General features: G+C 41.7%; 1 protein-coding gene and 1 pseudogene across 1 annotated transcript; both read right to left on the bottom strand.

Moving 5' to 3' along the window:
* Positions 1–71,393: 71,393 nt before the first annotated feature.
* LOC148009635 (uncharacterized) lies at positions 71,394–133,827 on the bottom strand. The gene is made up of 14 exons (XM_087673064.1): positions 133,794–133,827; positions 133,573–133,670; positions 118,383–118,415; positions 117,998–118,066; positions 106,230–106,308; positions 74,036–74,106; positions 73,854–73,955; positions 73,628–73,717; positions 73,464–73,538; positions 73,262–73,294; positions 73,098–73,178; positions 72,544–72,609; positions 72,281–72,447; positions 71,394–71,749 (listed from the first exon to the last, which is right to left on the bottom strand). The coding sequence occupies exons 5-13, from the start codon at positions 106,303–106,305 to the stop codon at positions 72,304–72,306; spliced, it is 738 nt and encodes a 245-aa protein (XP_087529190.1). The 5' UTR covers positions 106,306–106,308; positions 117,998–118,066; positions 118,383–118,415; positions 133,573–133,670; positions 133,794–133,827; the 3' UTR covers positions 71,394–71,749; positions 72,281–72,303.
* LOC148009636 (uncharacterized) lies at positions 97,300–101,005 on the bottom strand (annotated as a pseudogene).
* Positions 133,828–144,179: the final 10,352 nt, after the last annotated feature.

The following is a 144,179-nucleotide window of genomic DNA, read 5'->3' as shown; positions in this document are numbered from 1 at the left end:
TACTCAAGATTGTGTTTATGAGTCCAAGATTCCATCTTGGAACCTAATTCACTTGAGTAACAATTGGTTTCTCTAACCTATGACATCATGAACATTGACTTTGTGTTCCATCCACCATAGCCATGCTCTAGATCCATGCATTTCAAAAAAACTAAACTTGAATGGCTTCGTGTGGAAGACAATCAAGACCTCACCAAAGGCACTAGCTATAGGTGGAAGATCCACAGGTGGAGAGTCCTCAGCCTCCAAGGCAAGAAAGAAGACATCATCTAAGACCTCGACCATTGGATTTGGTGGGGTCTTGACTGCTATCATCAAGGAAGCATTGGGAGGATCACAAGGTGATGAAGGAGTTGATGAGACACCAAACATGTCACCTCCCCACCAAGAGCAAGAATAGTTTAATGAGAGAACCGTGAGTGACAAAGAAGGAGAACAAGAAACACAATCTAGCCCCGGAGGAGCCAAACAGTCCAAGAAGAAAACCACCCAAAGGAAGGCCAAAGAAGAGAGAAGGAAGAAAGAAAAAACTAATTACCTCAAGGCATAAACGAAATTCAAGAAGGCTGAAGAAGAGAGAAAGAGAAAGGCAGATGAAGAGTTTGAGGTGTTGTGAATCAGCAATCACACTCACTAAACACCCTCTTTGTATGGAGCTTCAGGGTCAAGGACATGCAGGCTAACCTATCCCATATGCACAATGGTGCCTACTGCAGTTTCCTACTTTCCTATAAAGCATTGTACTTGCTTCCTTTTCTTAATGCAATGATAGTACTCTTTTCTTTTCAGTGAAGTGTCAATGTCATTGTCCACATACACAAGATTGTGTTTATGAGTCCAAGTCTCAATCTTGGAACCTAATTCACTTGTGTAACAAACAATGTCTTTGTCTTCTCCATCATGAGTCCACACTTCTCCTTCCATCCACCATAACTCACTGCCATGCTCTAGATCCCCAATGTTTCTCAACATGGTATCAGAGCCCAGTCGGGCATGGCTCAGCTCGGCTTAGCTCTCCTCTGCCCTCTCTAAGCTCATATTAATCTCTGGTCAGCTTAGTTCCATCCCATGACTTCATCTCCCAACTCTACCCTCACTTAAGCTTCCATGGCAGCCATAGACAGCAGCACCCTGTCAGATTGAGCTGCTTATATCTCATTCCACAGGTCAAATCTCTTGGAGCTTCCTTCTGGAAAAGTATTCTCCAACTCACAAAGCTTCCCTGTATCACATCAATCCATGACATTTGGCTATCTGAAGCTCAGCATTGTGAAAATTCCCAGTCACTGCCATAGTCTTCAACTGTGACCTGTAGGACATACCCTCCATGGAGCCTTCATATCTCTCTCTATAGAGCATATCTTCATGAGCTTTCTTCTAGACATATCTTTCTCTACTTAGGGCACTCCCTCCTGGCACAAAAATTGACCACATTGGTGATCTACAGCCTTGGCATTGCAGACATTCGACATCGCTACCCAAAACTGCGCCGTGCCTGTTCGTCCACTCTGCGCGCGCCATACAGGCTGCGATCTTGACGAGGAGGATAGGGATTTTGAAGGGCTTGAAGCAAGCTTCATTTCCATAAAAAAAGTTTTGGAAATGATCAACCATAGCTCCTGCAATCTGCAAAAAACCAGGCCCCTATCTGAAACCCTAAACTGTCAGCCATAGCCAAAACCTCTCAAGCTTCTTTTTTCCTCAGTTTTCTCACTCCTGACACTAAACCAAGCTAAATCCCACTCTAATCCATTGACCCAGCATCAAATCAAGGAGGGGAAGGACCTGAGAAGATTGAAGAACGACCGAACGATCCCGAACAAGAAGAATCAAGCTCAACATCAACACTGACATAGTGTGTTTTCACACTGTCATTAACTGTGTCTCTTGACACATTGCAATCTACTCTTCTACTGATAAAATCTCAGAATTCTGGTGTTGATTTGCTGTGATCTTGCAACCTCAACATGGGAAAAGACTCTCCAAATGCTCGATTCAAAGGAGTCGGGTTCCACACTTGGCAAACCCGCATCAAGCTCATCCTGATGAAGAAGGGTCTTTGGGCCATCACAAATGGCAAAGAGAAGAAACCTCGAGATGCGGACCTTGCAGTTACTTGGCAGAAGAATGATGACAAGGCACAAGCCATCATCAAACTGGAATTGGACGATAGCTACATCCATCATGTGGATGCTTGTGACACATCCCATGACACTTGGGATAAATTGGATACCCTATTTGGTGCACAGTCAAAGTCGTCTAAGTATGGTCTATTAATTGAATTTTTCTGACTTGATATGAAGCCTCATACATCCTTGGCATCCCATCTGAACTACATGGAAAGTCTGCTTACTCAACTTGCAGGAATAAAGCTAAAAATGGATGAAGATGTCTGTATTGGTGTCTTGTTAAAAAGTTTGCCTCCTGCCTATAATAATGTATCAACCACTCTAACCAACATGCCTGATCCTCAACTTGTTGATATTAAAGCCTCTCTGTTAGAAGAAGAAAAGAAACTTAAAAGCAAAGAAGAGCCCAGAACTTCAAAGGATGAACAAATGTTATATGTAAACAACAGATACAAAGGTAAAAAGGAACCGCTCTTCTGTGACTTCTGCAAAAGGACCAGACATACTGAGAAGTTTTGTCATGCTAGGAAGAGGTCCCAAAAGGCCTATCTTGCAGCTGTGAAAGAAGAAGAAGACCATGGACCGAAAGATGAAGAAGAAGATGAAGATGAAGACCACCAGGATCGGAAGGACAAGACTCATCAGTCCTTCTACTCTCATTACTTTGATAGACTGTTTTAAAAGCCTTGTATTTCCTTGCCCTAATGCTTCCTGCCATAAGCTTTGTAAACTCCTCATGTAACTTGGCATTATAGTCCCTGTACACTTTGTGAGGCCCCTGTTACAACCTCTGGATGTCCATCATGTTTTGGTGCCCACACTTAGCCTTTTCTGTGACAGCCTCTGGTGTCTACCATGTTTGTGGTGTGCCCACACTTTGCAGGTGGTTCTCATTACATCCTCTACACACTTTGTGTCTTTCTAAGTTGTGATTGAGGAGGGGTGTTGTGAATCAGCAATCACACTCACTAAACAGCCTCTTTGTATGGAGCTTCAGGGTCAAGGACATGTAGGCTAACCTATCCCATATGCACAGTGGTGCCTACTGCAGTTTCCTACTTTCCTATAAAGCTATGTACTTGCTTCCTTTTCTTAATGCAATGATAGTACTCTTTTCTTTTCAGTGAAGTGTCAATGTCATTGTCCACATACACAAGATTGTGTTTATGAGTCCAAGTCTCAATCTTGGAACCTAATTCACTTGTGTAACAAACAATGTCTTTGTCTTCTCCATCATGAGTCCACACTTCTCCTTCCATCCACCATAACTCACTGCCATGCTCTAGATCCCGCATGTTTCTCAACATGAGGAGCTTAGAAGGAGAGAAAAAGAGGACACATCCATGGCCATCTGCATGTCAGTGGAGCAGTCCTCCAAAAAGGAGGAGTTAGCTGCCATGAGCCTGCATATAGAAGAAGGCCCGGGGACAAGCTCCCAAGTGCTAGAAATCATGCCACCCCCAGTAATGAAAGGCAAGGGCAAGGGTTTAATAGACCCTATTCCACTTGTCATTAGTGGAGTTTTGAGGTCTCAAAAATGCCTTGTAAATGATCCTAGAGAGAGAAAATATTTTAGAAAATAAAATCATTTTTAATTTTAAAGAACTTTTATATTTTGGTAAGTAAATATATAAAAATTTGTTAATAAGTCATTGTTGTGATATTCTCATGGTCACGTCAAACCTAGAAATCTAGGCTGCCATAAAGGTGACAAAGATTGTCATAATGAAGATATTACTCAACCTCATTAAAATGAAAACTAATATTCAATTTGAATTTTTTTTGACGTTTGATTACTTCTCTCCATTCTCACTCTCCTTTCTTTCCTATCCTTACTAGTTTCTTCTTCATTTTTCTTCTTTCGCATACTTTTCAATCCAATCTTCTAATCACATCCTTAGCTATGGATCAATCATCCAATGATCTCTGTAGCTCTAGTAAAAGGCATCTCTATCATCTTCATATTGAGTTGGATGGTGAGTATGAACCAATAAGAAAGGGAACAAAACCCATTACTATTATAGAGTCTCTGAAACATATACTCAAGTTTGAAGGAAAAAAGAATCTTGATCTTTGGTTAGATGGCATACTATATCCCAAAGATCCTAGCAATAATAACACTTTGCCTTTCTATAATAGCTCTTCATTGTTAGGTTCATTGGTGATGGCTATAAAGGGTTTCTAGGCTATACACTTGGTTGCAGAAAAGGATGTCCTCAAATTGGAGAACCATCTTTTATCAAAACATATCAACGAGTTACTACAGAAGCTAGAAGGCTATCAACAGAGGATTCATTTGTTGGAGAAACGCATCAAATCTTATCAACGAAAGCAAATTATTTTAGTACTTTGAAATCGACAAAAGGCTCTTAGAAATATTGAGAGTCTCAGATAAGGAGGAGGTGGTTGTAGTAAAAGAATCCAAGCAGCAATGCACATTTTTTTTCACTTTAAAAATATGAAATATGCCTTTGTTTATAATTAATTGTATTGATTTGTGATGTTGATTTTGTTTAGGTCTCTTCTTCAACCGAATGCAAGTAAAATATATTCTTTAAAAGCATCTCAGTTTTATTATCATCTTCTTCCTTCATTAGTTTCAAAAGATATTTTGGAGAAGAAGAAATTTAAGAAGGCAAAGAAACAATGCTTGGAGTCATTTATAAAGGATCTCTCTTTGGATACTGAGTGAGTTAGTACAGAACACACTAGATAATATTTGTATAAGTCGAGATGCTTATATACAACTTTTCCAAATTTTACAGTCAAATATGAAGCAAGGACAAGTACATAATTGCATACTTCCAAGGCCATCTGTGATTAGAACTATTAGAGAAAGAGTGAATAACAAGGTAATGGAGATTCTGGGTGAGCTTTCCATATCAACGCTAGCTTCAAGGGCAAGGAAAAGGAAGTGTATTCAATGAATTTAACAATATTTTCCTTGACTTGCCCACACTAAAATGCTTAATGATTAGATTCTATGACTTGTCACTAGAAGAGGCACAAGGAGTGGCTAGATTTGTGGTTAAACTTGATTAAAGTGAGATTTTAAAATGTACAAAACTAGAGAGGGTCTCTATTACTTGATGAATAGAGCAAATTCATCAGATCATTACAATCACTCAATGTCATTTAGTGTTCAATCAGAACACAACATCTGGCGGCTAGGAGCATTCGAAGTAGATATAGAGGATTTTGATATACTGTATTGGGTTTTTCATCAAACACCAATACTTGATGTTATTAAGAGACAACAAGCAGGAGAAGAGCTATTTGTTGAAGGATTTGGAAACTATAAGATTATGTAGCACATAGCTGGTGACTTAAAGACACTTAAATGTACGTACAATGTATCAAAGGGAGCCAACTCTAGATCTCCTTGCCTATATTGCATGTCCCCAGCCATAGAGTTGAACTCAAGCAATTGGAATAGGGCTCCCTCTAGGCACAACAAGGATCCACAGTTTAAGCCAATCCTAGATACTCCTTTATTGAATGCCTATATCTGTACACTTCATGTGCTTTGTAGGATGATTGAAAAGCTTGTTCTTCTTTATATAGGACTTGTATGGAAGCTGAAGCCATTATTAGCTAGAACAGATGCTATAACAAAGATTGACAAATTCTTATCTACAATCAGTTTGCATGGTGGTAATGTTGTTATTGAACCAGATCTTCAAAAGTCTAAGGATAACAATTGTGTCCCCAAAAAGCCATCTATTGGTGGAGTGAAGGCTAGAAGGTTCCTAGACTTTCATGGGAAACTTGGTAAGATAAACTCTAGGATTGGTGGCTCAACTATTAGATATAATCAATGGAAGTGCCTATATAATGCAGTTAATTATCATGCTGATAATGTACAAACTTAGAATAGAAAAGCCAATGTTTGGGAAACACTAGACAAAGTATTCTTTTATTGTGATAAAACAGAGTGGAATGATGATGATCTCAAAGACTTCAAAAACCAATTGAACCTTTTTAAAAAGGCAATGATGACAAAAGCTTGGGGTAATCAACACTTTACTCACTATATGGTAAGAAGTTTGCATATGTATGTCTCTTTATTGTCTGACTCATATAGGATTTTTGAATTGAAATTTTTTATTTGTTAACTATACAGTATATTTTATACAACCATACTCCATATTTTATTAATAAATATGGATCTCTATCTATTTAGTCAACCCAAGGTATGGAAAAATCACATTATCAAGCAAGAACAAATTTAGACACACAAGACATGGAGGTGGAAGATACAAAGCAACCAATTTATTAGAGGTCTTTCAATGGTTCCTACACACAAATTTGGCACAAATTCAAGCTCAAAGACACAATCGGATCATGTAATACATAATCTTTGGCAAGGAATATATCCACTATTACCCAAAGAAGAAAAGAGGGATATTTAAACTCTTGTGCAAAGCAAAGATATTTTGAATGGTTACAAACTAGACAAAGAGATGGAAAAATATGGGTTTTAAGAAACCCTTAACATCTTTTAGTTTGCTGATTCTATTGCAGAAGAGTCTTTAGTTTCAGGGAATTCACTAGGTCCTCTAAGGGAATCTTTTGTTTCATCCCACTTGATGAGATCTCTACATTTCAGGAACTCTTGTTTCCTATGTTCTGGAAGGAACTTCGAATTCTTGGCATCTCCTACATGGGAGAGCAAATAAGAGGCAAGAACTCCAAAGTATCCTACCCTAGATCCACTATATCCAGGCATGAAGCAAAAAATTCTTACAACTTCTTCCTTCTCCACCAAAATTATCTTGTCTGAACCTCTATTGAGAGCTTTGGATCCAATCACCTTGGATATAGCTTTCAAAGCCATTATTGGTAAGTTTGGAGAGCTTGACAACTTGCTATGATAAATTGCAACTGTTTGATTATTTAAGCTTTCAAATAATGACCAAGGCCTTGACTTTTGCCAAGCTTCAATGGCCTTGAGCCCTTGGCTCTTCCAAGAAATTTGTCCGCATCTTCAATTTCTATCTGCACAATAAACCACAATAGTATAAGATGTTAGTAGATAAATATCCAAAAATATTTGTCTATAATGCATAACATACTCTAATATAAATCACAATGGATATCTTAGAATTATCTTTCATACCTTAGGTTTTTCATCTTCTTCAAGAAGACTATCATCATATAGATTTATTGAACTTTTTGGTTTATCCTCTAATGGAGACTTCAATTTCTGTTCATACCCCATGTTATCAATATTAAGTCTCTGTTGAATTTGTAAGTACTCTTCCTTTGTATGTATCCCCCCCTTTTCATATTCCACAATCTGATTAATACAAGAATTCTCTCCCTCAACATCAAGAGTTGCTAGCAATTCCTCTTCATAACCTATAAAATTCTTATCATTTTGACCCCATGCAGCAAGGATTGCCAAGCAATAATCTTCTCTAAGATCAAAAAGGTATTGAATATCATTTAGCAATACATATCTCTTTTTGTTGATGAGATAACTAGGAAATGTTGGTACACATTCAAGAGGACCTGTTTTAATGTCTGTACTCAACTCTATCTCCTTTTCTTCCACTTTTGTAATGTTCTCACTTTTAAACAAAGCAACATCAAATCCGTGCACTAACTGGTTCTCAATATCCTCGTGAAACATTTCACCATTCTCTTCAACTTCTTTGTCTTTGCATGCAATATCCTCCATGTTCTTCTCTTGTATTGTATTTGAAGAACAACTATCTATATATTGAAGATATACAAGAAATCCAACATCCTTCTGTACAATAAGACATTGTTGTTGATTCTGATGAAAAGGGCAATCTGCTTTCCACTTCTTGAATTCTTCATCAATAAGGCTAAACCTTGTTTGCAAAGTTGTTCTAGTAGCATTGGAAGCTTCCATTACATTGCTATAACTGACAAATCCCTCAATCTCTAGGCCTTCCACATGTCTATCATAAAACTCCATGAAATCCTTCAGCTTATCTTCAAGATCCTTCAAAAGCTCTTGCAAATCAAAGGGAACATTGAGCATATCTCTTATGTAAATAAATCTAGATGAATTTCTAGTTGCATGAAGAAAATCAAACACCTTTTCATCATAGGAATCCTCTAGATCCTCCTCCTCCATTCCCTCTAAAGACAACTTCCTTTTAGTCATCCTGATTACTCACAAAAGAAAAACCAAAAAATAAAAATAAAAATAAGGGGCACAATATAAATTCACATTTGCTCATATCCAATAGACTAAAGAAAGATTGCTTAAAAAATTTAAGAAATACAAGATGAATGAAATAAATTAAAACTTTATGCGGCAGAGAAATCATGAAATTCCAAGTCTCATCGATTAAACTTTGTTTAACATTTATGACTCGTGAAATGCAAAAACAATGATTTAGACCGCCTCACAGTTCACAAAATCGCATTTCTTACGTCACTTATAAAAAAAACTTGATGAATTTATGTTTTATACATTCGAAAAATTTGAACAAAACAATCAGTCAAGAACATCAAAACCCCATCGTTTAACATGTGCATACCAATATTGATAGAAAAACGAAGTAAAACCATTACATAATTTCTAAGTCCATGATGTATCTTTCTCCTCTTAAACCAACTAACAAGATGGATCTTTCTCCTCTTAAACCAACTAACATCTTCAATGCCTCAAAATTCAGGATTGCAGAGAAAAATATTAAGAAAAGTATAATACCTGATATTTGCAGGCCTTGCTCTCATGAGAATAAATGGTTTCTTGTAAGAATATGCTTGGTTTGGCTTGTGATGCTTACAAGATAAATAGCTGGTCAAAGAAAAGACAAGATACGTGAAAAAAATAGTAACCAAAACTCGAACCAGAGTGTTCATATATATATGCCAATGGTCACCGCACATTTGATCAAAAAGTACATTGCACTAATTCAGAGGAGGTGCGCTTAAAATGAAAAAGAAGAAGAAAAAAACTCAAAAATTGGAGCCATAAAAGCGCTATCATGCCGAAAAAGTAAGTGACATGTGGCACAACTTCCCAGGAAAAAACGATGTGCAGTTGCACGTATGAAATTAACTACGCATTACATTAGCCACACGTGTAAACCAACATCCTTATAAACCCAATTTTTGAACTGCAAAAGAGTTTTTTCTTATGACAAAGCTCTCTCTATGCTCAACCAGACTAACACAATGCTAATTTGATCGCAGTGCAAAATTATTCTTCAGCACAAGGCTACTAAAGAAGGCTTCATTGCCCATCATACACATAAAACCCTCAAGAATGTAAGTTTTTTGCTAAAATATGAATAAGCTCTGAATCGCTTGACAATTCCAACCAAATCATCCCCAAAAATGCCGAACGTATGAAACACAATGGGTGCTAGGTTTCTCTTGTCCATGTGAGGCCTCCTTGCATTTCATACGACTAAGGCCTACACTGTTTCTATTATGACGTGTGTTACCGTGTTTTTCGCAGCACAGAGGAGCGAAAAATGAAAAAAAAAAGAGAAATAGCAAAAAAGGTGCATGATAAAAGCAGAAAAAGGCGCCTTGATTGGTAATCAGACCCTGAAAAATTTAAATGTTCGGGCATGACCCTCAGAAAGCCTCGGTGTCGCCCCGAGACAACAAAAGAGTAAAAGGGCGCACCATTAAAATGTGGGAGCGCCCCCGAATCCTTGTAAAACAGTGCCAGACTCGCTCCTGTGCAAAGTGTACGCATTAGTTGGGAATAGGATAAATTAGAATGGTGGGAAATGGGAAAAAGGGCCTAGGCTACGGCCGGCCATGTAAAAAAGGGAAAAGGGGATGACCGCCCAAAAAGAATTTAGGGCTTTGTATATAAAGTTGAAAAGTGAATGAGAAGCTCATTCTTTGGTGTGTGGCAAAAAGAGTCTTCTTCTTCCTCTCTTCTTCTCTCCTTCTTGCTTGTGTGTGCTCATGAGAGAGGGAGTGTGAGAGTGTGAGGGAGTGAGTGTGTGTGGGAGTGAGGGATCAAGAGGGTGAAGCTCTTCACCATCTCCTCTTCTCTTCTTCTCTTCTCTTCTCTTCTCTTCTCTTGCGCGCGCGGCTATGGAGGATGGAGCTTGGAGATGGAGGAGGCTTGAGGATGCTTGAGCTAGCATCAAGAATCATGGAGCTACCAGAGTGCAAGAGAGAGAAGGGTACTCGATCAAGCATCAAGGTAAGCTCACTACACTCGTAGGATCGACGACGCGTCGGCTAGGTGAGAGATAGCCATTAGAGCTCGCTTGGAACGCTTGAACAATAAGCGGTCCATGGGTCTTGGCAGTTGAGCGAAAGCTTCCACATTTTGGTTCCGTTGCTGGGATGAACGGATTCAAGCTTGAGCACTTGTGTGCCTCATATCGAGCATCGAAGTAGGGTGTTCATCCCCGAAACGGAGCTTGAGATAGGTAGGAAGTTGGGTGTTTTTGATCTTGAAAACATGTAAGAATTTTAGGATATTCTGGTTGTTTGATGATTGGAAAACATGGAGAAATTAGTTCAATTTTTTGCTTTCGATTTGTGTTGTGTTTAGAGTAGGTTAACAGTAGGAAATCACACTTGAGAGGATAGAGTTTGCTGCTGTAAAACAAGGAGAAAATCGGGGAAAATAGGGGAAAAATGGAGGAAATGCGCATTTGAATGTGTAGGAATCGCAAGGAGAGTGATCGGTAACATACGGGGAATGTCCAGCAGGGTTATAAGTTCTTGAAGGGCAAGGGAATCCTCATTTGCAACCAGCTGAGAGAGAGAGAGAGAGTGAGAGAGAGAGAGAGAGAGAGAGAGAGAGAGAGAGAGAGAGAGAGAGAGAGAGCTTGGGCGACCCGTTCGATCGATCAGGGCAAGGAGTGACGTTGCTATCGGCGATCCCCAGGTATATAAATCTCTCCCCCATCACTCCAACATCATTCCTGGTGAATCTTGTAGTCTATAATCATCGATGTCTTGAGATTTTGAACGAATTTGTGCTCGAAAGTACGTTCGGGCCGGCAGAATCGGACACCCAATTCACTGTCCGATTTTGAGAATCGGACGCTCGAACAACTATCTGATCGGACCACAACCCGTCCGATTTGGGCACTCGGACCACTCGGACTGGGACACTCGGACACTTGGTCCAACCCCGTCCGATCGGACTTTAAGCCCGATTATCCGATCGAGAAAATGGGACTCACGAATTAGGACATGTCAGCAATCGAACCACATGCTTGGTCCGATCAGACCACTTGTCCGATTTTCGAAAATCGGACACCTAACCCCCGTCCGATTCTGAGACTCGGACGGCTCAAACTCGGACCCACCTGGTCCCATTCCTAGAATCGGACCATTGGTAAATCGGACCACTGGTAAATCGGACGTCCGATTCCTAGAGTCGGACATACCTTAGGCAAAAAAAAGAGAGAAAAAAAAGGAAAAACATGAAAAATTGACCCCCACGATCTACTGGAAGCGCAACCCGCTCCAGGACAACATGGCGAACGCCTTGTAGACAGTTCCTGACGTAGAAGTCAAGACCAAGGGACAGGGGGACAGTGCTGAAGCACTCCCCAGCGACCTAACACGTTGAGAACGGAAATCCAATCGGAGGACCTGTGATCGACCCCCCTAGTGGACGGCAAGAAGCAGCACAGACCCTAGAATCTGCTAGAATGGCCAGGACCTAAGCAACGAAGCTTATCAGGCCTGGAACAAGCGAGAGTGTGTAAGACGCTGAGGAATTGCTTGCGGCACTCACATTGAATTTTCGCACTTGAAGTACACTTAAGAAAGCTGAAAGCCTGATTGGGCACAAGTGCACGAGAAACGACACACTCACCGAGTGACCATACATTGAGGTTTGTATTCAATAACCAAAGGAACTCACTCATATAAACCACTCAAGGAACCCACCAATAGGAGAGGACCCAAGACATAGACAAACAATTGAAGCGCAGGGTAGGACCAAGCAAGGAGCGCCAACGACGAGGATCTGTAAAGTCTATTCACCCTAGTCGACAGCGTAGTGGAGTGCAAGAACTCAACCATGACTAAAGAGAGCTCCGACCATCGGTCTAGTGAGGAGCTTCATTTGAACATATTCCCAGATGCTATTCAACAGCAGCTGGTGAGCAATTATGACGCGCACGCCCGGTACGAGCACTGCGGCAGGACAACAGACGTAATCATTGCAAACCTAGAGGAGGAGAGAAGGCTAACCCACAAGGCATTGCAGGGAATAGCTGATTATAATAGGGATCGGCAGGCTAGGAGCCAAAGGCAAAGCATGGAGCTGCATGAGATGCAGCGAGTGCTGAACTTGGTTGGCCGAAACTGAACGGACCATGAGAGAGCACTAGAGGGAGACTTGACATTGAGCGAGCTCCTCATGAAACGGTTCCTCGATAACACCGCAGTAGAGCATAGTGCCACCGCATTAGCGACGTCTTTGCTTGCAGGATTAGGGGCAAACCAAGGCTCAAAGAGCTAGGCCAAAATACCCATTAGTGCCAAGCAACTTGATAAGTACCAACCTCATGATGATCCATACAGCTTTGTTGAGCAGTTTGAGCAAGTATGCGAAGCCAACGGCCTCAACGACCAGACTCAACGTTCGCAAGCATTCGGGCTTTGCCTAGGCGACAAGGGTAGGACGTGGTATACAAGCCTGGATACCGTAGAACGAGCCAACTTCAATAATACCGTAGAACGAGCCAACTTCAAACTGTCCACCACATAGAGCATGCATCATGATGGTGATGTGTTTCCGCCATTGTGGGATGAACTTCTTGTGGAAAGTAGCTTTGATTATGAGGAATTCCAACTCTTCAGTGGAAGAAGGAACTTTACAAACATCCATTGAATTCTTCTCTTCTTGGCAATGCCATTTCCTTCATTTTCAGCCTCTTCTGGTGCTTGTTGATGGCAAGTTTCCCCGGCTGTGCACCAAAAACATGGAGCCCCGAGAGGAACACCAAGGAAAAGGGAATTCTCTTGCAAGAAAATCTATCTTGTAACATCAACAAGCTTGTTTATCATGTTTCATATTATCACAATGAAGAAAAGAACACCAAGCACAACAAATCTTCATACAGCATCATGTAGATCTCCCACGGATTTTAATAGAATCAACCATATTCTTCAATATCTTCATAAAATCCATCTATAGAACAAAGAAAGCAAAGAAGTACACCATATTTGAATGGAAATACATCACATAGTATTCATCTTCAATATCTTCATATTCTTCTCTCTCAATCTCTCATATACAATCACTCTGTTTGAGTAGAATTGGCTATCTCTGACTCTCTCTCTCTCTCTCTCTATCAATAATACATCATGTCCTCACTACAATCTCTCAAAAATCACTCTCAATAATCCTTCTTAGGTCGTGGATACCCCTCCCAAGAGGTATGTCTGATATGAAGGGTCACCAGAGCCACTACAGTGTCCTTTCATAGCTCACTACTGTCACTTCACTCTAGTCTTCACTTGAGTCTTCAGCAGCTACTTCTTCCACTTCTTTCAGCTCTTTTGCACTTGTATTCACCTCTTTCCAAGGCTAGAAAACTTTCCCAAAGTCACACATACATTCCACAGAATACATACAGAAGCATACAGAACAGTCTATAGAACAGTACCAGAACAGCTACAGTACAGAACAGAACAGAAGCAGAACAGAAACAGAGGCTCTACAGAAGACCTACAGAAGGTTATAGAAGATCATCAAAACTACATAACTTACTCTCAAACCATTCCAAACTCTCACAAACCATTCAATAAACTTTCACAATATCTCATTCTTCATCAATCAATACTCCATCCCTCCTTACAGAAGACAATCAGAACAAAACAGACCAAAACAGAACAAAACAGAAGGTATACAGAACCTATCAGAACCTATCAGAACATCACAGAACCACCAACAAACATCATGATCTTCCAAAACACAATCATTATCATCCAAAACACTCTCAAACCACTTCTAAATCAATCAATCATCTCATAAAATCAACCATTCAGCTCTCAAAAACAACAAAAATCAGCCAAAAAACAAGTCATTTCAACACTCAACATATCCCCACACTTAATAAGGAAGCGTCCTCGCGACCCAGGAAAAAGGGAATACAAGTTCAGGGAAAAGCTCAACTTTGATCTTCAATATCTTCTCATAATGAATCCATCCACCACGACTCCAACTTATAACCTGTTTCTGATAGAAAAATATAAAGAAAGGAAAACTCTTTATACATTAACACCTCTTATCAAACTAAAAAAAATCACAACAAATTTGTAAAGGATATAAGAGTTTGCTTCTTCTTCATCTGCATCTGCTTCAACTCGCCAACCATGACCCCATCACCACAATTCTCCAAAACGTAGCTCGTACACGAAATCCAATAGGAAATCACCACATTCGTTTGACATAAATGAACTCTCAACACAAACACTAATACACAACACCACCATCTGAATGACTCTGTCAAAAAGAGAGTTTTTCATTAGAAAGCTTCCACCATACATTGGAAAGGTATCAATGAAGATGATCCCTCTTAAAAGATTGATGTTGTCGGAATCGATCCATAGATAAGGATTCATCTACAAAGTTTTTAGGAGGATTTTGAAAAAATTGGAGACAGCACATCCTTTCCAAGAGGACCAGGTATCTGCTAGGCAAACAGAGGGCATGAAAATACAGTATCTCCAGCTGTTGGGAATCAATGCTAACATTGACATTCATGCACAACTTTGGAATAGGCTTGGAATCATTATGAGAGTGCCTATGCATATATGCCAGGTACCAAGCAAAGTGAGCAGTTAATCTCACTGAGGGATCTGCAGACTGTGAATACTGCTGGGCAAAATGAACATAGTTCTGATAAGCTTGACTGGAAGCTGTCCATTCTCCTGGAATTACTGGCCAATTAATCTGCGGTCCTGTAAGGCAATCATCCGAACTCCATGCCCTTCTTCTGGAAATTTGATTATCAAACCCGTCACAGTCACTAACCAACTGAGGTGGTTGAGATATGGAAGTGCTAGGAGAGGGTAATGGAATAAGGGAAAGTGGATGTAGGGAAGGATAGGAAAAATCATAAAAGGAAGAAAATGTTAAAGAAGAAGTGGCAGAAATTTGTAAGGAATCACTAAGGAACGGTGTTAACTGATAAATAGGAAATGTAGAGGGTACATTAATGGATGGAGAAGGACAGGGTGGAGAAGGGGAAAATACCCTATCCTCAATAAAGGAACAGTAAGTGAAAATAGGAATTTGAGGGAAAGATGAAGGTTGGAAAAGAAGGGGTAAAATAATTGTGGAATTAGACTGACAAAGGGAAAAATATATAGCATAGCGGTGAGCCATTTGTTGGTAATAGAGGAGGGTAGGAACAGAAGGTCCCAGAAGAGATCGTCGATGATAGGCATCAAAGAAGGTAGCATCAAACGGATTATGTTTTGAAAGATAGGTTAAGAGATCCATCCTCAGTTGGTTAGTACTCTGGGCAAAGGGAGGAGCGGTGTTTTGTCTTTGATTTAGGACCACCGAATCAATCATGGGATGCCACGAATTATCCTGACAATCAGCTACTTTGGAGGAATAGCTTTGGAACATGTCAGCTATGCGCAACTCCAAATGATTGACATACAAAACAGCCTGTAAGACCACATCCCCCACATACCATGCCATATCTACCTCATCTGGAATTAACAAATCTCCTCGGAGATACATGTATGACATCAACATGGTGTCTAGTGTGACAGAATCTTCAAAGACCATTCTGACTACCTCTGTCAACAACTCAGCAGACCAAGCCCCACTCCAGCCATCCTCTGGAAGAGGTAAATCCATCGTGGAAAGCTTCATGTAGAAGACCAACTTCTGTAAGTGGTAGTGGACAAAGAAAGAATGGTCTGGTAAGACATATTCCTGAAACTGCTCAAAGGTAGACCATAATAAGTCCATTATGGACTGCAATCTTTCCACTTTATCTTGGAATAGAGGGCACAAAGTAGCCTGTCTCTGAAGAGCAGCCAAGTCTCTCTGTGAAAGAGAAGGAATCAATGGAACAAGAGGGCTTCGAGGAACAGAGCGGGACTTTGCAAGCTGATCTTGCAACTGCTGGATTTGGGAGGCTTGGTTGGCCACTGTGTCATTAGCAATCTGTAAAGCTGAAAGCTTGTCATCTAAGATAGCTTGGAATTCCTTCGTTTCTCTGGACATCCTCTCCTTCTCTTTTGAAAGGCTAGTAACCTGGGATTGAGCCTCGAGTAACTGGGTCTTCAATGAAGAAATCTCATCGCTTTGGGTGGCAACCAGTTGGGTTTGTTGTTCCATTTGCTTAAATAAATCTGCTAGGGTATCCTTAGCAGAAGCTAACTCAGATGTCGCCTTATGCAACTGGTCTTTGGACTACATGAGCTCTTCATAGAAAGATGCGTATAGCTGTTGAACACAAGCTATCACTGACAACTCAATGGAACTTTGAATATCCTTGCAGAGGAAAGGAATGGCATCTCCTGAGACGAGACTGTGCAGGGAAGGAACTGAGATCTCCAAGGATCCTTTGCGATGTGCTCTGAATAGGTTATTACGAGTGAGATACCCAGGGAGTTCACTGCCAGAAGTAGCAGGGATAGGCACTGAGGGAAGTACAGCAGGGGCTTTATCCGCTACCCGCTTCAAGCGTTTGCGCTGTAGGACCAGGGGAGGCGGAGAATCTTCATCCTCTATGTCAATGGGTTCTGACTCTTCTGAAGGTGGAGGAGGAGGTACTGGATCTGATGGAGGAGGTGGAGGCACAGTCTTCTGTAAACCTGAATAGGTCAAGAAGGCATACAAATATGATCCGTAGGTAACATTGGTAACATTACCCCTGGTGACTTTAACAAAATGCTGATCCATTTTAGTAAGGAGGTAAGTGCTCCAATCAATAGCAACTCCTTTCAGCACCATCCTGGAAGCTGTGAAAAGCTCTTTGGACAAATAGTGGGATGGCGTTTTGGCAGGCATAAACCTGTCCTAAAGGAACTGACAGATCGTCTTCCATACGGGATCAGTAATCATAGAAAAGGAAACTCCTGAAGAGTTTATCACCTTCTTAACATCAAGGATTTCCCTTGTCTGCTTTTGCAACAGCTTGAGAATCTCTTCATTAGAGAAAAGCTGACGAGTGGTCACAAAAGGTTCTCCTTTGAAGGGTAAAGACAGAGCCTTCCCTAGGCCTCGAGATGTCAAAGTCATGGAAATTCCTTGGACTAGTCCTGTCTTCTTGCTGTAAGAGGCCAGGAACACATCACATAACGACGGATCCTCTGGAAGCAATGGAAAAGGAGTAGCCACAAAAGCAGCAAGTCCCGCCTTAGTGAGAGGCTCAAAAGTAAGTAGGGAAGAGTAATCCCTACTAACTAATGGGACGTACTGGATAGGGGGAGGAGCATGAGAAGGCGCCATTCAGATGGTTACACACACACCACAAACACAGACAATCAAGGAGAATGCCTGCAAAGCAACAGACAAAAACCAAGGATAAGAGAATAACCAATAAAACGTGACTCGACCTACTAACCCCAAGCAAACCACATCCTAGAAAAAATTTGACATGACCTTGAGACAAATGCGATCGAAAGCTTCATGCGATGCATCAGACAAACACCCAGAACCCCGTAACAGGCAAGAAAAGAAAAACTGCATATCGTATCCATAACCGTAACTAAGACAGTAAACCAAAATAAGATCACATCCGGCACATATCAAGACTATATCTGTGATAAACCAAGACTGGACCATGGAAAACAACTCTAATGACTGCGCATACCCATCCCTCGAAACGGTTCATTAAAAAGGGGAATTAAGTGCAGTGAGGGGGGAATTAATCTAATGAAGGGTTGATTTTAATAAATTATTAAAAATGGGTGAATTTTTATTAGGTGATAAACCTTAGCAAGAAAACGGCGGTTCCTTATTATAAATTAAATTACCAATTATTAGGTTAAAACGGTGCAGTTATTTGATTCCCGGACTTCGATTCCCGACTGGGTCTCTAAATGCAATTCATTGATTACAAATTAAGGTGATGTGGAGCGCTTTTTTGCCAGCGCGTGCTCATGTGACGGTTGGTTTATTTTAATTAAAATTTTAAAGTGCCTTTATAGCGCATGTAGTGCGTGCTAAGTGAACGGTGGGTTTATTTTAATTAAAAAGTATGTGTGTATAGCGCGAATGCGCGTGGAAACTATGGGTGAATTAAAGGGTTCATGTTAACAATTAATTTGTGATTAAGGGGGAAATGAAAATAAATAAATCACATAAAATAAATACATGGAAGGGGTGTGTATGTAATGCAGAAATGCGCACGGAAGAGTCCCCCAAAAGAAGGGAATCCAGTAAAGGAAAAGTAAAGAGCACTGATGAAACAACAACGACAACACCTTAGCGGATGTGTTGATTTGGTTTTTGTTGGTTTTTTATTTTGATTTTGATTTTTATGTTTAGTTTTTTTTTGGGGTGTTAAGTTGGGATTATTTATGATTGAATAAATGGAAAATGATCAAGGGAGGTGAGGGGAATTTTTGAGAATGTTTTTAGAATTTTTGAGAATTTTGTACTATTTTTAAATGAATTTTCTACATTTATTGGCAATTTGGGGGATTAATTAGGAAATATTTAATGTTCAGAAATTGTAGGGTAGGTAATTTCCAGCGAAAAAACTCCCAAAAATTGGCAAAAAGCAAAGGGAATTTTTAGAAAATTTTTTGAATTTTTTTATGAAAAAAGTAATTTAGAAATTAATTAAATCACATAAATCATGTTAATCAGATAAGTCAGTTAGAAATAAGTCAGTTAAGTCTGGTTAGTGTGGGTAAGTCATGTTAGTCTACCTAAATCAAGTCAGGTTAAGTTAGTCAGCTAGGTTAGTCAGGGTAAGTTAGTCAACTAGGTTAGTCAACTAGGTTAGTCAACTAGGTGAGGGTAGCTAACTAGGGTTAGGTGGTTAGTGGGTGGGGTTAGGTTAGTTAACCTAACTAAGGTTAATTTAGGGTTAGGGGGTGGGGTAGGTTAGTTAACTAGGGTTAGTGTTAGTAAACCTAGTTAGGGTTAATTTAGGGTTAGTTGAACCTAGTTAGGTTAGTTAACTAGGGTGAATTAACACTAATTAGGTTAGTTAATTGGAATTAGGTTAGTGACTAACCTGAGGGAGGAGGTGGAAGAGGAAGAGGAGGAGGAAGGGGAGGTGGATGGCGGCGGCGGGACGGAGGCGAGCGGCGACGGCGGCTCTTGGGGCGGCGCCTGCGGGTGGAGGGCGGCGACTGGAGGCCGACGGCGGCGAGCGGGGAGGAGGCTACGCGAGGAGGTCTGCAGGCGGCGGCTCGAGGACGTCGTGGCGGCGACGGCAGCTCCACGCAGCAGCGACAGCGGCTACATGGGGCGGCGGGGACGGCGCTGCGAGAGGAGGGCGGTCCGGGGCACGACGGCGACAGGCGGCTGGAGGCGGCTCCTGAGGCGGCGACCTGCGGCTGGAGGCGGGCGCTGCAGGAGGGCACGGCGGCTGGGGACAGGAGGCGGGGGAGGGAGGGGAAGAGGAGGGAGGAGGAGCAGATGGTGGGGAGGGAGGAGGTGACGAGGGAGGGGAGGGAGAAGGTGACGATGGAGGAGAGGGAGAAGGAGGAAGTAAGCAGGGAGGGAATGGAGGAGGAGGGGAGGGGAAGAGGGGGGAAGGGGTCGGGCGGTTGGGGGGAAGGGGTGGGCAGTTGGGGGGAAGGGGTGGGGGTAATAGGGGAGGGGGCCCATGGGGTGGCCATGGGTTGGGAAGGGGTCAAGAGGGTAAGGGGTGGGTAGGGACAAGGGAAATAGGGGGGTAAGGGACAAAGGCGCGTACCCCCGTCCCGCGCACGTGCGCGGGGCGGGGTAAAAAAATTTGCCGTGACGGGATTGAAATGGCGTTGGGATGACGGGACGGGTCATGCGGACACGACCGGGGCGTGTGGAGATACGTAAAATCGAAAAAAGGGCGCGTTCACGCGCAAAACGGGCGCACGAATACACGTAAAAGTAAAGAAAAATTAATAACTCCCAATCCGGATATCAAAACGAAATAGCGTAAAAACAAAAAGTGGGCAGGATGGCAGGCGGAAGAGAAGAAAAATATATGACGGAGATTCCGGGATGGATAAAGGGCGGTCACGTGCAAAAAACACAAAAAACGAACCAAAAAACGTATTTAAAAATTAATATCGAAAAATCCGTGCATCGGAATGAGGTGCAGAAAAAAGGAAAACTGTGCAAAAAAATGTGCCCAACAATCCTATCACATCAAAACATAATTCTGACGGAGATAAGACGCGTTCACATGGGAAAAACCCAAAAAACAAACCCAAAAATGGAATCGGAAATTAAAATCGGACGAACCATTCACCGGAATGACATGCAGTAAGAAGGAAAAATGTCCGCAGGAAGGAGTGGCACAAGGTTATCACGTTAAAACGCAATTTCGGTGGAAGTAGGAGGGGTTCACATGCAAAAAAACTCCAAAAATACGCCCGAAAACACATGTAAAAATTAATAATAAAAAATCCAAAAATCGAAAGAGGGTGGAGGAAAAAGAAAAAAGGTGGGGGAAGGCACAGGGGACACAGCTGTTGGATTAAATTGGAATTCCGATGCAAACAGGGCAGGTTCACATGGAAAAATGTCAAAAATACGCACGAAAAAGTCATGAAAACCCGGAAAATTAATATTGGACAAACCGTGTATCGGAATGATGCGGAATAAAAAGGAAAAATGTCAGGAGAAAAGTGGTTGGCAGGGCTATGACATCAGATCACGGTTCTGAAGCAAGAAAAGTGCGTTCACATGGAAAACCGGCTAATTTGCGCAAAATGCTTCAAAAATTAATAACGTGAAAACCGTGCACCGGAACAAAGGTAGGTAAAAAGGAAAAATGGTCAGTTCAATGGGGGGAACAGGGCTATAAGGTTAGATTGGGACTTTGGTGAACGTAGGGTGCATTCACATGGAAGGACCTCAAAATCAGGGAATGAAGGAAAACTGCAAGGGAAGCAGCCCCAAGGGTGGGTGGAACATAACCGGGTGGGTGGGAAGGGATCCCATTACGGTAAAAGCAAGTCATGGCATACATGCATGAGCATGTTGAGGCATATGCAAAAGATATACAATGTAGACGCGCAGGGACGCGTCCCCACACTTAAGACCCCAATGGATAGGGTTAACCGAGCAACAGGGACCTAGGACCACGCCACAGACCATCCACTAATGTCCCCATACTTAAAACATGAACGCCACGAAGAACCCAAAGTGTAGGGTTAGAAAAACTTGGCCCATTTTGTTGAGGATCAAAGTAAGGGTGAGTGTCGATTGCACGTCCAGTGTTGTTGTCGGCGTCTGGAGGTACCAAGGCATCTTCTCGGCACACGTCCGTCATGGAAGGGACCATGCGACAGCACCCAGGGAGGTAGCTGATGGAAGGAATCGCAGGAAATTCGTTGTCGATGATGAGGGATACTATACTCAACTCACAATCACTCAAACGAAATGAAAGAACAGTCACTCGCCCCATGACTGATATCACTCGAGGAAAAAGGATTGAAACCCATATCTCATACCCGATTGAGGAATCGACAAGGGGGGAATGGCGCAGAAGGAGTATGCCAGGGTGCACAGTTGATGGTGCAGTAGTGCGTCCAACCCGTCTGGCATAGGTGCAAGGAGGAAGGCAAGGGAGCCTTACAGTGCAGTGTACAGAACAGGGTGAAGTGTCTTGTGATGACGGCAAAGACCCATCCCGTGGGTGCACAGGGAAACGGGAACATACCTGACTCCAAGTGTCGTAACGTCCCTTAATCGCACCTCTCGGTATTTGATTGAAGAAACTCTAGTCACACTCAGCCCACCCTCTGTCTCACTCTCTGTTGATAAATACAGCCTTTTCCTGAAACCCATTGATGTAATCCTCACAGTCACTTGTGCAAAGGTTGTATGCCTTATGCGCATTTGATGGTGCAACAATGCATCCCGCCCTGTGCCGGCATACGGTGCGAGAAGGAAGGCAAGGGAGCCTTATGGTGCAGTGCACAGAAACAAATTGTGCTTTGTGCTTTGAGAGGCCCATCCCGTGTGTGCAACACTTCATTCACACTTCTCACCTCTCATTTGATTTGAAGGGAAAAGACTGGTCTCTCGCTCCACCCTCTGTCTCACTCTTTGTTGATAAATACAGAGGGCAGCCTTACGCACTTCCCCATCCGGTTAGGATGAAAGCTCACGTCACGCGATTGGTTGTCGATGAAGATCGCGTCATCAATTGTTAAAGAGGCGTACCCAGGGAGGTAGCCATCAAATCGAATATTGTATTGGACAGGACATGTCGTCTGTAGGAGGACAGGTAGTCACTTTGCAAAGAGACCCAGGACACAGCGTACCAAGGGAGGCAGCTTCGGAATTGGATCCTAGGGATATCAATTAATGAATCCACTTCTGGACTGCTGGGTGTTACCACTTTTCCACAGCCAGCTTCTCGCCCAAGGGTGTTTATCACCTTTTCTTGGAACGAGGCCTACTATGACAGGGAATTGCTTCCTTTTCTCTCATAACAAATTTGTTTTGTTTTTTTTTCTTCTTTGTTTTTTCTTGTTTTCCCCTATTCCCGAGGGTGTTTCCTATCCATTGATCAGAAAGGGATCATCAGAGGCATCAATGGTCTGTACTTGGACAAAGCCATTAGGGTTGACTGCAAGTACCTTATAGGGGCCCATCCACCGCTGTTGGAGCTTGCCAGGAAACTTGCCAAAGTGTGAATCATAGGCTAGGACCAAATCACCTTCTTTGAACTCCTTGTGCTTGATGAAACTGTCATGGTAAGCCTTACGTCGAGCTTGCGTGGCTTCCATGCACTGTAGAGCCATCCTACGAATTTCATCCAAACATTCCAGGTGCAGGAGACGGCGTTGCAGTGAATCATCATCCCCCAAACGCTCTTTGATAGCCACTCTCAAAGAGGGTAGTTCCAGTTCAACAGGAAAAACGGCTTCTATTCCATACACCAACTGGAAAGGTGTCTGTCCCGTTGCTGCTTTATGGGAGGTTCTGTACGCCCAGAGGGCCTCTGTAAGTCGATCATCCCAATCACGACGATGTGCGGCAATTGTTCTTGTCAGAATCGAGCAGAGGATGCGATTGGTGACTTCGACTTGGCCGTTGGCTCTGGGGTAATAAGGAGTGGACTTGCGATGGCGGATCTTATACAACTCTGTCAACTCTTCCATGACTTTGTTGAGGAAATGAGTGCCTCTGTCACTTACTAGCTCTAAGGGACTACCAAAATGGGTGATGATATTCTCGTACATGAACAGGGCCACGCTGTTACCATCGTCCTGCTTGAGGGCTTTAGCTTCACACCACTTTGTGACATAATCCGTACATACGAGGATGTATCGGTTCTACTTCCTTCTAGTGGGAGGATCGATCGGACTTACGAAGTCAATGCCCCACTTCTCAAACGGCTTCAAAGGAAGGATAGGTTGCAGTGGCATGGCACTTGTCTTCGTGGGTTTCCCCATTCTTTGACAAGCATCACATCTTTTACAGTAATCATAGGCATCCTTATGAATGGTAGGCCACCAATATCCTGCGAGCAGAGCCTTCCTGGCTGTAGCTTCTCCTGCAAAGTGACCTCCACATGGCTCGTCATGGCAAGCCTTCAGAACAATCCCAATCTCTTCTCCTGCAACACATCTTCTGAGCACTTCATCTTTGCCTTTCTTGTACAGTGCACCGCCTAGCAGGGTGTAGGGGGCTGATTCTAGCATGAGCTTCTTCCTTTCCCGACTAGAAATACCAGGAGGGTACTGTTGGGTTGCCAGCAGATTAGCAATGTCTGCATACCAGGGAGTTACAGTTTCTACCAAGAATAGGGAAGCATCAGGGAGGTCTGGATCATCCTGCTCCTCGTCTGCTGTTTGTGGGATACGCGACAGATGATCAGCTAGAACATGGGAACGACCAGGCTTAGTAATCACCTCAAAGTCGAACTCCTGGAATAGAAGGAGCCATCTCATCATTTGTCCTTTCACATTTGCTTTGTTCATCAAGAAGGACAGGGCCTCATGATCCACATAAAATTTAAAGTGGGTAGATAGGAGGTAGTGGCGAAACTTCTCTAGGGCAAATACCATTGCCAAGCACTCCAGCTCGGTCACTGTATAGTTTCGTTCCCTATCAGAGACTTTCCGGCTTGCATAATAGATTGGTTGATCCAACTTGGAGGAGCCCTTTTGGCAGAGGACAGTGCCTAAGCCTTCAATTGATGCATCGGTGTGTACATGGAACTCTTTCGTCCAATCAGGAGGTTGCAGAATGGGTGCCTCTATCAGACACTGCTTCAGAGTGTGAAAGGCTTTGTCACATTCTTCCGTCCAAGTAAACTCTGCATCTTTCCTCAGAAGCTTGTGCAAGGAAGTTGCCTTTGTCGCAAAATGGGCTATAAACCGTCTGTAGTAACCCACATGGCCTAGCAATCCCCTCAACTGTTTAAGGTTGGTGGGTGCTGTCAGAGCTGCGATCTTTTCAATCTTTGCTGGGTCTGTTGATATCCCTTGTGCAGAGACAATGTGGCCCAACAGAACTCCAGAAGAGACCCCAAAGATGCATTTGTCGGGGTTGAGGGAAATCCCATACTCCCGTCATCGGTCAAAGCATTGTTCCAGGTGTTCCCAATGTTCACGGATCAAACTATAGACACAGAAGTCATCCAAATATACCTCAATGAAGTCGTGCAGATGATTCTGAAATGCAGCCATCATGACTCGTTGGAAAGTAGCAGGGGCATTGCAGAGCCCAAATGGCATCACTCGGTAAGCGTAGGTCCCCCATTCTGTGGTGAAGGTTGTTTTGGATTGGTCTTCTTCTGCGATTTGGACTTGGTTGTATCCATTGAATCCATCCAGAAGAGAATAAAGTTCATGTCCTGCCACTGTGTCCAACAGTTGGTCTGTGAAAGGGATAGGAAAGCGATCCTTCTTTGTCTTGGAATTAAGCTTTCGGAAATCCACACATATTCGCAATTTGCCATTCTTCTTGGGTACAACCACGATGGGTGAAACCCATTCACTGTTTGCCACTGGATAGATGAACTCGGCTTCCAGAAGCTTCAGCAGCTCCGCCTTCACCAATGTGGAATAATTCGGGTTCATTCGCCTCTGTCGTTGCCATACTGGCTTGGCATCAGGCTCCAAGTCAATATGATGTTGACATATTGTGGGATCAATCCCCTTTAGGTCTTTGTAAGACCACGCAAACACGTCCAAATTTTCTTTCAACAAGTTGTACAAGGTTGACAACTCCTCTTCTGGGAGGCTGCTACCCACCTTCAAGTGGCATTTAGTGCCTTTTGCATCCTCAAAGGTTAACTGCCTTTCACCTTCTACTTCACGGATGAAGGTCCCGCGGACTGCTTCTGGGTAGAGATCCGACTCCTTCAAGGGAGTGGTGTCCTCTTCTGATGTCCCACTAGAACCAACTTCTTCTTTTGGTGGAGACTTAGGTTGCTCCTTGAGATGTTGAAATGGGATAAGAGCCGTTTCAGGTTTGATGTCAAAATTAATTACCTCTTGGCTTGAGGACTCATCTTCTGATGATGACACATCCAGGAACGTCACATAACAGGGACCCCCTGATGCCTGTTGGGTTTGTGGGACTGGTGCTTGTTGGCACGGTGCATCATCATCATCTTTCTTTGGCAAGGATGGATTAGGACGGCAGGAGCCACTCTTGAAAGACGGCTTGTTCTTCTTAATCCATCCCTTATAAAAGTTTTGCATATGAGAAGATCCATTTATTAGACCAAATGGTACCATCACCATTCTGTCCCGTAGCATGAGGTCGTCTGCTTCTGGAACTTCTTCTTCAAATGTATCCTCTTCAGGTGGGATAGACCCTTCCATTTCACTTTCATAATCTTCTTCGTCCATATCATATCCATCCTCTTCTGTCTCTGTCTCTGCTTCTGCTTCTGTAGGAGCTCTGTAACAGAAGAACAGATTCTCGAGTTCCTCTCCTGTCTCTGTCTCTGGCTCTGCTATGGCCATGTAACAGGGAGAGCAGTACATCCATGGTTCTATCTCACTATCAGAAGTGATTTCAGAAGTCAGTCCTGGTTCAGGCAGGAAGTATTCACCCATTGATAATGGCTTTGCATCTTTTGGAAGTCGGCTTACAGTATCCACTGTTAAGGAATGTGCCACTATTTTCTTGGGAAGGATCTGTTTGACAGCATCTTCGTCTGCTGATGTTCCATCTGTAGCCTCATTAGGGGAGTCAGAAGATAATTCCAAGGAGGTGGATCCATGTCCTTTTTGAGAACCATACAGTTTCAGCACCACTTTGTTGGGTCCTCTACCCAAGGTCAAGGTTCCTTTGAACCAATCCGTCCTTGCTCGAGCTTCAAAAAGCCATGGTCTGCCCAGTAGCAGAGGATAGGATGTACCATAAGAGTTTGGCTTCACCACCAAATAGGTCAGCCAATAATCTTTTCCAGCCACTGTAGTCTTCACATATGGAAGAATGCCCAAAGGCTTGATTCTGCTCTGATCCGCCAATCTGATGAGCCATTGGGTGGGTTGCACACCTTGTAGGCCTAGATCCTTCATTGTCACATCCGTCATAATGTTCACCGATGAACCACCATCAATCAGTGCATTTGCAATGAAGCAGCCTTCTATCCACACGCCAGTCTCTGGGGTACCAGGATCTAGGAAGGCGTTAGCTACGTCCACTTCTTTTACAGGCTCTGAAGCTTTGTTGGACTTTGTTGCTGTTGAGGGAGCAATCCTTAAACCACGTCTTCTTGTCAGTATACTTTTGAACCTTTTCCGGCAACTGGGAGACAACATCAATAATTGTCGGAATGTGAGGTTTGGTCTAAAGGTATCTAGATCTCTAACCAAATCGTATTCCTTAATAGGATCCACTGGCTTCTCTAACCGGTTAGGGAATGGGGCAACACCCATTTTCATTTTCCCTCTTTCTTCCAACAGAGGAATTACAGGAACTTCTTCTGCCACTTGTGGCACTTCCTCTTCTTCGGTATCCTGGACCTCTGGTCCTATCTCTGTAACTGTCTCTGTAACTCTCTGTGGCACTGTAGGGCTCTGTATGGCACTGTTAGGCTCTGTTCTGTTCTGTTCTTCTGGTGGAAGATTGAACTTCACTGTTCTGGCAGGAAGGTTATTTTCTTTCTGGATAGGTGGTTCCTTCTGCTTTGCACGTGTGATGGCAGCAACTTCCAATTCCACTAAATTGGAGGTAGGCTCTTGAGCCTTGGACGGACTATTAGTAGCACTGTTTTTCACTAGGGCTGGGCTTGGACAGTCTTTTGCAGTGTGGCCTTCTCCTTTGCATCTACTGCATAAGGGCTTGTAATCCACTGACCTTCGAGGATTTGGACAATTTGGTGAGATGTGTCCCTTTTCTCCGCATCTGTAACACTCCACTTGTGATCTCTGACCACCGCCAGACTGTCTTCCTCTGTAACTTTGGGAGGGAAATCTTCTGGGTCCGAAATTAGGACCAAACTCTCTAGGCTTGGGTCCAATATCCTGTGTTGTCATTTTGGATTCCAGCAAGTTGAATCTTGCATCTTCTTCCTTCCTTCTCCTATCATGCATCTCCTTCAGAGAGCAAATGTCCTCTGTATGGTTCTTCCGCAAATAGTAGGAACAGAAGGCTCCAGGGATGGTTGATTTTCGTGTACATTCAGTGGCTAAATGGCCTGCTTGATGACACTTACCACACCAAGTATTTGACCGCATCACATCTCTTCCTGCTCCTGCAACGTTAGATATGCTCGCGGTATTCACTTTCAACGTCTGTAGCTGCTTTGTAATCACATCCATCAACTCCTTTTTTATGTTTGCAACTGAGTTGGATAAATAATCCTTCAAGCTTTCTCCTCCGGACGTACTGGCAGGAGGGTTTTGAGGAGTCTCTGTAATCACTGCATAAACGGGTTGGGCTGGTACAGAGGGGTCTCTGTTCTGGTTCTGATTCAGAGCTCCTGTTTGAACTGTTGGCTGTTGGCTCCAGTTGGTAGGATTCCACTGTTGCTGCTGATTTGGTAGTGAGGAAATTGGTTGGGACCATTGTTGTTGTGGCTGAACCATCATTTGAGGCATGGATTGTGGCCATTGTGGATTTGGTGCACTGTACTGTGATACCGGGGGCATCTGTTGGTAGGGATAGGAAACAGTCCCTGGAACTGCATTTTGTGGGTACATCATTCCTGGCATCAGAGGAGGTAGGACTCCTCTTCCTGTATTCATCGCCAATCTAGCTTCCACTTCATCGTACAGACTTGCACCTTCTGTTGCAGCTTGCAGGGTGGCTGGTCTTTGCAGCTCCACAAACTTACGGACTTTTGGTTGTAATCCTCTGAGAAACACTCCCTTCTGAATGCCATCATCTAGATTATGGTTAGTCCATCTCTTCAGGATGGATTCCATTCGTGAGACATAGGCTTCTACTCTTTCTCCAGAGGACTGACTTAGGTTCATAAATTCCTCTCTCATCCACTCTTCAAAACCTTCACGCTTGAATTTAGTGAGGAAGGCCAACTTCAGGTCGTCCCATGTGCCAAAAGTTCCTGCTGCTTGTCTCTCATACCACTGAAACGCCGCGCCCTTGAAAGTGGTGGGGAATATCGCTAACCAATGCTCAGGGGTTCTGGCATTGTTAGCCACACATGCTACCATAAACTCTGCTACATGAAGATCGGGGTCTTCATTGTACTCTCCCTTAAAAACTGGCAATGGGACTACATTCGCTAGCCTGTCATCAATATTTCCAGGACGGATCTGGCTTGGAAGTGGACCTCCAGCAGGAGGAGGAAGGGCTTGATGTGCCATTGGGACTTCTGTAAAGAGTTCCGCAAGGGCGTCAAAGGCGGCTTTTGCTGCGAGCTGGCTCTCGGCTCTGATTCTTGCTTTCTCTCTTTTCACGTACCTCTGGACTCGTTCTAACGCTTGCCTCTTTATTGCGTCATTCATCAGGGGGTTGGCTCCACTATGTTGTTAGTGCTCCACAGAGGGTTAACAGAAGACTTCAGTCTCTGTAGGACTCTCTTGCCAACATTTCTTCTACTTCTTTCTTTTCAACGTCCTTGAATTCTGCTTTCATGCCACTGCACAGGGGAAGGTATTCGGTTCTGAAGGTGTTAAAATGCATACGTCTGAGTATGGTGGTGGTGCCATCATCATAGTAATGCCAGCTTCTGATGGTTTCAACAGTGTATGTTGTGAAAAACACTCAGTCTACCAGCTTCCAGTGGGTTGCTAATTGAACAAACAGAAGATTATCAGTACACCAAGCATCCCATGTATCTTGCTGTTGAGCGTCCACGAACAAATTCCAACTCTTTTCCTTCTTGTCTTTGTGAACCTCTACAGACCAAGACTCCTGAAGCTTCTTCACAATCTCCCACTTGATGTATCTGGAAACTTCTCAATGAATGCCAAATCTTCCATGGATGGTCATTCTCTCTGTTTCTGCTCTTCAGTTTGTTCCCAAACAGTTTGCCACCAAGATGCAAGTTTCTGCTGCTTCAACAGGAAGAGGAATCTGTCCACCACATAGAGCATGCATCATGATGGTGATGTGTTTCCGCCATTGTGGGATGAACTTCTTGTGGAAAGTAGCTTTGATTATGAGGAATTCCAACTCTTCAGTGGAAGAAGGAACTTTACAAACATCCATTGAATTCTTCTCTTCTTGGCAATGCCATTTCCTTCATTTTCAGCCTCTTCTGGTGCTTGTTGATGGCAAGTTTCCCCGGCTGCGCACCAAAAACATGGAGCCCCGAGAGGAACACCAAGGAAAAGGGAATTCTCTTGCAAGAAAATCTATCTTGTAACATCAACAAGCTTGTTTATCATGTTTCATATTATCACAATGAAGAAAAGAACACCAGGCACAACAAATCTTCATACAACATCATGTAGATCTCCCACGGATTTTAATAGAATCAACCATATTCTTCAATATCTTCATAAAATCCATCTATAGAACAAAGAAAGCAAAGAAGTACACCATCTTTGAATGGAAATACATCACATAGTATTCATCTTCAATATCTTCATATTCTTCTCTCTCAATCTCTCATATACAATCGCTCTGTTTGAGTAGAATTGGCTATCTCTGACTCTCTCTCTCTCTCTCTCTATCAATAATACATCATGTCCTCACTACAATCTCTCAAAAATCACTCTCAATAATCCTTCTTAGGTCGTGGATACCTCTCCCAAGAGGTATGTCTGATATGAAGGGTCACCAGAGCCACTACAGTGTCCTTTCATAGCTCACTACTGTCACTTCACTCTAGTCTTCACTTGAGTCTTCAGCAGCTACTTCTTCCACTTCTTTCAGCTCTTTTGCACTTGTATTCACCTCTTTCCAAGGCTAGAAAACTTTCCCAAAGTCACACATACATTCCACAGAATACATACAGAAGCATACAGAACAGTCTACAGAACAGTACCAGAACAGCTACAGTACAGAACAGAACAGAAGCAGAACAGAAACAGAGGCTCTAGAGAAGACCTACAGAAGGTTACAGAAGGTCATCAAAACCACATAACTTACTCTCAAATCATTCCAAACTCTCACAAACTATTCAATAAACTTTCACAATATCTCATTCTTCATCAATCAATACTCCATCCCTCCTTACAGAAGACAATCAGAACAAAACAGACCAAAACAGAACAAAACAGAAGGTATACAGAACCTATCAGAACCTATCAGAACATCACAGAACCACCAACAAACATCATGATCTTCCAAAACACAATCATTATCATCCAAAACACTCTCAAACCACTTCTAAATCAATCAATCATCTCATAAAATCAACCATTCAGCTCTCAAAAACAACAAAAATCAGCCAAAAAACAAGTCATTTCAACACTCAACAGCCACATTGGCTCTTCCTGCGCCTAACGATATGAAACCAGCCGCCCCTAGAATGGATATAAATCCTACAGGCATTCCTAGACCGCCTAGTCCTTATGTGACCCACCCACCGAGCGACACTCCAGTACACTACATGGAGGAGCCGAATGATGAAGAGACCTACATATACCCTTACGTCTCACATGATGACGAGGGCAACACAATCCTCATGGATTATCGAACCATGCCGGTAATGGCGTTAGGATGAGAATGAGGTAGAGGCCTATGAGGGTAGCCGTAGGATCCAGTCACTTGTTGGACTTGCGGACACCCTGGTCATGTCTCATTGCGCTGCCCTGAAAGAGAGCAGAAAAATAGGGACAAGGTTGACCAAAGGTGCGCAGAGTGCGGAATCACCCATCTTTTCATAGACTGCCCAAAGCGAAAGCCGTCCTCTAACTCAGCCAACTTGCCATCTGTCCCATTAGGGCTGTTTCGTATCGAAAATTCGATGGGGAGGCCACACCTATTCCATTGTGGGTTATGACCCGAGCCCAAACGAAGCGGGCCGGCATCTCTCTACCAGGACCTAGCAATCTTGACGCAACCTCGATAGGAAAGAAAAGCCGCAGGCAGAAAAAGAAGAGATCAGAAGCTAAGGTCGCACTAAAGACCGAGAGTGCTATGACTCTACCTGCGGGAAAGAAGGTTTCAGATGCGGAGGCAGAGACTTTAGCCCCTTAGACGGCCGAAAAGGGAAGCACTAAGGTAGAGGAGTACCCGCATCTGAAGCGACAGTTAGAGGCCATAGAAAAGGTGAAGGAATGGGTGAAGGAGGCCCAACAGCACCTCAAAGACGCTGAGCCCATCATTGAGGACGAGATTGATGATCTCTCCAGTGTAAGCACGCCAATATCACCGCCTCAACCTAAGTCGGTAGAAGCAACTGCGCCACAAGCAGTGCCGCTAAGACAAAGCCTTGACACGACAGAGCCGCAGATCAGCCGCGGCCATTGGCACGGACAATCTAGGCTAAGGGAAGGACGAGTATCTAACGATCTCCTGACCACGCTAGTGACTACCCCTATAACACTTAGCCTGGGAGACCTGCTTAAGCAGCACCCTACCCTATGGCAAGACCTTAAGCAGTGGGTCGAAGGATCACAAAAGCAGGTCACGGCAGACCCTCGAGACCAGGATGCAGAAACGCAATTGCCAAGTTTGATGCTCCACTCTGTGCCTAAATCCTTGCACGTCAATGCCTTTTGGGAAGGCTCTGAGATGCACGCAGTCCTGATGGTCCTAGCCTTGGGTGACACGACAAGAAAGGGAATTGTAGACACGGGAGCTGGGGTTAGTATGCTTAGCCATGCAGTGCTTCACACTTGGGGAAACCCGCCTGTCGAAGCTGCTAGGTTTAATGTCACGCTAGCAAACGACATGAGAGTGAAGCCATTCGGGGTACTGAAGAATTGGCCAGTGAAGATCGCAGGTGTCCAGTTCTCTGTCGACTTTATAGTCATGAAGGGAGTGTACTACGATATCCTATTAGGCCGACCCTGGATGCGCAATGCTAGAGTAATCGAAGATTAGGGTAACAACTTGATCTTCCTTGGCAATAGAACGGACGTAGTAAGAATAGAGATGGACACTTGGAAGACCTCACCAGTCGACCTAGACGCCATCTCTGCTATGCTCAAAGGGAACACTCAGGTCAAGAATCCCTATGGGCCCTTGACCAAGTATATCCCATGCCCAGAGGATGAGCGGGATTGGATGCATGTTCTCGCTACAATCGACCTGCCATTCTCAGATCATGAGGCATATGAGCAAGCCATCAAAACGATCGGCAAGTCTAACGAAGCACTCTCTGCACCAGTCTACATGATGGCAGCAAGCCCCCATGGAAGTCCTAAGCCTGCCACCTTCCACGTACCTTCCAGCAAAAGGGAACTCTAGGGGATACTGGAATACCTAACGAACCAGCTAGTTGGCAACCCAGCTGCAAATTTCAAACCACTCCAGGATCTCTTAGAGGAATCCAAGTGGCAATGGACCAGGGTGCACGATTTGAACCTCATGTATAACTGGGCCCTAGTTCCTGACCAACAACATGAGGCATATCAAGCCCTAGGAAACGACGAGCAGTTGGATGACAAGGATTCCAACGAGAAATACGAAGACTGCCAATCCTTCAGTGAAGAGAGCGAGGGTGAAATAGATACCATAGAATACGACACTGAAGGACCAGAAATTGAGAAGATACGAGCAGACGCCAAGCCACAGGGAAGGCCCCTAGAATAGAGCGAGGAGACATGTGCATGGAATGTGATCACGCTTGGTTGGAATGCATAGGAGCCATAGACCTTGAGCAAGCAGGCCTAGCCCAGCCAGGAACGACATCAATACTTAGGACTGAATCACCATCTGAATTGCGGCCACCAGGGGAGACCACCTCTTCTAATGAAGATAGAGGGTTTGACTCTGAATCGGAAGTTATTTCGGATAGTGATCCAGAAATCCCTAGGCCACCCATGACCAGACGCACCAAGGGGGACCTACCCGTCCACCTGAGGCGCAGACGGTTAAGGCAGGAAAAGGCAAAGCACCCCAGGGATACACGATCAGAAGAATAGCAAAAGCCGCATGACCTTCCTAAACGCTTTACGAAATTCAAAAAAGAGGATAGGATAGTAGTTCTGTTAGGTGCCAAACGTCAAGGGCAGATGAGCGAACCAATCGAAGGACCAGCCAAGGTCAAGGAGGTAGACCTAGCCCAGGAAGGGGAAATACCCCGACCAGTGTTCATTGCCGATGACTTGACTGGTAAAGAAGAAATGAGTATTGTCGCTCTCTTGCGGGAGTACATAGACGTGTTTTCCTGGTCCTTAGAAGAACTACGGGGGGTAGATCTGAGTGTTGTGACTCACAACATACCCATGACGACGGACGCAACGCCGGTCAAGCAGCGACCGTACCCTATGAATCCAAAAAACGCTCATGCTGTCAAAGAGAAAATTGACAAGCTGATAAGAGTGGGATTCATTTACGAAATTGAGCACAGAGACTGGGTATCACCCATAGTCATTGTGATGAAGAAGAACGAAAAAATCCGAGTGTGCGTCAATTACAAGAAAGTGAACGCTGCTACGAAGAGAGACAACTATCCATTGCCGTACACTAAGCACATGCTTGAGAGGGTGGCAGGCAAGGAAGCTACAGTTTTCTGGATGGCTTCTCAGGGTACAACCAGGTGCAAGTGCATCCTGCCAACAGGCACAAGACCGCCTTTGCCACTAAGTGGGGCGTCTTTGCATACATAGTCATGCCCTTCGGGTTGACCAATGCCCTTGCCACTTTCCAACGCCTCATGTGCACCATCTTTAAGGACATGCTTTGCAAGGAGTTAGAGGTCTTTGTCTATGACCTGCGTGTCCATTCGACCTGGATCGAACACTTAGACAAACTTCGCGCAGTCTTTGAACGGTGCCACTTATATCTTCTCTCCTTGAACCCCTTGAAGTGTCAGTTTTGGGTAAAGCACGGATGCATCTTAGGAGACGTGGTGTCAAAGAACGGCATTGCCACTGACTTCTCGAAGGTCAGGGTTATTGTTGACCTTCCACCCCCAATTAATTACAAGGGAGTTCAATGCTTCTTAGGCCATACAGGATACTATCGGTGGTTTGTGCTGAACTATGCGCTGATTGCCAGACCATTGTACAAGCTACTGATTGTCTTCAAGTGGACAGAGGCATGCCAACGAGCATACAAAGAATTGAAAAAGGCTCTAACAATATCACCAATTCTACGATCCCCAGATTGGACCATTACCTTCCACGTGCACATCGATGCTTCTAAGTTTGCCATGGGGGTAGTGTTGTGCCAACCTGGTGAGCACAACTTAGATTACCCAGTGAGCTTTGCTAGCAGATAACTCACTGAGACGGAGATGAACTACTCGACAAACCGAAAGGGAGCGATTAGCCATGGTGTTCGCTGTGAAGAAATTCCGGCATTATCTATTGTCCACATCCTTCATCTTTTTCATGGACCATCAAGCCCTGCTCTATTTAGTGAACAAACCTTGTGCTACAGGGCGCATAGCTCGATGGCTCCTTCTGCTCCTAGAGTTTGATTTCTCTGTGGTAGTACGAAAGGCATCGTTGACGAGTTACCTGAGGCCCACTTATTCCACCTGTCTAGTGAGAGAGACTTATTTAAGGCTGATCTAACGCCGTATTGGGTAGATGACATAGTCCAAGTGCTTGAGCACAGACTACCTGAGTGACCAATAGAAAATGCCCGACTTAGGCTCTTGATCCTGAAGATCCAGCCCTACCAGCTGATTGCAGGCCAACTCTATAGGTTGGGGCAAGACAGATTGCTGCGTAGGTGCGTGTGTAAGCATGAGATGCACGATGTGCTCTCGGAGGCGCATAGCGGCATTGCGGGAGGACACTTTAGCAGAGACACGATAGCACGAAAGGTGCTGCAGTCTCAACTATGGTGGCCCACACTTTTCCACAATACCAAGCAATTCGTCAAGCATTGTGATGAGTGCCAACGGACAAAATTCCCGATTCGTAAAGATCAAATGGAGTTGGCCCCAATTATTGCTCGCCAACCTTTCGAAAAATGGAGAATTGACTTCATAGGACCCATCAATCCTGCGGCGTAGTACTCACAAGCCAAGTACATCGTAGTGGCCACAGATTACCTCACGAAATGGGCAGAGGCAAGAGCCACACAAAAAAACGACGCTAGAATGACCGCCAAGTTCTTATGGGAGCAAGTGATCTCGCGCTTCAGTTGCCCCATCGAACTGGTTAGCGACCAAGGCACTCACTTCATCAACGAAGTGATAGCACATCTCCTATCCACCTTTCTCATCATCCATCGCAAATCCTCACCATACTACCCTCAGGCTAATGGCCAGGCAGAATCAACTAACAAAATTCTTATCAACTTCCTGACTAAAGTAGTCTCAGGCTCACGTAGCGACTGGGACAACAAGTTGATGGCAGCCTTGTGGGCCTACCGCACAGCTTATAAAACGGCTATCGGCCAAACCCCCTTTAGGCTGACCTATGGAACTGAGGCAATTCTACCGTTAGAATTCTTCGTTCCTAGCCTGAGAATAGCACTCCAAGAACGATGGGAAGGGAAGGAGGCATGGACGCAATGCCTGGTCGAGCTGGAACGCCTATCAGAAACTCGTCTTCTAGCCACCCATGCGCTTATCTGTGAGAAAGCCCGACGCAAGAGCTGGTTCGACAAGCATGTCAAGTAGCGCAAATTCGAACAGGGTGACTTAGTGCTCCTTTACTTAGTTAAAGGGCATAAGCAAAAAATGAAATTTAGAGGTCTCGGACCCTTCAGGGTTTGGGCAATCAGCCGAACCGGCAATGTCCGAGCTTGAGACCCTAGACGGTGAAGGAATAGGCTTCTTCAATGGCAGTCGTGTCAAGAAGTACTTCCCTCCCACTCATCCTTTGCATGAGCCACAAATGTTAAAACTGCCAATCAAAATACGAGCAGCTACAATCACTGAAATCAATGAAGATGATGAGGAAGCCGTAGAACCCGCTTACCTCCGTGTCACGGTCACTGCCAAACAAACATGCGCTTTCACCGCCTTGATCGATGAGGTAGCAGACTTCAATGTCTTAACCCATGATCATTGGATCCAACTTGGCAAACCACTACTTTAACCCACAACTGCCAAGCTAATCCCATATGGGGCTCAATCATACGCACCTCTCGGCAAGTGCAGAGTCGCCGTTTCTATCGAGTTTGAGACTGTTCCAATGCTTTTTTACGTGTTGCCAAGCGCTACAGATGCAGGTACGGAGTCATTGCTAGGGCGAACCTTCAAAAAGCAGACTCACTGCAATCTTGATTATGAGTCGCAGCGCATCCACCTAGCAATTGGCAACGTGCACATTGTCACAGCTTTCAGCAAGGGTTGTGCGACACTATCACCGTCCGCAAAGCCACCGATAGAAACATCTATAGGCATGACTAAGGAGGGGGTGGTGCACGATTTCCACTCCCCGATTTCCATAAACCGCAGCCCGCAGTGATCAAAGCGAAGACCCAACAGCCTCGCTTCCAATGGGTGCCTAAACAGCCGCAACAACCACCTAGGAGTTGACGCGCCTATCCGCATAAGACCCAGACCTCTAAACCTAGGAGGCCAAGACGTAATCCCAAGAAGAGCCGCGTGGTTAAGCAAAGATGGGTCCCTAAAGCCCTCTTGCATGCACAAGGCTACTATGAGGGAAATGCCTCACTGTGGATCCCTAAGGTCCCCACGGCCAAAAGCACTAGTCATAAGCCACCCTCACGCTTGATCAGCCCACGTCCCCCAACACCTCAAAACCATAGGCTGCAGTGCTCTCCAGAGCCCCAGCCATCCGACTCATCTACGCTTCGGCCCAAGAGAGTCGCATAAACCTATTGGCACAAGCAACAGCCACCATCACAGGCTGCATCATCTGACCAAGTCAATCCGACTCTCCACAGCAAAGCTGACTGCAGCAGCCTAGCTGCGGTGACTGACCCTAATCTACCCATCTTCCAAACAGCTCAATTGCAGGCTCACGGAAACTCCCAACCGCAACGATGCATTGTCAAGGCCTCTAGCTCTAGCAAACCTCGACCGCCCGCCGGCCTTATGCCCTCCTATGAACGGAAGTCATTTCTAGCACTCGCCCCGCTGACCTTACTGAGGACACTGGAGATTATGTGGTGGACTGCATTAAACGGCTCGATGCCACCTTCGTGTCTCTAGCCCTCAGCTATGACCTCTTGGACTTGGGTCTATTAGAAGAACCCTTTGCAATAGAAGTGCGCAATATGCCTTGCTCTTGGGAGACTTTTGAATTCGCATTTGCAAAAGCTTCTTGCTCTGCTGAGTTGCTCAGCAGTGAGATCTCCAAAGAGCAAGCCATTAAACAACGTCTCATCACATCCTACAATCAGCGAACCACTTCGGCTATCACTGATTAGGACATCACCGAGTTATCCAAGCTCGCTGATACAGACTCCACGTTTTTGAAGCGTTGGTACACTCTTAAGCTGCAATGGAAAGTTGAGGGGTGCCGCATAATGACCAACGCTGAGCAGCGCCGCGCAATCAAAACAGCAGAGTACGACCCCACCTATGTCGTGCCAACCTCGTATCAAGTATTAACCACTCTCCATGGCCAATCCATGGAAGAGCACATCAAGGGGCATCCCTACCTTGACCGCCTCTGAACAGAGGAAGAGCTCCACGTTGCAAGTTGGGTCGATTCTGGCGATCTCCTAACCGATGTTCTGACATACATCACGCATGTCAGTATCTGCCCATTCGAATTAGACAAAAAAGCTCAGCTAGAGTATAACCCCAATTTCTATGCTTGGCTCCTGTACAAATAGACTGACGCCCTTTATGCTGAACGCCCTTGGCTCTCAACCTCCAATCCTGGGACGAATTCTTCTCGTTCCAAAGGGGGAAGGGGTAATAAGGTGGAATCTAAAAAGTAAACCAAGTATGAAACATCAGTTAAATTTGAAATGCAAGGGTAAGATGTAATGGTAAAAGTCTAAAAAGAAAAATTAAGGCTATACTCAATAAAATCTGCTACGCTTTTCTTCTTTCAGCAAGTTATTTGTCAAAAACACTAATAGTGGAAACGGCTGAACTTGCAAGTAGCGATCATGGCAAGCTAGGACAAAGTGGGCAAGCTCCCCTTCTCGGAGGAGGAGCAAGCGAAGTATGGCCTCACAGTGGAGACGAGAGCCTTCAACCAGTTGAAGTTCCGTCACATCTTCAACCTTGAAGACGTGGCCATTGAAGAGCCGACAGTGCGCCAAATCATCGATCCGTGCCATCTGCAGAAGTACCTAGACGCAGTGGGCCAGAGGGTGGACTACACCCAGTGCGTTGACTTCTTGCGCACCTTTAATAGGAACAGAGGCACCATCACAGTGCGCGAGAATGAAGCCACCAGGCAAGTGCAAATCGAGCTAACCCCGGAGTTGGTGGAAAGGGCACTAGAGCTGCCGAATACGGTGGAAAGAAAGCCGAAAAGGGACATCTACGCCATGTTGGGGATGGACAAGGTGAAGGTCCATACCAATGATGGGATTAGCCTGGCAGACATCCCAAACCCAGAAATCCAGCTACAGGCAAAAATGGTGCACGCTTTGTTCTCAAGCCAGAGGTACAACAGCATAATGAGCCGGATCAACATACCTCTCCTCGACAGCATTGCGGCACAATCGCTAGACGAGGTGAACCTTAATGGGTTTGTGAGGAGAACCATAGAGGCTTCGGCTAAGGCCCTAGCAACAGGAGGAAGAGCCGCTGGAGGGGAGTCCCCATTGTCCCGATCAACCCGCAAGGCATCATCCTCCAAATCCGCAACCATAGGGTTTGGAGGTGTCCTTACGGCCATCATCCAAGAAGCACTAGGGCAAGGACGAGAAGAAGAAGACAAGAAGGGAGGCGACGAAGGAAGTGACGACTCACTGTCACAATCCCCACCTCACACAGAAGAGCAATGAAGGTTGTCAGATGAAACAGAGACTGATGAAGACGAATAGGGAGAGTCCCAGGGCAGCCCATAGAGGCACGCAGAACAACGAATCAAAGCCCTGCATGGAAAGAGGGAAGAGGAGCGCAAGAAGAAAGAAAAGGAAGATCTGGAGAGGGCTCGAAGGGAGTCAGACAGGGATGAGGAGGAGAGAAAAAAGAAGATTGAAGAGGACTTGAGAAGGAAGGAGGAGGAAGAAATAGCGCTGGCTACCCGTTGCTCCATTGAGGAGCAGCACAAAAGAGACGAGGAAGGCGCAGAGAGCCCGCACCGAATAGAGGCACTTAGTTCTAGTACCAGTGTGCTGGAAATCACACTCCCGCCCCCAACAGAAGGAAAAGGAAAAGAACCGATGATGCCAACTCCCCCCCTCTTCATACCTTCCATGCCAGCCACTTCTATCATGACAACACCCACCACCACCACCACCCAAGGCTCCACCCCAAAAGTCGATGAGAGCAATGTGGTCACTTGGCTACAATTCCTGGTGGAGCGGGAGCTGGCAAGAGAAGCGGGCGTGGGCACCCCAGCATCAGGAGTCAAAAGGGCAGCCACGGCTCATCTGGAGCCAAGGCCGGAGCTAAAGAGGCAGAAAACAAAAGTTGCTGTCCCCACCACCATCATGTCCCATCCCCCATTTCCAGCAGGCCAATACGACGAATATGTTAAGGAGCTGCTCTGGCAACTAGAAAGGGCCAGGGAAGAAAGGAGAATAGCCGTGGAGGAGCTGGCAACAGAACGAGAATCACGAGCCGCTCTCCAGCTGAAGAAAACAAAGCAGATACCATAATACCAAAGGGAGATCGCTGCGCTCAAGGAGGAAGCCAGCAATAAGGATGCAGAGGAATCAAAGGCCCTAAAGGAACGTGACGCTGCTTGGGAAGGAAGGAGAAAAATCTTGATAGAGCGTCTCAACGGGGAAAGGGAGACCAATGCTCACCTGCGGCGCAAGAACGATCAGCTCTCTACAGTCAACCTGGAAGCACAAAGCCAGCTTGACAAGATCAGACAAGAGGCTGCAGAGCTGGACCAATTAAGAGAAGAGCAGGTGCGAAGGATGCAGGTGAAGCTAGACCAGCTCAATGCACAAATCGCCGATGAATGCCAAGAGCAGTCCCACTTGCACCGCGAGCTCGAGGCCCAGCAGCAACAATTCATGGCTATGACCATCCATCAGGGGGAGAGCCTGGAAGATATGGAGAAAAGAGCAAAAGAATGGGCTGATCACAATGAGGGGAGAATATGGGACTTGGCACGCTAGCTGGCCAAAGTCGAAGGAGATAGGGTGCTGGCTGAGAATCAGGCAGAGACGACCCAGCTCCACTCCACCAAACCGGAAGGAAATGAAGCCAATGATCAGCTGACAGAAGAAGCTAACCATTGCACGCAGAGCTCTAACAGCAGGCCTGCACGTGCCATTGCAGTTAGGAGGCCCGTTGCAGAGCCTGGAGGAGCAAAGAAGATATCTTGCACAGGTAGGCCTAACGGCGCAGGAAATAGACGAACTCAGCTTCACAGAGGCGAAGGCACAAGAAGACGTGCAAGCAGAAGGGGGTGAACCGGAGTTTGATCTGGGACCTCAGGAGGAGGAATACGTCCCACTACGCCCTCAGCCACAACAAGAGGAAGTGCAGCCCCCTGACACATTTGCTGAGAGGAAAGCAACCCAGGCTAACCGCAGGAAAGAAATGGTAGAGAAGGCAAGGAAGAAGCTGAATGTTAGACCTATTCCAAAACAGCCTACCCCTCTCCTACCGTGCCCTCAAGATCCCCCTGCTGAATTCCATGCCGAGTTGATTATCTGGGAACAACAGGAATGTAACCATGACCCCTTCGACTTGAGCTTTGAGTTTCCCGCTACATTAAACAGATTAATGCCCATTCAACTTGTAAATGACATCATCGCTATGGGTGCAAGGCTCAAGACCAAGTGGCTAGCAGAGCGAGAGGCCAACCCAACTGCTTGGGGAGCCGAGGACTGCGAATTTTGGCAGGATAAAGTCCTCCAGGTGCCTAGATTGGTGGAAGGCTATAATTGCCAAGCCACCTGGAGAAGACGCATTTTTAACGTCAACCTTGACGCATGGATGGCATTTTGTAACACCCTCCCTTCTGAGAGACACGACCCCACTTTCATGCCGTATCCTCGAAGGGTAGGGGTCAACTTTAATCCGTCCATCCACAGTAGGTTTGACTTTCCCATTATCTATAACGCCAATAGCACCTCCCATAGGGACGCCCTTCTCTTTACCCTCCCTGATTTGTACAGCTCTATAGATAGATTTCTTAGTGAGTTCACCTCATGTCTTGACCCTGCCTTATAACCACTTGTAATTATCTTAGACTAATTAGGGTCCTAGTCCACCAAGAGCCCGCACCTCAAGAACGCCACCTCCCACCCCTCTACTTCGACCCCAATGCCATAGATAGTAGCACCATGACTCGCCTCATGATGCACGCTTCTCTTTTGCCATCCTTCTGTGTTGCACTGCTCGAAGATATGAGCGATAGCAAATTCACCCAGTGCAACCACCCCTTCCTTTCCACCACCACTCTCAAAACCCACCTCAACCTCAAGGGCTACTTGTTGAGTCGTAGATTCCTTAACAAGGCCCCCCGCCCTCCGCCATCCCCTACCTGCCATTCGGATGACGAGGAGTAAACTCCCGTCATGCCCTTGTATCACATGTATCCATGTATAAGCCTCTTTATATTTATTATAATTATAAAAAAAAATAGATGAAGAAGAAGCGAGCCACAAGACAAAAAAAAAAAGGGTGAACTGGAAAGAAGAGACGACATCAAAGCATAGCAAAGCCAAGGGATACATCTACCATTAAGTAAAGATAAGCGGTGAGACCTTCGCAAGATCCGCTTGTAACCCCCCCTTCGCCTCGACGTGCATCACCGTCATTGCACCTAGGGTTCTCCCTAGCCCCTTCCCCACTTCACACTTAGGGCACATCAAGGGCAGGACTTCCAGACCTGTCACCCTAAGACTTACACCGCACTTCCAATGACACACGAACTGGGTCCTCAAGTGTGGGACATTACCAAGGGCTTACCCAAGGTTAGACCCATCTCCCAGTTCCACTGCCACGGGCACCACACACTGCACGGCGAAGCAGACACACCCTCTAGGGAGTGCACAACTTTTCTTGTAGCTTATGTTCAAGTCTCAAGAACTGGCTACTCCACTGAAGAGGATCATCCACAGCATCCTTTAATGACCAAAACTTTTTTCCTATACCGGTGTCCAGCCATCTGCCTACTGATGGCCACCATGATTAAACCAAGCCAAGATAGATCTGCCATTGGCATAGATATTGGAACCTCATCTTCCAAAGATGCATGTCCAATGCCTCAAGATCTACGGATCGCTTATTGATTCCACAAGCCTGAAGATCTTCAACACAGTACTGAAGACCTTCAACTCAAAGATGAAAACCTTCAAGTCAAAGACAAAGATCTTCAAATCAAAGACACAGATTTTCAATGCAACCAGAGTTCGGGGGGGCTTCTCCAGAATAAATCCTTCCAATACCATCCTCTTAAGGAATTGCTTATTGCTTCAAGCGTTTCTGATACTTGAGGGATGATCGGCTACATAACGGGCGCCACAACTGCGTGAAAGATGCCAAATATCTTCATAGAGCCTAAAGCATGCCGGAATCTCTACTGGTCATCGTCCTTAAACTCTATCACCGGTCATTCACCCAACCACCTTGAAAGCAGTGTCTTCCACCTACCTGTTCCGCCTAGTAGTCGACCTAACTAGCCACTACGTCCCACTGCAGTGCCATGGGACTGGCAGTTAGCTAGGAAGGGGGTAATGTTACCGTGTTTCCCGCAGCACAGAGGAGTGGAAAAAGAAAAAAAAAAGAGAAATAGCAAAAAAGGCGCAGGATAAAAGCAGAAAAAGGCGCCTTGACTGGTAACCAGACCCTGAAAAATTTAAATGTTCGGGCACGACCTTCAGAAAGCCTCGATGTCACCCCAAGACAACAAAAGAGTAAAAGGGCATACCATTAAAATGTGGGAGCGCCCCCGAATCCTTGTAAAAGAGCGCCAGGCTCGCTCCTGTGCAAAGTGTACGCATTAGTTGGGAATAGGATAAATTAGAATGGTGGAAAATGGGAAAAAGGGCCTAGGCTATGGCCGGCCATGTAAAAAAGGGAAAAGGGGATGACCGCCCAAAAAGAATTTAGGGCTTTGTATATAAAGTTGAAAAGTGAATGAGAAGCTCATTCTTTGGTGCATGGCAAAAAGAGTATTCTTCTTCCTCTCTTCTTCTCTCCTTCTTGCTTGTGTGTGCTCATGAGAGAGGGAGTGTGAGAGTGTGAGGGAGTGAGTGTGTGTGGGAGTGAGGGATCAAGACGGTGAAGCTCTTCACCATCTCCTCTTCTCTTCTTCTCTTCTCTTCTCTTCTCTTCTCTTCTCTTCTCTTCTCTTCTCTTCTCTTGCATGCGCGGCTATGGAGGATGGAGCTTGGAGATGGAGGAGGCTTGAGGATGCTTGAGCTAGCATCAAGAATCGTGGAGCTACCGGAGTGCAAGAGAGAGAAGGGTACTCGATCAAGCATCAAGGTAAGCTCACTACACTCGTAGGATCGACGGTACGTCGACTAGGTGAGAGATAGCCATTAGAGCTCGCTAAGAATGCTTGAATAATAAGCGGTCCGTGGGTCTTGGCGGTTGAGCGAAAGCTCCCACAACGTGGGTGTAAGCTTTCTCTTGTCCATTTAAGCCATCCTCGCGTTTCATACGTCATGCACATGCACATGCATGTTATAGAACTTTGAATATCCTCTATGACCTTTAGCTGCAAGCTTCAAGTAAATAAATAAGTTAAAGTGAAAGAATCTCTTTGAATCTTCCAAATGTATGTGTGTCTATTGGAACAACATATTACAAAGTCGAAATGTTTAGGGTAAACAATGTTTCCCAAAAAGTAGTCTAAAAGCTGAGTTGAACAATAAAACTTCAAATATAAATTCCTTGAAATATAAATTTTGTTACTTGATAGTGAGATGAAAAATGTTGCTACAAGGTACTAGGTGAAGGTACTAAGTAATTGGATACCACATATTGTTCTTTGAATGTTATAGCAAGAATATGCACGTATGAAACATGATGGGTGTTAGGTTTCTCTTGTCCATGTGAGGCATGTTCACGTTTCATACGACTAAGACTTGCTATTATTATGTTGTGACGTAAGAAACATGATTGGTGTTATGTTCACTTTTTTGAGTGAGGCCTCCTTGCATTTCATACAACTTGAGCCTGCATTGTTTCCCTTGTGTCATATGAAATGCGATATGGTGTTAAGTTCCCTGGTTTAAAACGTCTCTTCATGTTTCATATGGCTTGTGCATTGTTTGATTGAAATTGGATTTAGACTATGTGATTAGTGTTTGCTTGCTACTTAGTGATTGTAGATAAATTGATATGAGAGATATGAGATCTTTGCTAATTTGGTTTTGTTTTCTTTTTGGGATGTTTCAGATGGCTAGAACTAAGGCCATTGCAAGGAAGCAGAAAGTTGATCCTAGAGGTCTTGCTTCAAAGATCCATCAGTTCTCTAAGCCTTCCAAACTTACAAGGAAATCAACTCCAAGAAGAAGGTTCTCACTGTTGCATGTGAGGTGCCTTAAGGAGATTAGAAGTGCAATGAAGTCTCTGAATAATGCAATTCCAAAGCTGTCTTTTTAGAGGCTCGTCAAAGAATTCCGTGACAAGCATAGTCTACATAGTTTTAGATGGACTAGGACATGTCTCAATTGTATTCACGAGGCTACAAAGGATTTTTTGATTGAGTTTTTTCAAGATTCTTATATCTGTGCTGCATATGCAAATATGCTTACTCTTATGGATAAAGACATGATAATTCTTAGGAGATTGAGATACAAGTTTTCAAAGGTCCTTGAGCCAGTACCTCTTTCTGATGTGGAGGCTTTCAATATTTTAAATGTGCCTCCATATAGAAAGAGGAAAAATGATATTGGTCTGAAGGTTGAAGATATTTGAAGAAGACATAAAAGTGTGACATATTCTAAAGAATACATGTGGAATTACTTACCAGGAATCTCGATTCTTATGTCTCTTGCACCTTTTTTTCTGAGTATTTTTGGTATAATGCATTCTCGTTGGAGGAAAATTCACCTTTACGTAGTCGAGGAAGATATGACATCTTCGGTACACCTCCTTGTTCCACTATTGCTCAATCTAGTGATCCTTATATATGAGCTACTCCTTCTTCAAGTGCACCTAATCCCTATATTTCCTTGGCAAAGTTGGCAACATCCCCTTCTCAAATTGCCTATACATGAACCTACCATTCATAATTGTATTACATATAGAGAGCACATTGACAAGATACCATTGTAAATATACTTCTATAGAAGGATACAGAGTTACGCTTGTAGAAAAGTCTCCATGCTACTAACTTGCATGACTTCTAAGACTCAATATCATCATTTGGTTTGAAAATTGTCGCCAGATAGGGGTTGCCGGGAACCCCTTCTGATTAAAAAAAGTCATAAGTTGCCTCATCTCTCTAAGAGGACTTATGAAATTTTTTTTGGCTAGGAAGGTTGTTGATAGCTCCATGTTTAGTGAATAAAAAATTTAGAGAGGACTTGTAAAAAAAAAATTCAACAAGAAAGGGTTGCTAGCAACCCCCTGTTCGGCGGAAAATTTTTTTCACAAGTCCACTCAAAGAAATGATGGAGGAGACGTGAAAAAAAAATTCATTTCAAAAAGGGGTTGCAAGCAATTCTCTTCTCGATAAGTTGCTAGCAACCCCCTTCTCGACCCAAAAAAAAGTCAAAGCAAGTCACATAATCTCTCTCTCATTTGTCTTTATCTCTCTCTTCGATGTGTTTATATCTCTATTTAGTAATTAACTAAAAAATAATCAGTACTTCAATTATTACCTAAGCAATAAATTAAGTAGTGCATGCATGTATGCGCGTCTCTCTCTCTCTCTATGTGTATGTATATGTATGTGAATGTGTTTGTGTATGGCCCTTATCTTCATTTCTCATTATGCGTATCTCTTGTAACTCTCTCTCTCTCTCTCTCTCTCTCTCTCCATTAGGAGTCAATAGAGTCGAGAGAGAAGAGAATATATATATATATATAATTTTTTATGAGAGAGAAGAGGAAAAAAAGTTTTAAAATAATGTTTGGCAAGAGAGAAGAGACAAAAAATAATTATTAGCTAGGAAGATCAAATTATGTGTATATTTGTGATATGTTTTATGTGAGACATAGTATTTTGAGACTTTTTGAATGAACTGTATTGAAAAGTTTGGACCTTATGAACAAAAACCAGTCCTTTCTTTTGGATTTTTTTTCCTCCTAACATAGAAAACTAATAATTAACATAACGTACAATGGCTATTGTCTTTTGCATTGTGCATTTGGTAAAATAAAGACCTTATCAAATATTTTAAAAAGTTTTATATTATTGAAATTATAATCAAAATGTGACTTTTTAGTCTAATTATACTTGGGCTGAAAACTTTTAAATAGAGGAATTTGATCACAGCGAGAGAGAGAGAGAGAGAGAGAGAGAGAGAGAGAGAGAGAGAGAGAGAGAATGTGTATGTATATTTTGATAAAGGTCCAAAGTTATTAATGTAAGAGAAGCCCAAAGGTAGTATTATATTATTATAGGAGAGAATTGTTATAATTGTTTTAAGCCATGCACAGAGAGAGAGAGAGAGAGAGAGAGTGTGTGTGTGTGTGTGTGTGTGTGTTTTAATGTAAGAGAAGCCCAAAGGTAGTATTATATTATTATAGGAGAGAGTTGCTATAATTGTTTTAAGCCACGCACAAAGAGAGAGAGAGAGAGAGAGAGAGAGAGAGAGAGAGAGAGAGAGAGAGAGAGAGAGAGAGGTGTGTGTGTGTGTGTGTGTGTGTGTGTGTGTATGTGTGTGTGTGTGTGTGTTGAAGATCCAAAGTTATTAATGTATAGGAAAGGCCCAAATGAAGTATTGTAATAGAAAGTTAAAAGAATTTTTTGGAGCCACACACACACAGATATATAGAGAGAGAAAGAGAGAGAGAGATAGAGTTTGTGTGTGAGTATTTTGATAAAGATCTAAAGCTATTAATATAAGAGAAGTTCAAAGGTAGTATTGTGATGTTATAGGAGAGAGTTGCTAGAATTTTTTTAAAATCACGAGAGAGAGAGAGAGAGAGAGAGAGAGAGAGAGAGAGAGTGTGTGTGTGTGTGTGTGTGTGTGTGTGTGTGTGTGTGTGTGTGCGCGCGCGTGTGTAGGTGTGTAAAGATCTAAGGCTATTAATGTAGGAGAGGAGTTAAGGTAGTATGATAGGAGAGAGTGCTAGAAAATTTGAAGCCAAAGAAGGGGGGGCGCTGGTGCCCTCTTCTTTGGCTTCAAATTTTCTAGCATTCTCTCCTATAATACTACAATACTACTTTTGGGCCTTTCCTACATTAATTTGAAAAAGGTACCTCTCTATCCAAACTACTTTTCACATTTCTTTCTCTTCTCTCTTATCAATGATTTTTTAAAAGACACATCTTTCCTGTCTCTCATCAATAATTATTTTTTTTTCCTCTCCCTCTCTCTCATCCAAAAGTTATTTGTATCTCTCTCTCCTCCCTCTCTTCTCCATTGAGTCTTAAAACCCTTCCATTGAAATTCCTTACATTCAAAGTATCTAGAATATATTTTTTATTTTAAAGATTAGGCAAATCATTGATGAATTACTTAGTTAAGGTGGATCAGAGTTTATATGAGCAATTATCTTTAAAGATATGTCTTTAGTTCTCTAATATACATTAGACAAACCTACCTTGATTGCTCTCTCTATGTGTATGTGTGTGTGCATGCATGCACACGTGTATGTGTGTGTGTCTCATTAAGAACTTGTTTCTATCTCTCTCATTAATATATATACATATATACATATGTATGTGTGCATGTATTAGAAGTCTTAACACTTGCACATGCACATATACACACATATGATTAGTTCAAAGAAATATAACTATATTTTATAGCCTATGAATATTAATATTTCAACAACATGATGTCAACTTAGCAAAGACATGCACAATGAGAGACCAAGATGATGGTCTCTCTCTCTCTCTCTCTCTCTCTCTCTCTCTCTCTCTCTCTCTCTCTCTCTCTCTCTCTCTCTCTCTCTCTCTCTCTCTCTCTCTCTCATTAAGCATATTGACTAAGCATCAAATTTATACTTGTTTTCACCAATTAATACCCCTTCTTGCCACCATAATAAATAATCCAAAAATGTGCAAGCTTTAATAATGAGTTTTTATTTTTTAACCAATGTTTGATAAGATTGCTAGAGCCATGTATAAAGAAAAATGTTTAGTGAGTATTTGGAATGGATGTAAATGAAGATATGTTTATACATCAACCCATGCTTACTGAAGAGAACTTACATCTCATATTTGGAAAGAGAATAGCTTTTACAACATTGCCCATAGTGTAACAAGCAAAGCAAAGACTTTGCTAATTATTAGAGTAAATGCATTTTATTTTGTTAAGAAAATACAAACATATCTCGCTTTGGTTAGCTATGATTAACTTTATGATAATGTTTTACTGTCATTATCTGTCAATTTGTAAAACAATAGTACACTAGCTAGAGATCAACATAATATGAATCTAGATCCAGATTGCTTGTAGAAATTGTTTTGTATTGTAAATATGTGAGAGAGAGAGAACTACTTACAAGTAAAAAATGAATTATTTGTTGTGATACATGTCATAATCCAATGTAAAACGAGTTCTATCAAACCTAGAGTACTCGCAAAAATACTTTTGTATTGCAAATAGAGAGAGAGAGAGAGAGAGAGAGAGAGAGAGAGAGAGAGAGAGAGTTAAAGAGAGAATTGTTCGTTGGAACACATGTCACAATCCAATAATGTAATATAAGTTCTATTGATTTGGAGTGCTTGCACAAATGTTTCTATATTGCAAACATGAGAGAGAGAGAGAAAGAGAGAGAGAGAGAGAGAGAGAGAGAGTGTGTGTGTGTGTGTGTGTGTGTATGTGTGTATGAGTGAGTGAGTGAGTGAAGGTGGTGGCAAAGATAGTGATGGTGGTAGAGCTAGCGATGGCGGCAGTGGTGTGGTGACGGTGGTAGTGGCGGTGGCAATGGTGGTGGTGGTGGTGGTGGTGGTGGTGGAAGTGGAACTGGAGGTGGAGGTGGATATATCTAAGGCTGGAATAAGTGAACTATGTGGAATAAAAATAGAGGGGTTGCAAAAAAAAACTCGCTTCTTGCCCTTCCCCTTGAAGATATTACGCATGTAAAGGACACAAGACAACATGAGAAAGAGGAAAAGGCCACATTAGACCAGGGAGATAAATGGAGGGAGTATAAAAGAAAGAAGGAAGAAGAAAAGGAAGCAAAACAACTCTCACCTTTTGAAGAGGAGTTATCTACCCTTCTTAAAATGGTTGACCCTAAGGGCTTCAATGTTTATTACTTTTTACTTGGTGATATTAATAAAAGATCTGATATGGTATTTTTGGACTTTGATTGTGTTTAAATTCTCAAGAATAAAGTGAGAGAAGTAAATGACTCGATTCTTCTTACTGGGATGAGGTATAGTTTGCCAAAATTTATTTTTACTTACCATATTTTCTAGCAATAGACTTTCATGTTGATGCATACTATCTCCATTCCTTTGCTAGGTGTGTAATCCATGACAAGTGCTTTTGACCATTGGTTCAATCCACTCGACTTTGAATATTTGGAGCTTGTTCTAATTCCATAAAATGAAAAGTAAGTAATTTTATATTTTGTTAGATTTTATGAGATCATGTTTTGCTAGATTATTGCAATATTTTTGTTTTCAGTTCTCATTGGAGCCTAATTGGAATATACTTTGTGGAGAGGCAATGTTTCCTCATCAATTCTATGAAAGGAAGCCATGAAAATGCCAAGTTGTAAGTTATATAATCTAGGGTCTCCTTGATATTTTGATCTTTTTGTTGCAGGTACTCTAAATATTTTGATATTTCTTTTGTAATAACTCTAAATTTTATTGCTTTTTTGGTACAGAGTTGTAAAAAGATTGCTTGAAGTGCTAGAGAAAAGACCTCCCATGTCTTCTAACTTGCAACAATGCAATATAGACAAGTTGCGTTAAGGTCTTGATTAATATGATTGGAACGTACAAAGAAAATTTATTCAAAAAACTACCATAAACAAGTTTCTTAGTTTTACTTTATATTGTTGATTGCACTATCCTCATCGGGATGATAGGTACTCTTGTGGCTGGAGAGTAATTGTAAATGCTAGAAGATGGGTTCAATTTATTTATCTCAATGTTGATAAACTTATAAAGGTAATGTGAAACATACTAAACTTTAAGATACAGTTTTATTGCAAAATAGTCTATTGTAAAAAATAACAATGAACTAAAATTATTTTCTTACAAATGTATGATAATTTACAAGGGATTGCTATACAAGTGAGCATGTTTGGTATATAAGAACAAATCTCATGAAGTATATAATGGTCAATTGTATACAACCGACAAGAATGGATAATAGTGGGGGCTTGAACATTGAAGGAGAGGAGGTGCATGTAACTACAATAGGTGAAGCTATGCCTTCAACACTCAAGGCAACCAAAGCATCAAAGATAATCAAAATGGCTCCTAGAAAGGTTGTTCCTTCCCCTAAGAAAAGTTCTCAAAAAAAGTAGCCTTGCCTCAAATTGTAACCCCTTGTATACAAGTCATGGAGACACTTGACAAAACTTTGTACATGTATTTTATATTGATAGTAAAGAGATCTTTTCTTCAATATCTTTGCATTGTATAATCTTCTCTCTCCTTGTTGATATCTGTAAAAATATATATGTTACAAATGTTTATTAATAGGAAGTGAAATAAGATATACACCTAAGCGAATATAATATGAAATAAAAACTTACTTGTTTTTTATTAAGTTGGAACACAAATGAGTATGGAACACACCTAAGCGTACATGATGATCTAACCTTTAGGATTGCAATAATGTCCTCATTGTACCAAACATAAAGATCCACTATAGGATCTTTGCTAAAATTATCAAGATTTTGGTCTAAAGCAACCAGACTATTGCAACATAATGCCATCTACTATAATAAAAGTTAAGGATGAAATTTTGAGTAGCAATCATATATTTACAAGCTATAGATACTTGATCTATCTTATATATAATTTTCCCTTCTCTCCTAGTATCCTATCCCTCATCAACAAATTGTATAACATGATCATATGTTAGTCTCTTCACTGAAAGCATAGTCTTTGATTTTCTTATCTTAGCATTAGAAAATAAGTCAACAAATATATTAATAGGCATGAACAAAGTAACTTTGCTTAGCCTACTTGAGATACTAAGTTTTAATGCTCTCTATATCTCAGAAAGTATTTTACATCTAGTAGCTGAACTTGGCAAAGGCCACTCAAAGCTTGAAAAAACTGGCAAAGAAAGGGGAAATATTGATCCACATTGGCTACGATGCATGGGGACAATATAAAAATAGTCATAGAAGAATATTCCATTCTTTGCAAGCTCTGTCTTTTTTCTACCTTTGTACATCTCTTCTCCAATCAAGCCATGCATCACATCAATCACATCAACAATAGACTCGACTGGTTGCCATTCCTCAAGATTAGAGGGATAGACATCTACAAGACAAATGAACAAATGTTATAATGGAAAACCTTAAACCAAGTTCAAGAAAATAAAGAATTTAAGAATCAAATCCTTACAATCTAGTTTATGCATTGGAAGATTTGAACTTCCAGGTTCCAAATATAGCTCTTTATACATAAACACATGTTGCACCGGAACCTCTTTGATGCTATTTTTATTTACTCCAAGCTTGAAATCTCAGATTCTACCCTTCCAAGCAGAGATGAATGAGCTCTCATATCTTCGCCTTTTCCCACGTTTTGCCTGTTGCATGGTGATTCAACTGCCTTTGCTAATGATTGTAAGAATCCATCTTCCATCTTTTTGGAATGAGTTAGACACTGATATGGATGTGATTTGGGAGCTTGGATGCCTTGTTGAAGGTTGAATTTCTGTATCCATAGTACGTACACACACACACACACACACACACACACATAGAGAGAGAGAGAGAGAGAGAGAGAGAGAGGGCTACCACAAAGGAGGAAAAAACACGAGAGGGACAAAAGAAAGGAGGGAAAAAATATGTGCCAAGATTTTTACTAATTTGAATTTAGAGTAAACATGTCATTATCATTAATTCAGACATATCATTAAATAAAAGTGGCTGGGACTGTATATCATCAATGCAAAGAATGTCATAATCACGAATATAAGATGCTAAAAATAGATATTGATAATACAAATTCATAATATTATTATATATGTATCTTTTTGTAAAATATTTTTTTACCTTTTTAAAAATAGAAGTTCTGTTACAGAGGCTTTGCTCCTATTAGTCTAGAGCACTCTCTTTCTATCTCCTAAAAGGCATTTTTGAGACCTCAAAACTCCCCTAATGTCCTAGTGTCTACCACCCCACTGCTCTACACCCACCCAAGGCACTTCAACTATAATAGATGCTAGTAACCTTATGACTTGGGTGCAATTCCTAGTCAATAAAGAGATAGATCAGGATGCAAGTAGAGGAACCCCAGTGACGTGAATAAAGAGATCGGCAGCTACAAATGCAAAAACAAAACAAGATTCCAAGAAACGAAAGATAGAAGCATCCACAATGACTATCCCTACAACACTACCGTCGTCTACTAATTATGATGATTATGTCAAAGAGCTTATTTCTTAGTTGGAGAGAGCAAAGGAGGAAAATAAGATGGTTGTTGTCGAGTTAGAAGCTGAGAAAGACACACTAGTGGCCTTCCAACTTGAGAGAACCTGCCAAGTGGCCAGTTATCAAAAGAGAAATAAGTGAGCTAAAGGCAAAGCTCAAGGCCGAGGAAGAGCAAGAGGAAAGTTGGTGAAAAAGTCTTGAAGACAAGAATCAGGAGGAGCTGGTGGGACTTCAAAGGGAGTACAAGCTCCTGATCCTACAACAAGAAGAACTACAAGGACAAATCAAAAGAGTCTAGAATGTTGTGGAGGAGTTCGCAACTGGAGAAGAAGAAAAGGCCCAAAGATATCAGGAAAACATGGAAAATTTGGAGAAGAGGGTAGTTTTAGAACTAGAAGAGTACAAGAGACTAGAAAGAGAAATCGAGGAACAAGAGCAGAGAATAAGGGCCTTAGCTCAAAGGCATAGTGAAAGCTTGGAAGAGACAAAAAGAAGAGTAGATGAATGGGTGGGCAGGAGTGAAAGAAGAGTAAGAGACTTAGCAAGCCTCCTAGCCCTTGCAAAAGGTGACAAGGTGTTAGCAGAAAGCAGGGCAAATGCCACACAAATAAGCTTGGAAGCCCAACAACGCACCTTCCTCAATACTCTCTTGGATGCCACACAATCAAAAGAGGAGGAGGCCGTGGAGTCACTAAGGAGAAAGCTAGAGATTGCCCCCAGGACTCTAAGACATGGGCATTGCACATCCAACCACAAGCAACAAGAACCAACCAGAGCCTACAAGATCAAAGAAGCTACTTGCTAAGGGCAGGCTTGACGGTCCAAGAAGTGGACTCTCTAGGATTCAAGGAAGGAGAGCCATAAGAACACAGGGGAGAGGAGATGCAAAGGTCGACTGAAGAAGCAAGACCAAGCTTTGAAATGGGGTGGCAAGATGAGGAGTTATTAGTCCCCTAGCCTCCCTCTCCACAACCAGAAGTACATTAGGAGATAGACACCATTGTGGAAAGGAAAGCAGAGATCAAAAAGAGGAGAATGAACATGTTGGACGGAGCACAGAGGAGGTTGAGAGCTCAACCAGTAGTGACCCCAAAACTGCCCATCCCTCCAATGAGAAGATTGTTTCCTAGTAGATTGGAATGTAGAACTCATAGTATGGGAGTAGAAGGAGAACATTGAGCAGAGTGATGTCAACCAAGGTGGTGGAAGAGGTGATTAATGTAGAAAGAAGGCTAGGGGATAGGTGGGTTGCTGAAAGAGAGAAGAATCCTACCTTATGGGAAATAGAGGCTCATGTACTAGGAGAACAAGGTCATGGAGGTGCCCAGAATAATAAAGGGCTACGAGTGCCAACCAAGGTGGAGAAGGAAAATCTGGGATGACAACATGGACACATGAATGTCATTTTACAACACTCTACCCTCTGAGAGGAATAACCCCACTTACATGCCATATCCTAGAAGGTTAGGAGTGGACTTCAATCTAGACGTCGAAGGCCGATATGACTTTCCAAAAATCTATAATGTCAACTCCGCTAAGCCCGAGGAAACGCTTGCCTTTTCTAAGCATAACTTATATGTCTCTGTTGACCATTTCCTTAATGAATTCAGTTCTTGCCCGGACCCTACTTTCCTCACAACTTGTAATCACCTTAGGCTCCTTAGAGTATTATTAAGGCAAGACCCTACTTTGCAAGAATACTACCTCTTGCTACTATTTTTTTATCTCAATGTTGGCATAGATAGCTGTGCAATGACTAGGCTAATGATGCACAGTGCCCTCTTACTATCTTTTTGCATAGCTCTCTTAGAGGACATGAGCGACAATTGCCTCACTAGCTGCAAACACCCATTTTTGTCCACAACTCCCCTCAATGTTTAAATGAGCCTAAAAGGATACATGCAAGGGATAAGCTTTCTTAGTAAGTCCCTTAAACCCCCCACTTCTCTCTTTCATGACCATGATGACGAAGATTAGCTCCTTGTTACAATTTTTTAAAAAAAGAAGAGAAAGAAGAAGAAGAAAGACGACAAAAGAACAAGAAAAGAGAAAAATGAAATAAAAAGAATAAGAGAACAGAGAAGACACAACCTAGAATATTGTTAACCCCGGTGCGAGATAAGAAAAAACATTCAAAAATATGGAATAATGTGAAAAAATGTAGCTCGACAAACGAATAAGAGAGGAAAGGCCAAAAGCACAAAATGTCAAGTCAAAGGTAAAGGTGCATTTTAAAATGCAAAGGTGGTACCAAATTTTTGTAAAAGAGCACCAAGCTCTCTCCTATGCAAATTGTAAAATTTAGATGAGCATAGGCGAGGGGATGAGGCAACTAGAAGGGAATAGGAAAAAAGGACCTTGGCAAGATGCCTGATCATGTAAAAAAGGGGATAGGTGCCCAAGGGATTTAGGACTTGTATATAAACTCAAAAAGTGAATGAGAAGCTCATTCTTTGGTGTGTGGCTAAAGTGGCTTCTTCTTTTTCTTCTCTTCTCTTTTCTCCTTCTTGTTTGTGTGTGCTTGTGTTGAGGGGGGGAGTGTGAGAGTGTGAGGCAATGGAAAGGAGAAGCTCTCCATCTTCTCCTCTCTTCTTCTCTTGTCTTCTCTTCTCTTGTGTTACACATGTGGCTATGGAGGATGGAGCTCCAAGGAGGAGGTGTGAGGTTTCTTGAGCTTGCAACTAGGATCATGGAGCTATCGAAGTGCTTGAGGGAGAAGTCTACTCATTTGGGCTTTGAGGTAAGCTCACTACACCCGTAGGATCGGAAGTGTGTCGACTAGGTGAGAGATACTCATTAGAGCTTGCTTGAAATGCTTGAAACAATAAGTGGTCCATGGGTCTTGGTGGTCAAGCAAGAGCACCCACTACAAATACACACATATTATTACAAGCATGTGACACAACTATACCATAAGCATAATTAAACTTTCAATATAAGTATATTGCTTACCTTAAAGGACCTAGAGACAGTATATTGTTCTCAAATTAGGCATTAAACCATTTTGGATTTTTCTGAAGTGTTGGATCAAGTTCCCTATTCATGAGGGTGACTCTAATCTATTTCAATTTTGTGTCCTTCACAATCTAGCACTCATCAAGCTTGAATACAAATTTTGATACCATCACATTCATTTGAAATCACCTCAATAATTGAGCACGGTATAATTGTAAAGGCCTCCAAGCTATAAAATATATTGTTGTACTTGCTATAAACCATTGCCTCCTCTTTTGTTTCACTTCATCATTCACTTGTTTTCACATTCTTTTGAGTGATGCTATGTTTGGCAATGTGAATAACTATATATCCATTGCTGGATATAACAAAGCCGGTTAACCTAACTTGATTTCTTTTCAAGAAGGCCTAAATCTCTTTTTTTGTTACCTTTTGATATTTTGGGTCCTTAAAATCACTTTGATATCTTCTTTATTAAGAAGCATTTTAACATGTGCGAGTAATGTCTCCATGCTCAAATTATGTTCTTCATTAGGCTATATGATATCTCTATATTCAGAATCAAAATGTTCAGTTATTAGAAAATACTTCACAAATATTTTATGAAATAAAGAAAGATGTAACAAGAAACTTAATTACTTCACTCAGTGTATCCTCTTCTTAATGCCACCACTTCATAACTTCATATCTGGATATTTCAAAGTTTTCCACACCACTTGCAATCTCCCAATACTATTTCTTTTAGACTTAATTGATCTAATTGTTTCTCCAACTCTAAAATAGTCTCTTTGTTTTGGTGTTGTTTGTACTTACATTGCTCCAATGTTAGCCTCAAGAAAGCAGTTTCCTTCTCTAAGCCTCTTTCCAACTCATGTACATTGCTAATGGCATCCAAATATTGTGTATATCCTAAGAGGTTGTTATAGCCATCTCCAACAAAGCTCACTAAAGTGTTGGGGTAAAAGGCCTTTGGGCCTACCCATGTATACTGTGATCTCCCATTCTTTATTCATATATAATATGATAGTGCAATAAGGATGTCACTTCAGTTGGACAGCACCTACATTGCGTGTGCTCTTCTCTCCCGTATCTTCCTCTTCTCCTTCTCCACTGCCATTGCATCCCCTTCAACTGGTATCAAAGCGGGTCTTCAAGAGCTCATCCTAGCCTTCCACACGAGGTATGAGATCTTCATTCTCACTCAGTTTTCAGCTCAACAAGGTTTTCACAGGTTGTGGGCAGCCATAGCTCACACCTCTTGGAGCTTCCTTCACCTGGATCTTGCTTCCAGCCTATCAAGGCTTGCTGAGGCTTGGTGTAGGCCTTCTTTGGCTCCCATTTGTGCCCCTTTGGGCCCCATTGTTGACATGTGGGACAGCAGACCCCCCAGCCCCCTCACGTTTTTTTTGCGCATGTTTCAAAATCTGGCCCAAAAATCGCTCTTTTTGTCATATCTCGAGCATTCGAAACCCGATTCAGGCAAAGTAAGAGTTTAACTTGGGGTTTTGGCACGCTCCGGACGCGATGGTGATATCGGATTTGCCAAATTCTGATGATAGAATATTATGCAACAGATTTCAGGTCTAAGACAGCATGTATTTGTATGCCTATGGCTTATGTGATACTTCTACTGATGTCTATTGATACCAGATCACTTGTGGATACTAACTATTTTGAACAATCCCAGATCTGTCCAAAACAAGACAACCACTTGTTACTTCAATTTTATGCTTACAAGTCTTGGCATTTGATGCCCGATTATGCACGGTTGGTGCCTATACATACGGGAATGTATGCCTATGGTTTGCCTATGGATTTGATCTTAGATTGAGCACTGATTTGCTCAGTTTACAGAGGTTATATGCTGTTGGAAACTTTAGGACTGAAGCTATTTATGCTACAATTGGGTTATGACTATTGATTACGGGGTGCTCCCAGTTATTCGGTATGATGTCATGATGTATTTGGACTATGCCACATGTGTTGTTTATGCTCCGGAATGCTTTTGACCTAAGATTAGAGCTCGATTTGGGTTTTACTGTCACTTCTTTGCAGTTGGCATTTCATCTATGACATGGTTTATGCCTAGGCTACCCAGTACAGGTTATGATGTCTTGGTGTCTACTTTATGCTTTGGATGTGGATGGCAGTTATTTGAGCTCGTCTTGACATTCATTTGAGTATTCCCTTGAGCAGTTGGACATTGACTTGGCTTTTTCCATTACGACCTTGGATGCTATATGTGATTTGATGCTCCAATTATGGATCTTGGCTATTACTTGGATGCACTTACAGGTATTGAGCAGTGAACTGCTCCCTTGTTTTGGCATGCCGATTGAGCTGTGATTGCTCATTTGCATTTGATATGCGGAATAATTATTGATCAGTGGACTTGGATAGTGCTTGGGATTTACAGTTATGGCTTTCTTACTCCTCTGTTGTCTAGCTTCTATGCTAGTTGGGCTCCTATTGCGCGTCCATGTTAGAGAGCAGATGCTATGTATGCTTACCCGTCTATGCACATGGTCTACTCTTGTATACCTTATAGAGCCACTTATTTGGATGTTGTTGTATAGATGTTTGGGCTTCACCTGGAGCTTGACTCTTGTAGGATGCCTTGCCACTTGTCGGTCTTTACTTTACTTGGATGTTCCTTGGTGGCATGATGCACTGCAAAGCTATGCAATGCATATGGTTATGGGCTGATTTCATGGCTGAATATCATATGCTCTTATAACATATGTCTTATGCTTTACTGTAATGTGGTTGGTTATGTCATGCAGTTGGCTACAACTCTTCTTCATGTGGGAGCTTTTGCATCCTTGATTGATGCCTTTATGTCCTCCCATCCATTGAGGTTTCATGAGCATTTGCAGCATGATTCTACCACTGATGTACTAGCAGATGATTGTCTTTATGAGTAGGTTCCCTATGTTGGGACATCCCTTAACTGCTTTAGCTCCGTGGATGCTACAGATAGCCCTATTCGTGATGACTTGGATTCCTTGTCATCTTCTACAGGTTCTTCTACTTCAGATGTTGTTTGCTTCCATTGTGGGAAGCTTGGGCATGTTCAAAGAAAATGCTTTAGACGTATTAGAGAGCAGCAAAGACAGAGACGGGGACTCGACATGAGTAGAGAGTCAGCAATGCAACAGGTATTACCACTCTTTCTAGTGGTGAGGTACATGCAGTTACCCATGATGATGTAGTTGAGCATGTTCTCCTATCATCTAGTTTCCCTACAGCTTACTTGCTCAATGATCACGTCCATGCCTTTGATTGGATTTTCAACTCTATGGCATCTTGTCATGTTACCCCTCATAGAGCATGGTTCTCTTCTTACAGGGAGGTTGATGGATGTATTGATCTAGGCCCTTGAGAAGACTTATGCTATTGTTGGTACAGGGAACATACACCTAGCTTTGCCTAATGGGACTTCTCTTATGCTCAGGGATGTTCTACATGTTCCCATGCTCAGTAAGAGCCTGATTTTTGTTAGTCAATTGCATGATGCAGGTTACTCTGTTTCTCTTCACGATAGGTCATGGAAGATCTATCATGGTTGCTTGGTTTTGGCTAGAGGTTCTCGAGTTGGTTCTCATTACCAAGTGCATGTCTCTCATGCGGGAGATTCTATGGTTGCAGTTATCCGGATACCACATGCATTGTTATGGCATTATCGCCTAGGCCATATGCACCACAGAGAGATGGAGATCTTGTCTTGTTTAGACTCATTGATGCCTCCTATGTCACTTACAAATCTTGATGCTTGACCTGATTGTACTCTTGGTCCTTGCAGAGCCCCCTTGGCTTATGGCGATCGTATGAGGCATGCTCCTCTAGATCTTGTCGATTGTGCAGTATATGGACCTATGCCTTCCCAGTCACTTGGTGGAGCATCGTACTTTGTGACCTTTGTTGATCATGCTACCCATCATGTTTGGGCTTTTCCCTTGGTGCAGATTGAGGATGTTGCAGTTATGCTCCTTGACAAGTTTATGGATTCTGCTGGTAGCAGGCCTAGGTGCTTGCAGATGGATTATGAGAGTCATGCTCTCTCTCCCAACTTTTGGACCTCTTGTCAGCAGTATGGCATTGATTTCTTGTGCCCACGGTATTATGGGATTGCTCATGGCATATGTCTGACCTTACAGGCAAAGGTTGCTTCTATGCTTACCACAGCTGGGTCGTCTTATGGCTTTTGGGCTGAGGCCCTTATGAACAATAGTCTATTTGGTTAACAGGACGTCGTGCTTGACCTTGGATGGTATTACACCCCATGAGGCATGGAGTGGCATGCAACCCTCCTATGATTACTTGAGGATGTTTGGTTGCCAAGCATCTGTACGTATGCCACATGAGCCTATGTCACGTAGACGTATCCTCCTTGGTTATGGAGATGGTGACTTTAAGGCCTACAGATTATGGGATTTGGACGCCTAGCAGGTCATACGCAGCCGTCATGCTGTCTTCTATGAGACGCAGACACCTCTTAGCCCTCTTGATGAGGGTTCAGTACGCTTTATGGCTGATTTTATAGCAGCTACAGTGCCATTATAGCAAGCTGTTTATGCTGAAAATGAGACACTTATTGGCCCAGATGACGTAGCTATGCATAGCAGTCAAGGTCAGGATGTTGGTGGCCAGTTGTTAGACCCCTTGCAGGCTCATAAGAGCCGTTTTCTTGTAGTTTTGCAGGCTAGACAGCCAGCCGTATGTCAGTCTTCAGCTTCATTGAGGCCACATGTAGTCTTGAGACCCCATTGGACGAGTGTCTAGGATGTTGGCCCTCTTTCAGTGATTGACTCTGGAGAGTTTGACTGCTCTCCGCTATCTTATATGCGCCATGCTGATGCTATGCGCGACTTTGATGCTTTATAGCTGTGCACTAGTGAGTTGCTCTTGCTTCATGAGAAGCATTCTTGGATTGCTCCGTTGTATGGAGCTGCGGGATCGCTTATCTCCTGGATGTCATGGACTCGGGGATGCTTGACTCTTCTTCTGGAGAGGTTCCCGACACTTCTTACACAGCTCGCTTTTCGATTGGGCGTTGGGTGAGATGTTATGATTCCTCACCTTGTTTTTTTCTTTTCTTTTCTTTGTTTTTGCTCCCTAGCCACATTGGCCTTTTAGTGGGAGGTTGTTTGGGTAAAAGGCCTCTAGGCCTACCTGTGTATACTGTGACCGCCCATTCTTTATTCATATATAATATGATAGTGCAATAAGGCTGTCAGTTCAGTTGGACAGCACCTACATATTGTGTGCTCTTCTCTCCCGCATCTTCCTCTTCTCCTTCTCCACTGCCATTGCATCCCCTTCATAAAGATGCAATGTCCCTAAACAAAGGTGTAGAATTAATCAAAGGATCTTTTGGGTACAATTTTCCATCAATCCATAGATCTATATTCATGTTTCCTTGTGACCTACACAATCCTTTGGGTGCGGAAGATGTTAGACAAGGTTTGTTTTTCTTAGATAGTGGCTTCTAGTCATGCTCAAGCTTTCAAGCGAAGAAACAAAGCAGTGAAGTACCAAAAATGAAGAACTTGTTTCTTGAAAAACACTCTCTTATCACATTGTGAATGCTAAATTCTTTTCATATGATTATCTCAAAATATCGGATTTATAGTGTAAAGATGATCCATTCAACATATGAGCCGACATCATCGACTAACTTCATATAATATTAACTTTATAAGATTAACTTCATTGGATCTAATGAAAATGAAGATATGGATCCTTTGGTATAGACAATGCTTGGAATACCTTTAGCACTTGAGACCCTTATAAACTAAGCCTTCTAATCACTATTATAATATTGTAGGCAAGATGTATTCATCTTCCTTTTGATCCAATGAGAATATACACTAAATTATGTGCTTTATCAATATCATTATAAATCCAAATAAATCGAGTGATCGCCTCCTTCAATGGGACTTTGGCCCATATAAAATAATGTGAGAAAGCCTTTGACACTTAAGACCCATGTAAACTAAGCCTTCCAAGCACTATCTATACCATATGAAATTTGAATTTGAATGTGTTGAGCATTTCAATTTGATCCCCCCCCCCCCCCCTTCCCTTATGATGGGTATTAAAGTTCTATATGATCCTTATTTTCATCTAGTTTCACAAAACATTTTAGAGTCACTCAAATAATGTGCAAGCACCCAATTAGTGTAAAGATTATTGAATCCTTGAGCTTTTTAGATTAAGAAACTTATTTTAGGTGGTCGAAGCCATCTTTTTTAGCTTTTTGACCTTATATCTTAACCCTGATGATGGATCTAATAATGATGGGCTTATTTCTCACTCCCATGACTTTAATATGATTTAGTAAGGAAGAAACTCGTCATCACTAGAGCTACCTCGGAGCTACTACCAATGTTAGAATCTATAAACTATGAAACCTAAATAAAATGTGAGAAAATTCCTAGTTTTCTCAATCCTAAAAGGTGAAGGATTTAATCATGTATACAATTGTTTAGTGCAATTACAATGTTTGGAGACTCTAAAGTATGTTGTGAAGACAAAGAAAAATAAGGATGGTATACAACCCTACCACCTCTCTTAACACATGAAACTCAAATGAATAGTGCAACTATTGGCTACATTGAAATATCCATTGATCACATCAAAATTTTCATTTTTTTTCATATGAGTATTTGGTCAAAAAGTGATCCAATTCACATCACTTTGCTACAATTAGGTTTTCAATATCTTCCTCTTGAAAAAAATAACTTTTTAAGAAAATACTTAAATTGTGTGTGTGTGTGTGTGTGTGTGTGTGTGTGTGTGTGTGTGTGTGTGTGTGTGTGTGTGTGTGTGTGTGTGTGTGTGTGTGTGTGTGTGTGTGTGTGTGTGTGTGTGTGTGTGTGTGTGTGTGTGTGTGTGTGTGTGTGTGTGTGTGTGTGTGTGTGTGTGTGTGTGTGTGTGTGTGTGTGTGTGTGTGTGTGTGTGTGTGTGTGTGTGTGTGTGTGTGTGTGTGTGTGTGTGTGTAGAGGCTTTTTTAAATCAATTGGCTTGCTGTCAACCTCGAATATGAAGTAGTTTTGAACCGTTTGATAGTGCAACTACTACAATGAGCACCACATTCTTTTTGAGTTGAACAACATCCAAACAAACTCACTACTTCCATTATTCCAAGACAACCTTGTAACCCTTGCAAAAATGTGTGACAACTATCCATGTTTGTGATAGTTAGTAACAGGCCAATATGCCACCAAAAATGGGAAAAGCCTCTATCGGCCCATATGTAGAAAATTTTCTTAAACTTCTAACCATTTTCTTGTGATTTGTTCTCATGTGAAGTTAGATATATCCACAATATAATGTGCTATAGAAAATACACTATTTTACTATATCCATAATCAGGACGACGTAGCATTGTTGGATGCCAAGCTCAGTGAGTAATGCTAATCTCACTAGGTCTTGTTTCACTCGTTTGCATGGATAAGTCATAAAAGGTAGCTCAATTTTTCATATGTAGGGACGATTGTACCAAGTACTATTGAGAGGTTAGTTGTTTAGCATAATCTTCTTCAAGATATATACTCGTGCCTAGAAACTAGAATTGGAAAGTTTACAAATTAGAATTGCAAGATAATGTAGCAAAAGAAACTTCTCATATGGCTAATGGAATGTCTAATGTGCCTAATAGCTTCACAATCCATTTGTTCTTTTTTCTTTGTTAGGATGGGCAATAGACTTCTATACCATCATTATTCCTATCCTTTTTCACAAAAGATTTTGGTCTCCTAAATAATGTAAAGGCATTCAATTAGGATATGCAATTTAAAGCCTTAAACTTTTAAGATTGAGAATTCGATTTCGAACACTCCAAGACATCTTGTTTAGCTTTTAGAGTTTAGAGATGCTAACTTTGATAATAGCTCTAGTGATAATGGTTTTTGCCAATGTTAGGATCTATATTGATTATTGCTTTATGAGATTTGGCTAGGAAGATACTTGTTATCACTAGGGATGTCATCAATGTTAGAATCTCTTAATTCTAAAACCTAAGCAACTTGAAGCAAAATGTACAAATAAATTTCTCGATCTTAAAGGACCAAGGTTTGACTAATGTATACAATAATTTGTTGTATTTACAAACTCATATTCATATATACTATGTTCAAAAGGCCATTGGCTACATCAAATTTTTTGTTTTTTGTGTTAGCTTAGAATCCATGTCAAAGAGTATAATACATCCCTAATTATACCAAATTGAGCTCACTTTTACATCTTATTTGTGGAAGCAAGAAAACAGAAGGTGAGGTAAGATTATTGTTCCCAATTCATTTTAACAACCAAAGATGTTTTGTTCTAATTGAATATAATCCTAATTTCCAATCACTTTCTTATCCTATCAAGAGAGGCTATATGATTATAAGTTACCTAAGGCAAAATAACTCCTTACTACATGGCTACAATTGTTAGGCACAAAGACCTCTTCGAAATATGCACAAAAGAATATCCTATAAATTAGAAATTTAAAGTAATGAGATATTTGTTTGTACTTTGAATACCTAGTCTTTTTGCAATCTATGCAATAAGGTGTAGAAAATGAAGATTATGTTTCAAGGGCAACACTCTTTAAACATTGTGATGCATTAATGCCAATACTTGTTAATATGATTAGATTATATTGAAGACTCTTTCTTCCATTGATTAATGTGTGAAAAGAATACTTCCAACAAAGAATAAGAGGTACTACATTTCACTATATCGAATATCATCTATCAACTATCTTTTCAAACATGGGTTAATGAAAGAAGAAACTTTGATGTGAATCTTATTTCCTATAAGCTTATCCAAATAAATACCTCAACTCCAATTGATTTCATGGGACTATGTTCTTCTACTAATTTTCAACCCAATTAGATGAATAACAAAGCCCCAAGTAGTAAAATTGAAGCCAAGGCATTTGCTTGGAAGACCTTATTAAAAAATATTCACATTGAAGGGTCTTCATCTATTAATTCATGTGTGAAAAGAGAACTTTCAAACATGGAATAAAAATACGAGATCTTACTATTGCTTTAGACAGAGAGATGATTCTTCAAGTAATGTTTATATATTTTAATAAGGTCATGTTTTCCAAGAACGAATTTACTAACATCATTATTCCATGCTTTTGCATTTATGATACATATATACTCCATTTACCATATTAAATATTATAAGTTGTTTTACAGACATGAATCACTAGAAGAACCCTAGATGTGAAATGTATTTCCCATAAGATTTTGTAGGTAAATGTCATGATTCCAATGGACTACCTAGGCCTATGTTCATTCCATTTTTCTTACATGAACAAAGCCAAGTATAGTCAATTGGGCCAAAGCACTTTCTCACTAGATCTAATGGGGAATAAGATTCACAAAAGAAAGACTCTTCTTATATTAATCAACGTGTGGAAAGACTACCTCTCACGGAATTAAGATTCACATTAAAGGTTACTAGATGAGTATGAGATCATGCTATTGCTTTGGACAAAGATATGATTTGTTGGGTAAGTTTGTATTTCTTTCAAATAAGGTTTTATTCCTTTCAATAAATTTACTTTGGATAGAGTGACATCTTGTAAAGCTTTATAAGTTCTAAGAGCCAAATTGATATACAAACTATATGAAATGGGAGTTCCTAAGGAGCTCAATTAAGGGATATTTGCATTATATAAAAGAGCAATTGGGCAAAGTACAAACATTTGAGGTTCTATCAACACATGTTCATGCCACCAATTGAGGGTGAAATAGGGATATCCTCTTTTGCCAATATGTTTTTGTGTATATAGATGACATTGTATTATTTATTGACTCTCCAAAGAGGATACAAAGATATATGGATGCACTATATTCATGTGCACAAGACAAAAGATTTCAATGAACCTTGGTAAAACTAAGTTTATGATATTCAATGCTACATCACAATCAGTCTCATGAGATCAACACCTACTTTTATTTATGGACAAGAAGGGATGGAGTACATGGATTCTTTACATATATAGGAGTCTTATGCAGTTTCATGGACCCCGCACTAAATTCTAGCTATTTGATAGACTAGCAACATCCACATCATTAAATGAAGCACAAATACTTTATTAGGTTGCTCATACAATGGATGGAGATCATTGGAGAGGCATGTACTGTCCATGATTCCCAACTTTATCGAATATAATGATTTGACCCCACAAACATGAGACCATAAGAAATAAGTGAATGACTATATCCATCATGGTAGAGGCTCTCACCATATCAATATCATTCATACATAGCTTGTGAGACCTATCCAAACATAGATATCCACAACTAGCTCTGGCTTCCTCACCAAAACTTGTCCAAGGAGATACTTCATGTTGGTCTACCTAGATATCATCCTAATTTTAGGTACATGGATTTAGCATGGGTAAAATACTATCTCTTTAGTATTTCCTTGATGTACCATCTCACTTTGAGCCACTCTGAGATTGATAGGACCATTACATTAGACCTTATTTGGCTAAATACTAGGATATGGTGAACATTAGTACATAAGCTAAGAACAAAGATGGTTCTCTATGGTGAGCATCTTCTCCACACTACAAATACGTCTTTATTGTTCACCTGAATATATGGACTCCCACCTCACATCAACCATGCACCTCCCAACACTAGCTAGAGACCGAGACTAGCAAAATATACATCCTACAAAATTTATCGACTAAGAATCAAATACAAAGGAGCACATCTATTGTTCAACCTATTATGAGATACAAAGGCACTTTCATTCAGGCCAGTAGAGCACCAATACAGCAAGGACCTATCCAAAAGTTGCCTACAAATTTCTTCGTGAATATCCAAGCAGCTTTAGAGTTGTCTTTGTCTACACCTAGGAGTATTGAAGTTCAGCACATCCCCAATCTATCTACATGAGGGAGATATTGATCGATCTAACATCCAACTCGATCAATCCAAATGTCATAAGATCCTAACCCATACCAAGATAAAACATGCATAAGATGATACATGAGATAATTGCTCAAGCTAGAGCCATGTCCCCATATTGTTCTCCACATACAATAAGATTGAGATTATGCAATGACAATTGATAAGGGTTTTCTTAAAATGATATGTATCTTCATGGTATCCCTAGGTCCAACATGTGTATTTTTTAGCCTTGTATATCATTATCATATTTAGTACCTATGGCACTCATGTTTTCTAGCACAAACTCTTAGAATCTTAGTACATTCACCTCTTACGAGAATTTCAATTAGAACTTTTCTTTTAGTTTTTACCTTACTTATGTTTCTTTTACTTCACTGACTGTTCTTTTACTCCATAGATGATTCACTTGTCATTTCTTCAATTAGGATTTTTCTTGGAAATTTTAACTTTACTTATCATCTCTATTCCATACACATATATCTCTATAAACAATTATATTGCATGGTCTCATAGGTCATTTTGGCCCTTTTGCAACCATTAACAAATCATTTCAATCAAGAGCCAACCCCATGGGAGGAACACCTATATCAATGAGGTTGCAACTTGGAAGTAGTGGATGTGGCTTTGAAAGAATAACTTGTCAAAGCACGTACAAGCTTGTTAAGCCAAGGGAAAGCTTGCAATAAAAGTAGCTTCAATTATTAAGTTGAAGACACTTAAGAAAATGAAAACCAAATTGCAAGAGGAAGTATGAAAGCAAAGGAGGTGGATAAACAAGGTACAAAAACTATTATATCTTCCATACTTAATGAAGATACATTGCACAAGAAGGTTGCATTCCATGTGTTTAGGGGACCTCCCAGACGATGGCATAAAGAGACATGAGAAACTAGATTATAAAACTATTGAGGATATTCAAATTCATACAAGCTAAAGACCAAACTAAAATTAATAGTAAAAGAAAAAGCGTTTGATTGGATGGTAGGATGGAAAACCACCAAGTAAGAAAATAATCAGGCAATTGAGTTTGTAAACAGGTAAGATAAAGTTGAAGTATTAAAGCAATCAATGTGTTTCAAGGAATCCAAAATGTGGATCATAATTGAGCTTATATCGACATCTCAAAGCACAAGGTGAAACTAACAAGATGAAGACAACTAGAAAAGAGGGGGAAAATGCACTATTTATCAAGCTATCAAAACTATTGGGAATAAAGGGCCATCATGCCCGCACCCACACTGGGAGTGAATGTCCCTTTACATGACATTATACTATATATCTATCTAAAATGAATAAGTGGTACACATTTGGAGTACCCACCCAAGAAGATAACTATGTCTATGTCTCTCTCCCTCAATCTGCATCTCCATTGACACACCTCTGGAAGCTCCATCAAACATTGGTCTACAACAAACTAGTATCACAGCAGCAAAGCATCTTGGAGGAGCTTCTTACATTTTGACCCACAATAGTTAAGCCTACAAATCCAATTCTTGGTAGCCATATCCCATTCTTTGAGGTTTGTCTTGATCTCTTCTTTCTCGGCACTCATCAAGGAAGCAGCACTAGAGCTTCATCAGGGCATTTTTGAGCTAGACTTGAGCTCATTTTTGAAAAATATTTTGAGCACACAACATGCCAACTACTGCATACCTCTCATTATTGGAGATTGTGAACTCTATGCTCAATGCCTTGCTTCAAGGCTTCTTGAGGAGGCTCTCGATGATTGAACAAAGCTCTAAAAGCTCTCTTTTCAAACAGTAGCACTGTGAAGGGCTAGCAATACATCATCGTGTTGTTTGTGCTTGTTTTTGTGGCCCCTTCTTCCAAGATTTTTTGACAGCTATACAAGCTATAGCTGCTCCCTATTGGCTTTGGAAACCCATTGGCATTGGTTTGGACACTGGCTACACACTCCTAACATTGATATCAATACTTGGCATTGACCTTGAGCGGTCTACTCTCAGTTAATGGTTATAATACATAAGTTATAGTCTAAAACTTATATGTAGCCCTTGTTTTGAGTTGGTGTACTTTTGGCCTAATTTAAGCAGTGATTCTACTTAGTTTAGACAGTGATTTGTATGTTGTAATAGCAAGGATTGAATGCACTTAAAAAGGTTATGTTATGCCTAATGCATTTCGATTATCTCTTAGGTGCTACTGATGTCATATTTATATAAACCATGAATGTTAAACATCTAGAGATGACTTTGGGGATGTTTTGAGATTGATTTGGGGCTTGGAAACATTGTCTTGGCTGTGGAAAATTGCAAGTAGCAGGTACCATACCTATGAGAGACTCAACGTATCCTTTATTGCCCCAATGATGGCACTCAACATCTTTCCCATGAGATTTACTCCATCCTTTACTATCAGATTTCCCCTTTTCCTGAGACTTGCCTCTAGTATACAATGCACTAGATGAGTTGTTTGCCACAATATTTTGTTGATTTAGCTCTTCAATAAGCAAAGATCTTTCCACATCATAGTACATAAGTATCACTTTTGAATTGCTCAAAGTTGTCCTGAAGGAATCCCAACTTTCAAGCAAAGTGCATGGCAAGAAAGTGGCCTTGAACTGATCGTCAATATTAAACTTTGAAGTAACTAGCTGGCTAAAAATCAAGTTGAACTCATTTAGATGTATATATATGACTGCACCTTCCTTCATGTGAAGGTCCATCAACATCTTTAACTAGTAAACCTTGCTAGCAACATTCTTTTGAGCATACAACTCCTTAAGTCTAGTCCACATTGCATAAGCAGAGTCAAGCTTCTCTGTGTTGAACAACAATGAATATGTAAACTAATAGTTCAATTATAGAGTCTGTTGAAAAAAATCAATTTATTTAGACATTTTGATGCTATACATTGTGAATAGCATGTAACATTTGCAGACACAATCTATGCCTAGAGCTCTCATATGATGTTTGGTGATGTATGCTACCGATATAAAATGTCTTGACAATGCCAGAATATGATTAGTAATCAATACTAAATACAAAAATTTGAAAAAATCTTGTTGGTTGGATTGTGCATCTCCCCTTGGTCAACTGTGTGACAATTTGGGCTTGTCTTTAGTGACATTTCTTGTCGTTTTGGGCTGCAATCATAGCTGGCAATAGTGATAGCAGCAACCTACTACATATCAAGAAGCTTGAGGGTGTACATAATTTTGCTATATGGCAAAAGCAGTACTACAATATCTTGGTGCAGAAGAAATAGGTGAAGTCTACTAAGAGAAAGGGGTACGATACCGACAAACATTGAGGAAAAGGCAATGGCTTCACTCGTGGGTGGACTCAACGGTTTCATTCGTGGGTGGAGACTCCATGCTTTATTCCTAAACTCTTCATCACTAGTGATCTCAATCTTCTTGGCATCTACAACCACTTGCAACTATTGTTGTTTTCTTTGTTTTCTCCTCTTTTTGTTGGGAAATTGAGGTGTATCCCTTAAAGACTTGGGACCCTGAACTAGGTCAACCATTGATGTACATGGTTGGGCCTTAGCATTCTCTTTCTCTAGTGTGTCCTCATGGTCATTGTGGAAGAAAGAGAAAGGTAAGGATAAGAAGACTAATGATAAGAAGGAAGAGAAAAATGATAGCCAACTTGCAAAGAAGAGCACTGTCAAGATAAAGGAAGTCAATGTGGTCAGTCATGAGAGTGACGGTGGGCAGCAATGATGTACTCTTTCTCTCCTCGAGAAAAAATGGTATGTAAACAGAGTTTGTATGGGCTAAAACAAGCAGTTCAAGAGTGGTATCATAAGTTACATTCATGCAGTCTCAAGGCTGCCACAAGAGTCAAGTGGATCATTGCTTGTACACCAAGAAGGTAATGACACTTAAAACCAGCTGCATAAACACAGCTGGACAAACTCAAGTCCTGCTCTGATGACGTTGGTGGGATATTAATCTATTACCCCCCTTTTAGCAAGTCCCATGTTTGGAATCAAATGCTTCTCATAATATAAGAACTGCTTGCAGGGCTTATTTAGAAAGTCAGAAATCTACCTCTTCACAGGATGTCCAACTCCAAACAATATAGAAGCATGCTTCAAAAAAAGCCAGATACACTCCAACAAACATAAATTGCATTTAAGGTTTGAAAAAAGTAAAAATTGTCAACAATCGAAAAAGAAATTATTATGGGATATGGAAGAGACCATCTCTAGAGTCCCTCAACAAATGATTGAAGTCAGCACATAAACAAAGGGAATGTTGTAGTCATGCCAGCACATGCACTTTCTCAACCAGAACCAGGATGCTGTTTCAGCCTATAGCATATACAGTTGTATACAAGGTCAAAGCATGGACCAGCCTGTAACAAGATGCCAGAGAGAATTGATATTTTTATGATAATTAGCATTGCTGGAAGAAGTGTACCCAGAGATGGGTCTGAAGTCCCCGCACTCTTGAGCTCCAACCCTGCATAATAGAAAAGCAGGTGAAACGGGATCGAATTTGTTTAATAAATAAACTTTGACATTTTTCACACAAAGTATGGCAACCCCGGGGGGGCACTCATCCCATAAAAAAGTGTACCCTTACACTACTTGTCAATGAATTTAGACAGCTCTTGACATATACAGTGGGGCCACGACCAGAATGTATGTGATGCTGCTAAAAATCAGCTTGACTGTCTGATATAGCCAGCACAGAATGCAAGACTAATGGGACATTTTAAATGTTGGAATAATCAGGATGTGTCAGGTTGTCTGATCCTTGAATGTTAGAGATAACAATACAAATGCTTGTGTAATTTTGATAAGATACAAGGGGAAAACTGACTCCTTGAATATGTAGCTTTCTTTTTCCTGACATAACTAATTGTTCTAAACCCCCTTTTCACCTGCATCAATTTCCACGGTCTACCATGAATACCAAAACCATAGAAGTGTTGGCAGAAGAAGTGAGCATTGCCCATCATATCTCTAATTTTTAAAACACAAACATCACCTCAAGTAGCACTTCGACTTGGATCAACAGCACTTCATTGTCCTGTGTATCGTTCCACCTGGAGTTGCAACCTCAGGTTTGTTATCCATTATGTCAGGAGATACACTTCCATCAGCAGATTTGGCATTCTTGTTCGGCTGAAGAGCTTCAGTGAAATACTGTAGTTCCTGTGACCAATACAATTTCATGATAAGTATCCAGAGTTCTACCAAAGTTCACTGACACCTTTGGCAGCACTACTACTAAGCACACTAATTACATGCCTTCAAACCAGTGAGTCCAATGGCTGCTGAGGGTGACCGCTCTAATCGAGCCTTCCCAGAAAAAGACTGCATTGCATAAACAACTAAAAAGGTCATTGAAGCACATATCTAAGACTTTCAATAGTACATACAGCACCTTCAACATGCAGCCTCAGATATAACAACAGAGGGCATGTGAGCTTAGCCTAATACAACCAAGATTGATCCCCCCCCCCCCCCCCAAAAAAAAAAACAAAACAAAAACCTGAAAACAGTTCATTATTTCCCCATAGATGAAACAATATGCCAACAAAAAAAACATAGAACTGCAGACGCTTAGCCTAATACAACCAAGGTTGATCCCCCCCCCCAAAAAAAAAAAAAACCTGAAAACAGCTCATTATTTCCCCATACATGGAACAATATGCCAACAAAAAAACATAGAACTGCAGATGTTTTTACATTAACTTTTTCTTTGATAATCTAGACATCAAACTAGTACAATACGAATCTGGTTATCTTTCACGATGTTTGCACCTAAGTGAGAACAATACTCTCATGAAGTTGACAAATACCTGTAACAGCTCAGGTTTTTGTGACCCCGCTAGGCCTTGAACAAATTGGCACAAATAGACAACTCCTGCATTGGTAAGGTCCTGAAAGAATACCATTTCAATGTAACACAATTTGCTGAAACTATGATGGTTCAGACATCCTTGATGACAGAAAGCTTATTTACCTGCTTTCCTTCAATTTTATCTATCTTTGTCTCCTGTGAACATCAGCCAAATAATGTGATGATTGGATTAGCTATTTATTCAGATTGAATGGTGGAAACACTCCACATTAACATGCTATAATCAAAGCTACTGAATTCCATGCAAAGAGACAGGCTGGAACCAGATGTAGAAAATGACAACTCTACAATGACAAGAGCATACCAAGCCCTCAACAAGGCGTTGCACACATTCAATGTCCAGGCCCATTCGAGCTAGGTCCTCACGAACTTCACCAACCTTCAAAAATGAACCAGGTGTAAGCACTTACAACATACATGGAGAGCAACATACCTCAAATTAGTCAGAGCACATGGAAAGCAACATACCTCAAACTTAATGGCACCTGTAATTTCCTTCTGTTCATCCATTTTGTCATTTAACTTTTCCATGCGCTGTGTTAAATGCCTCTTTGTAGCCTGAAACATATGCCCAGCCCAACCTCAAATTCACTCAAGGCTCACAAACAAAAGCGAGGAGAAAAAAGCAGAATGATTGACATAAGAACCAAAAACAAGCATTTACTGGCCATGGACACAAGGCAAGACAACCTACTGCTAGTGCTGCTGAAACTTGTTCAAGCTGTTTCGTGAAACTAGAAACAGCATTTGCCATGTTGCGCTTGGTTACGTACATGATATCTGAAAAAGACCATCCCTGCCATTGACAATTTGGCCTTCTTAAAGTGAAGATTCTTTTGCAATCTAAACAAACCACAAAGCAAGAAAATCGGCTACCTTCCACCACATGTAGCAATAACCAGCTGCACCCACAACTGCCAATGGGATGATGCAAGAAGCGACTGTGCCTGTAGTATTCCAATCCAGGTTTAGCAAACAATGCTATAGATGAGCAAGCTTGACAAGATTATTTACCATAAATTTAATGAATATAAGGTTAACTATAAGCCACAGATCATTGCTGACACCAGTCTTTAATTCAACAAGTGAATATGGCATGTGCTTGAGACATTTCAGTGGACAAGCAACTGGCTAAACTCAAATATCGGGAATGCTCATGATCATGCTTGCTGTTCTTCCTGCTCCTGCTACCTTCAATAGCTTTTTGTACAATGTAGCTATCTTGTTGTCCCAAATAGTGACTTTTTTTGTGTCATCCTGCTGCCAGTGCAGGAACACCTCTATATGTCCTGCTGCTGAGAGATGCAATCTGCTGATTGGGCATAGAGGTATTAGAGACAGTCACATGACTAGATGCTTGGTTTGTTTTATAAGACTCTCAGCTGCCACGCTTCTGTGGGAATTTATCATGACAGCTAAATGCACTAAGATAGCCATCGCAATAGTAGTATCTTCATGAGACCATGCAAACATTTTCTTGTGATCCTTATAGCCATTGTGAAGCAAAGGATGCCAGCAGAATACTCATCCAGCATGATTATCACAGATTTACATGTGTCTCAAGGCTGGGCTTTTGGCCCATTTCTAGCAAATTTCAGAGGTTGCAAAGCTAAAGGCTGTGTCATGCAAATTTTCTTGGTTGTTTAGCTCTAGTGACCCTTTTTCCCCCCGAACAAAAGTGTGACTAATTATGTGCTCAACAGATTTTTACAAAGTACACATGCTCAACAGTCTCGCTGGAGCTGCCTGTAAATCAGAAATCACTCGTATATACAAGCCTCTCAAGGTGGCCTAGGAGGGAGGTTGGAGGGAAAATGTAGCGCACGCCAGGGCAGCCCACCTGTAACATGAGAAATAGACCCTGACCTCAGATGATGTGAATGAACTGCTGCCACAACTCCTATCAGTGACAAGAGTCACCTAGTGAGTGGATGATGGACAACCAAACCTCTGCTAGAGTAGCCTACACCAAAAGGCTCTCACAGCCGAAAATCATCTGGCAGCATGCCTTCCAGCTGTGCCACCATGTGGGGATCCCAATGATCTCCCAAACCTTTAATTGTGATGCCACAGGCTCCAATACCTAGTGCTTGGGCAAAGCCTCCAAGCCTGTTATGGCACATGTTGGCTAAGTGACCTAGCAGCCTAATGCCTGCTCTCCCCATTGCCCTTCCTCTTGTCAACTGGTTCTTGTTGCTCCCTTCCTTTGTAGCAGCATTCCCTTTTAGCTCATTCAAGAGCCCCAAAACTCAATTGCACACAATGTGTTTCAATGTCCCATAAACGAACTCCCCACTTTTTAGTCAGTTCCTCACCTAACAATTGTGTGCGTGCTAGGTCACTTGCATCGCAATCTACCCCAGTTCCATCCCTTGTCTATGTCAGCTCCACTTCTCTAGCTCTTCTCGCGGTGATCTTCAGCATAACAATCAAGCACCTACAAATTGCATTCAGTCCAGACTGTTATCAACATTATCTCTAGCTCCTGCAACAGCCATCCTCAGTTGTCACTTTCATCTAGGCATGCTGCGGTCTACCCCAGTTGCAATCTTCAACATCCCAGCTACCATGTTCATCTCCAACTACCGCCCTTCAACATGGTGGCTCCTACAGACTGCATATTGATCCCATCTTGCTGACATCATTTTCAATAGTTGGAATTATCACATGATGGTTACAGGATGCAGTTCCAAGCAAGATATATGGTGCCTTGAATAAGAACTGTAGACCACCACTGCAATGCATTTCCCTTCAAAAATGTGACTGCCTTGCGTATCTTAGATACCTCTGTAAAGTTGCCTCTAGAATAGACTGCATCAAACTACTGAATAAAAACGAGTGCTTTCAGCTCATCTTGTGCACCACTGAAAGGCTCAAACTTCACGCTTTTGCCACCTTCATCATAGTCCTTCGGAGGGCCTATGGAAGTCAAGTTATCATAAATGGGCTGCTGCAAAAAGGGTGCATTGGCTGTATTTGCATAAAAACCAGCACTATCTGAAGCACCTACATGACCAGCACAAAATCCTTGTGCTTCAATAGTCCTTGAGGGTGCCGATACATATCCGTATAGCCCACTTTGTGCCCCAAGCATCATGCCTATGCTGTCATACATGGGGTTAGGCATTCCATTTGCATTACCCGGATACATTGGGTGTCGTGAGCCATGCATTGGCTGTTGCATACCATAGGGATTTGTGCCATGCATTCCTGTATGCGGTACCTGTCCAATCACAGCATGAAAAGTGGTACCACCACCAAAGTATCCTTGTTGTCCCATGCTTGCATGTGCATAATTGCCTTACTGCCCATGTTCCCATGGACTAGCACTACCAAGTTGGCCATGCAATTGCACTTTTTGCCCCACGAATACCAATTGTTTGTGATCATCAGGCATTTTGGGCTCTTCTAAAGAAGACTTAGGCTTTTTTTTCTTGAGGTTGTTCCAAAGCTGTAGAAGGTGTCTTCTTCTCTTTGCCTTTGCTATCCTTCTTTTGGGGCATTCAAGAATAGAGTAAACTCGGGATCCTTTGCCAATTCAGTAAAAAGATTTGCTGTTGTATGCATTTGATCCTTGAAGCTATCAGCAAATTCTTGAGCCCCTTGCTCATCATCAGCCTCTTTATGCATTGAAGTGCCAACATTTGGGTCATTTCCCACATTTTCAACATGTTGTCCATGCTTAGAACCATGCCCAGCTTCAGTCATTGCATTTCCCCCTTCACCACGTAATTGACCAAGGAGTGATACATCCTCTCCACTTGATCCCGTATCACCATGTGAAGACATGCTTGCTGTAATTCACTGTTGAGAACAATTTCCACAATAACGCAATAGTCCCAAGTTGCAATTAAGTACCACAGCCCCACTACTTCAAAGGATTTGATGATGTCCCGGCAACAGAACCATGTGACCAATCTTCCTTCCGTGGATCGGTTGTAAATCCCTTATTACAACTAAATTACAAGAGCAAACAATTAATGCAAATCTGAAAATACAAATTTACCTACTGATCTTGGACAATGCACACCCGATTGGCCCCAAAATTGTCACAACTCTATAGAACCAGAATTTGTATCCTTTTTCACTAATTTGTCTATATAATGATTTATTAAAAATTTGTTTCCTTTGCACTAAGTAGATATAAAGAAAGGTGCATTGGAGCTGGCCACTGATGAGTGGTCACAAGTTATGGTGGACCCACGCGGTGGGTTAGAGAAAAGATAGTTCACACTTCCACCTATATGGCCCGATTGGGCGCCTGTGACCAGAACTCACGCATATCAGGGTTAGACTCGCACACAGAAAAGATTGATGCCTTGAAGTGTGGGCTAGATCCACCAGAACAGACAGTTACAATCAACAAGATGGCATGATCATGAAATGCTTGTATAATGTGCATGTGTGGGCTGAAAGATTGAAATGCACATTTCTTTGCATAGGAAAGTCACATGAGGATTCTGATACCGTTTTTGCGATGTACATGGAAAAAGCTTTCATATGACACCCATATTGGGGGGATCCCTAAATTTTAGGAGATCCCTAAATTTTAGGAGGTCTCTAAATTTTAGGAGCCTCGAATTAGCCTAAAAATGCTAGTCCTAAAAAATAGGGATTAAGTTCTGTACTCTGACTGTGCTTACTAAATTTGGTTGTTTCTATTCTTGACAGTATTCAACCCAAAAAGAAAGGCCATAGAGAAGAGACAAGTGTCAAGACACTTGTCACACAAGTTTCCAAGTGTCCCACCACTTGTCACATCTCATGACATGTGGCTGGACACTTGTCTTGTGCTACTCCACTTTCCCCTTTTGTACTAGCTCTTCCCTCTCCTATAAATAAGAGCTCGTTTTTCTTCATTCAGGATCATTTTTCTTTGCTATAAACTCATGTACAGCACCCACAGATAGCCAGAAACTGGCCCCATCCATCCCCATCATCATCTCCCACTTCTCCATTATCAAATTCCTCCATATTCCCTCTTCTATCACTGCTGTTTTATAGGACAGCAAGCCTGTAAATTCATTACAGCACCTCCTTCTCAAGCTCTTTCTTCCATTTTAGCAACAAGAAGCAAGCCCTATCCATATACTACTGTTCAACGATGGAGAAAGGCTGATTTCCCCTCTTTCTTCTCTCATAACTGTAAAAAAATCAGTTCTTATCATTGCATAATAGATAATACATGTGTGTTTGTACATCTTTGCATGATCTTCTGAGAGTGAGAATTACTTTTCCTTACTCTCAGGTTGATTGTAATTGAGCTCTTCCCTAAGGGACTTGGGTTGAGCAGAAATACATTCCTTCGGTGGGGGGGGGCTTGCCATCTTCAACCCTCAATCTTGTCTCCATTACTTTTACATTTTCATGGCTGTAATTTTGTGAGTAATTTTCATTTTCAGTTTAAGTGTTCATTCTCTTTTATATTAAATCTCGAAAACAAGCGAATATCACAATTGTTAAGCATACTACGTTGTTCGGGGCGTTTACAAAAATCGACACCCCTTTCGGTATTTCTTTAGCTTTATTGAAGAATAAGTTGATTTACAATGGAATTATCCCAATCCCTTTCGGTATTCCAACTCCCCTTGCCGTGATGAATCACCAGTAAGTCTTTAATCCGATTTGTCCCTTGATTCGGGCAATCAATTGGTCTTCACCTACTCTAATGGAAATGAAAAATGCCCCAAATACAATTACTTGCTGGTCCCTCCACTTGAATAGGCTAAAAACAACTTCAGCCCTATTCAATCCAAGTTTTGGAGCTTCCAATTTATGGCACGATTCTTGAGGCTGCTGCAAAACCCTAATTTCTACTATAAATTAGGGTTTACAGCAGTAGAGAAATTTGCAATTTCTCGGCCTCCAAGGGTCCAAATACTGAGATCTTTGGAGCAAGGCTGTGAAATGACTGGGAGATTAAAGAAAAGACTGTAGAGAGAGAAAATTCAAAGTTTTGTCACGAAGAATGACTGAAAATCAATCAAATGCAGCTGTTGTTGCTGTGCCACAACAGCTTGTAGATGCAAAGAACTGAAGAAAATCAATCATTTACAGCTGTCGCCCTATCTCAACAACCTGTAGATGCTGTCTCCTACTATTGATTGGTCTTCTCCTGCCCTTGACAACCTCAGAAGGTCCTCCAATGGCTGCAAATCAGACCAACAACCTCTCCTCCCTCTCCCTTGCACACTGAATTTATAGAGATGCTTCTCTCCACCTCTAAAGACGTTTTTTAGTCTTGCATGGGCATTTTTTACAAGTGGCAGCTTTCCCAAACGATTTTTCTGACATTTTTCATAATGAAATATTAATTTTCAGTCTTTAAATACTGAAAATTAATCTAATAATTATTTCAGTGCCCCGAAAAATAATTTGACTTGCCAATAATTAAATTGGCTAGGTAACTTCCATTCCCGAGTGTCTTTGCGCCATCTTTGACCATCAGATTGGTGTTAAGTACCATTAAACACCACTTCTCTAGTGTCATCAACTGACACTTATGGCCAAATGCATGACCTAGGCCAACAACTGGCACCAGATACCACCAAGTACCTGTGCAATATAACTTATAGCAACTTTTGCCTTTGATATCCCGTGATTTCTTCGGATCTCGAGCTCGTAAATTTACTTTAACCCCAGTCGCACCTCACATATGCAACATTTACTTAATCATGTGATTAAAATTAATCCAGATGTTAAGTGAGGTTTCAAAAATGTCCTCGTGACACCTACAATGCCTTTCTAAGAGAATCACTTTGAGATTTTTGTAAATGCAGTATTGAATCCAAAGGTATTTCTTTGAATGGGAATGCTTGAGAGAACGTTTAAGGTGTCCCTTTTGATGGGGAATGTTGTTCACTAGTCCATCCTATGTGTAGTCATTCCTTTGATGGGAGATGTAGTTTGATTGTTCAAGAAACTAGGACAATGAGTCTTGGATTACCACGTGTTTTATGTAGATTTCAATGATTTCGGGATGAGCTACTATTTATCACTAAATCGGAGCACTTTCTGTAGTGTACCAACCTACTTGCCCCTGCTCTATCCTTGCCAGCCCTGTTGTGCCATAGCTTTCTTGTCTCCCCTTCCCTTCTCCCTCCCTGCTCCTGCAGCAATTCTAGCCACTGCCCAACTTAGCACCCTCTTCTCCCCTAGTCTATCCTCCAGCTCCACTTATTTCCTAAATTTGTTTCTAGATCTTTGCACTAAAGAATATCCTTCTAGCTTTAGGCCAGACCATTGACATAATCTCGAGTCTGGTCATATGCAATGTTGCATTGAAATTTCTTACAGTTTTCTTACATATGCAAGATATTTCTTAAAAATTGGACCTACAAGTGTTTAAAATCAATCAAGTTGTTTCTCTCTTCTTTGCTGATGTCATATTTACATATATGAATTATAAGTCTATGGAAATTTATAAAAATCTCTAGATTTTAAATGTATAACAATCTTTTTATTTAACATATTATAAAAAACTCAATTCAACTTCTACAAAACTTTTTCCTACAAATGAAACTTGTACGAAACCACTCGCTTAGAAACTCCTTGCTACATTGGTCCAATGCTCTTGATCATTTTTATTTGAGTATCCACGTGCTTTGGCTACAATATATGTGAAACATAAATTGAAGCGATTTTTCCAACTCCCTTCCATGTTGTCAAGGCAATGCCAAATCTATGACCTTGAATCTAGTTATCCAACTTAAACCCTCCTATTTTGATACATATCTTGTATTAAGAACTTGTGTCTCATTGAGAACTACCATGCTTAAATAAAACCTTGCGAGATTCTTTTTGCCAAATAAAAGGTGTGGCTAATTATATTGCTTGGAAGAAAAACACAATGAAATACAAGTGCTCAATAATCTAGCTAGAGCTGAATGCCAAATAGATCAAATATGCACAAGGTCTCTTAGGGTAGTTTGGGGGAGTGGGAGAGAGAAGTCATGGGTGAGGGGTATAACACCATTGAGGGTTGCCATCTCATACTTAGAAAACCAAGCTATGGCAACACCAAGCATGAAGGAATAGCTGTTGAAGCTCTTGTCAGTGCGGCAAGTTACCTTGAGCATGCTCCCATCGGCCTCAAAGGGAGAGAATGATAGATAACCAGAACTTCACCAAAGTAGCATATACCAAATGTCCCTCTTTGCTAATTTTAGCTAGCAATGAACAGCTATTGTCACTTGATGGAGTGAACTTGAAGATCGTGGAGGTCATTGAACCTGAAAATAGGTAGGCGAAACTTGAAACCTCCATAGCTGTTTTGCATTGTGTTTATTGCCTTGTGGGATCTCGTGGCCCCTAGGTGCTTGAAATTACATAGCTCCTGTGATAGGCATCTTATTTTGCTTTGAGCAGTAATCCCATAGTTGATGCAAAATGACATGTGGTGCCCAAAATGGTGAGTTGGTTCAAGAGCTGTTTTTGAGGAGGCACATATATTTGGGTGGGGTAGGTGCATATTTACCAACAAGCTATGGTGGAGTGACCTGGCTTGCATAATAGTTGCATCTAGTGGTCAATTTTTGCAACTGGGAGGAATCCATAAGACCGATGTTAGAGGTCTTGTTGCTTCCTTGAATATTGCAATGAAATGAAAGTTAGAGGTCTTGCCACTCCCTACAAGGCATGTGCTCTTCACACGATGAGGATCTCTAGCTCAAAAACACCTTTGCTTAGATACTATGTAAAAGCATCACGCAAATGGATCTGATACCATGTAAATAAATAATAGGATTTAGAGTAGAGACAATATAGCATGTATGACAAACATTAGTAGTGAATGAACTTGGAAACATGGAGCACGACTAAAATATTGATGAATGAGATACAATGACCTCAAGTCTCTCTTAGACCGGGTTTAAGGAGAGCCATGGAGTTGGTAATGTTGGAGTGACTCAAGATGATTGCACTATACCGGAGTTCAAGTGTGAAGAAGCAATAACTATGGAAGGAGAGAAAGGAAGGTAACTTCCCTCTTCTCAAAAGGCCTCCAATGGCTGCAAATTAGCAGCATCTCCTCCCTCTCTCTTGCAGGCTGAATACACTAAAATACCTCTCTTCAACCTCTAAAGACGTTTTTTAGTCTTGCATGGGCATTTTCAACAAGTGGCAGCCTTCCCAAATGGTTTTTCCAACATTATCTATAATTAAATATTAAGTTTCAATCTTTAAATACTAAAAATTAACTTAATAATTATTTTGGTGCCAAAAAAATAATCTGACTCGCTAATAATTAAATTGGCTCGGCAACTTCCATTCCCAAGTGCCTCTGCGTCATCTTTGACCATCAGATTGGCATTTGGTATCATTAAACACCACTTCTCTAGTGTCACCAACAATTGACACTTACGGTCAAATGAATGACCTAGGCCAACAACTGGCACCAGATACCATCAAGTACTTGTGCGGCATAACTTATAGCAACTTTTGCCTCTGACATCACATTATTTCCTCGAATCCTGGGCTCAATTTAATAAATTTACTCTAACCCCAATTACACCTCATATGTGTAACATTTACTTAACCACGTGATAAAAAATTAATCCACGTGTTAAGTGAGGTTTCAAAAATACATATCCTCATGATAGCCCTCCCCCTTACAATCCTTGCAATCGTCCTTGATTGCATTGTCAGATGCATCTAAAGCAAAACAGTGCATTGAAATTTCCATAAGACATCATAATTAACACAACGTTGTGCACTGTTGCTCAACCATTCCATATACCCAACACATGCTGAAACTGACCAGTCAATCATAACATAACATAAGACTCACAAAGAATCTTAAAAACATTGCTAGATTATCATGAGCATATCTATTTCTCATTAGCTCAACTCATCTAGGAAAACCAAACCATAGCATATCATAACCAAGTATAAACCATGGCTAAAACATCGATGGCGTCATAACATATATTGTTGTCAATGGAACCCAATGTAAACCATTGAAAACCGAGCATAATCTGGTCACAAACTGATCACTTTTCTTATCTGAGAATTGATCACAAACTGCTGCAAATGTGACTCCAAACTAATCACAAACTCATTGCAAAAACTGACCAGCAATCAATGCAAAAACTGATGCAAAACTAATCTCAAAGTAACCATAAACGGTGATCAGAATTTTTGCCTCAAAATTGAGGCAAAATTCATGTCAAATTGATCATAAGCTGATGCAAAAGTATAATTCCAGTGCCTGGGTGAAACTCAGAATCATTTGCATACATCTCACAATGACTAGTACACTAAGTAGTGACCTCATGACAAACATATTGTCAGTCCAATACCTTGGATGTATATTGAATACATCCGAGATCCATTACATATAAGAGTTGTCCATAACTGGAGGAGCAGAAGTGCTACCTCCCTCTTGAGCATCAACAAATACTCCGCACAATTGCTCTACTGAACCTGACGAAGCCTGAACTAAAGTCAGCTATAACTGAAAGGCATCTCAGTAAAGCTGCAACAACTAAGGATGGTCTGCAAAGTAATCCTCTTCCATCCATTTGGCATCCATTCATGAATAATTTTAAAATTTTACCAAGTATCTCTTAGAAACTTTTCCTTTAACATTTCTTTTCTTATGTGCAAAAATCTACTCGGATATCTCATCCAAGTCCTCAACCTCAAGCTGAATTTCAGCAAACATATCCTTTGGCACATCGCCATGAAAAGGCCTCAACAAGCTGACATGAAAGGCATTGTGTATCCATCAATGTGGAGATAATTTCAGCCGATATGCCACTTCCAGGTACCATAGTATCTCATACTCAACTTCAGATACAATCTTTCTCTTCCTTTCATCTTTTTCAACCTTGCCTTTTCAAAATGTAGCAATACATAATCACCCTCTGCAAACTGCAAAGCACATCTATAGCGATCAGCTGCCCTCTTTTGCTTTTCTTGTGATCTCTGAAGTACATATTTTATCTTTACATAGGCTACATCCAAGTTTTCCACATAACAATCAACCTCAAAGATCTTATCCTTAGTTTGTAGAATAAGTGGTACCTTTTTGCCACCCTCAACCGCCTCAAATGAAGCTTTGCCCGTAGAACTATCCCACTGTCTTATGGTCTCAAACATAGCACCTCAAAAGATCTAACACTATGGAATTTGCTTCCTCAGACTAACCATCTGTCTGCAGATGGAAGGATGATAAGAATTTTAGCATGATACCCATATCCTCAAACAACCCCTTCCACAATAAACTAGTCATCCGTCATCCGATTATTGAACTGGTCATCAGCCTCCTTATGCCCTAACGGCCATGCATCTTGCCCAACAGTAACATTTTCAGCTTGTTGTCCATGGTCTGAGCCTTGTCCAAGGTCAAGCATTGCATTTTCTTCATTCCCATGTGAATATTGAGCCATCATCACTGCTTGAGTCCATCTCATTGTATGAAGACATATTGCTGTAATTTCTCAGCGAAGAGTAAAAATCAGCAGTAGCACAAAGCTTTGGCTTGCAATCAGGTGCCTCAAGCCCACCAAATCAAGAGATTGAGTGGTAATTGTTGGGAATAAAGGCCTCATGCCTTTAAGTGTGCTCGGGTGTGAATACACCCTTAGCACTTATCCTTACACATATATATCTATCTAAAAACCTGAAGGTACATACTCGTCATTGTACCTAAAAACGTGGTCACTCTTTGCTATTGCTCTCACTCACTCTCTCTGTCTCTCGTTGCACATAACGACTGTCTGTCTCGATCTTCGTACGTAACCCGGCACTACAAACTGGTATCAAAGCGCAGGTTTCGTGAGCTTACCGAGACCACGACACAAGTTGCTCGAGCCGCTAGTTCAACACAACTTGTACTGAAGACTAATAATTGGACGACAGGGCAGCAGTCAAGTGACCAACACGTGTGTGTCGCATTGGTGTGACAAGCTGGGCGAGTAGGCAACGGCCAGATACGCAGTGCGACAACCAATTGAGCAAGGCGATAACTAGTCGAGCAGGGAGCAAGATTGCAGCATCGCGCGACGGACGGGGTGTTGACCAGCAAGGCAACTGACGAGCAGGCGCACGAACGACGGCAAGCATGCGACGAACGGAACCGGCAACAGGGCTCACGACACATGCCTAACGGGTCAACCGACCCATCATTCATTTTTTTTTCTTCTTCAAAATTTTTTGGAAGTCCTCCCCCTACCGAGGGTTCACACGTTGGAGGCACAGATCTCAGATCTGTGCAAAATTGAGCCAGAAATTTGAGGCTTTTCCCGAATTTGGGAATCTTTACGCAGAATTGGACAATCTAACTCAGAAATTGCAAAGTCCGTGCACATTTGCCCAGGAATTTTGGGGCTTTTCACATTTTAGTGAAATTCTTTCAATTTCGCTGAAATTAGTGCACGCAAGACTTGGAAAATTTGGGGATTTGTCCAGATTTGGTGTGAGCAAGATGCAACAATGATATCTTTCTCAAAAATTACAAAAATTTGTGACATTTTGCCTCCAACATTTGGGGCTTTTCATGTACATGCACAAATTGAGCTGAAATTTACCCAATTTCTCGACATTGATGCACATTGGACCCCGTGCAATTTGGAGCTTTTGCAATTTGGGCAAAATCTATGCAGCATTTGGTCATTTTATGTACATGCAGGTTCGATTTCATGCAATTTGGACATCCAACACTCGGAAATTTTGGGGATTTTGCTGAAATTGCTCTATTTTGGTAAAAATTGGCATGTTCTATGCATGACAAAGAAAATGCAGATGTGTGGTTGATACTTTGAGCACAAAATTTTGGGGCTTTTGACCGTTCATGTCAAATTTTATGCCAGTGAGTACATGTACAACAGAAATTGCAGCTAAAATTTGGGATTTCTCATATAATGTGATGCGTATGCCCTTGGAACAGTTGTAATCAGTTGTGGAATGCTGTAGCACATGGTTTGGTGCTTTTGAAAATTTAATTGCAAATCTGAAATCTATGCTTCTACGTGGTCATTTATTGCTGGTTGGTACTTGTTTGTGCCTTGGTCACTTGGGTGACAGTTTTGGACTTGCATTTGCTGTTTTTTAGTCACATTTGGGCTGAGAATCATGGCTGGCAAAAATGACAACGGTAATCTCATCCACATAAAGGAGCTTGAAGGAGCACATAACTTTGCAGTTTGGCAAAAACAGTGCTACAATATCGTGTTGCAAAAGAAGCAAGCAAAGCCGATTTAAACCAAAGGGGCAAAGCTTGCCAACATGGAAAAGGGAGATTGGGATGAGTTAAATGAGCTTGCACGCTCAACCATTGAGAGCTATCGATTTTGGATGCCTTGCTGTTTAACATTGAAGGTTTGGATTCTGCATATGCTATATGGACTAGATTGGAAGAACTATATGCACAGAAAAGTGCTGCAAGCAAAGTGTATTGGCTGAAAAAGCATATGGATTTGCGTATGAAAGAGGGTACAGCAATGTCTACTCACTTGAGTGAGTTTAACTCTATTTTCAGCCAACTTGTTGCCTTGAAGTTCATGATTGATGAGGAATTTAAGACTACTTTCTTACTTTGCACTCTACCAAAGAGTTGGGATACATTCAAAACTGCTATGAGCAATTCTAATGTGATCCTTTTGTATGCTGATGTAGAGAGTACTCTACTCATGGAAGAAATGAATCGGCAAAACAATGCATCCAGTAAGTCTTCCAGTGCTTTGCATACTAAGGGCAGATCACAACAAAAGGGCAAATATGATAGCAAGGAACGCAGTAAATCACGTGGCAAAGATGTTGAATGCCATCATTGTGGCAAGAACGGTCACTTTAAACATGACTGCTACAAATGGAAGAAAGAGAAAGGAAAGGGCAAGAAGAAGGACAGTCAACCTAAGAAGAGCAGTGTAAAAATTAAAGAGGTGAATGTAGTCACTCATGACAGTGATAGTGGGAGTGACATACTCTTTGTCTCTTCACACTTTGGTGCACATGCTTTACTTGCAGATATAGATGATGACATGAATACCTGGATTCTAGATTCAAGTGCTTCCTTTCATGTCACCCCTCATCGTGAGTAGTTCTCTGACTATACAGGGGGTCGGCGTGGTGTTGTCCATCTTGGGGACAACTATGTATGTGACATTGCAAGTATTGGCAGTGTGCAGTTGCACTTTCAACATGGCTCTGTCTTCACACTTCGGCATGTACGGCATATACCTCAACTCAAGAAGAGCTTGATTAGCACAGAGCAACTAGATGATGATGGTTTTCATACCACCTTTGGTAATGGAAAATGGAAGATCTGTGAGGGGTCTAGAGTGATTGCCAGAGGGTGAAAAAGTGATACTTTGTATCCACTTCATGTATCTAGTGTGCATGACCATGTTATTGCCATGACGGAGCAACCAAGTGTTTCTTTATGGCATGGCCGGTTGGGACACATGAGTCAAACAAGAATGAAAGTGCTTTCTCGTTTGGGTTACTTGCCTTGTCTTCGTTATGCTGATTTTGAGCATTGTGATCATTGTATTTATGGCAAACATGCACAGACATCTCATAAAAAATCTCTTTCACTGAAATCTTCTCCTCTAGAGTTAGTACATTCAGATGTATTTTAGATGCCAGGATTATCTTTGGGAAAAAATAAATATTTTATCACCTTTGTCGATGATGCTACACGAAAAGTATGGGTTTATCCTATTCGTAGCAAGGATGAAGTGCTTGACGAGTTTAAAAAATTCTTGGCATTGACTGAAAATCGGACAGATAAGACACTTAAGTGTCTTCGCTCTGATAATGGTAGGGAATATGTGTCCAAGGCCTTTCAGGCATTTTGTGACAGCAAAGGGTTTAAGAGGGAGCTCACTGCCCCTCATAATCCAACCCAAAATGGAGTTGCAGAGCGTATGAATCAGACTATACAGTATAAGGTCCTTACGATGCTGTCTCATGCTGCATTAACCCATGGTTTTTGGGCAAAAGCTGTTATGACAGCCATTCACTTAATTAATCGGTCACCAAACAGGTATTTGGGGGGAAGGGGGGGAGTTCCCCAAGAAGCGTGGTTGAGCAAGCCATCTTCATATACTCACCTGAAAGTGTTTTGTGCACATTTGTAAAGAAAAACCCAGCAAACTTGAGCCAAAGTCCTGTAAATGCATTTTCCTAGAATATGGTGACGAGGGTGAAATGGGGTATAAATTATGGGATCTTGAGAAAAGAAAAGTAATACATAGCAATGATTTTATCTTTCGGGAAGATCGCATGCACAAATAGCCCGAAAAGACTGAGGAGGTCCGTAGGGTTGTATTTTGGGAAGAAATACCTTTTGGACAGCAAAATGTACCCGTTGTACGACAGCAAATACCTACTGTAAATGAACCTGTAAATGCAAAAAATGATGCTGGAAATGATCAGCCAGCTATTGCCCATGATAATGAGCAACTACATGTGCAGGAACAGCCAGGACAGCAAGCTGTTAATGTTGATTTGTAGGCTGAAATGCGAGGACAGCATGCTGAAAATGGAAATTTGCATGAACAGCCAACTGGTGCAAACAATGTGGCTGATTATGTCATGTTAACAGACTGTGGTGAATTGTCTTGCTTCAAGGAAGCAATGGACAGACAGGACAACAAGAAATGGTATAAAGCCATGTTGTCAGAAATGGAATCTCTTGAGAAAAATGGCACTTGGGACTTGGTGCAATTGCCTCAAGGGCAAAAAACACTTCCATGCAAATGGGTTAACAAGATGAAGGTCACTTCTGGTTCCTCACCAAAGTACAAAGTAAGATTGGTTGCAAAGGGGTACAAGCAGGGGCATGGCATTGACTTTGATGAGATTTTGTCTCCTGTAGTCAAGATGACTACATTGAGAACCATTTTGTGCTTGGTTGCAACTGAAGATATGAAACTCATACAGATGGATGTGAAGACTATATTTTTACATGGTGATCTACATGAGGACATATGTATGCAACAGCCTGAAGAGTTTGTTGAAAAAGATGTTGGGATATAAAGGCCCGGTAACCTCCATGTATATAGTACACGCACATTGTACATGTGAATGCACCCTTTACGGGCCCTAAGTATAAATACATTTTATTCTTTGTATACCAACACATTGTTGATACACTCTTATCTTCTCGTACTTTCACTCTGCTCACACTCTCTCCAGCCATCACACTCCTACGCTCCTGTTCGATCGCAAGCTCCCTAAGTTGTGGCCTCACAGTCCAACAACTGGTATCAGAGCCAACAGACCCAAGACTCTGCACGCTTTCAAGATTGTGGCGACGTCAATCAAACGAGACAGGCAGGCGTCAGTCAGACGGCCAATTCCAGCGCGCACGCGCTAGTCAGACGAGACAGGCAGGCGTCAGTCAGACGGGCAGTTCCAGCGCGCAGACGCCAGTCAGACGAGACAGGCAGGCGTCAGTCAGACGTGTCGTGACAGTCAGGCAGTTCCGGCGGGCACACGCGCAAGTCAGACATGACGCAAAAGGCAACGTCTCGGAGGGCAGTACGTGACGCATCAGTCAAATGCGACGCGACGGGGGTCAACGGACCCCCCTCCCCCCTGGTTAGTTTCTTCATGTTTTTTTTCTTTCAAAACAAATCAAATTTTCTATAATCCCCTCATTAGCCTTGGCGGGTGTTCACACACCAGAGGCACAGCTTCAAAATCTGTGCAAATCGAGCCATAGAATTTGGGGCTTTTCTCAGATTTAGCATCATTCATGCCTGTCAATGACTTTTGAGTCAGAAATTGCAGACATCGCGTGCGGTGACCTCAATTAAATTGGGGATTTTGCAAATTTTGTCGAAATTTTTCCTTTCTTGGGTAAAATTTCATGATATTGGATCCCAGAAATTTGGGGCTTTTCATGTATTGGCAAAGCTTTATTCAACTGGGTCAGATTGGTTGACATTCATGCAATTTTGGACTTGAAATTTTGGGGATTTGCAAAGAATTTGGTAAATTTCTGCATTTTTTACCCATGCAGTGGTTGGTTAATGTATAAACAGCAAAGATTCATTTCTGGTTGAGGAAAAACAACAGGGTATTTTGCTGCTTCAGGTTATGCTTCCGCAAATTAGTGCATTTACTCTTGTGCTCGTGATAAAATGGCTGCAACTTCTTCCAGTTCAGACATCAAGAGTTTGATGGCGATTAAACGGTTTGATGGTCATGGATTTGACCTTTGGAAAGACCGTATGCAGGCCATTTTGTTCCTGAAGGATTGTGAGGATGCTTTGCAGGAAGATAAACTCGCACTAATGTCTGATGCAGATTGGGTCAGAGTGAATAAAAAGGCTATGGCTTACATAAAGATGGGTGTCACTGATGACATTCTGACAGACATTAAGGGTTTAGACACAGGTCATGCAATACGGAAGAAGCTGAAAACTACTTATGAGATCACCACACATGTTAATCACGTGCATTTAATGCGCAAGTTGGTGAATATGCGACTGGATGAGTCAAAGCCTGCAACTGAGTACTTGAGTGCATTTACAGGGATTCTAAAACAGCTCAAAGATGCAAACTTGGACTTTGATGATAAGTTGAGGGCGATCTTTTTTTATCATGACACTGCCGGACTCGTGGGAAACCTTGGTGGTTTCACTCAGCAATAACCCCAATCTCTCATATGATGGGGTGAGGGGTTCTATCTTGAATGAAGAAATTAGATGTATGTCTAGTGGAGAAGGCAACAACTCAGCTTATAATGTAAGAGGCAGGACTGAAAAGAAAAATGCATATGCAGGGCAGAGAAACAGGAGCAAGAGTAAAGGTAAGGATAAGAGTGACATCACTTGCTATCATTGTGGTCGGAAGGGCCACAACAAACCTAACTGCAGGTACTACAAGAAGGAACAAGAGAGAAAGAAGAATGCAGGAGATAAAAAGAAGAAGGAAGAAAAGACAAATGCATTGGAGACATCCAAAGGCAAAGAAAAGGCCAATGTGGCCTCCAGTGTGGTCATAGAGGAGCTTTCAGATACAGAGGTTGATATATTATGTGCAGTTGATTATGATGCCCTTGTTTGTCACATGCAGGATATGCAGATTACCAAGGCTGATGTGATTGATGCACTCTTGTCAGTTGATAATGGTGTCACTCAGACTTGGATTGTAGAATCTAGTGCCTCTTTCCATGTAACTCCTATCTTAGAGTGTTTTGCTATGTTGAATGCAGGCAATTATGGAAAGGTGTACCTTGGAAATAACCATGCTTGCAACATTGATGGGATTGGCACCGTACATTATCTTTAGACAATGGTCAAGAACTTGTGTTGAAAGATGTCAGATATGTGCTTGGCATTAAAAAGAGTTTACTATCTGTAGGTCAGCTTGACTTGCATGGCTACACCACACTGTTTGGTGGTGGTTTGTGGAAAGTAAAAAAGGGTTCCATGCTGATTGCAAAAGGAACCAAGAAGGGCACATTGTATTGTTTGCAATGTAAAGCCTTGAATGGCAAGTTTCTTGCAATTGCTGAAATTTGCAGCCACTTGGAGTTATGGCATAAGAGATTAGGCCATATGAGCCAAAAAGGACTTGATGTTCTTACCTCTTTGAAGAGGGTTGATGGAAAAGGCTCTAAACTTGATTTTTGTAATGAGTGTCAGTTTGGAAAGCAAATAAAAAATTCATTTTACTCTGGTGTCTCTCGTAAGTCCAATGTCTTGGACTTAGTGCATTCTGATGTATATAGTATGCCCGTGAAATCATTGGGTGGTGCTGCATATTTTGTCTCTTTTATTGATGATTGTTCCAAGAAGATTTGGGTGTACTTGCTGAAAAAGAAAAGTGAAGTGTTTGCTGTTTTTTAAAACTTTTCATGCATTTGTGACCACTCAGATAGATAGAAAGCTGGAATGATTGAGAACTGATAATGGGGGTGAGTTCACATCGAGTGAATTTAAGTCATTTTGTGACTTACATGGTATTAAGAGGGAGCTTACAGCCCCTTACAGCCCTGAAAGATATAACAGGACTTTATGTGAAAGAGTGCGGTGCATGCTGTCCACTGCGAATCTCCCTCATGCATTTTGGGGAGAGGCACTCAAAACCGCGGTTCACATTTGCAACGGCTCCAAATAGGTCCTTAAATAATGGCATTCCTGAGGAGGTTTGGTCTGGCAAATCGGCCTCATATGACCATCTACGTATATTTGGCTGTGATGCTTTTGTACATGTTCGGGATGAGCTGAAACGCTCTTTAGCCTCTAATAAAGATCTGAAAAATATTAAATTTCAGAGTTTACAGCCACCCATAACTTCAAAAAATGAGCCTCAAGGTGCTGTACCACAGGCTGAAACTGATGATCAGCCGATTACTTTTGAGCCAGATGATGATGGACAGCAAATAGAAGCACAAGGAGGTCATGGACAGCAAGATAGGCTTGCTGATTACGAAAATGCAGGTGCTGGAAATGAAAATGAAGGTGCTGTACAGCATGAACAGCATGCTGAAAATGGTCTACAGCAACACACGAATGCTTAAAAGGTCTACACGCGTAAGAAGGCAACCACATAGGTTTGACCCCTCTTTGCATTAAGTGAAGCTTACAGATGAGGGTGAGCCTCTTACATACAAAGAGGCCAAGTCATGTGAGTTCAGCAGTAAGTGGGAGCTAGCTATGCAAGAAGAGATTAAATCTCTATATGCAAATGATACTTGGAATTTTGTGTCGTTACCAAAGGGAAGGAAGCCACTTCCAAAAAAATGGGTGTACACAGTCAAGACAATTGATGGGAAACCCAAGTACAAGGCAAGGTTTGTTGCCAAAGGTTATGCACAAAAGAAAGGAATTGACTTCCAAGAGGTCTTCTCACCTGTTGTGAAAATGACCACTTAACGTGTGCTTCTTGCTCTTACTGCTGTTTTGGATTTAGAGTATTATCAAATGGATGTAAAAACAGCTTTCTTGCATGGTGACATTGATGAGGAAATCTACATGAAACAGCCGGAGGGCTTTATAGTTCCTGGAAAAGAACAGATGGTGTGTAAGCTAAAACGCAGCCTGTATGGGCTGAAGCAAGCACCACGGCAATGGTACAAAAAGTTTGATACTTTTATGCTATCTCATGACTTTACACACAGCCATACAGATCATTGCTTGTAAATGAAAAAGGATACAGATAGCAGCCCAAAATACTTGTTTTATATGTGGATGATATGTTACTAGCTGGGAAAAGAAAGACTAGCTTGGATGCTCTCAAAAATCAGCTGAAATCAGCTTTCTACATGAAAGATTTGGGAATGCAGAGCATATTTTGGGCATGAGAATTCATAGAGATAGAATGCAGAAATTGTTGTTTTTATCTCAAGAAAAGTACATTGGAAAGGTACTGGACAGGTTTAACATGGCTGAAGCTAAGCCTTTTGGGGTACCCTTACCTCCTTATCTCAAGCTTAGCAAAGCCAACAGCCTGAAAGATGACGTGGAAGCAAATGCTATGAAGGGAGTTCCTTATGCATCAGCTTGTGGCTCTCTTATGTATGCTATGGTTGCTACTCGTCCAGACATTGCTCATGCAGTGGGAGTTGTTAGTAGGTTTATGTCAAATCCTGGCAAAGCACGTTGGGAGGCTGTCAAGTGTATTCTTCGATACCTTAAGGGTACACAAAGAAAAAGTATTTGCTATGGGCAGGGTGCACTTAGTTTGCAAGGTTATTGTGATGCAGACATGGCAGATGACTTGGACACTCGTAGGTCCACCAGCGGGTATGTCTTTACAATTGCTCGTGGGGCTGTTTCTTGGTGTTCCAGGTTGCAAAACATTGTTGCACTAAGTACCACTAAAGCTGAATACATATCAGCTACTGAAGCTTCTAAGGAAGCTATATGGTTGAGCAGACTTACAGATCATCTCGGCATGTCTATGGGTACTGCAGTTTTGGAATGTGATAGCCAAAGTACAATGTATCTAGCTAAGAATGCCATGTATCATTCATGCACAAAGCACATAGATGTGTGATATCACTTCATCAGACAGATTCTGAAAGATGGTCAAATCACATTGACCAAGATTAAAACACAAGATAACCCTGCAGATGTTCTCACTAAAAGTCTAAGCAGAGCTCAACACGAGCATTGCATTCGACTAGTGGGAGTTGGATAGCTAGAGGTTCATGTCGGACCTTTAAGTGGGAGGCTGTTGGGATATAAAGGCCCGGTAACCTCCGTGTATATAGTACACGCACATTGCACATGTGAACGCACCCTTTACATGCCCTAAGTATAAATACATTTTATTCTTCGTGTACCAACACATTGTTAGTACACTCTTATCTTCTCGTACTTTCACTCTGCTCACACTCTCTCCAACCGTCACACTCCTACGCTCCTGTTTGATCACAAGCTCTCTAAGCTGTGGCCTCACAGTCCAACAAAAGAGAAAGAAAAGATGATATGTAAACTCAAAAGGAGTTTGTATGGGATGAAACAAGCACCAAGAGAATGGTATCATAAGTTTGATACATTCATGCAGTCTCAAGGCTTTCATAGAAGTCAAGTGGATCACTGCTTGTACACCAAAAAGGCAGCAGATGGCAGCCTGATTATCTTGGTTTTGTATGTAGATGACATGTTGATTGTTGGCAGGGATACTCATGCCTTGGACTCACTGAAGCAAAGTCTTCATGGCAGCTTTGACATGAAGGATCTTGGTGATGCAAATCACATTCTTGGCATGCGAATACTCAGAGATAGATCAAAAGGCTTGCTCTATCTATCTCAATAGGAGTATATCTCCAAGGTTTTGCAACGTTCCAATATGGAGGGGAGAAAAAAACAATTGGGGTTCCATTGCCTCCATATGTGAAACTCAGTGCAGAGAACAGCCCTACATCTAATGATGACAAGGCTGAAATGGCCAAGATACCATATGCTTCAGCTGTTGGCAGTTTGATGTATGCTATGGTTGCTACACGTCCTGACATTGCCTTTGCAATGGGAGTAGTTAGCAAATATATGGCAACCCTTGGCAAAAAGCATTGGGATGCAATGAAAGGTATTATGAGATACCTCAAAGGGACAAAGAAGTTGTGCATCTGCTTCAGAAAGCAGAAGGCATCTGTTGTTGCCTTTACGGATGCAAACTATGCTGGTCATTCGGACTGCAATAAGGTCACTTTTGGATATGTGTTTACTTTCACAGGAGCAGCAGTCTCTTGAATCTCCAGGCTACAAAAGTGTATTGCATTGTCTACTACAAAGGCAGAGTATGTGGCTGCCACTGAGGAGCCTTTATGGCTTTCACGTCTGGTGGAAGAGCTTGGCTTCACAGAGTTACCTGTTCTCCATTGTGATAGTCAGAGTGCTATCATGCTAGCACGGAATCCTATCTTTCATGCAAAGACAAAGCACATACATGTAAAGTACCACTTCATTAGAGATGTACTTGACAGCAAGAGCATTGAGCTTGTCAAAGTGCATACAGATGATAATCCTGCAGACCTTCTCACAAAGGGTCTTCCAGTAGAGCGGTTTGCTCATTGCCAACAGATGATGGGAGTTGGATGGATATATGTATTTCAGCTTTGTACATACCTAGACTTAGTTGATTCTTTTCTTCTCTTAAGGCACATTGCCTTTAGGTGGAAGGTTGTTGGGAATAAAGGCAAAGCATTTCCTCTGAGAATAGAGAAAGAGTTAATCAGAGGAAGCAAGCTCTACCTCTGTACACGAGTCAGAGACAAAGAAGTACTCTCCATAGCTGATGAAACAACAGCAATCTGCCCTCAGCTCCTCAAAACTTCATTCTCAAATCTCTGTCCCTTATGCCTATTACGTTTTTTTTAAATTCTCTCTCTCTCTCTCTTTTGGAAATTTGTGCCACATGGCATACATGTAACAATTTTCTCGTTTAAACCTTCCAGTCTAAAATTCTCCATAATCGATACAAAATTTGACCTCGTCATAAACCAAAGAATTAATCCTCGTGCAAAAACGAAGATAATGACACGACCAGATTCCAGGGTCCAAAAATAGTAACTTCCTAAATTTTAGGGATGGTGACCCCTCCATTCCTCGAGTTGTTCTGAGCAACTTTTATCATTGAAAGCACATCAAAAAGTGTAATGTGGCTCAGTTACAATGACTTTTATTCCGTGAGCATTCTCACATATGCATCTTCTGTCTTGGCCAAGCTCATTGTCCTACATCATCTCCAGTGGCTAAGTACATAGTCCCAAACCACTCGTATTCTATTCTTCAGTGCCCATTCATTATGAAACCGGTCTTAAGGCTCACACAAACCATTAGTCCAATTTGTCACAATGGCTGCCTTGAGTTGTTCTGAGCAACTTTTATCATTGCAACCACATCAAAAAGTGTAATGTGGCTCAGTTTACAGTGACTTTTATTCCGTGAGCATTCTCACATATGCATCTTCTGTCTTGGCCAAGCTCATTGTCCTGCACCATCTCCAATGGCTAAGCACATAGTCCCAAACCACTCGTATTCTATTCTTCAGTGCCCATTCAATATGGAACCGGTCCTAAGGTTCAGACAAACCATTAGTCCAATTTGTCCCAATGGCTACCTCTTTTGGCCATGCAAAGATCCCAACTTAATCCAAGAGAACTCTAGGGGTAAAAAGCAATAACAACTAAAGAAAAGAAAAATAAAATATTTATATAAGTAAATAAGAAAAGCAACTAAAAAAAGTATCACTACTTGTGACATACCTCCCTCTTGAAAAAAGCAAGCGACCTCGATTGCATGCCACACATGCTAACGAATGACACAGGATGATAACAAGATTCTCCATGTTATTAGTGCCATCGCATGTATCACTTGCTAGCAGATGACACGGGGCGATGATAGGAGTTTCCCCACTACCATTTGTGGCATTCCAAGTTCAAGTCTCACATAGATGGAGGATCACATCTTGTATCCAACTATGGTTACTAAGAGCCTTTCTAATATACATGTTTCTGAATGCAACGCAGGGCGATAGCACATATCTCCAAACTATTAGTATCACAACATGTATAATCATTCAACTGAAGTGTAATAAATATAACTTCAAAGCATTGAGATTTCATTCAATGATACACATGTTAATGCTAAGTGCAAACAATACATTGTGCATTATTCAATGAGATGCAATATTCAACTGTACAATAGAGAATGTACATTGCTTCAAAAAGCATTCTAAGTCACTGTAGGTTCCAGCAAGAAAACTTCTCGGTAAAGTTGCAATAAGTAAGGCGAATCCGCCAATTCAACCTCTTCCATCCATTTGGCATCCATTGGTGAATAGTTCTTAAACTTCACCAAAAATATTCTTATAACTCTACCTTTCACTTTTCTATCCTTATGTGCCAAGATCTGCTCTGGAACTAGAATCTCATCTGATTCCTCTACTTCAGGCTGTTCCTCTTGAACCATATCTTCTAGCACTTCACCGATAAAAGGCCTCAATAGGCTCACATGAAATGCATTATGAACTTTCCAATTCTCTCGCAATTTCAGCCTATATGCCATATCATTCTCTGAGACTTGAAAAGGGCCATAGTAATACATACTCAGCTTTGGAAACAAGCGTTCCTTAACCTTCTGTTTTCTCAAACGTGCCTTTTCAAAACACAATAAGACCCAATCATCCTTTTTAAACAAGAGTTCCCAACGATGACTATCAATAGTTCTTTTCTATTTAGTTTGAGACTTTTCTAGCATGACTTTCTAATAAAACTTTTGGCCTTAGCTGTTTTGTGATGCATAGTCTTCCATGCATCATGATAAAGCCTTCTTTGAACACATAATAGTCAGGATGTTGACCATTCATCAACTGTTCATAGATTTCAGAGAAATCTTCGTCATCAGCATACTACTCTTTCATATCATCCAATTCATGGTGATAAGAAATTGAAACAGCTGACACTTGTGGTTTGCAAGATAAAGCATCTACAACTACATTCTTCTTGTCTTCCACATGCACTATCTGAAAATGAAACATAGATAGGAAATTTGCCCAACGCATGTGTTTCTCTGACAATTTAGCCTGTGTGAGAAAGTATCTAAGTGTTTGATAATCCCTTTGCACTACAAAATCAACACCAAGCAAATAGTGCTTCCAACTAGAAAGTGCATGGATCACAGCCAATAACTCTTTCTCATAAATTTGGTAAGTCCTTTCAACGATAGAGAGTACTCTACTCTTGTATGCCACAACTCTGCCATTTTGCATTAATACAACACCAATGCTATTTCCACATGCATCACACTGCATTACAAACGGCTTAGACAAATCTAGCAAAATAAGCACTGGATCAGTAGTCATTTTCCCCTTCAAACATCTAAATGTTGATTTCTCTTTGTCAGTCCATTGCCATTTGACATCCTTCTTTTGAAGTGCATGTAAAGGAGAAGCAATCTCTACAAAGTGTCTTACAAATCTTCTGTAGTAAGAGCATAAGTCAAGAAAACTGCGGACATCATGAACAGTTTTCAAGTCTGGCCAAGAGACAATTACTTCTATCTTTGCAAAATCCATCTTCACACCATCTTTAGAAACTATATGCCCAAGGAAGTGAATCTCTTCCAAAAAGAATTCACTCTTCTTGCCATTAATGAGCAATCTGTTATGCTTAAGCTCATTAAAGACTGTAACTAAGTGTTTTCTATGCTCCTCTTCATTCTTTGAAAAGATGATCATATCATCAAAGAATGTGCCAACAAAACTTTGATAAGGGTGGAAAATTCTATCCATCATCCTGTTAAATGTACCAAGAGCATTGGTCAATCCAAACGGCATGACTAAAAATTCATAAAGACCAAATGTCGTTCTAAAAGCAGTCTTATGGATATCCTCTAGCCTGATTCTAATCTGATGTTACCCACTTTTCATATCTATCCTGCTAAACATTCCTGCTCCCTCTAATCGATAAAGAATGTCATCTATCCTCCGAATCGGAAACCTATTCTTGATCGTGTTCTTATTCAAGGCTCTGTAGTCAATACACATTCACCAAGAGCCATCCTTTTTCCGAACTGGTAACACATGTGAAGAAAACAGAGAACTACTAGGCCGAATTAGTCCCTTCTCTAAAAGCTCATTAACCTATGTTATAATCTCTTTCAGTTGCGCTGCACTGACCCTGTACGGTGGCATATTGGGCAGACTAGTCCCTGGAATAAGATCTATGGTATGATCTTCAAGCCTCTCAGGGGGAAACTCTCCTAGTAACGAATCTGAGAAACAGTCATTGAATTTATCCAAGAAAGCCCTTCTACTTTCATCTAGTACAAACACATTACTATCAACTTCATTAACTTGCTTTGCAAAAACCAAATATACAGAAATATGATTTTTCATTACAGAAGTAATTGTAGAAGCAAAAACAACTGGGACAGACTCTCCTTTAAGCTTCACATCTAACACATGAGTCTTGCTCCTATGTACAAGAGAATCATTCTATTGTAAGTATGCAAGATAGCATGCTTCTTGTGGCACCATGGAATACCCAACAGAACATCACAACCCTCTAAAGGCATAATATGGAACTTCTCTGTGCCCACATAGCTCTGAATGTGCATACAAAGTTTGCCAAGAATGGGGATGACAGGTTCAGTATGTCTTAGGCATGCCAAATCAGCCTGTCCAACTGGTCCCATTTCCTTGGAATGTATACCCAACTTTGCTGCCAATGCCGGTGAGATAAAGTTTGCACGAGCTCCATGATCAAAGAAAATAAGCACTATGAAATCTCAGATCTTTCCCCAAGCTCTGCACAATTCTGTAGCATCATCAGCTGATTGATCTCCCACCACATCAAGCACTAAGCCAATGCTAGGCTTCTTTTTACTTGGCGCATCTTTATCCTCCGCATCTTTAGAAGATTGCTGTGGGCACTTAGAAGCAATATGGCCTTTTTGTTCACATGTAAAGCATTTCCCAGCCATCATTAAAGCCTTTCTTTCTTCAAATGATTTACCAAAAAGTGGCCTCTTCTGTCCTTTGTCCTGTTTAAAAGAAGTCTGAGGTTGCTGCTGAAATCTTTTCTTCCAAAAAGACTTCTTTGTAAAGCTGGTCCTTTCTGGAAATTGCTTATTCTTCTTGCCAGAATCCTTTTTTCAATGCCTTTAAAGCTATCAGCTTTTCCTTTCAACAATGCATTTGCCACACCAACATTTTCAATTAACTGTACCATATTTGTAACCCTAGTCTTGGTACAATAATCTTTGATGGCTTCAGGCAAACCGCAACAGTACTTTTCAATTTGTTCTGACAGGGGTTCTGTCCTGTAAGAACTCACAGGCAAAAGTGCTTTCCAAAATTTTTTATTGTACTCTTCTAAATCTACACAATTTGTTGCGTCCAATTTATGCCATGCAATCATGACATCTACTTCAAACGTGTTAGTTAACCATAAGGCCGCAAACAACTGTTTAAAATGGACCCAAGTGGCAGGTGCATATCCTTGCATCAACAATATGTTCCACCACTGCAAAGCATTAGCTTTCAAAAAGTTGCAGCCTTCCGCACCTTAGAAGTCTCAGTAAAATTCCCTCCGATGTAGGATGCATCAAGTTGCTGTATAAATGTCAAAGCTTTCAGTTTATCTTGCATACCACTGAAGGTTTCAAACTTTAATGGCTGACCACCCTCTTCATAGTCTTTAGGCTTTGCACTTTTTGGTGTCAAGTTATCATAGACAAGTGGCTGTAAAAAGGGGAGTCCCTTAGATGCATTATCAACATTAATTTCACCTGTCTTAACTGCCATATGCCCACTAGGCTGAAAAAAACCAGCCGCTGCATTTTGTACTCCAGGTATCAAATAAGGACTCTGCAAAGTCTGACAACCGGGCTGTAGACCAATATTAGCATAAAGTGGGTTCACTGCCTCAATAGGCATCATTCCTGGTGGCCCTCTAGGCAAGTATCCCTAATAACCCATGGATAATCCAGCCATTGCTTGAAAAATTGACCCACCACCAAAGTAACCAAGATAAGTAGCAAACTGAGAAGGAATAGTCTACTGTGCCACTTGTGCATAACTACCTTGACCATTCACTCCCTGATCCTGTGCTTGTGCTTCTTGTTGCACTAGACCGGTCTCCATGTTTGGCGTCTTTTCCACATGCTCACGCACTTTAGAGGTTTGCCTTTTTTAGCGCTCCATGGTATGATGTGATGACTCAGCCTGACAATCCTCATTATGTGACTTCCAAAATTTTTGCATCCGAGGATTCTTTACAACCTGTTCGAAAGAGCCAACCATACTGAGGAGTTGTGCCATAAACAAGTCCTCCTGTTCTTGCTCCTCATCCTGTGCTTCAATGTCGGTTCTAGAAGGTGCTGACACCTGTGCACCAATACTCTCTCTTCGGTGTCTATGAGCAGAAGAAAAACTCTCTTCTTCATGAGGGAGTTTTCCTTTACCTTTGTCCATGTCTGCCATCTCTCTATTCATGCAATCTCTGTAAAACCTATGTGTATGGCCTTTTCACCCAAAGCTATCCGAGCTTAAATTCTTACAGAAAAGAATTCAAATTCGAGCATGGAACCATGAAACCGCTCTATGACTCACATAAAGCGGTAGTTCCTTCAATTACCACCTGGTCTTTTCACACACACACATAAACAGAGACCTCACTCCCTCACTCAACACCAGATTGGCCCCGAAGACCGATGCCCCTCTTGGTAATTCTTTATAAATTAAAAGATGAAAAGTTACAAAAAAAATAAAATGTTCCAAAATACATAACCTATGAACAGTTGGTTTTCATCTTTTCTGAGTAAATCCCAACTGCATAAGGACAGTACAGCATGACTAGAACAACATCCCTTTTAGGAATGCATTTTCTGTAACCATAACTCAATGATTCATATGCAGAGTTGCAGTCTGCATATCTCTGAATTCACTGTTCTTACTGTCCAGCATGTCCAGAACAACATCGCTTTTAGAAAAGCATTTTCTGTGACCAAAACTCAATGATTCATGTGCAGAATGGCAGTCTGCAGATCTCTGAATTCACTATTCTTACTGTCCAGCATGTCTAGAACAACATCCCTTTTAGGAAAGCATTTTCTGTAACCATAGCAATCTGCAAATCTCTGAATTCACTGTTCTTACTGTCCAGCATTAAAACAGTCTCACAAACAGCATTAAATCAGAGCTGAAAAACCCTGTTCCTGTGTGGCATGGTCATTACTTCCTTTAGTTCCTGCATTGGAGAAGCCAACAGCTGCTCCTGAACCTGGACAGTGAGGCTCTTGCCTCAACAAAAGTGCAAAGAAAACACAGAATTGTATCTTCGATGGAATTGGCCCATCATGCAAAGCATTTCCTCTCAAAATAGAGAAAGAGTTGATCAGAGGAAGCAAGCTCTACCTCTGTACATGAGTCAGAGACAAAGAAGTACTCTCCATAGCTGATGAAACTGTAGCAATCTACCCTCAGCTCCTCAAAACTTCATTCTCACGTCTCTGCCCTTTATGCCTATTACGTTTTTTTTAAATGCTCTCTCTCTCTCTCTCTTTTAGAAATTTGTGCCACAAGACATACATGTAACAATTTTCCCGTTTAAACCTTCCAGTCTAAAATTCTCCATGATCGGTGCAAAATTTGACCTTGGCACAAACCAGAGAATTAATCCTTGTACAAAAACAAAGATAATGACACGAATAGATTCTGGGATCCAAAAATAGTAACTTCCTAAATTTTAGGGATGGTAACCCCTCCGTTCCTCGAGTTGTTCTGAGCAACTTTTACCATTGCAACCACATCAAAAAGTGTAATGTGGCTCAGTTACAGTGACTTTTATTCCGTGAGTATTCTCACATATGCATCTTCTGTCTTGGCCAAGCTCATTGTCCTGCACCATCTCCAGTGGCTAAGCACATAGTCCCAAACCACTGGCATTCTATTCTTCACTGCTCATTCAATATGGAACCAGTCCTAAGGCTCAGACAAACCATTAGCCCAATTTGTCCCAATGGCTGTCTCTTCTGGCCATACAAAGATCCTAGCTTAATCCAAGAGAACTCGGGGGATAAAAAGCAACAACTAAAGAAAAGAAAAATAAAATATTTATATAAGTAAATAAGAAAAGCAACTGCAAAAAGTATCACCACCTGGTGACATCTTCTACTACCTCCACTAAGGTGAAATGAACCATGAAGATACCCCATTCCCTCATCTTTACTTCAATGATATGTAAGATGCAAATGCACAAGATGGAATGAAGCCAATTGCACAGCTATGCCCGAGAAGGGGTGTGTCCCATGACTTGTCTGAAGATCGTAGCCTCAGACTACTTTTCCATAGCTTGGACTGTTTGGAGTTCCTCCTTGAAAAGGGCATGGAAGGTGTGAGACGTAGGTGCAACCAAGGGCCTTGCGAGAGACTTGGGTGCAGCTGCGGTTGCTCCCCGCTGTCAAACCAAGTATTTCTATCACACATACTTCTCCAAAAGGCCTCTCGTGTAAGTTGTGAGGTGACCAAAGAGAGGGAATGTGGAGATACACTAGGGTTTGCAAAAGAAAACACAAAGTCTACGAGCATAATTGAAAAGTAGAGAGCTCAAAAACAAATGCATAAACATAAAACATAAAGATAATGGAATGAATGAAAATGTGGACATACACTAGGGTTTGCAAAAGAAAACACAGAGTCTACAACCACAATTGAAACATAGAGAACTCAAACACAAATGCAGAAACATAAAACACAAGAAAGAAGATAATGGAATGAATGAAAATGTGCAAAGGGCTCAAGGGTAAATGAGGTAGGCCGATGCATTGGAGTTGGTGACACATGGCACAAAGATGATAAGAGAGGTGATGAGATAGGCAATAGCTTTGATAGAGGGTAATGCCAAGGAACAAGTGATGTTATCCACAACTGTGATGGAGTAGCGGCATACATGGACAGCTCATCAACTAATGATGGGCATCAAAGGCAGCTGTAGCCAATAGGTGATAGTATTCTGGGTGGCACATGAGACAAGGCGGCCACGTCTAATAATGGGCAGCAAGATAGCAACTAATGACAGCCTCCTCAAAGATATGTGACCTAAAAGTACAAATGACAAGGCCTCAATATATAGGCTAAGGTATGCACCCAAACTTTTGACCCTCATTAAATGCTCGATGGTCTAGAGGGTGTTCACACCCCCCCCCCCACACACACACACACCAAGTGCATTCACATATGAAGCTGTTCATCAACAACTAACAATGGCAGCTCCCAAGGACACCCTCAAGGCAAATGACAGTAAAGGAGAGCCCCACAAAGCTAACTAAACCACTTGAACAACACTCTTTAAAGTATAAAAAACACCCTCACCATTGTGACCCACTGATGGTGCTGCCATGTCCTTGCACTGGTTAGCTCCCAAGTACACCCTCAAGGCACATGACAGTAATGGAGAGCCTGGCAACACCATAAACACCATTTCCACACACAAATCTTGATGGAATAAGGGAAAAGAGAGAAAAACCTAGCAGCATTGTAAACACCATTTCCACACACAGTCTCAAATGGAACAAGGAAAAAGGGAAAAAGAGGAATAATTATCGTGGACTCCACATATCCCCCTTGCCCTCTTCTCTAGATAGTAGTATTCCATACCAACCTATGCAAGAGTGAAGAGAAACTGTCAACCTGAACCAAAGGTGAATGAACCAAAGGAGCATAATGCCCAATGACGATCCATCCTACATATATGACACAACACAAGCCAAGCCAGTAACAAGTGGCTCCAATACCAGTGTAATGCCCAACTACAATCCATCCTACACATATGACATAACACAAGCCAACAAGCACATGGAATATGCATAAGGGAAGGACATCATCCTCTCCTCCCAGTCATAGAACCAAATACAAGCTCGGTCCCACGCCTGGGAGCCAGTAGCAAAAAGGTCAACCCCCTATCACAAGAGTTGGCGTCCCATATCAGCAACCCCTATGGCACCAATACGTGTGCATGGATAGGCCTGCCTGGGGTCTTAAGACCCAGTGTTGTGATCACACCATAAAAATGTGCAAATGAGCCTTAGGTACTTTTTTGCAGGACTTGACCGCCCTAACCATAAAGTTCCCCAAGCACATTCACTATAAATCCCTTTGGCCAATGCTTTTTACAGGACTTCACTGCCCTAACCATAGAGTTCCCCAAGCACATTCACTATGAATTCCTTTCGCCAATACTACCAGTGCCCATTGTCGATGTCCAAGGATATAACACTGCACCTGTATAATGAGCATGGAGAGAACTTCACATAACAAGATCAAGCTGCATAGAGCCCGAGTGATCAGTGACACGAAGGCCAACCAGTTACTATCAGATGTCAGTGGCAATCTGACCAGCTGTCTGCTTCCAGAAAGCCACTAGCTACCTCCAGGTCTATGGCACAGAGATGCTTTGCCCCAGGAAATAAGGAAGTAGAGCCAACAAATGTTGAGTTTAATGATAACATTGTACTGGAAAGCTCAAGCCTCTCCATACAATAGCTTGCTAACCTTGAGAGATGATTCCAGAGAGCTTAGTAAAACATTTCGGTTATCTTCAGAAATTGTAATGCACAGAGCATTGCTTTGCTCACTGTTTACAGTCAACTTTAGCAGCATTAAGAGATTCATCACTATAACACTTCTATAATCAGCTCATCAGCTACATGCAAAGATACATGACACACACAAGAAAGGCATAAGCATATCTTTGGCACACTATGGTCAATTCATCTGTAAAAACAATTCCAAGGCCCTTATGATTGATACATCTGCTAGGCCAGGTCATGTCTTCTAACTGACATTTGAGGCTAGGAAGACACCACCACCCCAAAACTCCCCGTTTCTATGAAAAAGATCCAAAGAATAGCAATTTGAAAAGTTTACAGGAAGCTCAGATTCCAGCATACATTAAGGCACCAGGTTGGCAAAAACAGAAAACTGGTGGCTGGGAAGAAAGGGATCCAAGGACAGGATTGAAGTGCTTTCTTTTAATGGCTTTGTTTCATGACCATGCCATTTTATTCTTTACAACATATATGAACCTCTCTTTTTTCAGAACGTACTGCACACATTTAACAGAGCACAAGAATCAAACAAAAGAAGAATAAACACTACATACTGCTTTGATTTGAGCCCCCATTTACAACTGTAATCTGTCTTCCTCCATACAACTTAAGTTCTTGTGCTAACCGCATTATCTACAATTTCATCAGAAAAAACAAAACCACTGATGAGCAACTGCCCTTCCTCCCCCAATCTACTTCAAGAAAACACTAAAAAGTAGAAAGCGTTTAATAAAACCTATTATTGCATCCCTCCTTATTAACTTGGAAAAAGGAACTAAGGAGAAACATTTTGACAAGAAAACTGAATGCTCCCTCCTGATAGGGATTGACATAGAATGGTCATCACAGAACTATACAAAAAGTTAAAACTTATGCTGCCACATTTGAACATCAAAAAGGAACTACTGAGAATTATTTTGACAATAAAAGTGAATGCTCCCTTCCAATAGAGATTGACATAATCAGGGTCACTAAGACACTGTATAGTAAAGCTTATGCTGCCCCATTTGAACAAAGATGCCCTTCTTTCTTTTTTTGTTGTGGTTTTCCCTTTTCTTTTCTTTTTTGATATGTCCCTTCCAATAGGGATTGACATAATCAGGGTCACTAGGTCACTGTGAAATAGTAAAGCTTACACATTTTCTTCCTTCTTTTTTGTTTTTTTTTTTTTTTTTTTTTGGTTGGTTTGGGGGTGGTGGTCTTTCTAATTTCTAATGACAGTCTTTTTTTCTCACAAAAGAAATAGTTTCTTTGAGTTTTCCTACATTAAAAAAATTTGTTTCTTTATGATTCTGAGTTCTTTTTTTCGGTTCTAACTCTTTTTTTTCATTCCCCCGCTCAGGGTTCCTTTTTGTAATAATAGGCTATCCTTGAATTTTCCACACTTTTCACACATTTTTCGAATAGAGGCGCGAATTTTCATATCTGTAACTCCAGGTTGATTTAGTAAGTTCATGTTATGAACCAGGCAAGCCTCTCTTCCTTGATGGATGCCCCAACCCTTCCCTTTGCTTCCTCACGATCAGAAAAGAAAATCTGGCGGCACGATTATTAAGCAAAGAACAAGTTCTCAAATCAAACTACAAGCTTGCCTCTACATCGTCACAAAGTGGATTGCGATATAAAGCTACAAGGGGAGGCCCTTAAGGCTGTTGTACAAGGACCTAAATACAAGCACCCCAAGACATGGACAATCAATGAAATTTCCCTAAGAGTCAAACAAGAGACCCTTAGCACTAAGAATTTCATGTCCCCCGTGTGGGCTCACAACCTCGAATACAATGGGAATCTCACTAGATTGGCTGGCAATTAATCACTAATGCATCTCTTGTAATGAAACTCATTGCCATCCATATCAAAGTGGTCATTCATCTCAGAAAAAACCTAGGATGAGCCCCTGCTTCTTTCATGTGTATAATATTTTTATTCAATGTTTGCAAACATCTACAAAAGAAAGTATTTATGAAATACCAAATGTGACCAAGGGCCATTCACGTCAAATACCCTCATTTTATGTTTTCCACGTTGCTTTTGCCATGAGAGCCTTACACATTGTTTCTAGAGCTTTAGCACAGAACACAACAGAAAAATAGCCATGGAACTATAGCAGCTAGCCATCTTGAAGTTTGCACATATTATTTGAACATATGAACTTGTGAAGAAAGATATCAATACATTGGATCTGAAATTTTGCTCATATTCCAACTTGCTTTTAACACTTCTAAGTTCTATTTCACCCAAATTCTCTGTCACAAACCTTACACCTTTCCTTGCTAATCCTTAAACTTTTTCCCTTATAGATGGATACAAACTGATTTGCTTTGAAACATACCTCCCAAAACTTTCCAATACAAACTTGAACATTTGCTCCATCTTTTGCTTTATTTTGTTGTCACAAAAATGAGAAATGTTCTTAATGATTTAATTGAAAATGAACTCTAATGCCGGTACATCTAGCTCTTAGCATGGTGACAACTTGAGAGAGAGGAAGAGGCTAGAGAGAGAGAGAAGAGAGGCTTGAGAGAAAAAGAGGGTGTGAGAAGCTTGAGAGAGAGAGAAAGAGGCTTGGGGGAGAGAGAGAGAGAGAGAGAGAGGCTTGGGGGAGAGAGAAGCTTTGAGGTCCTCTTCCGTTCCCCCGAAGTACGGGCTCATATTATGCATCGTATCCCGTTGTTCATGGATGGCCAATTAGTCCATATGGTTCCGTGGAGGCCTATGTCCAAATTTCAGGAGAGACTAAGGCAAGCATGCCCAATTTGGGTCGAGGTGGTTGATTTTCCTGCCCATCTTTGGCGACTTCTTCCCTTCGTGTTGAGATCTCTTGGAGAGGTGTTGGTGGAGCCACGGTTGGCCTCCTATAACAGGAATAGGGCATCCATGCTTTGGGATACATGGAAACCTCGCCCAACTAAAGTTCATTTTCAGGTTCCGAGGTTGCAAACTTTGGTCTATGAGCTCAAATGGGATACATTTGTTGGACACTGTTTCAAGTGTGGGCAATTGGGACATTTCATTTCAAAATGTGATAGAAGCTAGGAGGTAATGCAGCCGTCTTTGGATCGTGATTTGGATATGCAAGACCATCTTCCTCAGAGCAGGTAGCTCAGCAGCTTGAAGTTGCTTCTAAGCAGATTTTTCAGCAAGGACAACTAGATGGAAAGAAGGTTGCTTCTCAAGTTAGAAATCAGTGCGCGTCGCCCTCGGGGGGCTGGAACTTGACTCCTCAGGATAACTCCTGGGATTTGATGGTTCGCCGTAATACTAGATAGAAGTCTCAATCTACTCCTGTTCACCCAGCTCCCCAGACTATTACCTAGACATTTCAACGCCAAGGTAGGGGATTCTATATGAATCCTTGATCTGCAGTTGGTGATAATGAAAAAAGGGTCTCTGATACTACTTTGCACTTTGATCCGCAAGGGCAAATGGTATCTCCTCAGGATGTTTTCCGTGCCAAACAATAGCAGTTTCCTTCTCGTACTTCGATTGCTAGTCTGCAAAAAGAAGATCTAGTTAATGTGATTCAAAGCGAGATGGAAAGATTTCACGTAGCCAAAGCAATTGATATTAAAGGGAAAGGGAAGGTAGGGATCCGATAGTTTTCTTTTCTGTCTTTCATAATGAGAATTGTGTTATGGAACGTTAAAGGTATCTATTCAAGCAGTAAGCAGTATCGGTTGTGGAAAGTTGTGTTAGCCGGTAATTAGGATGTTCTATGTGCCGTGGAGCAAAAATAGCATACTTTGGCAGGATCATCTTATGTATATAAGGATTACTTGGTTTTCTATAGTAGGTGTGTTCCACATAAATCTAGAGTAATGTTGGCCATCAGATCTTCATTGCAACCATCTTTGATTTCTCAGGATCGTAGAGGCAGATTCATGATTTTGGAAATCCAATATGAGGGATAAGTTTTATGGCTGGTGGATGTGTATGCTCCTTCTACTTCTCATGAACGTCATCAGCTTTGGGATGACTTGCATTGCCTTGCTATGGCTCGTCAAGGCTTTGTAATGGGTGATTTCAATGCATGTACATCTATGGATTAGACGACTTCTCAACACTCTGTTATGGATGGTCCTGAGCGTCAGGCTTGGGATTCTTTTGCAGTTGAGTCTTTGAAATAGGACATGTGGTCTCAGTTGCATCCCTCACATTCAGGATATACTTATCGTTCTCTTCAGCATCCAAACACATGGGCCAGGCTGGATAGGACCTATGTTTGTCAAAGTGATTCTTTTCTCCCTGTAGTCGTTGATGCGTGGATAGAGCGAAAGCATGTCTTGTCTGATCACCATCCTTTGATCTTGGAAATGGCACATCGACCTGTTCATGCCTATAAGGCTCTCCTGGCTCGCCTACCCCTTCGTTTCAATCAATCCTTTCTCCTACAAAATCAATTTCTAGAATGTATTCAGCGAATAATTGATTCCTTTCGCTCCAGGGTCCTATCAGAAGGATTGGAAGCATGGCATGTTCTTTGGGATAATGCATGTATGTTATCCCGACAGTTTGGTATTCAGCATGCTTCCATTTTACGCGCTAAATTGCTGCATGCACAATCTTTGTTGGCCCATTCTTTGTCTTTATGTTAGTTGGGGGATTCTACAGATGACTTGCTGACAGGCATTGAATGGTTGAAAGGCTGAGTTCAATCTTTACAGGAACAAGAATATGCTAAATTCAAATTGCTATCTAGAGCAGAGGCTTTGCATGATAACAATTGTCAATCTAACAAGTTCTTTTCTCGATTACATCAGAAATATGTCCGGGAAAATATTGCGCGTCTGAAGAATGAACAAGGTGTTATGGTGACAAAACCTGCTTCCATTATTCAGATGTGTGTAGATTTTTATAAATCATTGTTGGGCCCCCAAGAGATTCTGTTAGATGCTGTTCACTCTGCTCACAGAATCAGATACATTTGTGATTTGATTAGAAATCAAGTTCAGCCAGAATGGGTAGCATTAATGGAGGTGGATATTTTAGAGGATGAAGTGGAAGAGGTACTGTCCCATTTGCCAAAAAGAAAAAGCCCTAGTTGGGATGGGCTTCCTAATGAGTTGTTTTCAACCAATGTTGAGCAACTTAAGGACACGTTGACTCGCCTATGTCAGCAAGTTTGTAATTTTGGTGTCATGCTTTCAGATTGGAAGATTGCAGTCATTCGGTTATTGCCCAAGGCTCCCTCTCCTACTTCTTTGAAACAATGGAGACCCATTTCTGTTATGGGCTCGTTATACAAAATCTTTCGAAAATCATTGCCAACAGATTGCAGAAAGTATTTCCGCATTTGGTTCATCCTCGCCAATACGGTTTCATTAAGGGTCGGAATATAATGCATAACATTTTGAATGTTCAATTGGGGATTGACTTTGCAAAAGCTTCAGGCCAACAGGTGGTCATGCTTCAACTTGATATTGAGAAGGCATTTGATCATGTAAGCTGGTCTTTCTTGAGGCAGCTGATACTCACCATGGGTTTTGGTCCACGTATGGTTTCTCTTGTGGATACTATTGGAAGGGACAGTGGCCCGTATTGCGCTTAATGGAGGCATCACCAATTAAATTACCTTATTCCGCTCTCTCCATCAAGGCTGCCCTCTCAATCCTTTGTTGTTTGCATTGGTTACTCACCCGATGCTTTCTTTGATGGATAAGTTGGCCAATAAAGGTGAGTTAATTGGTTTGTCTCTTCCCAGTGGGGCCCAACTTGTGGATCAATCTTTGGCAAATGATTCCTTTATGTTTCTTAAGGCTGATCGCTCCAATGTTAGTCAGGAAATGGTTGCGTGGAAACTTTTTGCTATGGCATTACGGCTCCATATTAATGCTCAAAAATTCACTCTAATCTCTTGTACGGAAAATGATTTGCAGGCTTTGGGTTGAAATGGTATTGTGATTCCCAAGGGGAATATAACTAGGCATTTGGATTATCCTATTGCGGTGGAGGTGGCTCCTCCTGCCTTGTTGGATTGGATGGCATCTCGTATTCATGATCGATTTATGTACTGGAAGTCACAAGGCTGGCCTCTCCATGTGAGACTTAAAGTTGCACAATGCATTATGATCAGCATGATTTCCTTTTTCTTGCCTTTGCTTCCTTGGACTAAGAAGTCCCTATTGGAATTGGTCCAACCTATAAGATTCATGTTATTGAAGAAGAAAGGTAATTGTTGAGAAACCCTTCACACGCAGTTTGCATTTTTGCGTTTTTGCGTTTAGGGTTTGCAGCCCCAAAAAGGAGCGTCATCCTAGACTGTCTGTGCCTATTTATAGGCCACTCTCTCATTCAGTCTCTCTCTCTCCTGCAGGTTGTCCTGCCTACGTTTTTAGTCTTTCTCTCTCCTACTGCTTGCGTTTTGTCTTTCTCTCTCCTCACCTGCATTTTTCTATTGGTTGCAACCTCTTACTGCTGGTCGCATCCTCCTCCCACTGGCAGCTCACTTCTAGTCCTTCCACTATCCTCCCACCCCTTGAGGCAGACATTGCGGTTCGTGCTTCACACTGCCCTCACACCCCTTGAGGCAGACATTGCTGGTTCGTGGTTCATGGTGACTGACCTCTTCCTTCTTCAGCAAGGCACACTGGTATCCATGGCTTCTTTACCAACAGATAACCAAGCTATTGGGTGCTCCTACTGTGGCATCACCAAACAAACCACCGATGCTTGCCGACTTCGACCTTTGCTCCCCACCCACCCAGAGTATGTGTCTTCCACCAGGCACTCCTTGTGCCACCTCTCCTTTCTGGGCCACAGAGAACATTTTGCATCGGCTATCAGAGTACTATGCTCGAGGCAATAAGATGCATCCGATACGCACTAAGTCCTTTTGAGCACGTGGAGGATTGATTGGCGCTACGACATCCTGGAGATCGTCGCAATGCCAACGGCAATCTTCTCCCACTTATTTTCAGATACAGTGGCTTCCACGACCTACGGATCTGCAGTCCGCTCCATTGAGAGAAAGTGATTGTTTGATACCGTCTCTTCATCAATCCGCTTCTTCGAGAGACAATGGCTACTCGACTCCTTCCTCTTCTTCAGCTACCCAGTCTGCTCCACTAAGAGATAGCGACTGTTGCCCACCTCTTGCTCATTCTGATCCCCACCCTTCCCCACCCTCAACTACTTAGGTTCGATAGGCTACCTCTGGGAGCTCTTCGGCACCCCAGATATATTCTTCGGCACGACCAGCGGCACTTCCTTCATCATCAGACATTTCAGAGTCCGTGATCCATGAGTTTTTGGATTCCCTATCTAGTTCAGAGGGGGATTCAGAGGGGGATGTTATTTCTTTGCCCTCAAAGGGGGCATCTACTTCTTCTTCGACTTCAGCGGGGGCCCCTCCATCTCCCACCTCAGAGGGGGAACCTACTCCACATGAAGTTCTTTACCCATCCTCTCCTTTCTTTGGGTGGCTGTCTTCAACCAATCATCTAGCTCTTCTGCAAGCTCTTTGTCTACAGTCTCATCCCTGGACAGATATAGCAAAATGCTTTATAGAAAAGACTGGCATTTCCCATGGCAGCACGGTTATTCATGCTTCTTGGTGGCATGTGTTTAACTCCACAAGATCTATTAAGGCCTCTCACTCTTTTCTCATTTCCCATATGTTCGCATCTTGGCAAGCGATGTTACATTTTTCGGTTTGGCACCCCTCGGATTCTCACAAGGAAAAGAATTCTCTCCCAGGCGAAGTACTGGCCTCTTCCACGTTGTTGGACTAGCTTGACAAAGATCTGCAGAGAGACAAGTTTAACCGCATGGCTCGGTTGGGGTTGCAGACAATCCAGTATGGTGTCGTTCCATGGCAGGCCCGTCTTTATTCATTTCGGCACATTCGCCAGCACTTTCAGGTGCCTAGAGGGTATCATGTTATTTGGTCGGCCATACAGGACAAAATTAGGAGCTACTATCCTTTGCCTACATTACAGCTTTTGTCTCCCTAGCATGATTGGATGTTTGTGATTCTTGATGATTTAATGTAAAATATTTACTACTTAGTTCAATTATCTTCACGAAAAAAAATAAAGGAGACCTGATGATCTAATGTAAAATATTTACTACTTAGTTCAATTATCTTCACGAAAAAAAAGAAATAAAGAAGGAAAAAAAAAGAAAGGAGAAAGAAAAAAAGAAAGTTATAGGCTTGAAGGAGAATGGCCAAAAAGTGCCTATTTTTTCGTACTAAATCGTACGGATACATAAAGTACCGTACCATATGGATCAGTCCGTACTACGTACAGAGACAACCTTGGTGACCATTGCTCCAGTAGTGAAGGGTTTGACACCCCGGTATTGCAATGGACAAGTGTATAAGCTATGTGGTACAAGGACATAGCAAAAGAAATGAGGTGCAATCTGAAACTTTCATTAATTAGAAGTTTATACCTTAGGTTTAATGATCATTTCACTTAAGTTATAAAGTAGACCCTGAGCTTAATTTTGGTCCGATGAGCAACTCACTTATGATTAATGGCCAAGTCATTAATTAGCCCTTAATCAAAAATGAGATTGGATAAAGGACAGCCAGCTACTAACTTAGAAAGTTGATCTTGCCTATTTAAGGTCTCTTTCTCTCGCATATTAGAGCCACCCGAGTTTGAAGACAGCCATTCTTCTCTTCTTTGCTACAAAAATTGCAATTTTCAGCCATTGAACATGAGTTGACAGCACATACAGAGTCGCGACAGCAACCAATCTTCTCCTCTAGGCATGTAGAATCCATTTGGGCAATTTTGCAATTCCATTTACTGCAAGCTATCCTGTTGTTTTTGACCTATTTCTCAAAAAAACAAGTTACTACAGCACTATGGGCTGAGAATCTCTTTTCTTCTCTGAGATCTCGAGCCTAGTGCACTTTTTAGACAACTTTGTTTCGAAGAATGTGATTTCCTCACAATTTCATCACAACAAATCTCTCTATTTGAGAGGAACAATGTGGGAATTGCATGGAAACTATGCAAGACAACTGTCTGGGTGAATACTCCGTGAAATTGGGCTCAAATGCTAGCTGTCATTTTTAGGGTTTGGCAAGCTGAAGTGTTCGTTTGCAATTTTGAACACTATATTACGAAAAGTAAAAATTTAAGATATAATAAAATTAACACTTTACCGATTCAAGAGAGACAAATGAGACCAAAAAGGCCCCAAAACTAGTGCCCCCTGAGAAATTTCTTTAGATTGTATTCCAAGATCTTGTGAATCACACTACAACTAAAAATAGGTCCAAATCCCTAAGAAGATGAAAGTCCTTGCCACAAACTCAAGAGATATGCCCTCGAGTCTTCACTCCTATTGATCTAGCCAATACTCTTACAAAATCAGGAAAAAATGGCCAGCCGCAAAATCCCCAAATTTGCCCCATGATATGAAGTGCCCAAGAGCACAAATTGGATCTTCTCCACTTGGATGCAAGTCACCTTGCTGAAGATGAGCAATTCATCTTAGATTATTGTACATATTGTAATTTCCAGGAAATTCTCTTCATGCATGGCTGAGATTCGATGGTATGTGGCCCAAGACAGCTGAGAAACCCTAACTCTGCTGTAATTCTGATCTGAATCAGCAAATTTTTAATTCACTCTTGAAAGGCTGCAATTCAAATGTTCAATTTGGCAAAGAGAGAGAAAGAGATATCCAGCAGATGAGAGAGAAAACAGCATTTGCAGGTAAGTCCAAAAATTTGTAACTTGTGACTTGACTCTCGTCTTTCACATGGTGTTGTCTGTGCACCCAAGTGGCATGCTTGTATCATTTGCTAGAAATAGCAATCTTCCAACTTCCAATAGTTCAACCTAATGACCTACACCTTAGTTACAACAATGCAGCCCATGGTACAAAAGTACGATACATCACACATATCAATATGGTGTGCATGGAAGATACACAAATTTTCGGAGATAGAAAGAAGATGAGCTGGTGAAGAGTCTTTAGCTGAAGACTTAAGCAACAAGCTACCTGTCCAAGGAGTTGCATTTTCTTGAGAGGGTTGGACAACAAGGCCCAGAAGCAATCACTCTCAATCAAGGGATTAGGACATTTGACCCGCTTATGGTGCTGAGATTTTGTGTATGTCAAATAGCATGGCCATTATTAGTTTGCACCAAAGATTTTTGAAATAAATTGAAGAAATACTGCAAGGGGAGCTAGAGCTTGGGACCATTTGGTGGTGGTATTTCTGTATTGGAGCAATCTAGCTGCCTGTGTTCTTTTTAGTTTTTTATTTCAAAAGAGTCAAAGTATTATCTGCAACAATTTGTTTTAGCAATGACACCCGAGAGCAAGAGACCCAGGCGCAAGGATGGGTCGAGGGGGGGGGGGAAGAGAGAGAGAGAGAGAGAGAAGCTTTGGGGATTGCACAAATCTAAAGCCTAGTGGAAACTGACAGTGATGGAGGGATGGATCAACAAGACATTGTTTAAATGTAAGGTATTCCCGGTGCAACCTCATACAAAGATTATGTTTCACTTTATTAGACTTTGGGGTGGTTGGCATATTTGGGTCACTCGCAATGGGTTCATTTGATATGCCACTTTGGGCATTCAGCACACGTCACGAAGCTTTAAAGGACTTCTTCAGTGACAGCTTGATCTTATTCAGAATGCTGATATCTTGACGAGAAATGATTTAGTTTCTTGGCATCAAGCGGTCTCTTCACTGACCCTGTCCTAACTTTTGTACTTTTTGGTATGATATAATTACTCGTTACGAAAAGAGAGAGAGGAGAGAGAGAAAGAAAGAGGGGGGAGAAGGAGGGAGAATTAGTCTGTTTAAATGGCGGTCTCCAAAGCCTGTCTGATAAAAGCTAATGTTTCTTTTTTTCTAATGTGACAAGATTTCTTAAAAGCTGGTCGTTTTCCACGAGAAAAGCTTTCACATTCTTGTATGGAAAATGGATGACAAGAAAAAACATGACAATTTGCATGAGAAAGCCATCATCTATGAGAAGACTGCCACCACCACACACATGAGAGAGACATGCTGTTACAAACATAGCACAGGTTGCTCATGAAACTTGCCTCACCTCAAGACACACATGCAGGAGCACCACGCTCATCACCTCAAGCACCATTGCATGTCATGCACTTCCATAGCCACCAGCTCCATGCATGCTTTGACCAGCTGGTACATCACCAAACAGCCCCCAAGCTACCCCAGTAGAATATGCAACCTCCACCTCTGTGTTACACCTAATACTTATCAATAAATAACAATCCTTTTCCTCAACCATCTATTCCTGAAGAAGAATGGGAACATTTCCAACAAACCTCCTTGTATTTGAGGCCCAGGGAACAACAGCACAGAATCCAGTGTCTACTAAATATACACATCCCATGATAAACTACCAAGATAAATCACATCCATTTATGGTAATCGGCTGATGGCATCTTGCTAACCTGCATGTCAATTTTGTACATAGTTGTGGAGCATGTTTCTTCCTTGCTCATCTCTTTCCTTGAAATCTTAAGCATGGAATGGACTTATGAATGGAGTCAGTATCATGGTCATGATACTGAGGAATTTTCTTGCTATTTTGGTAAGTAACAATGGCTAGATCTATTGCATCAGATGATCGGGATGCAGCCATAATGATAAGAGTACAGAACAAAGGTGAGGTACATGAACATGAGCTCTGTTGAACCCACAAGTCAAGCACAATAACCAGCAGGTCATACAATGCAGTAACCACAGACCACCAGCAGGAATTGCAAGTCAGCTTTTAGCCATCCTTCAGATTTTGATTTTCAGTTGGATTTTGATTTTGTAAGCCATGATGTGAAATACTCTAGGAAGATGCACTTTATTGTAGGTCTCCTATAATGCATACATAATACAACACACTCTCTCCCTCCCTCTAACTTTTTTTCGTGGCCTGTTAATGCTTCCAAATTTCCATACAGAAAGAGTATAGCCATGGTTGATATAGGCAATGTAACAGTTTAGCACGTCTCCCCTCTACATGCAGTCTTGTTCTGTTAGCATAAACAGTCAATCACACTGTTTTATCTCATCTTTAGTCCATACTTCATCATAACCACAAATTTCTCTTTCCTTTATCCATAGATCTGACTATCGTTCTCTCTTCTTTTAACATACTAGCTCTAAAACCAAAATTTAGGTTCCAAATCTTAGGCAAATATTTCCAGAAACTAGTACAATTGATCAGAAAAGCATTGAGAAAGTGTAAGTTCTACATCAGAATGCAAAGATATTTGCTTGAAACTTAATCTGAAAGCATGAACAAAGAATAATGGACAATAATACACCATTCCTTTGGAAACTTAGTGGGAGGAAACATCAATGCGAATAACCATACCTGAGCTTGAAGAGCAGCAGAGTCAGGATTTAGTCCTGATGTGTCACCGTCACCTTTAAACAGAGCTTCCTGCAATTTAATACTTGCACATAGAGAAATTAGATGCTCTGACAAAACACAAAATAGCAGCATTTTCTTTTTCTTCTTTTTTTTTTTTTTGTTGAAATGGCTTGAAATTTGGAAGATGCCTTTAGAATGTATCCAAGTTTGAATTCACACACCCATGTATAGACCCACATGCTCAAACCACTTGGGCTACACCCCATTGGCAAATAGCAGCACTTTCATACGAGTTATGGCTATGAAACAAGCTCGTTCCAATTCAATCAAACTATTACAACAGTAAGATACATAAGTGCAGGTTCGAAGTAGGAGAGCTTTCCACCTGTATATTCCCAATAAGGTCTGACAAGCGCGCCTTCCCCCCCAAAACCACATGCCCAGTTAGACCTAGCACAAAGAAAAGCGCAAAACATAGAACACTTAAAGAAAATAAAATTACAAGCTACTAGATGGCATTGAGTAAACATCAAACAAATAGAACACGTATAAAGAAAAGAACAAATTTTAAAACATTGTAGTGCATGGTAAAATGATGATGCATCAAACAAACCAAAAACTTATGCAAAAGTCTGAAGTCAAAAGCCCAGAAAAAAAAAACTGCCGGATTGGTGTCTGATTGGCCTGCATTTTCAGCCTGTGAACCTTGTGTTCGCTGCCTAGAGTCTAGTTTGACACGTCACTGCCCAAAGCTGGCATTGTGCTCCCTCCATTGCTCCCCACATCATCAGCCCACATGGTGGAGTGCTGCTGCTTGGGATCCACCTCTTGAGTATGACACACACTTAGAGCTCTTCTTGGCATCTCCGACGCCACTCTCAGCTCACCTTTGCCCTAGTACTTGGGACACAAAGGTTTGAGGTCAGAGCAGCAGAACTAAAGTTGCAACAGTGAAAACACAGGCTGCAACTGATGGTGACAGCAGGGGAAAGATGATGGCATGATGACGACATCACCTCGAACTAGTGTAAGCACATCCTCATGGCCCAGGCAGGCTGGAGTAATGGTGATGGCTGATGGCTGAAAAAGCAAAATGAGGAATAAAGCAAGGTGCCTACAACATGCTTTTATAGGGAAGTTTTGGGCATTTGTCCTGCTAAACAAAATAAATGCCTTTTCATAAATAAACCTTTTTGGGGCTATTTTTGTGAAGTAACAGTAGGCCAAAAAGCATGATATTTTGTGTTAATGCAAGCCTTTAATTTTAGTGGCTCAACATCCCTATCATGGTCCAAAAGGTGCCCAAGGGACGAGAGAGTATTATTGTGCCATTTGTTACCCAAAGGGTCCCACCCCAAAGCGACCAAGGCAACAGGTTGAGGATATCACAACCATAGTTGCCAAGGGTTTCTCAAACGGGTTTCATAGGTTTCATACGAGTTTCGTAAAATGTTAGAAATGGGTTTCATTCGAGATGGAAAAAAGTATGAGAGTTTTATATACATATAGTATATGCCTCATGTGACATAGAAAACATCGATTGACATTATTAATTATATTATACAATGCAAATGAACATTCAATATAGTATCAATATTTGCATGCATCATGGTCCACTATTCATGTCCAATATCAGCTTTAGCTGTAAAAGCAGCCATCAATATATGCAATCATCATGGATAACAACTCAAAACAAAACTCCAACAATCAATGCCAACATCCATATCAACATGTTAAATGAATCCATGACAAGCAATGATTACAAAAGTCTGAAGATATTGAGGGTATGGTATTTGTGAAAGTTTAAAATAGGTGTTTCATACGTTTATGAAATGCCTAGGTATGAAACGAGTGTCCTAACCTTATGAAACGGGTTTCTTAGCAACTATGATCACAATGGACTGCCCAAGGATCTAGTAGGATTGTAGAGGTGATGGATATCCTCTTTTGGTCGGACCAAAAGCCCAAGTGAATGGGTCCTTTTTTTTTTAAGATAACAAATGAACAATAAGGTTCCAAGTCAACCACTCTTTGACAAGCTAAAGGGGAGAATGCTTACACAACGCAAGGGTTTCCATTTGGAGGGGGGGAGAGATTTTCATCCCTTTAAAAGCCCTGTTTCACATAAACATGACACAACGCATGGGGTAATGCAAGGGGCAATGCAAAATGGGATGCATGAATGCAACAGTGCCACTTGCACGCCCTCACAAGGGAATTGTTTAGATACTAAGCATCCTTTTACAAAGATGATCATCCTTATACAAACAAAAGATGATACAAATATGTGAGGAAATAGAGTCAACAGTCAAATCCACATAAGCACCAAGAGAAGAAACCACCCTCTCACTGCTGAAAAGTGAAAGGAAAAGTAAGCACCCCCTCAAACCTCTCACCCCATCATATCAATGTCCAAGGAGAAAGGACAAGCATCTCATGAAGTAGAGTGAAGTGTGTCTCTTAGCTGGAAACCTATGAGATGAGAGACCACACTAGGCCCAAGGAAGCCTATGACTCGGCCTCAAGAGAAGCCTCCATGTTGGTCCAAGAGTGTGAAGTTCAACCATAAGGAAACGAACATGGACATGTCAAACAATCGAGTCTCATGCCAATCAAAAATCAGTAGGTTCCTAAACTATTAGACCTTGACTGAAACACAAGCCATAAGCATAACTACCACATGAGACATTAAGAGATGCATACCTAAACTTCAATGAAGATGCTTTTGGTGCTTTAGTGAAAAGTGAAGGAAATACCCCACTACCAAAAGATAGGCAAGCTTAACGTGTAAGTAAGGGTAGAAATACGCAATGGAGAGAGAGAATACAAGCTCAGGTCAACCCTGTGAGAATCAAAAGATTCATAGGTAGGAGGGAGAGTAACTTCTCGGTCAATGACATAAGCGTCTAAACCAAGGGAGATACTACGCTCCACATTCCTCTGTGTTCAAGAGTCTCACAGAAAAGATGCCTCGGCTACTTCAAGCTATGCACAAGAGCTAGATGGCAACTCAAAAGTAGAGATCAGCATACCATCTATCCTCAATGGAGGCATGGAGTGCTTGAGGTTAATATGTCGAATATAGTCACAATTCCATAAATGCACCCAACACTCAAATGCAACATCACAATATTGAAGTTACGAATAAATTCAAGCAAGAGACCCTGCATAAGCTCAACTATGTCTATGGCATTACTACTCTTCCAAGAGCATGCTACCTCATATGAAGACCACCAGGGTTCCTCCCCTTAATGAGATTCCATAGATTTTATGAATCCAACACATGCCACATAAGGTTAGTGCTAGAATTGTGAGAGTGCGCAACGGAGGAGAATCACGAACATCGAGAGAAAAGGAGAGAAGAATAGAAAAAGAGAAAGCAGGAAGAGAAGAATGATATGCACTAAACAAAGAAGAAGGCCAACCCTACATGCACCGCAAGGCATCAATGAGGAAACCGGATCAGGCTGAATAATGATAACGACACCTCAACAATGACTCTGACAGAGGCAAAGAGTGCAGCCTACTGTCCATGAGGGAGAAAAACTATTACAAAGTGGATAGCAAGCAAACGAACTTACTCCTTGTCTAATTCTCTTATATCTTTGTCTCAAAGCCGCACATATTCATCTTGGGTGTGAAGGTATACTAACCTTGAAGGGAGACCTTCCTCTTGAGGGCAATCTTCTTCAATCTTGGTAAGAGATATTAGCAAAGTGCATATCTTGGGTATTAAGAGTCCATAGTTTGTATGCACTTCATTTTATACCTGAGCCATTTTAGGTTGGCCAACTCATATTTTAAGTGGATTGGTCATTATTTGAGAAATTCTTTCTACCTATTTGTTGGCAATCCCTCCTACACTCTGTTCAATCATCATATGATTCCCTCAACACAATTACTTCTAGGTGGAGAGAGAGGCTGATGCAGGATGAAGATGATACAAGGAACCTCAAACCCCCCAAATCTCAAATTCCAAGGGACAAAGATGAGAGAGAGAGAGAGAGAGAGAGAGAGAGATGAAGGTGTACAAAGATGAAGATGATACAAGGAACCTCAAACCCTCCATGTCTCAAATTCCAAGGGAGAGCTCAGTTGAGAGTTACATCACAAATGCCACGAACAACTCTGAGTGTGCCCTTCTTGAGACAAATCCCAAAAAAAGCACAGTACTCCACCATGTAGGCTAACGATGTGGGCGGCAATGGAGGGAGTAAAACGTAGTCCTCCATGAAGTAAGATATTGGCGCAAACTTCGAGTAGCAAACACAAGGTCTGCAGGCTGAAAACGTAAACCACTCAGGCAGCAATGATGGGAGGGCTGCTTTGTGGTGGGAAGACTTTGGTTACAATGGCCCTAAGCTACAACAATTCACAATCTATATTCTTGGTTTTAAGCAATGGAATAATACGAATTAAAGTCACATGTTTATATATTAAAATGTTTTTTATTGTATATTGTGCCTTGTATTAGTAATACAAATTGAATGTGGACAAAATATCTAATATGCGCATTTTTTAAATGTTGTACCCGTCCCCTAGTTTTGGTTATTCCCCATTCCATGTTTCCATGGCTGTAATGCCCTAGGAGAGCTATCTGCTATAGATGTCTAATGCCCCCTATATGCTAAAGATAATATTGTCAGAGTGAAGCAATGCGGAAGCGAATGACCGTGACAAAGAGTGAACAGAGAGAGGAGAGAGAGAGGGGGAGAGAGAGAGAGTGAAACACAAAAAATCTGCAATGAAGAATGCTATATAAGGATGCAGAATTATACACGGGTGCAAAGAAAATATCTGCCTATGTCTCCACATTGAGGACCTCGATCTCCGTCAGCCCCGAGTGCAGTCTCCATCACCATCAGGCTGAAATCTATCAGATACAAGTGTTGAAGTCTGCTGGAAACTCAACCTTATAAAGGCTGAAAAGAGTGCCTCAGAAATGACCCGTAATAACCAGGTCGGCTATGCAGCCGACCAATCATACTGCAGTCGGCAAACAATCCGACTGCTGCCACATGGCAGACTGCCACGTGGCACCACTAATGTGGTAGGAGATGACTCTCAACACCCCCTCTCAGATCCTTGGACAAGGCAACAGACGAAGGGATTTGGAATGTCGATGAAGTAAAGCTTGGGAAAGTGCCTTCATAAACAAATCTACAAGATTATCTTTAGTTTTACAGTACTCCACATCAATGGTCGCATCCAAAAGCTTCTCCCTAATGAAGTGATACTGGATCTCTATGTGCTTCGTCTGGGCATGGAATACAGGATTCCGTGCCAAGGCAATGCAATTCTCATTGTCGCACCGCAAGATAGTAGGACGAGTTTGGGGGTAGCCAAGCTCCTCCAACAACCGCCGAAGCCACACAGTCTCACATGTGGTAAAAGACGCAGCCCGATACTTTGCCTCAGTCGAAGATAGGGCTACTATGGGCTGCTTCTTGCTACTCCAAAAGATAGCACAAACACCCAAGGTGAAACAATAACCTATAGTAGACCGCCTTTGATCCACATCGCCAGCCCAATTTGAATCACTCCAACCTGTAAGAACAAGATCAAAAGCACATGTACCTGCTGGATAGGAAATCCCGAGGTCGGAGGTCCCCCTCAAAAACCAAAGTATCCTCTGAGCAACCTGCCAATTCACTTGATGAGGGGCACTCATGAACCCAACCAAGAGACCTACAATAAAACATAGATCAACTCGTGTGCTGAGGAGCCAAATCAATGATCTAATCAGCTGACGGTAGCGAGTGGCATCCACCAAAGAGAATCTACGTGTGAAGTGGCCTTCCAGTTCGGATCCATAGGAGTAGAAATGGACCGACGATCCTCCATCTCAAAAGTCACCAAGAGCTCTTGTACATATCTCTATTGAGAGATGAAAATCCCCCTCTAAGACTGATAAATCTCGTGGTCCAAAAAGAAATGGGGAAGTCCTAAATCCGTCATCTCGAACTTCTAATGTAGGGCTGCCTTTGTCTCTTCGACCTTCTGGGCATGATCACCTATAACAATCAAGTCATCAACATACAAAACAAACAACACACGACCACCCTCAAAAGTGTGCACATAAAGCTACGGATCGGCCTTAGAGCGCCGATATCCCAGCTTGGCCTGGAGAAACGAATCAATCATCTCGCTCCAAGCACACAGAGCCTGCTTCAGGCCATACAAGGCCTTCTTCAACCTGTAAACCTTCCCATCTGAGGAACCAAAGCCGGGAGGCTGCTCTACATAGATCTCCTCCTTCAAATCACCATTCAAGAAGGTCAACTTCACATCTAACTGAGAAACAGGCCATCTCCTATGACCAACCAAGGCAAGAATAGCACGAATAGTCGCCATGCGAGCTGTAGGGGTTAAATATCATGGAAGTCAACACCTAGGCACTGTGCAAAACCTTTAGCAACAAGGCAAGCCTTGTGCTTGTCCAAAGAGCCATCACTATGATACTTGCTCTTGAAGACCCATTTGACACCAATCACCTTCTTGTGAGAGGGACGAGGCATAACAGACCAAGTGCCATTCCGCTCAATAGCCTCCAACTCAGCTTCCATCGCCTTTCACCAATGATCAGACAGTAACGCCTCCTTCACTAATGTAGGCTCTCTATCCTGCATAACACGGGACATCAAACAGTAGTTAAAGCAAACAAGCTCCGAACAATGTGCCTGGTGCCTCCGTGACCTCCATAGTCCATCCTGCGGTTCCCACTCCTCAAGGACCCCCTTGATCCCCGAATCTTGAAGTGTGTCATGAGCCCAACGAGGAGGAGGCCGGATCTCTCCTCGTCTCTCTCCATCTACTGAAGACTTGGGTACATCCACCAACGAGATCTCCACTGGGGTGGCCGATAGAATAGAAGACTCGGAATTTGAAGAAGAATCTCCATCAAAAGGCTCAGGCTCCAAAGGAACTGTCTCGAGAGCCCAACTCTCCCCTGGATCTTCAAGTATGGGGTGTTCCTCACCCCCTCCTATGGCCGGATCTTCTACGAACTGCACATCTCGACTCATGTAGGCATCCCACTTCACGGGATCATACAAGCGATAACCTTGGGACTGGGAGCTATAGCCAACAAATACCTGTTGTCGAGAAGCCGCCTCAAATTTGTCACACTGCGTCTTCAAGATGTACACATAGGCGTCACACCCAAAGATCTTGAAATAAGAGGCATCAGGCTTAGTCCCAAAATAAGCCTCAGAAGGTATCATCCCATCAACGGCCGAAGTGGGGGATCGATTGAGAATATAGATTGCCGTAGCCACTGCCTCAACCCACAAAAACTGAGGTATCTATCAGTGCTCTAGTATGATGCGTGCCATCTTGATCACACTTCGGTTCTTCCGCTCCAAAATGCCATTCTCTTAAGGAGTGTTGGTATTAGCAAACTCCTGGTGAATGCTTCTATCTGCACAAAAACGAGCAAATTCATTAGAAACAAATTCACCACCCTTGTCTGATTGCAATGTCTTCAATCTCCGACCTAATCGGTTCTCCTCAAAGAGAAGTCAATCCTTGAAGTGGGAGAAAGCCTCCAATTCAACGCCAAGAAATAGGCCCACGTCATCCTGCTGCAGTCATCTACGATCAACATGAAGTACGAACTCCACTTCAAGGACTCATTCCTCATCGGGCCACAAAGATCTGTAGATACAAACTACATATGTGAAGTAGACCGCCTCGAAGCTTTGTTGGGAACCGCATCCCTATGCTGCTTCCCACGAATGCAAGAGACGCATGGCTACTAGCTCACAACTATGTCCACAAATCTCAAACAAGCGATCCTCGTGACACCTTTCAAAGATACTCATAGCTCAGGTGGCCAAACCGAGCATGCCATAGCTCAGACTGTCTGAGAGGTAAGAAAAAGAGAGGTAAGAGCGGAAGAAGACTTCAATTTGTAGATGCCATTCTCCTCATCCCTGAAGAGAGAACCTTCCTTGATCCTCGATTAAGAACTCGAACAACATCACTGTCAAACTCCATCAAGAGACCAAGAGAACAAATCTTATGTACTGAAAGCAAATGATATCCTAAACTTGGCACACGCAACACCTCGGAAGTGTGGATGCCACCATGTCCATCTGGAATCAACTGCATCTCACCTCGTGCAACAATAGACACAGAACAGTTGTCTCCTATGAGAATCTGCCTACGTGAGGATCGCAAGTGGGCAACACCGACTGTCAAAGGAGTCATGTGTTGTGAGGCACCATTGTCCACAATCCACTCTCAAGCTTGGGGAACTGCCATCGCAGCATTAGAAGTCTACAGTGAAGAGTCCTCAATGACCACTAGGTATAGAAAAGTAGTTGATGAGGATCCAGTCACCGCTCCAGAATCCTTCTTGTCTTTCTTCTTGGTGTCCTTGTCCTTGTCAGGGCAGTCCTCCTTCCAATGGCCGGTCTTACCACAAATATGGCATGTCAATTCTTTCTCTTTGTCCTTAGATTTGTTGTTCTCCTTCCTCTTTTGGTCACTTTCCCTTCTTCTGAGAGGCTTGACCAATCAACGCCTCCGATTTGGAAGCATTCTACTTCAACTGTTCCTCTTGGTCCAAGACCATAGGAACTAACTCTTCCCAACGAAGAGTCGACTCCTGCTCTGAAGCAATAAGAGCGGAATAAAAGGTACCGAATAGTGGCGGCAACTGGGACAATAAGGTGATCGCCATGGCTTCGGAGAAAATGGGCTTCCCCACATTTTGAACCTGCATTTAAAGCTGCCAAAGCTTGTTGATGTATTCCCGAAGCAAATAAGACTTATTCACGGACAGGGTCTACATCTGCACCTCCAAAGAAACCCTCTTCATAAGGGTCATCCGGTTGTACATTTGGTCAAGCTCCAATCATATCTCTCGAGCCACCATCAAGTGCTCTATATGGGGTTATCACGGCTGTTGTACAAGACAGAAAAAGAAAAGAACGAATCCTAGCATTCAGCTTGCCCCAATGAGACTTGGCCTTGATCAACTCCGCATGAGCATTTGAAGAGAGTTTGGACTCATCTCTCAGTGAGGGCTAGTTGATCTTCTCCATCACCAACTCCGCTAAATCATAAGACTCCAGTATGGCCAATATCATCACACGCCAAATGCGGTAATTGTTGCCATCGAGCTTTTGATCTGATGGAAGAGCCGATAAGACAAGCACCTTCCGGTCCATGATCGCTTGGAACTCCATGTCAGTCTCTCTATCTTTACCTGCAATGCCTGCACAAACGCAAAGGAAACCCCCTCTAACTGTGAGAACGCAGCCTACTAGGACTCTTGTCTCCATGTACCGAACCTTCTTCGGCCACCGAAGGCGATGAAAAAGTAAAATCTGCACTTGAAGGCCAAAAACACAGCCTTTTTCCTTCTCTAACAACAAAAAATAGCAACAAATTCAGCAAATCTTCTCTTTTCTCACACGCCCACACTCGCCTCAGCCTTGTTCTGATGCGCAGCCCACCTACTTGCACTTGAAAGCTGAAAACGCAATCTTGTGTCGTGCTGAAAACTCCTCTTCACATAGGTCAGTCCTTCAATGCTCTGATACCATGTCAGAGTGAAGCAATGCGGAAGTGAATGACTGTAAAAAGAATGAACAAAGAGAGAAGAGAGAGAGAGAGAAAGAGACAGTGAAACGCAAAAAATCTGCAGTGAAGACTACTGTATAAGGATGCAGAATTATACATGGATGCAGAGAAAATATCTGTGTATGTCTCCACCTTGAGGACCTCAATCTCCGTCAGCCCTGAATGCACTCTTCATCACCAACAGGCTGAAATCTGTCAGATACAAGTGTTGAAGTCTGCTGGAAACTCAGCCTTATAAAGGTTGGCTGCAGTCCACTGCAGTCATGTGACTACCACGTGGCACTGTTGGCGCGGCAGCAGTCGAACAGCCTGATTGCTGCCATGTGACGGCCACGTGGCACTGTTGACATGGCAAGAGATGACTCTCAACAAATATCAGATGAGTGGGCCCAAAATCATAACCAAGTTCCAACTACAAATGCAAACGCAAGGCAATCCTAATAGCTGAAAGACAATCCTAATCAACAATACAAGGCTAAAGCTCACAACCACTAACACAATCCCTGAATATTTAAAAAAACTTTGTTGAATAGTCTCCTACCAAGTTGAGTGTCTTTTACACAACTAATGGATATTAAAAGGTTGTCCTCCCTTTTGCTGCAAAAGGGCAACTATGAGAGGCTATCCTCTTCTTGCTAGCCAAAATGCAGCCATCAAAAGCTGCAGCTCTCACAAGTCTTGTTAGCAAGTCACTACTGCAAAAAGGCTCATGGACAAGTTGCTTGGATATAAACACAAGTAAGAGTGGTTGGGAAATAACATGCAGTTAAGAGAGCTAGCTACTTAATAAAATGCACCCATCAACACCACAAAATCATAGTTGCTATTACATCCTTGGACACCAACCATGGGCATGTGCAGTATTGGCCATTGACTACTAACAATTAGGTGACTAGATCTGGGCATGTCTGGAGTATTCCGCAATTAAGGGCTCTTCCAAAACAAGAATACACTAAGACTAGAGGAGTCACGAGCTCAATAAAAAGGATTGGGACTCATTTGTGCTACAACTCATGTGCTCAATACACTTGGACTCTAGACACTGGATACCTTCATCCACACATCAAGATAGTGTTGGCTAATGGTATGAGACATCAAGCCTTGCCTTGTGCAATGCACTACCTACTTCCTTGCCTTGTATAGAGCACTACTGTCACAGGGATGTGAAATTTTGAGATACTTTAATCTTGCTAGTAACATTTGATTAAGTTACTAATCAAATGTACAAGGTTATTTAGCACATGTGATGCACATGGCAGTTATTTCATTGGAACGGGCCAAGGATCTCGAGGATGCAGTGGGTGTTAAAGGCAAAAGTTGTGTTAAGTTATGCCAACTAGGTTTTAGTGGTCAATTGGTGCCAGGTTGGACCCTAGGACAATTGTTTGGCCATTAAGTGTCAGTGGTGACACTAGGGACTAGCATTAATTAATTAATTAATGCTAGTCTAAGGGTCAACAGAGGTTGGGAACCACTCCAAGTTGCAAATGGCCTAGCCAATTTCATTCCAGATGGGCATGTTTAATTTTGAGCAAGGTCAAAAGGGCTGAAATTAATTTTCAAAATTAATTAATTCTGAAAATTTAATTTAATGGCTGAAAATGCATTAGGAAAGCTGCCACTTGGCAAAACTTTCCTGTGCAACTAGGGAGAAGGCTATTGGAGGGTGGTGGAAGTTGAATGGCAGCCATTCGGAGCTTGGTGGAGGGAGAGAAGGTGATCGGATTTGGCTTTGAGAGGCAAGAAGGTTCCACCTATTTTGTACACTAAGGATAAGATCTTTGAGGCTGATCGCTTTGTGGAAAGCTTGGATGCAGCCTATGCAAAGATAAAGTATGCACTTCACAGGTCACAGGACAAGCAAAAGCAGGCAGCTCATCGCCATAGACGTGCTTTGCAGTTTGCAGAGGGCGATTATGTATTGCTGCGTTTCGAAAAGGCAAGGCTGAAAAAGATAAAGGGAAGAGAGAGGTTGTATCCGAAGTTAAGCATGAGATACTATGGGCCCTTTCAAGTGTTGGAAAAGGTCAGTGATGTTGCATATCGGCTGAAATTACCTCCACATTGGCGGATACACAATGCCTTTAATGTCAGTTTGTTCAGACCTTTTCGTGGTGATGTGCCAGAAGATGCATCTGCTAAAATTCAGCCAGAGGTTGAGGAACTAGATGAGATTTTGGTACCCGAGCAGATTTTGGCACATAAGGAAAGGAAGTTCAGAGGTAAAGTTTCTAGAAGATATTTGGTGAAGTTTCAAAATTATTCACCAATGGATGCAAAATGGATGGAAGAGGATGACTTGGCAGACCATCCTCAGTTGTTGCAACTTTATCTCGATGCCTTTCACTTAGAGCCGACTTTGGATCGGGCTTACTCAGGTCCAGCAGAGCGGGCGTCCCGAGCATTGCCTGATGCTCAAGGGGAAGGTAGCACTTCCACTCCACCGGTTTTGGACAGCTCTCGTATGTAGTGGATCTCGGATATATTCAGCATGCATCCAAGGTACTGTGCTAACAGTATGTTTGCCATGAGGTCACTACTTGGTATACTAGTCACTGTGAAATACATGTATATGAAAATGGTTGTCACCGCCGCTCTAAGACTATACTTATGCATGAATTTTTGGACAAGTTTGGCATGAGTTTTTGCCTCAATTTTGAGATCAGTTTCTGATTAGTTTCAGCTCAATTTTTTTTCAGTTTGAGAACCGTTCATGATCACTTTCGGATCAGTTTTGCATCAGCTTTTACATCAGTTTCTGATCAGTTTTTTTTACCACCAGCTTGTGATTAGTTTGGAGTCACATTTGCAGCCATTTGTGATCAGTTCTCATATCAGTCCATGATCAGTTTATGATCAGGTCATGCTCAGTTTTTAATGATTTACAGCTGATTCCATGGACAGCCGCATGTCAACGAATGTCATTGAAAGTTTCAGCCATGGTTTATGCTGAGAATATGCTTTATTGTGGTTTTGAAGTCAGAACGGTTGAGAAACATGAGTTATGGATACATCCAATGGTTTCTAGCAACAGTTTTGGACTGTTTTTCAATTTTCTATTATGTTTTGCTGGCTGAAAATTTTCAATAAGTTTTGCGCATATGCAACAGTTTGACAACAGTGGCCAATGTTGTGGTGACTGTCATGCCAAATTGAAATTCCAATGCAATATACTTTTGTTTTGGCCCAATGCACTGCAATCGAGGACGATTGCAAGGTTTTCAAAGGGGAGGTCTGTCACGGGGACGTAAAATTTTGAGATGCTTTAATCTTGCTAGCAACATTTGATTAAGTTACTAATCAAATGTGCAAGGTTGTTTAACACATGTGATGCACGTGGCAGTTATTTCATGGGAACAGGCCAAGGACCCCGAGGATGCAGTGGGTGTTAAAGGCAAAAGTTGTGTTAAGTTATGCCAACTGGGTTTTGGTGGTCAGTTGGTGCCAGGTTGGACCCTAGGACAATTGTTTGGCCATTAAGTGTCAGTGGTGACACTAGGGACTAGCTAGTCTAAGGGTCAACAGAGATTGGGAATCACTCCAAGTTGCAAATGGCCTAGCCAATTTCATTCCAAATGGGCATGTTTAATTTTGGGCGGGGTCAAAAGGGCTGAAATTAATTTTCAGAATTAATTAATTCTAAAAAATTAATTTAATGGCTAAAAATGCATTAGGAAGGCTGCCACTTGGCAAAACTTTCCCATGCAACTAGGATGAAAGCTGTTGGAGGGTGGTGGAAGCTGTTTGCAACCATTCAGGAGCTTGGTGGAGGGAGAGGAGGTGATCAGATTTGGCTGTGAGAGGCGACGATGATTGATTGCCTGCCGCGATAGGACAGGGGGCAGCAGGTTTTCTCTTCCGCCTCAAGAGAGGCGGCAATAGGAGAGGAGGACTCTTCAACCAAGCTAGTGTTTTACCCCCTTTTGAAGCTGTTGGTGCCATCAGATTTGTCATCAGAGCTATGAATCAGAAGATACATTTCAGCTGATTTTCTCTCTTTCTATAGCATTCTCTCATCTCCTCCAGTCTATGCTCAGGTTTTCTCAGCAATTTTCAGCCATGGGTAGCAGAATACAGCCAAATTTGGACAGCAGAGAGTTTACTGCTGTAAACCCTAAATTACAACAGTAATTAGGGTATAGCATCCACCTTGGGACCCGTGCCATCAGTTAAAGGCATTGTGCACTGAAATCAGCACCGGAAATTCGTAGAATTGTGAGGATTTCAAATGCCAACCCATCTATTGTGAATTTGGAGCAACATTTGACCAGTTGGGGTTCCATTCGAGCAAGTCCTGGGTGAAAATCAAGGAGCAATTTGCCCGAATGCTTTGCTGATTATTGGAACAACAAGGGGCTTTTGAATTAGCCAAGGACATTGTGAAATCTCGGCTTGTAATTTATCCATCAGCAATTGAAATTAAAGGAATACCGAAAGGGACACCAATTTTGGGACCAACAAGGTGTCCACTGTCCAAGTTTATGAAGGTAAAGTGAGCATTTCAGTTTATGTTCATTTGCTAATTGTTGTAATTAAGTACTTAATCAGGTTAAACCACCCTATCCGAGAAGGAAGACTGGTTTCAACTACAATCATAGTCACCATATGCATTGCAAAGACTTGAGCTTCTCTACCAAATGAGGGATGTCAAGGAAAAATCCTCATATGAAGCATATCTCATAGAGATCATGTAGCCCAAAGAAAATTCTACTTGTTACTTGTTTGGCAGGCTCAACAAGAAAGGAGGTAGAGAAAATGGTAGCATCATCGCAAGATTAGGCACATTATTCGCTTCAATTGCCCCTGAGCTTGAGCACACAGGCACTTTGATGACCCTTCAATCACTATTGCCTATACATAGAGACACCCTCCATGTTGGTCTCCTATAAGATATGAGTGTCTCTTCTTCCCTTTCCTCTCCCATGCATTGCGATGTCGCTAGTCAAATTGAAACATCCTCCAAATGGCTCACTAAAATACACCCATCTCTACTTTTAGGACATGAGACAAATCCTCGTGAAGAAATGCAAAGGAAACAAATAGCATATCATGTCAAAAAATGTCCATACACATCCAAGATTTCACCCTCCTACCACCTTTCTAAGAAAGCTTTGGCCCATTCACCCAAATGATTCACTAAAAGCAATGCATCCTTGTTACTCTCACTGTCATAGCACACAGTGGCAGACATTGAACATGTTGAAAATCAAAAGGCAGCCATGTTTATAATACTAACATTATTGCACTCCATTCGATGTAGTGAACCTATCTTCATAGGCCTATGGAACATTGAAACAAATTTGTATGCCACTCAAGGTCTCTGTCTTGAAGAACATCATTAGAGGTCTAAAATGAAGATACAACACAGAGGATGTGGAGCAAGGAGGCAACTATCACAATAGGGAAGATAATAATTGTAAAAAATAGAAGTTTCTGGTTTGGTACTCGGCCTTCCTCAGCCTTTACATTTGAACTTTCACTCCAATACCAAACTATGTACAACATCTTATTATATATGTATGCACGTAGCAAAACATGACACAATTTTGTATCTTCTTCAAATGGCAATTTGATCTATGTATTGCTCGTTCTCTTGCAATTCTTTGTTTCGTTTCATCTTTCAGCAGGTTTAACACTAGGCCTTGACAGGAGACGTTTCTTACATCCTTTCTCCATGTGTTCTTGTCTGATTGCTTGCGACAAATAATCTCATTAATGGGACCTGGTGTTAAAAAGGTGTTCCGTTTTATTGTGTTTTAGGCTCCACTACAGATAGCTAGCCATCCTCGCAATGAGGAATTTTTCCATTCCACGTAACACATCTACCGTAAATAAGCAATCCGTATGATTTTCTCAGGCTCTTATCAAAGTAAATGTTTCCCTAAAAGCGAACAGATCACGCAGAATTATGCATTCAGAGCGACTTCATAGCAACAAGGCCTAAAGCTCTGCTTGGCGAAAGAGAGAGCCAAAAGAGAGCTCACCTGCGCCAACGAACAGGATAATGACTTTGGAGGTTGCGATCCCTGTCTGTGTCGCCATAACTTGTTTGCTAGATACTTCTTATACCATGCCGCGATCACTGGCAACGACACATGTGACAAAAGAATCATCCCCGATGTTCTCTAGATCTGTAATTATCTTGTGTATGTGCAAGACAGACGCGGGGGGAGAGGGAGGGAGGGAGGGACAGAGGGAGACTTACCTGAAAAACTGCACTGCTGCTCGGGACAAAGGAAGGAAAGAAGGACAAAGAACCTTATTCAACGTTCTCCTGTACACCTCCGCTCCTCGTCGCCACTGGCAAATCAGACACACGGGAGAGTAGGGTAACAGAGCCAGGCGGGGACTAGGGAAGCTTGCTTTGTTGCTTTATTTGGTTCTGCCGAAGTCGTGAAAAGGACTTTGTGTATATAATGCGTTGGCATGGCTTGGATTTTCGAACGGAATGTGTGGCCTTAAGCCACATAGCGAACGCATATTAACGAGTAAATATCAAAAGAAATAATAATAGCGATAGAAATATTTGCAATATCTTACTATTATATTATTTTAGTTATAGGTTCGAAAAGTCTCGAATTTTCAGAGGGCTCTTCGAACTTACCTCCTTTTTCAAACCTCCCTCCCCTTCCCCTCTTCTCTTTCTTACGTGTAATATCTCATTTTCTCTTTCCCTCCAGTTTTTCATTAAAGCCTCCCTTCCCCCCCCCTTTCCCCACCTCTCTTTTTTAAATTAAAACTCTCTTCTCTCTCTCTCACTTATAATCTCTCTCTTTCTTTTATCCCTCCCTTTTTTAATTAAATTCATCTTCCCTCCCTCTGTCATGTGTAGGGCCTAGGCTCTCTCTCTCTCTCTCTCTCTCTCTCTCTCCCCCCTTATTTTAATTAAACAAAAAGTTTGCATTTAAAAGTTTAATCAGAGAGAGAGAGAGAGAGAGAAATATACAAAGAGTAAAAAAGAAAGAAGAGGAGAGGGAGGGAGAGAGAGAGGGGGGAACAGAGAGAAAGAGAATTATAGAGAGAGGAAATATAAAATTTAAGAGAGAGAGAGAGAGAGGAAAAGAAAATAGAAAAAAAGAGGAAAGAGGGGGAGAGAGACAGATAAAAGAAAATGAAAGAGAGAGAGAGAGAGAAAATAAAAAGAAGAAGAGAAAGAATTTGAACACAATGAGAGAATTATAGAGAGAGGAAAGATAAAATTTAAAAGAAAGAAAGAGAATTATAGAGAGATATAGAGAGAGGAAATATAAAATTTAAAAGAATGAGAATTTGTCTTGATAACACTGGTTTCTAATGTCAACAAGTTTCTATCCATTGACAAGTTTCTACTCGTCAACAAGTTCATATTGATGGTTTTAGATTGACAAGTTCACATTGATAGTTTTGCTTTGATAATTTCTTATCATCACATGAGCTCGCTTTGGCAATTTTATTTTTAACAGTTTCATGTCAATGAATTCACATTGATGGTTTTAGATTGACGAGTTCAAGTTGACAATTTTACTTCCATAGTTTCCCATTGACAAGTTTGTGTTTACAGTCTTAGGTTGACAAGTTTGTGTTGACAACTATACTCACAGTGATGAAAATACGGCATGGTCTAGGTAGCAGCCCATCCAGTCAAGCATGCAGTCCAATGTGATGTTTGAAGCATTTGAAACAAAGACAAGCTTCTAGTTGAGTATGCGGTCTAATGTGACAATTGAATAGCAACAATCCGACCATCTAGCACAACATGCAATCAAACGTGACGATTGAAGCATCTAGAAGATGCTTGCTAGGGTTATTACAACAAGTAGTCATTTGCTTTTCTCCATGCTTTTTAAAATATATATTAAAAGTTTAAGCCATAATGGTTACATCAACTAAGATAACTAGCCACCATTCATCCTACATGGCCCCCCTTCTAATCACACTTGAAGCTCATAAGACCATGGAAACACTCCATTTTCTCAACTCTTCTCTCTATCTCTTTACTTTTCCTGAGATGGTTCAAGTCCTCTTGCATGTGCAAAGGCACTTGTATCCTTCAAAACCTATTATTAGATTCGCTTTCTTTTCTTCCAATTGCAATTGCATGGTTACTCAATTTTTAATCCTTCGATTTCAATGTTCTTTAATGAAAATGATTACACTGATCCTCCTGTGTTTAACAACTACTCTACAAATCATACTGAAAATAATATTTCAACAAATAGATTAAGACATAATTGTTTGCACGCATTCAAAATAGCGTAAGTGTACCACGTTCTAATCCACAATGCAAACTATATAGGCAACTTGTGCCAAAGTGCCTAGTCCTAGCAACATAACAAATCAATGTAGTGTTTGCATGCCACATTGGGACCATGGACATGATCCTATTTCTTCAAGAGTTTCAACCTATGAAGTTAAGGCTATCTCTCACCTAGCCCACTTGCACATGCACATAGAAGACAAGAACTAACCTACCAATGATAGATTGATTCAAGGTGGCCTATTGAGCACATTTAGCAACCAATTACCATGTTTTGCAACAGGTTGATGAAGCATCGCTCCATGATCCACATACATTGCTCTTCACTCGGGACCTTGCTTTCATGATTGCCACGTGTGGGATGATTAGTGGTATGCAAGTTTGGGAAAGAGAAGAGAAAGAGAGCTTCATACAATGTGTCCCTCACTCCCTCCCTCTCTCAACCTCACCCAATCTTGCACACACACACACACACACACACACACACTCTCTCTCTCTCTCTCTCTCTCTCTCTCTCTCTCACCAAAATAAGTTAAAGAAAAGAAAATGAGGAAAGAGAAGAGAGCTTCAGTCCTTATCCCTCACCCTCTCACCCTCTCACACTTTTACACACTTCCTCTCCTTCACTTACTCATATAGACCATAACAAGGTGATAAGAAGCAAAAGTTGCCACACACATGAATAGACTTTTCATTCTCCCCCATTTCTTTTATACAAAGCTTTGGGGTTTCTCACCCCATTGGGTATCTATCCTATATTTGTGGTCTCTTGACCACCATAATTGTTAGTGTTCCCATGTGACTCACTTTGGTTTTTACAAATAATGTTTACAATTTGCATGGCCCTCATTTTCCATAGACAACAACTTTAACACAAGGATCATTCCATGGCACATAACCCCAAAAAATTGATGTACATAATTAGTGGATGCTTCTACTCCTTTGAATGCTTGTGAGGGATCCTCGTCACATAGACTAGAAATAGTCAATGCATAAGAATTTGATACACAAGAGGCACTATGAGATCTTGAATGAGCATAGCGAGCCAACGATGCATCCAACTTACTATCACACAATGTTTGCCCCAACCACTTTGGAATAGTCTTGTACTACTCAATATCTACTCTCTCATCAAGAAGTGCATCATTCATATCCACATTAAAAATAGGCTAATATGTATTATCATGAGAAACCCACATAGGCTAATAAATTGTCTCATTTGGTATTGCATGTGACTGCACACTACTAAAGAGAGGTAACAAAGTGTCATAGATATCATAAATGTTGAAGAACATCTTCCACCAAGACAACATCATAGTTGTTCAAGATAGACTTACTTTGTGGATGGTATAATTTACAACCTTTGCTTTAATTGGTATACCCAACAAAAATGCATTTCATAGCCTTATCATCAAACTTCTTAAGTTGTTGCATTGGTATCAAAGCATAATCCAAGCAACGAAAAACATGTAAGTGAGCCAAAGCTAGCTTTTCTCCATGCCAAGCCTCATATGGAATGATAAATTGAAAAGCCTTAATGGGACACCAATTGAGTACATATGCTACACATAAAACATTTTCAAGCTAGAAACTATGTGGCCAAGCATGACTCTTAATCATGTGTTGTGCCATCTCTATAAGTAATCTATTTTTTTCTCTTAGCTACAATATTTTTATGTGGTCTATAAGGCACCGTACATTGGTGTTTTATCTCATGTTTAGCCAAATATGCATTAAATTCTTTAGACATATAGACCTCCTCCTTTATTAGAATAGAGAGTACCCACCTTACATCCCTAAAATTTTCAACCATGCTAACAAATTACTTGAGCACAAAAATACTTCGGACTTAAGTTTTTAGACCATACATCCATACATGCCTAGAATAGTTATCAATGAAAGTCAAAGAGTACAAGTTGCCAAAATATGTAGTTTGTATTGAAGACAGATTCTAACTTAGAAGGAGATTATCTATAAGAACCATATTATCATATTTCTTCTTAGTCTCTTTTGTGAAGGGAGAAGCCCAAGTGGAAGCATGAGCAAGCAGAAGCAAGAGAGGTGTGAGCAATGGTGGATGGAGCAAGAGAGCAAGAGAGAGGGACTCAAGATATGGGAACTCCAACCGTCACAATGTGTGATTGGCCTTCCCTTTATTCAAATATCATTGAAGAAAAAGAATGAAGTGATAGTGATGGGTGCTCTATAAGTATTCATCTTCCACCCATATGGAAGAATGACACAAAGGCTCTTATTTTTCCAAGATTTCCATTCTCACTAGTATCAAGGTGGCTTGTAGAGTGCAGGTGCGGATATTGTCAGTGTAGTAATACATGGGGCTAGGCACATGTGTCTTTACCCCTAATAACCTCCCACTTAAAGGTGAATGTGCCTTGAGTGAAGAGGGAATAAGGAAAAAAAAGTGACAAAGTACAATGTGTACATAGAGTACAATAGGATGAGGAATAGAGGTCATCTCATCCAACACCTATTAACTTCCTAAGGAAGGCAAAACACTTTGTTGAGAGACTTTTCGTGAGTAGATGTGTAGGATTTTGGTCAGATGAGATCTCGACAAGATCAATAGACTTGTTCTCAATGACCTCTCTCTAGTAAAGTGGTACCGCACCTCAATGTGCTTCGTCTTCACATGGAAGATCGAATTCTTGGCTAATTGGATAGCACTCATAGAATCTGAATGCAGTGTAGGAGCCATATCAGTCATACCGAGGTTTGCCCGAGATGGCCTAACCAAAGGTCCTCTTTGCAAGAGTCTCAGAGGCTGCAACATACTTGGTCTTTATAGTAGAGAGTGATGTGCATTTCTGTACCTTGGACATCCAAGAAACAACAGTGGCTCTCAAAGGTAAACACATAGCCAAAGGTGGATTTTCTACTGTCTACAAGTCTTGCATAACCAAAGTCAGTGTACCCCATGACTCCTATATCATGGCCACCATAACAAATGCACATATCTATTGTGCCCTTTAGATACCTCATGATGCCCTTGATGGCATCCCAATGCCGCCTGCCAAGTGTAGCCATATAGTATGCATCAAATTGCCCATTGCTAGGTGTATAAGGGATACATCAAATTGCCCATTGTAGATGCATAAGGGATCTTGGCAATCTTGGCCTTCTGCTCATCAGACTATTGCGGAAAATCGGCCTGGCTCACCTTCACATGAGAAGGCAAAGGACAACCAATAGACTTAACATCTTGCATATGAAACTGCTCAAGGATCTTTTGGATATACACCTTTTGTGACAAGTAAAGAAGCCCCTAAGAGGGTCACGTGTAATGTGCATCCCAAGAATATGTGAGGCATGTCCCATGTCTTTCAAAGCTCTTCTTGAGCTGACTTTTCAAAGTATCTAGCTCATCAAGAGCTCTCATAGCAATCAACATGTCATCCACAAAGAGTGCCAAAATCAAAAGGTTGCTATCACGAGCCTTCTTTTTGTATAAACACGGATCCATATCACTGCATGTATAGCCTTGTGAATGCATAAAAGCATCAAACTTGTGGTACCATTCCCTGGGTGCTTGCTTAAGGCCATAAAGGCTCTTTCTCAATCTGCACATTAGGTGTTCCCTATCATTTTCCTCAAAGCCCTTAGATTGCTACATATAAATCTCCTCATTCAAGTCCCAATGTAAGAAAATTGTCTTAGCATCCATTTGATAAAGGTCTAGATCTCACTAAGCAACCAATGCTAGTACTAAGCGTAGGGTAGTCATCTTGACTACAGGAGAAAAGACTTCCTCGAAGTCAACACCATGCTTCTATTTAAAACCCTTAGCAACCAATCTGGCCTTATAGGTAGACTTGGCGCGTCCGTGGATGCTCTTCAACTTTTACACCCACTTGCATGGCAATGCATGATTTCCACCAAGCAAAGGAACCAACTCCCAAGTATGATTTTTCTGTAAATAGTCAAACTTTGACTGCATGGCCCTCTCCCAAGAGTGACTATCACCATGGCACATGGCCTCATCAACTTGCATCTGTCACCATCACATAATCAAGGGAGGGATCAAACTGCTCAGGAAGATGTTTGGCTCTAGCAGAGCATCTCAAGGTAGGTTGAGGAGCTTGCATATTTGATCTAATATCATGGTCATGGGCTACTAGAGCATCAATTGTTACTACACGCTGTCTAGCTGGCTATACGGGAGTAGGAGGCTCCTTATGAAAGATAATCCTACATATCTCAACTATCCGCTTAGGCTGCTTATGCATCTTTTCCTTATGGAAAACTACATCATGTTTGCGGATGACTTTTTGAGCCTATGGACTCCATAGCTGATAACCCATCTCATCTGGATTTTTATAACCAAGAAATATGCATTTCATGGACTTAGGATCTAGCTTTGTGCACTTGTCCTTGGGTACATGGTAGAAAGCCTCACAACCAAAGACATGCAAATGATCATATGAGGGAGGTTTCCCAAACCACATCTCCTCTGCAACCTGAAAGTTAATAGAACTACAAGGAGATGGATTGATCAATTTTATGGTAGTAGTCACTCACTGCATCAGTCCAAAACTACTATGGTAAGCTTGCCAGGCTAAGCATACTACGGACCCTTTCCTGTAGTGTCATGTTTATGCACTTAGCCATACCATTCTAGGGTTGGGTGTACAAAGCAGTCAACTGATGCTTAATATCCCTTCATCACAAAACTACTCAAAGGCTTTAGAGACATACTCACCCCCATTATTTGGCCGTAGGTATTTCAGCCTATACCCAGAGTAGTTCTCAACCAATGCAAGACAACACTGAAAGGTAGCCAAAACCTTAGATTTCAACTTTATGGGATATGGCCAAACCTTATGTGAGTAATCATCAATGAATGTGGCAAAGTACTTTGCACCTCCTAACAACTAATAGAGTATAGGTGTGGGAACTCTTACTCAACCGCCAAGACCCACGGATCGCTTATTGTTTCAAGCATTCCAAGTCGAGCACTAATGGCTACCTCTCACATAGCCGGTGCGCCATCCATATCTACGGGTGTAGTGAGCTTATCTCCATGCCGATCGAGTTACCTCCTCTCCCGCGCACTCCGATAGCTCCATGATCCAAGTGCAAGATTCAAGCACGGCTTCACGCTCCAAGCTCCATTGCTATGAGGAAGAGAAGAGAAGAGAAGAAGAGAGGAAGAGAGGAGAAGATGGAGAGCTTCTCCTTTCTGGTCCCTCACCCTCACACACTCACTCCCTCACGCTCTCACATTCCCTCTCTCAAGCACAAGCTCAAGCAAGGAAGCAAGAATTAGAAGAAGAAGAAGAAGAGAGCCACTTTTGGCCACACGAGATTGAGCTTCTCATTCACTTTTCAACTTTATATACAAAACCCTAAATTCCTTTTGGGCGGTCATCCCCTTATCTCCTTTTTTACATGGCCGGCCGTGACCTAGGCCCTTTTTCCCATTGTCCTCCTATCTTCCTAGCTTCTTTCTTGCCGCCCATCTACCTTTACAAATTGCACGGGTGAGAGCTCGTCGCTCTTAAAATAAATCACGGTGCGCCTTGTGCTTTTCTACAAAAGTATAGACTCGCGCTTTTTCTCGTGCACCTTTTTCCTTAATTTAGGACTTTTCTGTACTTCTTGTGTTTCCAAATCCTTCTTGGCGCGCCTTTGTCTTATGTTTCACTTTTTCCTTTGCCTTGTCTTCTGCTTTAGATTTTTTGGCTTTTCCACCTTATTCATTTGAGGGTTAACAATAGGTCCATAGACATCACAATGAACAAAAGCCAAAGGCTCACCCATGCACAGAGTGTGAGAATTCGTATGCATACTACATGTCTGTCTGCCATACAAACAATGATCACATGACTCAAAATACTTATAGTCAAGAGGAAGATATTGCAAATGAGTAAGCATTTTGATTCCCTTTAAGGACATGTGCCCAAGGCGACAATGCCAAAGAGATACATGTTGAATTGTAGCCGCCACAAACAAAACATGATCTATGAATCCAAATGCAACCAAGGGATATAAAGTGCTAAACTTGGCACCACTTGCTAGAACAAGGTTTCCACGTGTGATCTTCCAAGAAGAATCTCCAAAGGAAATAAAATAACCCTCATCATCCAATGTGCGAGCAAAGATAAGACTCTTTGTGAGAGCCAGACATGTCAAACATTATGCAAAGTAGACATACTACTTGAATATCACCAATACCAAGTATTTGCAATGCCAAGTCATTCCCCAAATGGACAGATCTAGTCATAATGCAATAGGAGTGGAACCATCTCTACGAGGGGTTACATGAAAGGAAGCCCCCAAATCCATCCATCCACCAAAATTGAGTAAAACTAGACAAGGCATCGGATAGCTATGACTCATCCAAATAAGAAATTGCAAGTATGTAATCATCATGAGAGTCATGTTGCTACACTACATTGATCTCTTCAATCTTAACATTGAACTTAGCAGGGACAATGCTACGATCATTAGACTTGTCCTGCGCTTTCCCTTTGCCCTTTTCCTTATGCTTGTCATTGTGCATTTTATGGCATTGTGGCTTGATATATCCTACTTTCCCATGGCATGTCAAATCAAACTTATATCAATGGGACTTATTGCGAGACTATCCAAATGGGACTTAGAATGAGACTGCTACGAGTCTCTACAGCAGTGGTCATTCCCACTCTTGCCATCGTGGTGACCCCAAACAGTCAAAGCATGAGAAGTATGGGAAGCATCCACATTCTTCCTATTGATCTCCTTTATCAGGAGTGCACCCTCTACATCAGACAATTTCAGCCCATTCTCAAGCATATTTGCACACATAGCAATACAGAATGTATCCCAAGACTCAGGCAGTGTGACCAACAAGAACAAAGGTGGAAGATTGTCCTTAAAGTCAATACCCTACAATGACAACTAGCCAATGATAGCATGAAACTCGCTCAAATGCTGAGAAACATTGGTATATTCCTTCATGCAAAGGTCCATAAGCTACTTTAGCCAATGTATTTGAGAAGTAGGGCTTTGCTTATCATAGGTATTACGTGTTTTCTCCCAAAGGTCCCATGTAGACTACCCATCTATGACAACATTATAATAAACCTGCTTGTTGAGGGACATGATAATCATGGACTTGCATAGCTCATCTAAGTCATCCCATACATCCTGATCATGACCTTTAGGCTTAATGCTTTTACATTTGATCGGTCTAAATTGGGACTTCTACACCAAAACCTGCCAAATTTGGTCTTCCAATAGCCATAATTGCTATCATCCAACTTTTCAATGTTGAAAATGGCATTGCCATTTGAATGACCAGCCATACTACAAGAAAAAGAGGCACAGTACAGACTGAACATGCTATTGTAATACCTTTAAACAACCCCAAAACCACTACCAAAACAAGCTAAAAACAAGAGGTACAGACCAAATAATGAGCTGTCCACAAACTATGACCAAAATAGCATCAAATGGAGGAGACCTCTCTTATAAATAGTACGACAGTTGGCAATTACAATATACTAAAAATGAGGTATAACATACTCAAGCTCACTACAAATAAAATCCAAAGCTCAACGTAACGTCCAAGTGTCAAGTAAGCGGCTCCCACTAGAACAAAAAATCAAATGTCAGATGAGCAAACAAAGCTCAAATCCCATATGAGTGGCATCCGAGCATCCAAGATACATCAAGTACATAGTTGAGAGCATAAGACCCAAGAAAAGCCTCAAGCTCGTAAGGTCATAGACATCTTAAGCATCCAATGAAGTAACTGATAGCCAATGTCAAATGTCTTAAGCTCAAATCAAAGTTTAAATGCATTCAATAGCATAACCAAGCATAGAGCTTCAATGTCATGCACCAATAAATTCAATAGAATGCTCGAATAGCATGAAAGAGAATTAGGCATAAAGTAGCCCTATTAAAAGCTTGCAATCCATTATATGTACAATAGTAAAATGACAATCAAGGCTAAGCAAAAGTGAGCTCAATCAAAGCCCAAAAGCATTCAGGGAGCATGGCAAAGCATATGGCATCAATCGTAAACATCAATGTATAATCTCAAGTAGCCGAAAAGCATCAACAAGCAATATGCATATGCTTTCACTGATAAACTAACCTTAACCTTGCTTATTACAATAGTAAAAATGATAGTAAATCCAAAACATTATCCAAAGATTCCCAAAGTGTCCAACATCAAATGAGCATCTCGAGAACATCAAATAAGCCAAGAGCATGACATTTTCCAGATAAATAACACTCAGCCATGTTATGATAACACTGATATCTATGAGAAAAATATGCTAAAAGAGTGCTCAATTTAGTCCAATAGCATCTCAAACCAATGATATATGGTCCCCCAAGTATTTGGCA

The sequence above is a fragment of the Lygodium microphyllum genome, chromosome 30, assembly GCF_053477565.2.
Source record: "Lygodium microphyllum isolate KBCC chromosome 30, Lygodium_microphyllum_v1.1.10, whole genome shotgun sequence".
Taxonomy (NCBI): Eukaryota; Viridiplantae; Streptophyta; class Polypodiopsida; order Schizaeales; family Lygodiaceae; genus Lygodium; species Lygodium microphyllum.
The sequence above is the reverse complement of the archived record's forward strand: the minus strand, read 5'-3'. Positions and strand labels throughout refer to the sequence as shown.

Coding starts and splice junctions, on each gene's coding strand:
- LOC148009635 (XM_087673064.1), bottom strand. CDS start 106,305: ATGCGGTTAGCACAAGAACTTAAGTTGTATGGAGGAAGACAGATTACA. Junction 74,107..106,229: donor TGGGGGCTCAAATCAAAGCA/GTATGTAGTGTT, acceptor GGAATACTACAG/GCACAGTCGCTTCTTGCATC. Junction 73,718..73,853: donor AAGTTTCAGCAGCACTAGCA/GTAGGTTGTCTT, acceptor CATATGTTTCAG/GCTACAAAGAGGCATTTAAC.